Source organism: Heterodontus francisci, chromosome 8 (assembly GCF_036365525.1).
Source record: "Heterodontus francisci isolate sHetFra1 chromosome 8, sHetFra1.hap1, whole genome shotgun sequence".
Lineage (NCBI taxonomy): Eukaryota > Metazoa > Chordata > Chondrichthyes > Heterodontiformes > Heterodontidae > Heterodontus > Heterodontus francisci.
Genome location: NC_090378.1, coordinates 118,604,892 through 118,718,069, shown reverse-complemented (window position 1 = coordinate 118,718,069; position 113,178 = coordinate 118,604,892). Strand labels below are relative to the sequence as shown.

At 44.8% G+C, this 113,178-nt stretch overlaps 1 protein-coding gene across 1 annotated transcript; it reads right to left on the bottom strand.

Moving 5' to 3' along the window:
* Nucleotides 1-43,799: 43,799 nt before the first annotated feature.
* LOC137372595 (centrosome-associated protein 350-like) lies at nt 43,800-108,815 on the bottom strand. Its single transcript, XM_068036535.1, has 9 exons — nt 108,714-108,815; nt 85,222-85,450; nt 78,275-78,342; nt 75,907-76,053; nt 74,679-74,854; nt 47,253-47,403; nt 47,034-47,131; nt 45,646-45,678; nt 43,800-43,883 (listed from the first exon to the last, which is right to left on the bottom strand). Exons 4-6 carry the CDS (start codon nt 75,964-75,966, stop codon nt 47,382-47,384), a joined length of 258 nt encoding a protein of 85 aa, XP_067892636.1. The 5' UTR covers nt 75,967-76,053; nt 78,275-78,342; nt 85,222-85,450; nt 108,714-108,815; the 3' UTR covers nt 43,800-43,883; nt 45,646-45,678; nt 47,034-47,131; nt 47,253-47,381.
* Between the last annotated feature and the right edge of the window lie 4,363 nt (nt 108,816-113,178).

Genomic DNA, 113,178 nt, shown 5'->3' with positions numbered 1-113,178 from the left:
GTGCTCTCTTCATAATCTTACCACCTTTTTCATCTTTGAGTCTTCAGAAATCTCACCGCAGCCAACATGTCGCATGTTCCTTGAACCTCTGTGTCTGTCGAGACTGTACACAAAGACTGTCACTCAAGATGAGATCAGTAATGCAGTATTGTGGGTTCTTTGTTAATTACTGAGAGAGCAGCAATTACATTGAGATAGTAACTGTACACGTGTATCATCAAGACTGACCAACAGTCAATCACATGTTGTGTTACATTATAACTCTTACATAAATAACATGATCTTGTAGCCACACATCTGAATGGTGTACACACACAACAGTTACCTGACAGAATCACACATGAATGATTCATTGTCGAAAATATGTACAAAGAAATATTTAAAAAGAAAATGTTTTGATTTTGTTCATGGGATGTGGATGTCGCTGGCTGGCCAGCATTTATTGCCCATCACTAATTGCCTCGAGAAGGTGATGGTGAGCTGCCTTCTTGAACTGCTGCAGCCCATGTGGAGTAGGTGCACCCCCAGTGCTGTTAGAACAAAGAACAGTACAGCACAGGAACAGGCCATTCGGCCCTCCAAGCCTGCGCCGATCTTGATGCCTGCCTAAACTAACACCTTCTGCACTTCCGGGGTCCGTATCCCTCTATTCCCATCCGATTCATGTATTTGTCAAGATGCCTCTTAAACGTCTCTCTGGTACCTGCTTCCACCACCTCCCCCGGCAACAAGTTCCATGCACTCACCACCCTCTGTGTAAAGAACTTGCCTCGCACATCCCCTCTAAACTTTGCCCCTCTCACCTTAAACCTATGTCCCCAAGTAACTGACTCTTCCAACCTGGGAAAAAGATTCTGACTATTCCCTCTGTCCATGCCGCTTATAACTATGTCAACATCTATCATGTCGCCCCTCCACCTCCGTCGTTCCTGTGAAAACAATCCGAGTTTATCCAACCTCTCCTCATAGCTAATGCCCTCCAGACCAGGCAACATCCTGGTAAACCTCTTCTGTACCCTCTCCAAAGCCTCCACGTCCTTCTGGTAGTGTGGCGACCAGAATTGCACGCAATATTCTAAGTGTGGCGTAACTAAAGTTCTGTACAGCTGCAGCATGACTTGCCTATTTTTATATTCTGTGCCCCGACCGATGAAGGCAAGCATGCTGTATGCCTTTTTGACTACCTTATCCACCTGCGTTGCCACTTTCAGTGACCTGTGGACCTGAACGCCCAGATCTCTCTGCCTGTCATTACTCCTAAGGGTTCTACAATTTACTGTATACTTCCCACCTGCATTAGACCTTCCAAAATGCGTTACCTCACATTTGTCCAAATTAAACTCCATCTGCCATTTCTCCGCCCAAGTCTCCAACCGATCTATATCCTGCTGTATCCTCTGACAATCCTCATCACTGTCCGCAACTCCACCAACCTTTGTGCCGTCTGCAAACTTACTAATCAGACCAGCTACATTTTCCTCCAAATCATTTATATATACTGCAAACAGCAAAGGTCCCAGCACTGATCCCTGCGGAACACCAATTGTCACATCCCTCCATTCAGAAAAGCACCCTTCCACTGCTACCCTCTGTCTTCTATGACCAAGCCAGTTCTGTATCCATCTTGCCAGCTCCCCTCTGATCCCATGTGACTTCACCTTTTGTATCAGTCAGCCATGAGGGACCTTGTCAAAGGCTTTACTGAAGTCCATATCGATAACATCCACTGCCCTTCCTTCATCAATCATCTTCGTCACTTCCTCAAAAAACTCAATCAAATTAGTGAGGCACGACCTCCCCTTCACAAAACCATGCTGCCTCTCGCTCATAAGTCCATTTGTTTCCAAATGGGAGTAAATCCTGTCCCGAAGGAAGGGAGTTGCAGGACTTTGACCCAGCAACAGTCATAAACTATATAGTTCCAAGTCAGGATGGTGTGTGGCTTGGAGGGGAACTTGCAGGTGGTGGTGTTCCCTTGCATCTGCTCCCCTTGTATTTCTAGGTGGAAGACGTCGCAGGTTTGGAAGGTGCTGTCTAAGTAGCCTTCGTGCATTGCTGCAGTACATCTTGTAGATGGTACACACTGCTGTATTTTATTGATGTTTTCAGTGCATTAGTGGTGGAGGGAGGGAATGTTTGTGTATGGGGTACCAATCTAGTGGGCTGCTTTGTCCTGGATGGTGTCAAACTTCTTGAGTGCTGTTGCAGCTGCACCCATCAAAGCAAGTAGACAGACATTGGAGGGTGAATGGGCGGGAGGTGGAGGGACAGAGGCTTTGGACGATTTGGTGAGGGTGGGTGGAGGTGCGTGGGTAAGGTGCGTTTGGTAAAAAGTGTCATCGTGATGTTGCAGCCATCATGAGGTGTGGGGCATGCTTGATGCACCAGCTGATCTTTTCCTACCTCTTAATTTATATGGTTGCGTCCTATCAAATCCTTTTAAAATTTTATATCCTCAATCACATCACCCCTCAATCTCCTACACTTGAGAAGTTACAATCCATTTTTCATTTGCTCCTCGCTTGAGGAGCTCTCGGACAACAGGGAATAAACCTTGCTCGCTTTTCCTGTTAACTGGCCCTGTAGCAGGAGAGTCCAAGTTCCTTCAGACCACTTTAACTGATCTACAAACTTCTCAAAGGATATGAAGAAGACTTCAATATCATCTTCTTCAAATCTGAGTACTGACCAGGAATACTTTAAGAAGCCAAAGCTTGTCTCTGGACTAGGATCATTTGAATTATCAGCATCTTCTCCACTATGTAAAGATGATTTTCCCCTAGCCAATTCAATCTGTCTCATTTCACGATCTTTTTGTGCTTGTAGTTCCTTCTCAAATTTTTCTCTCTGGAAAGCATTCTCTCTATTTCTCCTCTCTTTCCTCATTTGTCACCTGAAATTCTAACTCAAGCCTCTGCTCTTGCAGGTGAATTTTTGCTACGGTAACCTGGTCTGTTTCAGGTTCTCGATCTTCTGCCTGTTCCAGTTCTGGGGTGAGGGAGAAATGCTCAGCCAGCATTTTTAGCACCTCGGGTCTTTTTGCCCTTTCCCTCACACGAAGTTCCACCTGGTCAGCTACTGCTCTGAACTGTTTGATGTTTAAGGTAGCTCACTTATGCCAAGTTAAATCATCCTGTTCTTCAAATTATTTCACTTGAAGCCAGCCATTCTATTTTTTACTGTTAATATACGCGAAGCCTGCTACTGTAATCCTTTTTATTGAAAGAAACAATTTCAGCGATTATACTTTTCCCTCTTTCTTCCAATTTATTCTTTTAAGTTCAGATTCAGCTAATTTAAGTCCAGTTGGTTTGGATCGTGGATGCAGTTCCCAATTCTTTTACAGACAGAATTGAGAGAATTGAGTTCTTTTCCCTTTACTGCCCAGAATCAGTGTGTTTTTGAAAAGGAAGATTTGTGTGTTTCTGAACTCCTGAGTGTATAGCCAATTTGAATAAGCAGCAGCACGCTTTTCGTCAGTTTCAATAAAGAGGATTATTTTTATTCACATGTTCACCCTGAAAGTCTGACACTAGGTCACTCACCACATACACACTCAAGAAAGAAAGGCATTAAAGAGGATAGTGCACTTTTACAAATTACAAGCAAAGGAACAGTTTGTAATTCACCTGATTTGTCTTGACTTGGGGAAAAGGCATGCATTGTGGGCCCAATGAAGAAGGTGTTTTTACTGCTGAAATGTAATGAGGTGAATTCGATAGCCGATGTTGTACATCGAAGTTGTTGCAGGATTCTCTCACAGAGATGGATTTTCAGCAAGTCATGAAGATAGTTGCTTGTACTCTCATTACTTGGAGGTTGGTTTTCTGTACCGGTGGATTTGAAAAGAAACAGTCTTGGAGACCTTACAGATGTTACAGTCTCCTGTTCTTTTAAGGCACGTTCGTACTGCCTGGTCTGCTTGCTACTTCTTTCCTGAAGATTGTATTATAAAGATCTTTCCAAGGAGACCAATCTTGTTGCCCCACCATGTGACTTCTCACAGCTCCTTTGCCAAATATGGTGGGGGGTCTTGTTTTATTAGCTCCATTCTGGTTTATTGTTGTAAGATATTCATCCTGAGAAGGGTTAAGGAAATCAATTTCTTTGTCCTCGGAGAAAACCATTCAATTCAAGAATGTCTCCTGATGGTTTCAGGATCGAGGTTGGTGACACCTCTTCATGAGTTTTTGAATACACAGATCAGGCCAGCAGGGAGGTGGGGAGAGGAGCAGAGAGGAGTGGAGAGGAACAGAGAGGTGGGGAGAGGAGCAGAGAGGAGTGGAGTGTGAAGAAGCGATCTTCTGGAATGCCTTCAGTGCTGAACTTACTCCGTAGGGCATTCTGCAGTACTGAAACACACATTCATGAGTAACAAAAGCTGTAAGTTATCGGCTTTGTTCTGCTCGAGGTATCTGAAGATAACTCCCTTGCATATCAAGCTTTGTGAGGATTGTGGAGGTATGAAATGATGCTGACAGTTCTTGAATTGTAGGAAGTGGTTACTTTTCTGGTATGATAGCTTTATTGACCGCCTTAAGGTCAATGAATAGTCTAATTTTGCCATTTTTTCTTTGTTGAATGACTAGATTTGATATCCACAGCGATGAATCGATTTAGTCAATGATGTCATCTGTTCCTAGTCGTTTCAGCTCCTGTGACACTTCAGCATGGATTGCAAACGGCAACTGCCTCAAATGTTGTGAAACTGGTTGATTGAATGTGTCAATGCAAGGAACATGACAGTACCCCTTGATCTTCCCAAATCCAGTAAATAAGGAAGGATACTGGTGTGTATAATCTGCATCATCAATCCTGTTAATGTGTGCTGCAGCGGGACCTTTAAGCTTGAATCCAAGCCTATTGAAAAGGTTTACCCCATAAGGTTTCGGCCTTTGGCTACAGAGAAAATGAACCTGTCTAGGGTGATATTTGTACAGCGTACTGAAACTGTGATCATTTCCAAAACTGAAATGATGGTGTAGTCATAAGCTTGATGTGTGTCTGTTGAAGGAGTGAGAGAGAATTGCAAAAAATACTGATTATCGAGTTTGTCACTCAAAATAAAATACTTTCGCGCCAACATCAATAAGAAATGACAAAGGGATGGCTGCGATCTCGACTGAGCTCTCCTTAAAATGACCTGGTGCTTTACTTTTTGTGATGGTATATACATGTTATACCTCACTCTCACGAAGAGACTCCCCCCACGTGTCGAATTGATGATGTCTTTTTCTTTGACGACCTTCAAATCTTTGCAAAATGGTTCCACTTTAAACATGAATTACACTTTTTCCCTCGAGTGGGACATGGTCTTGTGACTTGATGAGCATTTCCACAATATGGGCACAGTTTTGAAGGTAACTGACCTTGATGGGACACCTTTGATGAGGTTGTTAAAGTCTCTTTGTGTTAACCCCTGCACTGAAACTGGTTGGAGAAGCTGTGTCTGCAACCCTGAGTCTAAGGATGCATGTTTGTGTAACCTCTTTGAATCTAACATGGCAGATTCGATTTGGACTGCCAAGGTTGTGGTGTTTTCCAAGGTTAAATCATCATCCTCCATGAGGAGGCATTCCCTAATTCATGGAATTGAAGCCTTTTCAATTAATTGGTCACAAATTAGTTCATTGCTTAGTGTGCCAAATTTACATGTAGATGCCTATTGCTGCAATGCTGCCCGTAGTGTTTAATGGACTCACCATGTCTCTGCGATCTCTGGTGGAATGTAACTGGCTCTATCATCACACTTTTCATTGGCCCGCAGTATTTTTCAAGAGCACTTACTGCTGTATCAAACGTAGACGTATCTTCTGTGAGCTGCTTGAATATGCGCTGTCTTTCTGCTCACAATGTACAGGATCGCTTTCTTGTGAATCGCTGCTACATCTTGGCTGTCAATCCCCATAGCAAGCAAGTAGGTCTTGAATCCCGAAATCCACCACTTGCAGGACATGGGAGGATTTCCTGGCTTTGAAAGAAATGGTTCTGAAGCTGATAAAGTGAAACATTGCTCAACCAGCCTCGTAGTCACTTCTTAATGGTTGAAAATTAGAGGGAGCGAGAGAAAGAGAGATGGAGCTAGAGTATGGCAGAAAGAATACAATGTTACAAATACTAAGCAAAATCAATTCATTCAGTTACTTACTAATTATTCCTCGTTTTTAAAATATTTTCCTTCCAATCTTATTTGAGGGAAAGTCACTCATTTGGATTTGTTAGATGGGAAGATTGTATCAAACTTTAAAAAAAAACTCTTGTTATGATCAGGTGAGGAGGGGTCGAATGGCTCCCCTCTTGTCCCTCTCCTTGCTTGATGGCAACAGGGTTTTTCTTTTAAGCAGTAGGTGTGCCTCCCAATTCAATGAGTGTTTAACCCTTTTAGGTACTATGATCATAAAAGAACCAACTGGACAGGTTTTCTTGAGTTTGAACAAGAAAGAGTCAGTTTATTATACTTCAAATCAAAACCCGATCTAAGTAAAATAATAAACTATGCTCCAACTTTCACACACATACAGACACACGCATGCACACACACACACGAATAGGCTACAGACTGAAGAAAAATAGATTGGTTGGATTAGAGTCCAGACAAATAAAAGAATAAAGGGCTAAATTTTATCAGCCCCTCAATGCCACAGGTTGCGGCACACGGACTGGCAAAGTTCTGCGGGGTGAGGCCTGCCTTGACCCATGACGTCGAGAAAGGCCGCCGCATCTTAATAGCAGTGGGGGGACCTCAGTGCGACCCTCCCTCCGTAAACAGTGTACGCACTGCGTCTGTTTCTGTTTGTGAAGGAGCAATGGCACTCCAGTCACCCTGTGTGTGGGCAGGGTGCCAGAAAGGGTAGGGAGCATTAGGCTTATATGGATGGTGGGGGCAATCAATGCAACTGGAAAATCTTGATGTGGTCAAGCTGTACCACTCTGAGTGTTGGCCAAGCTGGGCAATGCCATGCCATGCCACATAGTTGATCCATGAAAGCACCTGATGTACCCGTCAACACCAATCCCTGCCCTGGAAATAGGAATGGCTCATCTTACATTGTGTGATCCTCTGCTCTTGAGTATCTGTTTGCACCAGAGGCAAAATCAACAGGCAGGTGCGATCCATGTAGAGGCCCCCGGTCGTGAGCAGCAACCCCCAAGGGGAGCTCGCCTTTACGATTGCCGTGCATCTACAGGCCCCACATGACATGCCATCAGATGTCAGAGTACCAGTGTCAGAGGAGTTTGTGCGTGTAGAGAAGGTGGTGACATGTCTCTGTGCCCTGATCAAGCATGATCTGCAGCCCATGGGCTTTGGTGGAAATCCCATGTCATTGTTCCTCATCATGGCAGCGGTTCTCAAGCTTGACGCCTTTGCAGCTTTTCAGGGGCCTACCAGAGACCTTTGTGGGGTCACACAGTCAGCAGTGCACCGCTGCATCAGGGAGGTCACCAATGCCCTGCACTGGAGGGCCAGTGAGTATGTCCACTTCAGGACAGACTCTCACAGCTAGTCCCAGAGGGTCACCAGTTTCGCCACCATTGCCAGATAACCAAAGGTTTGAGGGTTTAGAGACTGCACCCATGTGGCCATCAGGCCTCCTGCCAGGCTACCACCTGCAGATGTCATCATTAAAGGAATCGTCTCAATCTGGGTGAAGCTGGTAAGTGATCACCGGAGATGCTTCATGAAAACCTGTGCCTGCTTCACAGACAGCTGCCATGACACCTGAGACCTGCACCAGTCCCAGCTGCCGCCTCTGTTCACTGAACTGGCTCAAATGGAGGGGTGGCTTCTTGGAGATAAGGGCTATCCCTTGTAGACATGGCTCCTGACACCAGTGAGAGACCCCACCACTGCTGCAGAGGAGAGATACAATGCCAGTCACTGAGCTAAAAGAGCTGCCATTGAGCAGGAGATTGGCATGCTGAAAGAGCTTTTCCAATGCCTGTACGGATAGGGTGATGCCCTGCACAACTACGCACCCAATAGGGGCCAGGTCTGGCATGATGAGGAGAGACATCAACAGCATTCCTCCTTGGACTATGAGGACACTGAGGACCGACAACATCATTAATAAGTGAGAATGTTGACTAAAAACCTCAACCTACCCCTAGTGTGGATTAAAAAGTGTAAAGAACATCTTAAAACTCTGTACTATGGGGCCTAATGCCCCTCCAGATCCTTCTTCCCCTTCACTTCCCTCTGACCCCACCCCTTCTGATCTGACCCCTTGCCGTGCAGTCACTATACTCTCTGACCTCCCTCTCTCTGATGCTGAACATTCTGTACTCAGCAAGGACTCAGTTTTATCCCCTTACGCCCCCACTTCAATGAAATTCGCATTGGGCATGACATTGCGCTCGTCTTCTGTCGCCTCTGCCTCCGGGCTCACTTCTTTGACCAGGAATCCTTACCCCGATCAGTAGACCCATTCATCTGCCTCCAGCATTCTCCCTCTACCGGGACCCCTCCGCGGCCTCAAACCCACTCTTGATCTTTTCTTTGAAAACTGTCGGTGAGACATTGGTCACCTCAATTTCTCTGCCCCTCTCACTCACTCTAACCTGTCCCCCTCTGAACCAGAGGCACTCCGTTCTCTCAGGTCTAACCCTGACGTGGTCATCAAACCTGCAGACAAAGGTGGTGCTGCTGTTGTGTGGCATACCGACCTCGGCCTTGCAGAGGCTCAGCGCCAACTCTCAGACAGTTCTTTATACCTCCCTCTGGACCATGACCCCACCACCGAACATCAAGCTACTGTCCACAGGACTGTCACTGACCTCATCTCCTCTGGAGATCTTCCCTCTACAGCATCCAACCTCAAAGCACCACAACCCCGGACAGGCCGCTTCTACCTCCTTCCCAAAATCCACAAACAGGACTGTACCGGCAGACCCATTGTGTCAGCCTGCTCCTGCCCCACTGAACTTATTTCTTCCTATCTTGACTATCTTTTCTCCGCTGGTCCAGTCTCTTCCCACCTACATCCGTGACTCTTCTGATGCCCCACCTCATTTTGACAATTTCCAGTTTCCTGGCCCCAACCGCCTCCTCTTCACTATGGACGTCCAATCTCTCTACACCTCCATCCCCCACCAGGACGGTTTGAGGGGTCTCCGCTTCTTCCTGAACACAGGCCCAACCAGTCCCCATCCTCCTCCGCCTGGCTGAACTTGTTCTCACATTGAACAACTTCTCCTTCAACTCCACTCACTTCCTTCAAATAAAAGGTGTTGCTATGGGTACCGCATGGGTCCTAGTTATGCCTGTCTTTTTATGGGATATGTCGAACATTCCTTGTTCCAGTCCTACTCAGGTCCCCTCCCCCACCTCTTTGTCCGGTATATTGATGACTGTATTGGTGCTGTTTCCTGCCCCCGCCCCGAACTGGAAAACTTTATCAACTTTGCTTCTAATTTCCACCCTTCTCTCACCTTTACATGGTCCATCTCCGACGCTTCCCTTCCCTTCCTCGACTTCTCTATCTCTATTTCTGGGGATAGGCTGTTCACTAATATCCACAGCTACCTTGACTACACTTCTTCACTCGCCGCCTCCTGTCAGGACTCCATTCCATTCTCCCAGTTTCTCCGTCTCCGACGCATATGCTCTGATGATGCTGCCTTCCATGACAGCGCTTCTGATATGTCTTCCTTTTTCTTCAACCGAGGATTCCCCCCCTGTGGTTGACAGGGCCCTCAACCGTATCCGGCCCATTTCCCGCACCTCTATCCTCACACCTTCCCCTCCCTCCCAGAACCGCGACAGGGTTCCCCTTGTTCTCACTTTCCACCCCATCACCCTCCATATCCGAAGGATCATCCTCTGCCATTTCTGCCACCTCCAGCGTGATGCCACTACCAAAGGCATCTTCCCCTGTCAGCATTCCAACGGTATTGTTTCCTCCGTGACACCCTGGTCCACTCCTCCATTACCCCCACCACCTCATCCCCTTCCCACGGCACCTCCCCTGCAATCGCAGGAGGTGCAATACCTGCCCATCTCCTCTCTCCTCACTATTCAAGGCCCCAAACCCTCCTTTCACGTGAAGCAGCGATTTACTTGTACTTCTTTCAATGTACTATTCGCTGCTCACAGTGTGGTCTTCTCCACATCAGAGAGACCGAAAGCAGACTGGGTGACCGTTTTGCGGAACACCTCTGCTCCGTCCGCAAGCAGGACCCCGACCTTCTTATTGCTTGCCATTTCAACACTCCCCCCTGCTCTCATGCTCACATCTGTCCTGGGATGCTGCAGTGTTTCAGTGAACATCAACGCAAGCTCGAGGAACAGCATCTCATTTAATGATTAGGCACACGACAGCATGCCGGCCTGAAAATTGAGTTCAATAATTTCAGAGCGTGACGGGCCCCCCATTTTACTTTTATTTTCAGTTATTTTTTCTTTTTCTTTTTTACATTTTTTTTTTGTGTTCATTTTATTTTTTTTCATCTCAGTTCAGTTTGCTTACCCACCGTTTTTTTTCTTGTTGGTACTTGTGGCTGTTCAATTTTCAGTCCGTTAACATCCTATCTGTACTAATGCTTTGTCTTTCAACACACGATTAACATATAGTTTGCCTTTGCTCCACGACCTTCTGGTCAGCTATTCTGTGACATTGTCCTATCTACACCTTCTCCTTGGTTATCTCTTGCCCCACCCCCGCTTTACTTGCTTATAACCTTTCACATTTCTAATATTTGCCAGTTCTGAAGGGTCACTGACCTGAAACGTTAACTCTGCTTCTCTCTCCACAGATGCTGCCTGACATGCTGGGTTTCTCCAGCACTTTCTGCTTTGTTGCCAGATTGACAGCAGCCCCAGTCTTCAACAGAGAGCTAAGTACTTCTTGGACAACTGTCAGGAAGCAGGTGCAAGGACGCTTTAAATAGGGCCCCAGCACCTGCTGCACAGCTATCAACAGGTTCCTCACTGTGCCAGATTCCCGTCTCTCCCCACGTAATATGGGGGGCAGGGGACGGCTCATCGCAGTGATGCTAATGAGCCCCTGTGCGAAATATCGCGGGGCTTTTGCAGCCGCAGCTGAATGCGGGCACCCCGCAGAGTTCAAAGTCTCTGTCTGCAGCAATGATAAACTTGGGTGTTTTGCAGCCCCAGGCAGGGTTTGAATTTACAGCGCTACCTGGAGAGAGAGAGAGACAGACAGACCCACTACTTGCATCTGCACTGGTCAAAAGCAGGTGCTTGTCTCCCGTGGTGAAAAGAAACTGCCAGTTTTCACACAGATGGAAAGACTGTCATGTCATGACTGTCCAATGTTTTCTCTCTTTTGTAATTTCGTTAGATCATGTCTGGATTCCAATCTCTCAAGGCCCCACTGTTTCAGTGTTTACCCTTTGAAGTTAGTCTCCAACAGTGTTAATGTTCCAAGATGGCTTTGAATGTCTTGTTAATGGAGGTAAGGCAGAGCTCATTCAAAATTCGCAAGCCATTGTTCTGGTGGGAAATTCATCAGATATTCGTCTCTTCCTCGCTACACTGGTATGTGAGATATTTCAATGCAAATTGTGGTGGCCATTTTAGCTGCTTTCTTTTTCAAGCAGAGATAAATAGATACACATAGAAGGGTCACTGACCCGAAACGTTAACTCTCCTTCTCTTTCCACAGATGCTGCGAGACCTGCTGAGTGGTTCCAGCATTTCTTGTTTTTATTACACATAGAATTTGGGAAGGAGAGAAGACTGGGATACAAGGAAAACTGAGGAGATACCATAGGCAACAGCAAAAAAATTCCAGACATTCCAGCATGGGATGGGGCAGACAATATAAAATAGGGAATGTGGAAGTGGCCACACAAGAAGTTGTAAATCAAATTGTTCAGACCACCATTTCAGTGAATATCCTTTTGACTCTTACACTGAAATGGAGGATGGTCGGGGCGGGGAGGGCAGTGGGGGTTGGAGGTGTGGGCTGATGTTGGAAGTCATACTGACCAGAACAAATAGTCTGTGGATATGCCCAGTGTCATTTTCCAGCTGATGATCAATAATAAAATAATAAAAAAATTCGTACTGGGGAAAACTGGGACAAATCAGGAGGAAAAACAAAGACCTTGCATATGAAGAATGCAAACCAGCGACTAGGCTATTGAAGTGTATGTGGTTTTGTTACTCTGTTTTGATCAGCTGTTGTAAAAACATGGTAACACTGCTGTTACCCAGTCACTGGCCTTGGTTTCGAGGATACGGCTATCAATAAAGGTCAGATGGTCTCATTCAAGTAGGTGAGCTCTCAATTCATGAAACATGCAGATGGCAGTAATTATGGGCAGTGAAGTAACATTATTTATATATGAAGTACACACATCATACCAGAACTTTGCTTCCATTTCAAAATAAAATCACGAAACATTTATGCAATGAAATTTATTTTAGTAACTTTTTAAAACAAATTACATAATATAAAAGGAATATGGAAAATATTTACAAAAATGTACACTTAGAAAATGTCACAAATAACTCAGATGATTTCCTTTAATATCTGTGTCTATTGTTGTTGGCAAAGCCCAGATTCTGAACCTTTTTAATTGTGAGTGGCTTTCTGTAATTGTGTCTGATTAGTAAATCCTTTACAGGGCACCAAGTGACGGATAGGAGGAGGAAAGAAAATACATTGGCCTCCCGAAACCAGGGTAATGAGCTCCATAAAGACCCTCCTCATCACAGCACATCGATTCATATTGGGAAAGGACACTTGAACAGTGTGTGTGGAAGACACTAGAAATGTTAAAGTGCTTCAACACTTGCTTTCTCTGCTGGTTAATTTACACATAGTGCAAAACTGAATTTGATAGGGTCTCATATACTGTTAAGACATTCTTGGCATTTTTGCTACTTTGAAGGGATTTTGTTTTGGATAAATCTATTGAGTGAACATACAGAATCAATGCTGTCCTACACCTCTGAAGTGATTGCACTAAAATGAAGAGGTCAAGGAATTAGTGTCTTATTAGGATCTTGAACATCAAGGCCCCTGCACTTTCACTCACAAAGGGTATTGCTTATTCTTTTAACAGATCACTGTAGGCTAGCCCACACGGGATAATGGCAGTTCCAAGTAATTGAACACAAATAAGGATAAATGGGGGACAAAAATAAGTGTAAAAGTATTCATATCTCAGGGATCTGGTCCCCCCTCTGCATCCTTTGAAGATTTCTTTCCCAAACAAGGCTAACATTTACAAATATATATATACATTGTCATGCAGGCCCCCACCAGCCAAGAATGAGGCACATTAATTTCACCACATGCACGTTAAACTTCAAATTGTTGCTGGGAAAAGAGGGCCTATTACAAGAAATTTCCAGGCCCCTAGCCTGGAAAATATATTTTTGCAAACTAGCAGACAGTGTTGGCACAAAGGAACCAGTCCCTGCTCCCGACACACAGAAGACGTGGTCAGACTAGTTTAGTCACATGACTGTAATAAATAATTATAATATAGCATCTGCAGTATTGTGCTTTTATTTGAGTCACATGACTAACTGGCTGTTGCAGGTTTTGAACTCGCCACAGTGAATTTGAAGACAGAAAGCTACTGGCTCCTGGATTGAGAACATCTCTCTCCTGTCTGCTCTCATCTCATTCTCCCCAGCTTTGGAATCCATTGAAGACACAAGAACCCCAAGAGAGAGAAATGTCTCCAACAGTGAGCAAGGTTTATGAAGAATACTGGGCCCCAATGAAAAGCAAGAATTACCTACAAGAAAGAACTACCTACAAAAGGACTCTATAGTGAGCTCGAAGCACAGTAACAAGAAACTGTTCAGAGATTGCCTCAAAGTTCTCCACTTTATTTTTCTTCTGCTCTTTCTGTCTCTATGTGCATGTGCCTATCACGTATGCATGCGAGCTGAAGGATTATCATTTTTAATCCAAGACTTTATTTGCCACGATTAAAACCCCAGTTGGGGGGAAATGGCTGTGAAAAGAACAGTGTTTAAAACACAATTACCAGAGGACAGGCTGTTGGTCTCACATCAGAAAGGACAAGCTTTTCAAATGCTAAACCAAAACCCACTCCACCCAACAGAGACATTGCCTTCTGCTCTCAACCAGCCACCCACATCATCACTGGTTCCAAGGTGCCAAAGGAGACAATGAAATCCACTGGTTTTATATATAATCAAGTCAATCGGACAACAGAACCCATCGGAAGCAGTTCACACCTTGTATCGTACTCAACTAGATGACGAAGACCAACAGGTCCCATTGTCCGTCCTCCCCACTCCCCCACCGAAACCAGCTAGATGAAAATACCACAGATTCAAACAAAGCTTTCTCACCAGGGACATGACAAGATCAGTCAGAAAAAAGGGAACATTCCGATTTTGGTGGAAAAAGCAAGACCGCTGAAACAGTAGAAGTGAAGCAGCCTGAGGAAGGAGAGGATTGAACAGTTGATGTCAAATGGACAGCAGCCACACAGCTCTACAGGACAGAAGATCAGAGCACGCTGCTCCCTCCATAACCAGGACCAAAGGAAGTTGCATGCCCTAAGGAATGGTTACAGCCCCAAGGACTTTGATCGTAGAAGACACGACCCGGCATTCAAAGTCAGCAGGGTGAGCAGCCTGCAGAATACTCAACTCACAGTCATGTGGAGAGTTACCTCTGCATGTCCCGACCAAACCTTAGAAAAGGGGGTTAGTGTAGTGTTGGGAGTTAACCGACTGTGGGTTAGGGAACACAGAGGGGCTTAGTTGAAGAAGTCCAAGGGGAAGTAATCGATTTGTTGTTAGTCATATAGGAACATTAGCATGGGTTTTGCCACACTGAGATTCGCAGTACATATTGAACATACTTTCATTATTCGAAATCTGAAACCTGCATCGATTGCATTATTCATCATCCTTCAGTGTGATTCATGAAGGTAAGCCCAGACCTTCGACCGTAAATAAGTGGGTTCGGTTGTGACCAGCAAGGCTAAATGAACCTCACACGATCGGAAACACTCTGCAGAGCGTGGGGCGTGATGTGTATCCGTAGGCGTTAACCGAATTACCATTTAAATTTTAATAAATTTGACTTTTCTTCTTTAAACCTAAAAAAGCCTGTTTGTGCTCATTTCTTTGCCTTATATTTGGAAAGTGGTGAACAAGGATTCACCAAAGGGGGAGCTCAAAACACGGCATGTTGAAAAGTAAAGCCTGTTAGAGTAAGACCAGCTGAAGGCTGAAGCGGATCCCCAGACACCTTTCTCACCTGGTCATAATAGAAATTTGGGTGCCTGTGTCCGTAACTTTACCCATAGACAAACAAGAGAAATTGGAAATGGGAAACCTAATTGTTCACAATCAAAAAGAGCAAGTTTTCAATACAGGTTTTCTCCTGGTCGTGTGCAATTGAATACTAACATGTCTGCAACTGAAGCTAGCAGCTCTCCAAGCCAGGGTGAAGTAACTTGGGATAAGTTAAAAGCACTGTCTATGGAGGAGTTGAGGAACACGGCTGAGCAGTGTGGGATCACAGTACTAGGAAGTCTGAACTCCGAAGGCTAGTGGCCAACTATTGTCTCCTTGAATCTGAAGAAGCAGAAACAGGGTCAGAAGCAGAATTCGACAGGGTATTGTTAGCAAAGGTACAACTGGAACAGAGGAAACTTGGCTTTGAGGAAAGAGAGTGGGAGAAGAAGAGAGCCTTCCAAAAGAATGTGAAGAGAAAGAGAGAGCCTTCCAAAAAAGAATGGGAAGAGAAAGAGAGAGCCTTCCAGAAAGGAATGAGAAGAGAATGAAAGGCAGGAGAGAGAGAAAGACAGGAGAAGGAACAAGAGAGAGAGGAGTGAGAGAGAGAAATAATATTCCAGAAAGAATCCGAAGAGAGCTGAAGCGGCTTGAGTTAACTCAGGGGTGACAGAGTAACCTCAGTGCAAGCGTGGCCAATATGGAGGAGCATAATTCAGGCTGGGCAAAAAATTGCTAAAACTTACATAACTAATGCCAAAATTCAATGATGAAGATGTGGAGGCCTTTTTTGTGTCTTTTGAGAAACTGGCAAGGCAGCTGAAATGGCCAGCTGAGACCTGGTCTCTTTTACTTCAAAGCAAGCAAACTGGAAAAGCCCATGAGGTTCATTCCTTGTTGCTAGATAAGAGTTCAGCAAATTATGAACTGACCAAAAAGGCTATCCTTGGGGCATATGAACCCTCAAGAAGCAAGCTAATCAAACCTACCTGGAGTTTAAAAGAAGTAAGCAGCTGGCTTTTGACCAGTGGCTGAGGGCTCTTAAAATACCACAAAGCTATGTGAATCTCAGGGAAGTAGTTCTGTTGGAGGAATTAAAAATCTCTCCTACTCTCAATAAAGACCCATATAGTGGAGCAGTGCATCCAGAGAGGCTGGCAAGAGGCCATTCTGGCTGATGAGTTTGCTTTAATTTATAGGTAGGTTTCCCAGGGGAAAACCTTTCCTAATCACTCCCACAAATCCGAAAAGGACAAAGGGTGGGAAGGTGATCTCCACCCAGGCAATCCTGGGAGAGAAAGGAAAGCAGGAGACACAGGAAGCCCTCCTCCAGACAAAAAGGAAGGTGCAGTGAGCAAGAGTGAGACCCGGAGACCTGTGTGCTTCCATTGTAATAAAGCAGGGTATTTAAAAGCTGACTGCTGGAAACTAAAGGGAAAATTGATAGGATTAATCAGGGCACACCTGCTCAGTAAAGACGGGGACCTGGTGCAAAACACAGAACAAGCTGTGGCTTTAACTGCAGCAAGAATGCAACCCAGGAAGCTTACTACAGCCAGTGCTGGAAAAGCTGATAGGATTCCTGAAGGCTATCAGGGTTTTGTGTTGGAAGGGAAATTAACCCCATATCCCTCGAGTGAGGCCAGCAAGCCCAGAGTAATTCTCAGGGACACAGGACCCACTAGATCCCTTTTACTGGGAAAGGGCCTGACCTTTCCCCCAGAGAGTGCAGTGAATACCAAAATGGTTGTGAATGGTGTTGGAGGGCAGTGTATACCTGTACCTGATTACCGGGTGCACCTGGAGTGCAACGTTGTTTCGGGATCAGTGACCGTAGGGATTGTCCCTAGTTTGTCTGTGGACAAGATTGACCTGCTCCGTGGTAATGATCTGGCGAGGGTGAAGGTGGTAGCCCCAACCCCCCCACCAAGTAGTGAAAGAAAGACTGCAGGAGGTTAGAGAGACAGGGCAGTGGCAGGAGATGGTCTCCTGCAGTTTCCCTGAATGTGTAGTGGATCGGGCCATGATCAAACCAGCTCCCCCAGAAATTACTGCATTTGCACTGCAGGCAGATGACCATGAGGTCTGCCTGTCCGAGACATTCTTTGGAAAGTTAGAAGACCCAGGGAATGAATTAAATGGATTATCCCTAGCTGCGGCTCAGCAAGCTGACCCAGTATTGCGAGAGTTAGCATGGGCTGTCTGGTCTGAAAGAGAAGCAGAGGGAGTCCCTGATTGCTACTATTTAAAGAATGAGGTACTGATGAGGAAATGGAGGTCTCCTCACAGACCTGAGAGCAAGGAGAGGGCATTAGTTCACCAATTAGTGGTTCCGCAGAGGTACCGGTTGGAAATATAAAGAAGGGCCGACGAGACCACAGTGGCTGTACATGTCGGTATATGAAAGACCAAAGCCCGCATAAGACAGCAGTTTGACTGGCCAAAACTGCACAAAGATATGGCGGAGTACTGGAGGAGTTGCTACATATGGCAGATTGAGGGGAAACCCCGATGAAACATACACCCCTACGTCCTGTACTGGTGCTAGGCAGACCCTCCATCTGAAGGCTGGTGCACTGTAAGGGACCTCGACCAAGAACAAAAAGGGACAGGCAGGTGCAAGGCTGGCAAAAGTTTAGAAAGAGTAGGGGAAAAAGTGACCAAGAGGGCAGGTGAAAGGAAGCCCGAGAGAAAGTCCTGAAGAAAATCCCTACTGTCTGGTCAGCCAACCCCGAAAAGTGTGAAAGGTTGGACCCCACATCCTCCTACGTAAATGCAGACTCCAGAAGCACCCCACCAGAATTGCTAACATCATTTACAGGAACCTGCAGCGATAAAGAGAGACCTCTAGGGGAGGCACAGAAACCATGAGGGTGATGCCTCACCTAGCCAAAGTGCCACAGGAGAATACGGTCATGTCTGCACAACTACCTACAGGTCTGAGTGTCTCAGAGAACAAAGGGCAGATTAACAAAGAATCTTCCCTTACAGTCAGAGAAAAAGGGAACCACACATCCCCTGAAGTCATTGGGCATTGGGCAAACTGAAGAAAAGCTTCCCCAAAGAACCACCTGGTTGCTGGGATGCCAAAAAGGGGAAATTAAAGCAGCACCCAGAAAAGACAATTTTAATAAGCTTTAAGATTTATGAATGCATGGAAATGAATGAGCGAAATACATGGTTTTCTTTCTCTCACAACTTTTAATGAAATGTGTCTTTTTTTCAAATCGCATTTCATTCCCCAGGGTCTGAAGGTGTTGTGCAGGCCCCCACCAGCCAAGAATGAGGCACATAAATTTTGCCACATGGACATTAAACTTCAAATTGTTGCTGGGAAGAAAAGAGGGTCTATTACAAGGAATTGCCAGGCCCCTAGCCGGAAATACATTTTTGCACACTAGCAGACAATGTTGGAATAAAGGAACCAGTCCCTCCTCCCAGTACATAGAAGACATGATCAGACCACTTTAGTCATATGACGAACTGGCTGTTGCAGGTTTTGAACTTGCCACAGAGAATCTGAAGACAGAAAGCTGCTGGCTCCTGGATTGGGAACATCTCTATCTTGTCTCCTCTCATCTCATTCTCCCCAGCTTTGGAATCCATTGTAGACAATGGAACCCGAAGAGAGAGAAATGTCTCCTACAGGGAACAAGGTTTAAGAAGAATACTGGGCCCCAACGAAAAGCAAGAATTACCTCCAGCATGAACTGCCTACAAAAGGACTCGACAGTGAGTACGAAGCACAGTAACAAGAAACTGTTCAGAGATTGCCTCAGACCTCTTCACTTTATCTTTCTTCTGCTCTTTTCTGTCTCTATTTGCATGTGCATATCGCGTATGCATGCTAGCGAGGGGCGCGGCGTGTATCCGTAGGCGTTAACTGGATTAGAGTTCAAATTTAAGTTTTAATAAATTTCACTTCTCTTTAAACCTAAGAATGCCTGTTTGTGCTCATTTCTTTGTCTTATAATTGGAAAGCGGTGAACAAGGATTCACCAAGAGGGAGTTCAAAACACAGTGCGTTTCAAATTAAATCCTGCTGCAGTAGTCCAAGTGAAGGTTGAAAAGGAGCCCTCGACACCTTTCTCGCTTAGTCATAACAATGTATACAAAATAACAGTAAAATATAAAGCTGAACATGAATTCAAAACAATTGGAACATAATGGCAATCATAAACTTTTTTCTAATTTCTTGCAGTTGTCCTTTGTTGAAGATAAGTCTGATTCTGTGCATGCAGAAGAGATTGAAGAACTGGAAAAATAAGAGAAGGCAGGAAAGGTCTGCTAAAGATCTCAAGGGCTATCCCACTACTGATTGGTCGATCACACCTGCATAAAACGTTCGTCTCCTCACAGTGTAATCCTGCTTAGTGTGTGCATCAAGGTTCCCTCTTTGGGTGCTCTGGGTAGTGTTGAGCACGATTGCGTTCGGAATTCTCAGGAGAAGGTCAAGTTTCAAGCATGGAACACATTGGCCTTCTCTGATATCACCAACTCTGAAAAGCAGGAGAAATGTACATTGGTATTTACACATTCATTTTTATAGTGTTGATTGGATTAAGCATACAACTATAATCTAGATGTAGAATTATGAATGGCTGAGAGTAATAGGATTAGAATTTGTTGCAAGGATTCAGAATGTATCACAAACCCACAAGAGAAAAGTTTGTAGGTTTCCACCATTATTGCATAGGCCCAATAACTGAAAAGAAAAACATTTTTAAATCCATTCTCAGGATATGAGTACTGCTGGCACAACCAGAATTTATTCCCTGTCCTTAGTTACCCCCCGAGAAGATCAGTACTGGCTGCCTTTTTCGTCACAGTTTGATAGAATTAGGTGGCTTGCTAAGCCTCTTCAGAGGGCAGTTAAGGGTCAACCATGCATGGGCCAGGCCAGGTAAGGATATCAGGTTTCCTTTCTTAAAGAACATGAATGAACAATTGGGTTTTTACTCTGGTCCAACAGTTAAACAGCTATTGAGTTACCACTGCAAAACATTGACAAACGTCATTCTTCCTTCATTGTTGGGTCTGAATCTTGGAATTCCCTACCTAATAAAAATGGGGAAACACCATCATCAAAAAAACAGCAGCGGCTCAATGATAGGGCCTGTCCCACCACCTTCTCAGGGCAATGAGGGATGAACAATAAATGACAGCTTTACCAGTGATGCTTGTATCCAGAGAATTTTGTTAAACTCTGACTGGAATAGCATTCCACAGGCACTGGGAATCCTCACCTAATGAGGCCTTCTGCTTGGTGGAATCTGGACAGTGAGAGTTGACAGGATTTTTAATCATGAGAGAATCACAGCCATGAAGGCTGATCCTGTCTTCAACTTTTTTCTGGTCTCCACTTTTCACCAGAAAAGGTGGTGGGGAGGGTGTTACTGATTAGCACATTCGGTGCTGAGGACCCCATTGAATTTTCCTGCTTCATCGTCAAGGTGCTCTGCAGCCAACTGAAAAAAGATGGTTCTTGATTTCAGTAAAATAAAATGTTTAATGCATTGTTGAATAATCAATTTGAATTACAATGAAGAAACCAGAATAATGCTGATAAATTCTGAATTATTTTTAGTTAAATCCACAATCAACTCCAGATTTTTACCCATGACACAATATAGCTTTTCGAGGGATTAGCCGACATGAGCCACTAAACTGGAGGAGGCTTTATGCTTTCATTAGGTGCTGACAAATAGCTTGTTAGTGAGTAATGTGAAGCTAAATTACTCCAAGTTGGATCCTGCTGAGTGCAGTTGAGTTAGTTCAATTATAAGAATCTGGATTTTCCCAGCTTTTTGTGAAATCAGAAGAAAATATAAATCTGCTGGCAGAGGTTTATGTATCTTTTGGGATAGATTTATCAAATTGAGACAATTTTCACCCCTCACCTCGATCTTGTGAAATGGTCTGTGTGAACTGAGAATTCTCAGGAGGTTCTGTTTCCACGGTCTGCTTGGATGAGGCTCTCTGCAAAATAACAGGTGTCCTATCTTGGTCAGTAACATGAAGAAATAGAAAATTAATTACTTTTCATTAATATATTTTATAAAAAGTGCAAAACCTTTCCAAAAGGCAAGGTTCGCAAGTGTTCTGTCTCAGCAACCTCTTCTCAAAGTATGTGAGACAAGGCTTCAATATCATCATCTTCAAATTTGGATACTAACCAGGAATAGTGTAAGAAATCACAGCTTGTCTCTGGACTAGGATCATTTGAATTACCAGTGGCTTCTCCACTACGTAAAGACAATTTTTCCCTCACCAATTCAATCTGTCTGATTTCACTGTCTTTTTGTGCTTGTAATTCCTTCTCAAACTTTTCCCTCTGGAAAGCACTCTCTCTCTCCCTCTCCTCTCATTCCTCCTTTCACACCTGAAATTCTAACTCAAAGCTGTGGTTGTTCTCCTTGCAGCAGAGAAGGTGATGTGAAGATTTGATACAGGTTGTAAAGGCTGATTAGATCAGTAATAAGATGAAAATTCTGACCATTCGTTGCCTTTATACACCCACTCTGCTGTATTAAAAATTCCCATTTCATATCTTGCAATGGACTGATTCCATGTTTTCAAATAGACACAAGGGATTAACAAAGGAGGCCTTGAAGCTATGTGAACTTGGGGCATATGGCAGAAGACAGAGGTGTAATAAACAGCACAACATAGTGACATTATCTTTGAAACAGAAGTAGCTTCCATCTTTATTCATTGCACCACTAGATTTACTAGAATGGCACCAAGAATGAAAGACTTCAGTTATGGGGTGGTTGTTGTTAGAGCTTAGAAGGTCAGGGGGAGATTTGATGGCAGTGTTCAAAATCATGAAGAATTTGATAACTTCTCCTTATTTACTCTGATTCCAGTGGCAGAAGGGCCAGTAAACATAAAATTAAAAAAAAAATAATGTCATGGTGGAAGAATCAGTGGCAAGAGGAAGAGGGTTTTTTTAAATGCAGCAAGTTATGATTTGGAATGCACTGCCTGAATGGGCGGTGAATGCAGATTCAAAAACAACCTTCAAAAAGGAATTGGAGAATTACTTGAAGGAGGAAAATTTGCAGAGCAATGGGTAAAGGACAAGGGAGAGGGACGCACTGGACAGCACATTCAAAGAGGCTACACAGACACAATAGGCCAAATGGCCTCTTTCTATGCTGTATCATTCTATAATTTTATATCTATCCTCCACTCATTGCATGTTGTTGCAGAAATAATCCTACTTCTATCAGGAGACTTTGCTATAGTTTTGGTCATGAGTTCAGTTTGCAGTAATTGGCAAATGTTGTGTTTAAATAGATTCGGTTTGCGATAAAATGTTTGCTCTCAGACCTGCCCAGTCCCGGCCCACTCCAACTCATTGACACCACTCAGCCAATACTCACCTGGTAATTATTAAACTCTGACGTACAGAAGTTTACTGTCTGAATGCTAGCTTGCCCTGGCAAAGCTAAAAATTTAGTTGACAAATATTTTCTTTGCCAGAACTCATCCAGAGGTTGTGTTGAATTATAATGCTTAAATATCAGAAGAAAGTTTCCAGAAATCACACTAAGCTATTGAGAAACCACAATCAAAGAGGCTTGAAATAATCTTTCCCAACATAAAATATATGAGTGGGTCATTAAGTTATATGGCCAGCGTGTTACCCATGTGACCAATAATGTTTAGGTTTGATTAGTCATTTTTGAATCAGTCACATGGTGACAATTCTATTTTGGACTGTACCTTTCTCCACTCCTATTTTTCATTTGCTCTCATCCCGCCTTTGAAACTTCACGTGAGCCAAGGCCAAGGAAGAAAAACTGTTCAAGGACTCTGCTATTATTACTCAATTAACTAACAGGAGGTGCCAGAGGTGCTTGTGGTTAGCTACACACTAATTGAAGAACCCAGCGTTCAATCTGTAACTGCTTGGGACATTGTTGCAATCAGGTACAAGGATGGGGAGAAATCAGAAATTAATAGATTTCAGCTCATTCCCTGAATAAGGGTATGAGTGTGCCACACCTTGGTGTGGCCTGTACATTTAATGAGTAATGTCAGCGAAACTCAAACAGTGCTGCAACATTCCAAAAGAAAGTTGAAATGATGGCCAAAATACTCAAGAGACAGAAAAGATATCAACAATGTGGCAATTAGACATTGCGAATTTGCACTAATAGCAGCCACACTGCCATCTTCAATATGACGAGATGGCAACAAATGGTCTGAGGTAATTTTTTTCTTCAATACAAGAGGAACTTTTTTTAATGTCTATGAATATATTGACAGAAGCAACAGCCATTAAGCAGCATGAACATGACTAATAGAAACAATCCATGTACTTACCAAAGTGCTTTGGTACAGATCGTCATCCTCTTGCCTGATTCCGATGTTATCGTGGCCATTCTTCTGCCTGCACCCAGGAAATGCCACTTTTGAAAAGCAGGCAGTCACTGAGGCAGAACACTTGAGAGCCCAATTGCCTTAAGTTGATCTACCAGAACGCTTGTAAATCCAGCTGCAGACGGCTGCCAGGATGGAACGCTTGGGAACCTTGGGACTGTGGGACAATGGTGATGCTGATGACGACACACTACTAAGCGAGGATGATACTCCCGAGGAGACAGTGTCCACAGGGTGATTGGGTGATTGAGACGATAATTCAGATGACTGCAGAAATTTGTTTTTGATAAAGTGTGTCAATGATTATATCTCAGAAGGTTCCCTCTTCCCAGTTACATCTATTGTGCCATGAAACTCCCTGGCACTTACCACACCCCACCCCGCAAAAAAAATGAAGGCATTGTGGATACAACAGTTTGGTCTTGAGAAGGAGAAGTAATGCATGATTCCATGATAGTTAAACGGTGAAATCTTTCCATTGGTTTTCCTCCCTCGCTCAGCCAAAATCTGCTCCGAAGAATGATGCCGCCATCTCACATCCACTGGTTGATAAGCCAACATTGACAGTTCATCATTTAGCACGTTTGTAAATTACCCAGTTAGATTGTTAGCACATGGCATGCACAAATTCATCACGGCCATTACATTTGAACACTTATGCTAGAGTTTTAACTCCAAGTTATCAAATAATCCCTTTGCTTTTCAGTTGAACACTCAGTATTTGAACACTCCTATATCTAGGCAGATATTTACTTGCCTGCCTCACCCAGTTACTCATTGTAACTTTGCAGCATCCACCTATATAGGATGAAGTTAAAACATATCCTGTGGTGCTGCTAGGCTTGAACAAGTCAAAAAAGAGCATGAGTGCAAAAAAGTATTGGTGAGCTTGCCTGAATGAGAAAGCCAGCCAGCGCACATGCAGGCAAGAACTCGAGAGACAGAAAGAGACAGCAAGAACTAGAAACAGAGAGAGTTAGAAGGAAGGAAATTAGGAGTCAAATCACTCAGGTCATTCTAATGCAGCTCTTAACAGGTGAGTGCAGAATATTGGTAATGAAGAGGCAATAAAGGCACTGAAGAGGGGGTGTATCAGGACCAAAAGAGGAGAATCCATAAATAGGGAGGGTATTTTAAAACAGAAATAGGACCCTAAAGATGCAGAACAGATATAATAATGGTTAACTGAACTGCTAAAAGACTGAATTGCTGACATTTCCAGGGAACAGGTGAGAGACACTTTCTACTAAAACCAATGATACCAGCTTACTGATAAACTTCCAGGAAACACCACCCTTCTGTAGAGAAGATGCTGAATAGCAACTATAGGTCAACTATAGAAAAAACAAAGCCTGCAGTCAAGAGGGAATCTGGTGTGCATGCAGGGAGGTGTATTACGTTGTTGCGATTTGGACAGCAGTTTACTAGATTTGATCCCAAAATACCGTTTTTGATGGACTATGCACTTTAAGCTGCTACAGTCACAGCCCAGGTGCTAACTTTGTGGTCAACCATGAAGTCATTAATAATCTTTAAAGAATTAAAATTACAGATTTTGGTTATTAGTGTGACAATATGTTTTAACACGCAAAGCTTCCTTCGAACATATTTAAAGGATATAAAATATTACACAAAACAAGCCAAGCTTGTATTTCACATAAATCAAATCACTGACCGAGTCCATGTTCTCCCCCGAGCTCCCGATCCGAGGGGATTTCGGCTGGTCACTGCTCTTGATTGGAGTCCTTTCTGCGACATCTGTCCCGTGAAATAGCCTGCATGAGGGAAAGGGATTCATCAGCAGAAACACTGAAAGAATACTAAAGTTGCTACGCTGTACAGAAAGAGTTTACTGCTGATTCAGGTAGCACTTGGTAGTTGGTCACTCAACAATGGCCCGATATAATGAACAGTTTTTGCAATTTATTAGAATCACCTGCTCTATTCCATCCTGGGCCTGTAATGCAACTTATTGAAATAAAAACAGAAAATGCTGAAAATACTCAGGAAGTCTGGCAGCATCTCTGGAGAGAGAAACTGAGTTAGTGTTTCATGTCTGTGATCTTTCATTAGATCCCATTTATATTTTGATCACAAAGAATTACATTTGAAAAAGGTTCTGTCAGAGGTAGTAACAGTAATAATAACTTAATTTATCTCGCTTTTATCAACATCATAAAATTGTCCAAGATGCTTCACAGGAGAGTCAGGCCATAAATTTTGTCAGCCGGTCACATGAAGATAAGGTATATTTTTCTGTTAACAGCATTTTTGAATCTGGCAATGCTTTTGTATAGAACTGTCTGCATTAAGGCAGTAAAGTTTCAATGTACAGGTATTTGATTTCTGTGCCTGATTAAAACCCAATGAGAATGATTGGCTTCATAGTGCGGGAAATGTCTGGCCACTGCACTGCTCTGTCATTGGTAGATTAAAGCACAAATCCATCAACAAAAAATAGAACCGAGCAGATTTTCCCTATCTCTTTGGGCCCATACAAAACAGACAGACAGGAACCCACCACAAATCCAGCTGTGTAGAAATAGAGCCAAATTTGAATTGAATGTACAAGTTAAGGCAGATACTTTGACTTTACACAAAATGGGAACATGATGGAGAGCAGCATTAGAAGTAGTTTAGGAAGCTGCGACAACATTTCATTCACAAATTCAGGTACTGTACACGTAGCAAATTCATGCCATCTGAAAAGGACAGGAAACTGATGCCGATTCTGTCCAGGAGCACAGAACTGGGCCAAAGATTTATCAAGTGCTTGTTGTGACATATTTAAGTAAAAGACAAAGACCCAATATTTATGGTTGTATTAACAACAAAACAATATTTGCCGTCATTACTCCACGGAGACTGACAGCAACTTCGGGAGTTCACAGATGCACGGAATATCGTGGTCTTCCAGCCACCTCCAGCGTGATGCCACCACAAAATACATCTTCCCTTCCCTTGTCAGCATTCCGAAGGGATCGTTCCCTCCGCGACCCTCTGGTCCACTCCTCCATCACCCCGGACTCCTCGTCCCCTTCCTATGGCACCTTCTCATGAAATCACAGGAGGTGGAATACCTGCCCTTTTACCTCCTCTCTCCTGACCATTTAAGACCCCAAACACACCTTTCAGGTGAAGCAGCGATTTACTTGTACTTTCTTCAATTTAGTGTACTGTATTTGCTGCTCACAATGCTGTCGCCTCTATATTGGGGAGACTAAACGCAGATTGGGTGACCGCTTTGCAGAACATCTCCGTTCAGTCTGAAAGCATGATCCCAGCTTCCGGTTGCTTGCTGTTTTAACACCTCTGCCCCTGCTCTCATGCCAACATTTATGTCTTTGGCCTCCTCCAGTGTTCCAGTAACCATCAACGCAAGCTCGAGGAGCAACACCTGATCTTTCGATTAGGCACTTTACAGCCTTGTGGACTGAACATTGAGTTCAATAACTTCAGAGCATGACTGGCCTTTTTTCATATTTTTTTATTTTATTTTATTTTGAACCACGATCCTGCTTTTCGTGTAGGTAGAGCTGCTCATTATTCTGCTATTAACACTCTCTCTGGACGAATGCTTTGTCTCTCACCATTAGGATTAACACACTCTTTGCCTTTGTATTACGACAGCTTTGTTATTTAATCTGTCCTGCCCTCTGCCCTATCACACACCTTTCCTTTTGTTCTCATCCTCACCAACAGCTTTCCCTCACTTAAAACCTAATTCTTTTCTAACCTTTGCCAGTTCTATGAAGGGTCACAGACCCGAAACGTTAACTCTGCTTCTCTCTCCACAGATGCTGCCTGACCTATTTCCAGCACTTTCTATTTTTATTTTATATTATAAATTTAACAGAATGATACCTGGTGTTCTGGTGTTAAATTTCCTCTTACAAAAATTACACAAACTAGGGCTGTATTTCCTAGGATTTAGAAGATTAAGGGGTCACATGATCAAGGATTCCAAGAGATTAAGGGAAACTGATCATTTCTCTCTATCTATTTCCTCTGGCTGGGGAACCTGGGACTTGGGGACACTGCCCAAAATTTACAGCCAGAACTTTCAGGAGTGAAATCAGGAAATACTTTCATGTGGAAAGGTTGATGGAAGTCTGAAAGTCTCTCCTGAAAATGGCACTTGATGCTGGGTCAATAGTTAATTCTAAATCTGAGATTGATAGATTTCTGTTAACCAAAGGTATTAAAGGGATTAACGGCCTGGGGATGGGATGGGGGAAGGGTGGGAGAGAAAGAGAGCTCGGTCACAGATCTGCCATGAACTCATTGAATTGCAGAACAGGTTCGAGGGGCTAAATGCCCTATTCCTATGCCTGTTCCTATTATCATATGGAGTTCAAAGGCCATTTCAGGTCAAACAGGGCACTGTGGTGTTCTGCATCATCGCGTTCATCCTGAGTGAACAGTGGGACAGTAGGGTGTAGTCACGGTTAAAACATGGGAGCTAAACAGTAGGATGCAGTTTTATTAATAAGTTTGAGGAAGTTCTGCCTCATCTATGACTTGACGTGAGAAAGCACTGTGTATTCATCGTTGCACTGCAGGAATCAGGGCAGTGAATTTGTGCTCAGTTCAGTCCCAAGGACAATAAATTAAGAGGGGAAGTGAAGAAGAAAATAAGACTGGTAAAGAGAGAATATGAGAACAGAATAGCAGCCAACATAAAAGGGAACCCAAAAATCATCTATCAGCATGGAAATATTAGGCGGATAATAAGAGGTGCAATGGGGCCCATTTGGGACAAAGAGGGTAATATATGCAGGGCAAGGCTAATATACTTAATGAGAAGTTGGTATCAGTGTTCACTAAGGAAATGGAATCTACCAAAATATCAGTAGAAGCAGAGACAGTAGAGGCAATGGATAGGCTAAAAATTGAAATGGGGAGGTACTAAAAAGGCTGGTTATGCTTAGCATCCGGGTCCGATGGCTGCATCCCAGGGTTCACAAGTTGCTAAAGGAGATGGGGTTGAGATCGTGGAAAGGCTTTCCATAATCTTCCAATTTTCCCTGGATATGGGGGTAGTTGCCAGAGGATTAGAGAGTGACAAATGTGTAAAAGAAAGGTGTAAGGACAGTCTAAGCAACTACAAGCCAGTTAGTTTAACGTCAGTGGTGGGTCAGGTTTTAGAAACAATATTTAGGGAAGAAATCAATAGACACTTGGAGAGGTCCGAGTTAAGTAAGGACAGTCAGCATGGATTTGTAAAAAGCAGATGATGCTTGAAGAATCTATTGAATTTTTTGATGAAGTAAGAGAAGGTTGATGAAGGGAATATGGTGAATGTTGTTTACATGGATTTTAAGAAAGCGTTTGATAAGGTACCACATAAAAGGCTGGTTAACAAAATTGAGGCTCATGGAATAGGAGAGGCAATGTTCCAATTGGATAAAAAAATGTCTTAAGGACAGAAAACAGTGAGTTGTAGTAAATGGTTGCTTTTCTCAAGGGTCAGTGCTGGGGCTACTGCTTCTTTTGCTATTTATAAATCACTCGGATCTTGGAATAGAATAGAATCTTAAAATTTGCCGATGACACCAAACTTGGAGATGTGGCAAACAGTGAAGATGATATGAACCAGCTGCAACCGGACACAGATAGACTAGCAGAGTGGGCAGACAGGTGACAGATAGAATTTAATACTGCCAAATGTGAGGTGATGCATTTTGGCAGAAGGAATGGGGAGAGGCAACAGAGACTTAATGGCACAATAATAAAGAGTGTGCAGGAGCAGAGGGACCTGGGGGTGCATGTGCATCAGATCTTTAAAGAAGGCAGGACATATTGATAGAGTGGTTTATCAAGCATATGAGATCTTGGGCTTCATAAATAGAGGCATTAAGTACAAAAGCAGGGAAGTTATGCTGAACCTTTAGAAAGCTCTGGTTAGGCCCCAACTGAGTACTGTATCCAGTTGCAGTCACCACACTTCAGAAAGGATGCGAGGGTCCTTGAGAGGGTGCAGAGGAAATTTACCAGAATGGGTTCAGGAGTGAGGGATTTTAGTTACACGGTTAGATTGAAAAAGCTGGGTTTGTTCTCCTTAGAACAAAAGAGATGGAGGGGAGATTAAATAGAAGTGTGCAAGATTGTGACAGGCTTAGATAATTTAGACAAGGAAAAACTCTTCTCACTAGCTAATGGTACAAGGTCTAGGGGACACAGATTGAAGGTTGTGGGCAAGAGATGCAGGAGAAATATTTATTTATTTAGAGATACAGCACTGAAACAGGCCCTTCGGCCCACCAAGTCTGTGCCAACCATCAACCACCCATTTATACTAATCCTACATTAATCCAATATTCCTACCACATCCCCACCTTCCTTCAATTCCCCTACCACCTACCTATACTAGGGGCAATTTATAATGGCCAATTTACCTATCAACCTGCAAGTCTTTGGCTGTGGGAGGAAACCGGAGCACCTGGCGAAAACCCACGCGGTCACAGGGAGAACTTGCAAACTCCGCACAGGCAGTACCCAGAATTGAATCCGGGTCGCTGGAACTATGAGGCTGCGGTGCTAACCACTGCGCCACAGTGCTGCCCTTGGGTTGTCACACACTTGGATTGGGTTCCTCGTGACATGATGTTGTTTTTAATCTGATCATCTCTTCCCTTGGATGTGTGTATCTTTCCCCTCTCGCAATCCCACAATGGCTCAGTGCATGCCACAATGTGAAATCTTTGCATGGTGTGATCCTCTCAAGAGAAACGCTTGCCCATTAAGGCATCCCGGGTCTCTCTTGCTCTTAATTCCAGAGGACATCCTGCTTCCTCTCCCCTTCCATCTTGTGAGTGTTGCCCATTGTCCTCATCAGGAACTCCATCTTCATCTGATGACACCTCACGGTTACCTTGAACCTCCTCAATGGTGTTTCCCCTTTCCATCGCCAGGTTACGCCGGGTACAGCAAACGACAATAATCCTGGATACCCGTGCTGGCGTGTACTGCAATGCTCCTCCTGAGCGGTCCAGATACCTAAATCTCATCTGGAGCTAGAGGAAGAATGTTTTGATGCAGGGCGAATATGAGGAAGAACGTTTGGATGCAGGGGGAATATGAGGAAGAACGTTTTTACACAGCGGGTGGAAATGACCTGGAACTCAATACTCACAATGGTGGTGGAAACGGAGACAATTAATGACTTCAAGAGGAAGCTGGATGGCCTCTTGTTGGAAACAGACTTGCAGGGCTCTGGGGATCGAGCTGCAGAATAGGACTGACTGGATAATTCCACGGAGAGCTGGCATGGACTCAATGGGCAGAATGGCCTCCTTCTGTACTGTAAATGACTCTATTGAGTCTAAACGACTGAGATTTTATCCAGGCAACGGGAGTCTCAATGTGTGGAAAAAGTGACACCGAGAACCCTGCATTGCTTCTTCTATGGGAGGCCCACTGAAACCAGGGCCAATTAGGCACTTAAGTGGACTGTGGAGTGCATTCCACGGGATCAAGGACCCCGGCGACAGACCTCCTGCCCTGTGGGAACTGCCGGCCAATCAGAGGCCGTCAGCTCTTTCACGGAGCAGCGCCGCCGCGGAGGCAGTGGTTGTTGCCGGTGCAGCACCTACCTGAGGCCCAGAAGTGGCGTGGACCCAGTCCACAAGTAGGTCAAGCCCGGAAGAGTCTCAGTGTGTGGGGGTCACGGGGAACTGGGTGTTCAGGGAGGTTCGGTAGCAAAAATAGAGTTGTGGATCTCAGCAAGCCCCCCGCTTCTCGATGCCAAGTCCCTTGTTTAGTCAGTAAGTGCCTTTTAACAAGGGATCCCCACCTCTCGAACTGGAAAGCAACCTGCATGTGTTTTTGTGTCATGCTTCCCGCACACAACAGGGCCACGTGGCGCACGGCTAATTGCGGCAGTGGTGGAATGAGGCCCTTAATTGGCATGGATTTCCCAGTTAAGGGCCTCAATTGGAGGCGGGGCAGGTAGGCCATTCACAGGCCTCTGCACCCCAGAAATAATTTTGGCGGAGACAGGAAGGTGGAAGGCTCCTCTCTCCCCACCTCTAACCCCACCACGGGGGTGAGCATAAATCTCACCCCATGTCTGTATGACAGCATTTAAATAAATGACATGATCTTCTGTTTTAATGATGTTGGTGGAGGGATAAATATTGGCCAGAACACGTGTGAGGAGACCCCAGATCTTCTTTGAATAGTGCCATGAGATCTTTTACATCCAAGTGGGCAGATAGGGTCTCATTTCAAAGTCTTATTTGAAAGACTGCACCTCTGACAGTGCAGCACCCACTGGGCACTGCACTGAAATGTTAGTCGAGATTCTATGTTCAAGTGTCTGAGTGGAACTTGAATTCATGGCCTTCTGACTCAGGATGAGAATGCTGCCACTGAGCTCAGACTCACCTAAGTTCAGAACCCATGCAATTAACCATTTTAATATGAATCGAGGTCATCTACCCATTATACAATCAGAAATGAAATGATTGCTAAAAAAAACCATGTTCTACTTGTTGCGAGATGAGGCAGGAACAAAAATGAAAAAATGATAAAAAGCTTAAAACAAAAGACATGTAATGGAAAACTGTTGGTGTGGAAAGCACAGCAACCCCTAATAACAATCTGGCAGCAACTTTGTGACAACCATTGTTATGAGCGCTACCATTTTTTGTTAAATTTTGAAGATTTGTGTTTTAAAAACTGAAAAAAAATTCCATAGATGGAATTTGTGTTTTTTGTAAAAAGAGGTCAACAAAACAGTTACTGGAAGGCACCTGTTTTCAGACAAAGGGCCTGTTTCAGTGCTGTATCTCTCTGTGACTCTATGACTCTCAATGAGTAACTAATTACAGAACAGCAACAGCCAAATTAGCTAATGACTTCTGAATAGTCACTTGAAATAAAGTGAAGCATCAACTAATGATTTACTGTAAGGATCTGCAATTCTGAGGGAATAATTGATTAGCCCCACTGGCTGTTTTCCAGTCCTTGCAGTTTGATCCACAGAAATAAGCGTAAATAGTAAACCAGTTGTTTGGCACAGATGGGATGATGCAAACAAAATGATAATTTAGCACTTTAAATCCCTCATGCTGACATTAGTAGGCATTAAATGGTACAAAGGAACAAGAACAGTGAGTTTGCAATCTCATATTGCAAATCAAATACACTAGACTGTACATTGTGGTTCTTAGAGCGTGACAACAATGAAGCCACATTAGCCTACATAAACCACATATAAAAACCATATAGTAATAGTGAGAGAAGTTTACCAGGCAGTGAATGAAGTGTTTCCCTTCTCTTTCTTGGTTTCTATATAACATATGGTCAAGGCAGCCATGTATCACACCACAGAGTGTGTGAATGTCATATTGCACCAAGGAATCATACAAGAGTAGGGAAATTTGATAATAGACAAACTTAAAGACTTCGTATCTGAATGCATAAAGCATTTGGAATAAAATGGATGAGTTAACAGCACAAATAGAGATGAATGGGTATGATTTAGTGGCAATTACTGAGACGTGGTTGCAGGGAAATCAGGTTTGGGAATTGAATATCCAAGGGTACTCAGTATTTCGGAAGGATAGGCAGAAAGGAAAAGGAAGCGGAGTAGCTTTGTTAGTAAAGGAAGAGATCAGTGCTGTTGTGAGAAATGATATAGGAACTGGAGATCAAGACATAGAACCAGTCTGGGCAGAAATAAGAAATATCAAGGGAAAGAAGTCCCTGGTGGGAGTAATCTATAGGTCCCCAAACAGTAGTTCCGCAGTGGGGTACAGTATAAACCAGGAAATACTGGGGGCTTGTAAGAAAGGTATGGCAATAATCTTGGGTGATTTTAATATGCATACAGACTGGATTAATCAAATTGGCAAGAGTAGCCTCAAGGGAGAGTTCATTGAATGTATTAGATATTGTTTTCTGGAGCAATATGTTGTGGAACCAACCAGGGAGCAGGCTATTCTAGATTTGGTATTGTGTAATGAGGTGGGATTAATTTATGATCTCATAGTTAAGGATCCTCTAGGGAAGAGTGATCATAGCACGCTAGAATTTCAAATTCAGTTTGAGGGCGAGAAACTGGAGACCCACACTAGTGTTCTGGAGTTAAACAAAGGTAATTACATAGGCATGAGGACAGATTTGGCCCTAGGTGGACTGGGCAGGAAGACTAAAAGGTTGGACAATTGATGAGCAGTGGCAGATGTTTAAGGAGATATTCAATTCCTCCGAACTAAAATGTATTCCATAGAGGAAGAAAGATTTTAAGAGGGGGAAAAACATCCATGGCTCAGCAAGGAAGTTATGGATAACAAAGACAAAAACTAAGGCACACCATATTGAAAAGGCCAGTGGCAGGCTGCAAGATTGGGAAACTTTTAAAGATCAACAAAGGGTTACTAAAAAGATAATAAAAAGAGCGAAGATAAATTATGAAAGAAAACTAGCGCAAAATATAAAAATGGATATCAAAAGCTACTCTGAGTCTATGAAAGGGAAGACAGTAGCTAAAGTGAGTGTTGCTCCTTTGGAGGATTAGACTGCAGAGTTAATAGAGGGGAACACAGAAATGGCAGAGATACAGAATGCAGAGTGGCCACCATTTTCTGCACCCTCCGCCACTCCTGGCAACAGGACAACAATCCAGGCCAAAAAGTTTGAAGCTTTTTTACCTGCACACACACACACACACACACACGCACACACGCACACAGAGACACACAGAGACAGAGAGAGAGACACACACACACAAAAACAGAGATACACACAGACACAGACACACAAACACACACACAAACACAGAGACACACACATACACAGACACACACATACACAGACACACACATACACAGGTTTTCCTTTGTTTAAGAAGGGTAGCAAGGATAATCCAGGAAATTATAGGCCGGTCAGCCTTACATCATCAGTAGGGAAATTATTAGAGAGGATTCTTCGGGACAGGATTTACTCCCATTTGGAAACAAACGAACTTATTAGCGAGAGACAGCATGGTTTTGTGAAGGGGAGGCGTGCCTCACTAATTTGATTGAGTTTTTTGAGGAAGTGACAAAGATGATTGATGAAGGAAGGGCAGTGATGTTATCTATATGGACTTCAGTAAAACCTTTGACAAGGTCCCTCATGGCAGACTGTTTACAAAAGGTGAAGTCACACGGGATCAAAGGTGAGCTGGCAAGATGGATACAGAACTGGCTCAGTCATAGAAGACAGAGGGTACCAGTGGAAGGGTGCTTTTCTGAATGGAGGGATGTGACTAGTGGTGTTCCGCAGGGATCAGTGCTGGGACCTTTGCTGTTTGTAGTATTTATAAATGATTTGGATGAAAATGTAGCTGATCTGATTAGTAAGTTTGCAGACAACACAAAGGTTGGTGGAGTTGCAGATAGTGATGAGGATTGTCAGAGGATATAGCAGGATATAGATCGGTTGGAGACTTGGGCAGAGAAATGGCAGATGGAGTTTAATCCGGATAAATGTGAGGTAATGCATTTTGGAAGGTCTAATGCAGGTGGGAAGTATACAGTAAATGGCAGAACCCTTAGGAGTATTGACAGGCAGAGAGATCTGGGCGTACAGGTCCACAGGTCACTGAAAGTGGCAACGCAGGTGGATAAGGTAGTCAAGAAGGCATACGGCATGCTTGCCTTCATCGGTCGGGGCATAGAGTATAAAAATAGGCAAGTCATGCTGCAGCTGTACAGAACTTTAGTTACGCCACACTTAGAATATTGCGTGCAATTCTGGTCGCCACACGACCAGAAAGACGTGGAGGCTTTGGAGAGGGTACAGAAGAGGTTTACCAGGATGTTGCCTGGTCTGGAGGGCATTAGCTATGAGGAGAGGTTGGATAAACTCGGATTGTTTTCACTGCAACGACGGAGGTAGAGGGGCGACATGATAGAGGTTGACAAAGTTATGATCGGCATGAACAGAGTGGATAGTCAGAATCTTTTTCCCCAGGGTGGAAGAGTCAGTTACTAGGGGACATGGGTTTAAGGTGAGAGGGGCAAAGTTTAGAGGGGATGTGCGAGGCAAGTTCTTTACACAGAGGGTGGTGAGTGCATGGAACTTGCTGCCGGGGGAGGTGGTGGAAGCAGGTCCGATAGCGACGTTTAAGAGGCATCTTGACAAATACATGAATCGGATGGGAATAGAGGGATACGGTCCCCGGAAATGCAGAAGGTTTTAGTTGAGGCAGGCATCAAGATTGGCGCAGGCTTGGAGGGCCAAATGGCCTGTTCCTGTGCTGTACTGTTCTTTGTTCTAAACACACACACACAGACAGACACAGACGGACACACAAATAAAGACACACACACACACACACACAAAGACACACAAACAGACACAAACACAGAGACACACACATGGACACAAACACGGACACAAACACACACACAAACACGGCTCTATGTTACCTTGTACATAAAAACATATCTGATTACTGCAGTGAAGCTTCAAACATGAATTCCCAAAGATAAAGTAGCAAGGTGGAGTTCTTTTTTGCTGCTGCTGACCCACCTGACAATAGATTAAATTTCAGACAAAGTGGAACGTAGATCTGATTTTCATTCAAATCGTTCAAATATTTAATTTCCATCACGTAGGCTCACAACTAAGTGCTAAATCCTTTCATTTTAATACATGTTTTCTTTCGGAGTCTTTCCTGACAATGCAGAGCATGCGCACAGCGATCGCTGACGTCATCAGTGCATCTGAACATTTGCCAGCTTGCCAGGATGAATCTGCACATGCACACGGTGACGTCACCACCAATAACAACAGACGCATTGCCTCACCCCCTCAATGGCTGCAATCACTGCCTCCATTCATCCCAACAGTATCCCACTTCAGCCGCTCGCTCCCCGCTAGTGCCCCCCCGACCCCCACCCCGAGCGCTCGCTGCCCGCTATCACCCCCCCGACCCCCACTCCGACCGCTCGCTCCCCGCTACCACCCCCCGACCCCGCTCCCCGACCGCTCGCACCCCGCTACCACCCTCCGACCCCGCACCCTGACCTCTCGCTCCCTGCTATCACCCCTCCACCCCGCTCCCCCACCGCTCGCTCCCTGCTATCACCCCTCCACCCCGCACCCCGACCGCTCACTCCCCGCTACCACCCCCCGACCCCGCACCCTGACCGCTCGCTCCCTGCTATCACCCCTCCACCCCGCTCCCCCACCGCTCGCTCCCTGCTATCACCCCTCCACCCCGCACCCCGACCGCTCACTCCCCGCTACCACCCCCCGACCCCGCACCCTGACCGCTCGCTCCCTGCTATCACCCCTCCACCCCGCACCCCGACCGCTCGCTCCCCGCTACCACCCTCCGACCCCGCACCCTGACCGCTCGCTCCCTGCTATCACCCCTCCACCCCGCTCCCCCACCGCTCGCTCCCTGCTATCACCCCTCCACCCCGCACCCCGACCGCTCACTCCCTGCTATCACCCCTCCACCCCGCTCCCCCACCGCTCGCTCCCTGCTATCATCTCTCTGCCGTCGGCCAGTCGCTCTCTGCGGCACCACTGAAGAAGTGGTGGGCATCAGGTTGCTGACGGAGTAAGTAGCGAGGCATGGAACGGGTAGCTGAGGGGAGGCAGCGGCGAGACAGGGAAGGAGTAGCTGAGGGGAGGCAGTGGCGAGGCAGGGAGCAGGTAGCCGACGGGAGGCAGTGGCGAGGCAGGGAGCAGGTAGCTGAGGGGAAGCAGTGGCGAGGCAGGGAGCAGGTAGCTGAGGGAGGCAGTGGTGAGGCAGAGAGGGAGTAGCTGAGGGGAGGCAGCGGCGAGGCAGGGAGGGAGTAGCTGAGGGGAGGCAGTAGCGAGGCAGGGAGCGGGTAGCTGAGGGGAGGCAGTGGCGAGGCAGGGAGCAGGTTGCTGAGGGGAGGCAGTGGCGAGGCAGGGAGGGAGTAGCTGAGGGGAGGCAGTGGCGAGGCAGGGAGGGAGTAGCTGAGGGGAGGCAGTGGCGAGACAGGGAGCAGGTAGCCGACGGGAGGCAGTGGCGAGGCAGGGAGGGAGTAGCTGAGGGGAGGCAAAGGCGAGGCAGGGAGCAGGTAGCTGAGGGAAGGCAGTGGCGAGGCAGGGAGCAGGGAGCTGAGCGGAGGCAGTGGCGAGACAGGGAGGGAGTATCTGAGGGGAGGCAACGGCGAGGCAGGGAGCAGGTAGCTGAGGGGAGGCAGTGGCGAGGCAGGGAGCAGGTAGCTGAGGGGAGGCAGCGGCAAGGCAGGGAGGGAGTAGCTGTGGGGAGGCAGCGGCGAGGCAGTGAGGGAGTAGCTGAGGGGAGGCAACGGCGAGGCAGGGAGCAGGTAGCTGAGGGGATGCAATGGCGAGGCAGGGAGGGAGGAGCTGAGGGGAGGCAGCGGCGAGACAGGGAGCGGGTAGCTGAGGGGAGGCAACGGCGAGGCAGGGATCAAGTGGCTGAGGGGAGGCAACGGCGAGGCAGGGAGCAAGTGGCTGAGGGGACGCAGATGCGACGCAGGGAGGGGGTAGCTGAGTGCAGACAGCGGCGAGGCAGGGAGGGGGTAGCTGAGGTGAGGCAATGGTGAGGCGGGGAGCAAGTGGCTGAGGGTAGCCAACGGCGATGCAGGGAGGGGGTAGCTGAGGGGAGGCAGTGGCGAGGCAGGGAGCGGATAGCTCGGGGCAGCAATGGTGAGGCGGGGAGCAAGTGGCTGAGGGGAGGCAGTGGCGAGGCAGGGAGCAAGTGGCTGAGGGGCGGCAGCGGCGATGCAGGGAGCACGTGGCTGAGGGGAGGCAGGGAGCGGGTAGCTGAGAGGAGGCAGCAGCAAGGCAGGGAGGGGGTAGCTGAGGGGAGGCAGTGGCGAGGCAGGTAGTGAGCAGTGAGGAGACGGGTGCAGAATGGAGCGACGAAGAGAAGTGCAATGGTGGGAGGGAGTGGGATACTGTTGGGGATGTGATGGAGGTGGTGACTACAGACACTGATAGAGTTTGGGTTTAATTTTTTGTGACAATTGAGCAGAGGCATTTTTATTACTGGCAGCTGTCTGAGACATCACAGATAGTGACGTTTCAGTTGATGAGGCTGCATTTGTACATGTGCCAGTACTACACCACCTGGTGGTTCTGTTGTCAATAAACGCAGCCTTTTTCTTTTCCCTCTTCTACATACAATTTTGAAAAGGTGGAATCTAACCACGGTGCATAAATTGCAATCAATGGATACTGGGAGAGGAATAACACATAGAAATCACTAGACATGAAAAGACCTCGGCCCTTTTGGTTCACCTTCTACCATCCCAATAATCATATGATACAATGATAATGCAGTTGTTGACGAGACATAGTGTTCAATCTCTATCAATTAGTCTACAACAGATGTCGGTATGAGGTGAGGAAACCCCAGTGTTGGAGCGATTTGAGTCCAAAGTCACTTGTTCTTCCCAATTATGCTGCACTTATCACATGCCTCAAATTATTCAAACTGTACCAACCACCAAATCTTCCCAAGACAGTAAAACAATAATGGCTACACATCAAAAGGCTCCATTCACGGTGCAGCTGTTGCACATCATGTCTGTTCACTGATCCTATAATAAAGGATGCTGTCCTCTGAAGTAACCAGATGAAGTGTCTCCTCTGCTTATTATGTGATACTTACAGGCTGAGGCACTTGACCACACTTTCTGTCCTTTGGTGATGATGGACTGCTGTCGGGGGCTGCCTCTATTTCACGGGACACATTATAGCTGCAGGATGGCAGATAAGCACATTTCAGACGAGGTGCAACTAAAAATAAACAATGTTCTCGTTTAATGTTCTTGTCATTTTTGAGAATTCATTTTTCACACTAATGATTATTTTACTTCCAAAAGGCACTTATTTTTCAGGCAAGAGAATAATTCATATTACTTTGATTAATGATTGACAGGTGCAACAACCAGAATGGTTCTCACTATTGCAGCCACAATCTTTTCTGCTGTGTGAAAAGCAGCAAGAGAAGTATGTAACTCCACGTGTCAGACATTCTCAGAGGGCAGCCGCCATCACCCTTCACAGCTTTTTTGCAGGACACACTGAAGGGAGCAGAAATATGGTGCAACCTGTACATTGGATGGAGGAAAGTTAATAAGCACTGGGCTTATAGAAAGTGTACTGGTTAGAATTGGAAGTTGAACTTCCAGTGCTTAGAGTGATAGAAAAAGTTGCAGATTCACAACAAACAAAGCAAGCACCTGGCGTCAACTGCACTGCTATGAGAATGCACACAGCTGGGAATGGACATTTCACAAGGAATGAAAGAAAGAGGAGGATCAGTCACCTCAGGTGGAGAACACTCAACATGCTAGGTCCAGTGATACTAAAATGAGAGAGTGGGTCCTGTTAACCAGCAGTAAAGAGAAGACAAAACATAGGAGCAAGAGTTAATGTTAAATGGCTCTGGAATCTTCAGTGCAATTCACTGAAAATCAGCCAAAACATCTTAGAATTTGAAGTGCAACTTATGTTCAGTGCAAACTGAGTTTCTGTGATGCTTTGCGCTAGTTTAAATATCATACTCGAAGCTGGCCCCACCCACAAAACTGACCATGTCCCCAGATCAAATTAATCATCATTGTGGGTACCCGCTAGTCAAGTGGATTTGTGGCCCAAGGAGGTGCTTAAAATTAAGCCCTTTTTTAAACAAAAAGACGCAAGAATACTTAACAGGCACATCTCAAAAACTCTTTTCCCATTTACTAAGAAACCACCGTCTGCAAACGAACGTAGCAAGTAAATAGTTTGTATTGTTTTTGTCCTGCTAGGTCTCCACCTGCCAAGAATGAGGCACATTAATTTTGTCATGAACATTGATTTTAAACTGTTACTGGAGTGAAGAAAGGACTTGTTAAACAGATCAGTTGTGGCTGGAAAAGATATTTGCATATTAACAGATGATGATTGAAGAACAAAGCACTGACACATTCAACCCACAATGGACCTTGCTCACCAGGTATTGTCTGTAAGAGGAGCATTCCAGGCCCTGCTAAGATGATACAATCCACAGAGCCAAGGCATGGTCAGACCAGTTAGTCACATGACTAACCTCCTTGGCAACCTGGGGTTTTCTGAATTGTACATACAGTTTGAACTGAGTGCGTCTGTATGCTCTTGGACTGAGAAGATCTCTCCTGTCTGCCTGCTCCCATCTCTTTCTCACAAGCCTCAGAATCCACTGAGGACACATGAACCCCAGGAGACAAAAGTCTCCGACAGTGAATAAGGTACAAGAAGAATACTGGGCCCTAACAAAAAGCAAGATCTACCTACAATCAAGGACTCTACAGTGAGCTCGAAGAACCGTAACAAAAACTCTTCAGATATTGTCTCAAACTTTTACACTTTATTTTTCTTCTGCTCTTTTCTGTCTCTATTAGCATGTGTGTATCGCGTATGCACGCTAGTGTGGGTGCATCATGTATCTGTAGGCGTTAACCGAATTAGAGTTTAAGTTTAATAAATTTCAACTTTTCTTCTTTAAACCTAAGAAAGCCTGTTTGTGCTGGTTTCTTTGCCTTATAATTAGAAAGTGGTGAACAAGAATTCACCGGCGGTGGGGGGGGGGGGGGGGCGGCGGGTGGGAGGAGAAAAACAGTGTGTTTAAAATTGAACCCTGTTACAGTAAGACCAGGTGAAGGCTGAGAGGGACCCCGAGACACCTTTCTCACCTGGTCGTAACATTTTTTAAAGTAATTTTTAGTTCTTTAAACTCTGCTTACTCACAGGTGGTGGACTAGCCACTGATTAAAATGTTTAATTTTTGTAATACATCCATTTTCAGCTGTATTAATAAAACTGCACCATATTATCACTAGATCAAGGAATATTTTTTCAGGCAAACCTATTTTTAAAATTACTTTCAAAAAAGCTGATCAACTGTGTTGGGCTATTGCAAATTTTATGTTTGTGATATGCGAAAACATATTTGCATATCAAATCTGAAGCATTGCTTTTGAGAGGAAAAGAAATACTTCTCAAAAACTGCTGAAATTTACATCTGGATTATCAATTGTGCCCAAAGTGGAAACTCTGGGCCAGGTTTTCAAAATGGGCTCTCTGTATCATTCTCTCAGTAAGTCTTTGTATTTCTCCTGTATTTGTTGACTTATTATTATGATGTGTTAAATAGGCAGATATCCATTCACCAAAATGAGGAAGCTGATGACAGTCTCTGATCCACAACTTGTTTATTGCCAATTCATAGTTCAGTCCAAATATCAGTTCCCACTCTTCGAGTCATAGAGGAATAGGGTTATACAGCACAGAAACAGGCCCTTTGGCCCATCGTGTCTGTGCCGGCCATCAAGCACCTACTATTCTAATCCCATTTTCCAGCACTTGGCCCTAGCCAGGAATGCTATGGCGTTTCAAGTGCTCATATAAATACTTCCTAAATGTTGTGAGGGTTCCTGCCTCTACCACCTCTTCAGGCAGTGCATTCCAGATTCCAACCACCCTATGAGTGAATTTTTTTTTCTCAAATCCCTTCTAAACCTCCTGCCCCTTACCTTAAATCTATGCCCCCTGGTAATTGACCCCTCCACTAAGGGAAAAAGTTTCTTCCTAGCTAACCTATCAGTGCCCTTCATAATTTTGCGTACCTCAATCATGTCCCCCCTCAGCCTTCTCTGCTCTAAGGAAAACAACCCTAGCCTTTTCAGTCTCTCTCCATAGCTGAAATGCTCCAGCCCAGGCAACATCCTGGTAAATTTCCTCTGCATCCGCTCCAGAGCAATCACATCCTTCCTATAGTGTGGTGCCCAGAACTGGACACAGTACTCCAGTTGTGGCCGAACTCACGTTTTATAAAGCTTCCCGATTTGTACCAGTGTTCCCCACTAAGCTTTTTTATGTATTTATCGTCATCTAGAAAATGACAGAGGCATATCCAAAGAATATCTTGCACCACCCCCCTCCATATCCTCCATTTTAGTGTAAGAGTCAAAAAGGTATTCACCCAAGTGGTGATCTGAACAATCTGATTTCAAACTTCTTGCGTGACCAGATTCCACATTCCCTATTTTGTAATGTCTGCCCCCAGCCCATGCTGAAATGTCTGGCTTCATTTGCTATTGCCTTTGGCATCTCCTCAATTTTCCTTGTATCCCCATCGACTCTCCTTCCCCATATCTATGTGTATCTATCTATCTCTTATCACCACTAGCTTGATCAGATTCAAAGTTGGTGTTCCGAAGGCTGCTGTAATTTGAATCCCTAAGCTCTAACCAAACGAGAGTTTTTCAAGAAGTTTGAAACAATCTTTCCACTCAAGAAATCCAAATGAGTGACCTTTTCCACGATTGGAAGGAAAGTATTTTAAATACTACCAATTATTAGTAAATAAGTGAATACGTTGATTTTGCTTTGAATTTGTAACATTGTATTCTTTCTTTCACACTCTCTCCCTCTAATTTTCAACCATTAAAATGTATCTCTCTTATCTTGATTAAATTTTATATGTGGAATGCTTTGGTCTAGATTTCCATGTTTTATACAATTTCTCGACTAACTCTTTGTCCAGAGGCAACTCCCCAACTGGGCAAAAACCCAGCCCTCAAATTCATAACTATGATGAGTATCACCTGCTCCCTATTAACACTGAAATGAGACCCGTTTCATTAAAGGGACCAGCATTTTCAATCTTGTCATGGTGTGTGTTACAATATACTAATAAAACCCATTTTGATACAACGATAGAACTCTTGTGATGGGTTGTGAGCACTATCCTGCTCAGTCAGATTCCATTACAAAATTATTTGAAATCAGGGAACGGGAAGAGAATAATTGTACTGACAGGCTCACAAACATTGAACAGCCATTAAAATCATAGAAGATGACACAGACAACACAATATGAACATCCATTCTCGCAATACCACTCACCTTTCTTCATCAGTCAAATATTGTTGATTGTTGAACCACCTAAGAAACTTAGGGACTGGGGTGATGCAGTAGTTGTTACATGTAGACTTTAAAAGTTTAATTTGTGCTATCACCTCAAATTCCTGAAAGAGCATGGAAAGAAACAGTAAAAGTTTAAAAAATACACAAAGCATTGCTACCGCTACACCTAATTGTACTGACAGGCTCACAAACATTGAACAGCCATTAAAATTTTAGAAGATTACATATACAACACTTCATGGTTTGATCAGCACATTCTCACAATACCACTTACCTTTCTTCATCAGTTAAATATTGTTGACTGTGGAACCATTTGAGAAACCTCGGACTGGGCAGATACAGTAGTTGTTACAAGTAGACTGCAACAGTTTAATCTGTGCAAGCACTTCAAACTCCTGAAAGAGCATGGAAAGAAACAGTAAAAGTTTAAAAAATACACAAAGCATTGCTACCGCTACACCTAGTCACTGGTACTTTTAACTCCTGACCAAAAACTACTTGAAATACGTTTTGTTTGCTGGATACTCAATGCACAGTAAATCATGCCTCAAAGTCTCACTGCAGTGGGAAAAAATGGCACAGACGTGGCACCAAAGAGATGAATCTATACAGGTTATCCAAGGTTGCTTTCAGGCTACAATTCCTCTCAAAGCAGTGCCTGAAAGATGAATCGTCTGAAAAAATATTAATCAAACATTCATTTTAGAACAATATCAAACTGATAAAGGACTGGGAGAGAAGAAAATTTATTCAAGATTGCTGCCTTATTTGAAAGAAATTCTGATGAGTAGAAGCTCATCTACAGTTATTGATCCAAGATGTTGCACCAGAGTGAACTTTGTGGACTGCAAGCGGCTAGAATATTCTGAACCACAACACTGCAGTGTTTTCTTTTGATCACTTACGATGGGCCAAAGGGCCTGTTTCTGTGCTGTATAACACTGCGACTCTATGACTTGTGGGTTCTCTGCTACATCTTGTATTCAGTGACAGTTTGACAGGTAAATGGGAAAGACTTTTCCCATCAAACGTTGACAACAGCATGTTACTGTTGGGATATAAAGTGTAAGCCAGTATTCATCAGGCCCATTAAAATATGCACACTTTATAATCATCCACTGCTTAGAGCAGCCATTTGATAGATTTATAGCCCCAATTTTAACCTATTCACCTCACTGGAATCTTACAGGTTTGGGACAGATGCCCATTTTGCATCCCAGTTGATTTTATGATCTATTGAAGTCAAACTGAGCAGGGTGTAAACTGCATCTTACCTGAACCCACTCAATTCCCGGGCTAGGCTAAAATTGGAACTCACGTTACACTTTTAGAAATGAAATTTCACTGCTTTCCACATCGTCAAGTTCTTATCATGTTATCATTTTCAGGTTCTCTGCAGAATGCTGTGACATGAAATGAAATTGCTACAAATATCCTGAACAGTAACCTTGGCAATAAATGCATGTTTGAAAAGTTGGTACCAGCAACATCAGAAATATGAAGGAAAAATGCCCATCACCAGTGATTAACCTAAGAGCTGCACTTGGAATCTCTGATGTGTCATGAATGTAACTGATGTCTATCTTCTGAAGGAAAATACTGTGTGAAATATTGAGAAATTATTCATCCGCTTTCATGATTAATGAAAAACTTGCAGTCGCACCGAGACATAATTCAGTAATAATTTCAATCACGTATCAACACTGGGTACAGGCTGTACCGGCAATAACTGCTGAAAGGTAAATTACATCAAGTTAACAACACAGAAAAAGGCTATTTGGCCAGCTGGTCTGTGTCAATGTTTATATTTCTTCCACCGACTTCATCTGACCTGATCTGAATATCGTTTTATTTCTTTCTCCCACATGCACTTATCTAGCTTCCCCTGAAAGACATCTACGCTATTCATCACAACTACTGCCTGAGGTAACAAGTTCTGCACTCTAACCACTCTCTGTGTAAAGAAGTTTCTCATGAATTCTTTATTGGATTTACTAGTAACTACTTATGGCCCCTAGTTTTGGAATCGCCCCACCCCCCTCACCGATCCCCCCACCACTATCCAAGTGAAAAAGAAAGCCCAATAACATTTAGGGGCATGTTTTCCCCCCACACACAACTTTGAAAGTTTTTCAAAATGTAGTAATTCATACTAACCCTTCGTTTCTTTACAAAATTGTTCAAATCACCCTACAGGAAAGAAACAAGGACAAAAAACATGAATTCGATTTGTAGAAAGGTTGGATTGTACGACAAAATTATGGACTTGAATGGTCAGGAGCAAAATACAACCTTGTAAACTTGGTTCCAAATTAGTATGCGGCCAAAACTCAATCATGTATACAACACCAAAGGTGTAATACATGCACTGCTAAGTCATTATTTCATAAAATAGACTAGGCTTCAAAACGTTTTGGGATATCCTGAGGTCATGAAAGGTGCTATATAAATGCAAGTCTTTCTTTACAATAAAACCTCTGTGATAAGTTCCTCCCGCTAAATGAAGAATTATCACCCTTCCCTGCCACCACCACTCCTGATTAAACTAAACATCAAGCTTTCCCGTTCTCTGAACAGGCATTCTTTTGCATCATAATGCAGATGGTGCAACAAAACCCACCTGTTGAAGGAAGATCAGTTCTGGAAGAGCCATTGTGAATCAGCTCTCCAGAATCCAACTCAAAGTCAACCGCAGTTTAGTTCAGCTCCTCTTTCAGCACATCCGGGACTCTGCTGTCCTTGTCCTGGCTTGCACCGGTTCCTGCTCACCCATCATCTCCTGTGCTCACTGGCCTATATTGGCTTCTGCTCTGACACATCCCTCTATGACCTCCCCCTCCCTATCTCTGTAAACTTCTTCAGTCCTACAACCCTCAGATATCTGTGCTCCTCCAATTCTGGCATCTTGGCCGAGGTATAGAATACAAAAGCAGGGATGTAATGCTGAAACTGTATAAAATGCTGATTAGGCCACAGCAAGAGTATTGCGTACAGTTCTGTTCACCACTGGAAGGACATAGGTGCTCTGGAGAGCGGACAGAGGAGATTTACAAGAATGTTGCCAGGGCTTGAAAGTTGGAGCTCTGAATAAAGATTGCATTGGCTAGGGTTGATGCTGAATGGTGACTTAATTGAGGTGTACAAAATTATAAGGGGCCTAGATAGAGTACACAGGAAGGACCTGTTTCCCCTATTGGAGAGGTCAATTACCAAGGGGCACAGATTTAAGGTGATTGGTAGAAGGATTTGAGGGGACATGAGGAAAATCTTTTTCACCCAGAGTGCATGTCTGGAATTCACTGCCTGGAACAGTGGTTGAGGCAGAAACCCTCAACTCATTTAAAATGTGCCTGATATGCATCTGAAGTGTTGTAACCAGCAAGGCTACGGACCAGGTGCTGGAAGGTGGGATTAGTTTGGGTGGCTGTTTCTGTTTTTGGTCAGCGCACACACGATGGGCTGAATGGCCTCCATCTGTGCCATAATTTTTCTGTGGTTTCTGTGGTTCATTGTGAGCCACACTCTAAGGCCGGACGGGTACCTACCGAGGTAGAAGGTGTGTTCGTGTCCTCGGACCCTGCTGCTTCAGCGTCTGGTCCTTCTTCCGAGGTATGGGATATCAACCGTGCAGCCAGGATCGGTTCTGTTTGGGAAGAGGACATTGTTAGTCTTGATCGAGTACTTTTCATAATTGCAGCAACATTGCATTACAGAACCAACATTCCACAGTGCTCATCTTTAATATTGATTCGATGTTTGCTCACCTTGGACCCCCATGTCAATTTGGCCAAATGAGTGTGGTGGCTGTCGTGGTTCCAGCTGCAGAGTCTCCTCCCCAGCGTCCGTCAGCCTTTGTATTTGTGGTGGACCTCCACCGGTGCGGGATGCCTCCCTCAAATTGTGGGCCCTCTTCGCCTGGAGGAGCAAGGAGGCAGATATTAACAATGGCATTGCAACAGGACGACACGTCAACAGAGCCTGGCTGGTCGCAAAGCTGGGGGGTACTCGGTGTGCACTACTTAGTGAGCCACTCATGTAGATGCCATTGCCCGAAGACCAGACTAGTGTAAGTTCTGTCATACATTGCACCATTCAGGTCGCTTCTTCCCTCCCCACCAAACATCCCTTTCTTTAGCAGTGGTACACATATGCCACTCTGTGTGGGTGCACCCAGATTCAGTGCAGTCCTGATCGACATTGGCACTTACTCTCACGTTTCTTAGCAGGTCATTCATCCTTTTGCGACAGTGCACCCAGTTGCGGCAGATGGCATCATGGCTGGTGAGCTCCTGTGCCACCTCCAGCCAGGCTATCTTGGTCAGGCGGGAGGGCCTCTTCCTGCCATCGCTGCGGAAGAGGGCGTCCGCCTTTCCCGCACAGCCTGGAGGACAGCGGTCAGGGAGCATCACTGTGCGGCACAGTGGTTAGCACCGCAGCCTCACAGCTCCAGCAACCCGGGTTCAATTCTGGGTACTGCCTGTGTGGAGTTTGCAAGTTCTCACTGTATCTGCGTGGGTTTTCTCCGGGTGCTCCGGTTTCCTCCCACAAGCCAAAAGACTTGCAGGTTGGTAGGTAAATTGGCTATTATAAGTTGCCCCCAGTATAGGTAGGTGGTAGGGAAATATAGGGATAGGTGGGGATGTGGTAGGAATATGGGATTAGTGTAGGATTGGTATAAATGGGTTGTTGATGGTCGGTACAGAATCAGTGGGCCGAAGGGCCTGTTTCAGTGCTGTATCTCTAAATTAAACTAAACTAAAACTAAACCATGGTGCCACCCTGGCATGCCCCTCTCTCTCCATTCAGATCTTGAATTGCAGCAGTCTCATTTCCAGGGACTCTCTGTGGGTACAGGCATAGCTGCTGTACTGTCTGTCCTTTAAATAAAGCCCCAGCACATCACTCTCAGCTGTGCCGGCTTCCTCCAATAAAGTGCCGGCTGTCCCACCCTACCCCACATAATCTGGGGAGAGCTTCGCGTGGCCTCTATGGTAATGAGATCCCACGCGCTAATAAAATTCAGCCCAATGTGATTTTTAAAAGTCTTTAACCCTAAGCGTTTTAATGGTCAAATGAACAGACAAACAACAGGCTTTCTTATAGGATTAAAAGACAGATAAATATTTCTTAAACAATACAGAAAATTTGCAAATTCACCCAGTTGCACACACACATGCATGCACACACACAAGAAAAAAATAGAGATTAAAGGATAGTATGCACTTAAGTCCGATTGTTTAAGAGTTAACTGTGAACCATTGATGGTTTTCCTGGGAGGAAATTTTAAAAGGTGCATGCCTGGGTTTTCTTTTCCCGCTTTACTGAATTTGGAACGTGGAAAGATTCATGTGATCGGATGTTTTACTGCAGAATCCTTTGGTTAAAACTCAGTCAAAGTTCGGTGATGAAAATCCTCTTACAATTTCTTAAATGGGGAGTTTTCAAGGTCACCTTCAGTCTCTACCTCTGTGTTTGAAAGATGGTAATTTGGCAGGGTCTTCTTGGTTGGAACAGATATCTCTCAGCCTCCTGGCTGCTGGCTTTCTGTCTCCTGCTCTCTGGATTTCTGCACATAAAAGTGTCTTTTTGAAAAAAAAAATCAGGCTTGGTTTCTTTCAGGCGACTAAAACTGGTCTCCCCTGTTGTATTCGTATAATGTCTCTGAATGTGTGGTCATTGCTCGGCAATGGCGTTTGAATGTTGCCCCTTTTGATAAAGTGGTGGTATTTCACATTTATTATCTTGGCTTGGAGTTTGGAGTCTCTCTGTCCGTGAAGTCATGGTCAACCCAATCCTTGAAGATAGGGGCCATTAACATCGAATAGACAGTTTGAATTTCAATATGCTTTCTCCAGGCTGGTCCAGACATGATGATGGCTTCCGTCACCAGCAGTCAGTGTATATTCTCAGTACAGGGGAGGTCACGTGACCTCTTATTCCATTTTGTCTTATATCAAAAGTGGGCCAATTTTGGAGTTTAATTCATCATTCACTTCATAGTTCATAGTTACTCCTTGCATGAGCGTGACAACAGATAAGTATAATGGAAACCTTCCAAACAAACATACGGTAAGCGAATGTGAAATGCCTCAAAACAAATAAAAGCAACTTTCTGCTCACACACAGCTCCTTTTGCTCTGTGCTTTCCAGGAACCTAAAGTGTCACTGATATGATAGGATTTAAGTCAGGCATGGAAAGTAGGGAGAGTCCTTAAAATATTTGGATTACAGCATTTTTTGCTTCAATTAATTTTTGATTCCTTTCCCACCATTCCCTCTCCAGTGTGGCAAAGGAAAAGCCACACTAAAGATCATCACCATTTGCACAATATATGAAAAAGATATGAGAACAGAAAGTGCTGGAAATACTCAGCAGGTCTGGCAACATCTGTGCAGAGTAAAACAGAGTTAACGTTTCAGGTCTGATGTTCAGCACTTTCTGATTTTATTTACGATTTCCAACATCTGCATTATTTTGTATTATTATGCTGATGAAGGAGTTTGGGCATTGGCTGTGAGGTATGATTCAGTGAGTATCACTATGTCAGGCTGGTGCTTGATGACTTTGTGGGACAGCTCTCCCCATTTTGGCACAAGTCCCCAGATGTTAGTGAGGAGGACTTTACAGGGTTGACTAGGCAGGGTCTGCCTTTGTCGTTTCCAGTGTCTAAGTCAATGCCGGGTGGTCTGTCCAGTTTCATTCTTCACTGACTTCTTTTCAGCAGTTTGTGCAACTGAGAGGCTTGTTAGGCCATTTCAGAAGACAGTTAAGAGTCAACCACATTGCTGTGGGTCTGGACGCACATACAGACCAGACCGGGTAAGGACAAATGATTCCCTCCCCTGAACGGCCTCAGTGAACTGGATGGGTTTTTATGATAATCCATAGTTTCATGGTCACCGTTACTGAAACTAGCTTTTAATTCCAAATTTATTAATTGAATTTAAATTCCCAGAACTGCCATGGTGGGATTTGAACTACTGTCTCTGGAGCATTAGTCCAGGCCTCTGGATTACTAGACCAGCAATATTTCTATGCTGCCATTCCCTTGTGCAGCAAGGTTGGTAGAATGTCATCTATATTACACAGCAGGATTTACAATGAAGCACAAAGAACATTCTTTAGTTGGGGTGGTGTGGATGGGTGTATATATAACACCTCGCTACTGAAAGAAAAAGATCTCTGAAGTGTCCAGAGTTATTTCCGACATTGGAGTAGGTGCGAATGTTATCATCAAAACAAGCAAGTCGATTAAAAGCTACTTTGCAGATGTTCTGGAAGATTTGGTTTTCTGTCATCAACAGTGGACAGATCGCAATGACTCCTTAGTCTGCTGACCCAGACATTTCAGGTGAGTATCGAGATTTAGTAACAGTCTCCTATTACAGCAACAAAAACACAGCAAACTGCACTGGATTTCTCAGAAAACATTACAACAGCTCAATAGAATACCTCTACTGCGATTGTGGTCTGGAACACTCGATTTTAAAGCACATAGTGTTCTCATTCAATATTGTGTTCTGAAAAGGAAAAGACGACTGAAAATAAATCAGAGGTGTGCGACGGGGGAATGTATTCACTAGAAATAACTAAATATTGCTTTTCCTCTCTTTAGTGCAATACAGTTCCACAGGAACTAGTTTCCAATATCAACCATAAAGCCCAGGTGATCTTGGACAGTGAAGTCAGCAGTTCAAGCAGGAGTCTCTGGATTGCAGCATGGTTGGTTTCCTGGCCAACTTTCCTCTCCCCATTCCAGAGATGCCGAGACTAATTCAAGGACTTTTATTGCTATTTCAGTGAACAGTAGCTACCTCAGCAGTCACTGGGCCTTTGTAGTCTGTACAACTCCTTTCCCTTACCCTCCCTTACACCTCTGAAGTGTGTTAGGATGTTTCTCTACATTAAAAGGTGCGAAATAATTGCAAGTTTCTGCAGCTCACTGGATAACCCTCCTGAGATGGAGGCTTGGGGGTAAACACTCCAACATTTTTGACCTCAGAATGTCCCAAAGCACTTTTCAGCCAATCAAGTACTTTTAGAAGTGTAGTCATTAAATGTAGGAAACACAGGAGTCAATTTATGCCCAGCAAGGTCTCACTAAGAACAATGAAATAATGACCAGTTCGTCTGATTTTGAAGGTGTTGGTTGAGGAATAAATCTTGTTCAGGACACAAGATGCTTCCCTGCTCTTCCATCAAATAGTGCCATGGCATCTTTTACACTCTCCTGAGAGCATGGACAAAAAGAAACTTTCAAACAATAGAGACTGAAATCAACAGTATAAATGTGATTTGGAGAAGTAAAACTTTAAATGATTCTATTCTCTAAATCCTGCCTGAAAAGTGGCAAGAGATTAGTGTACGATTGTTGTGAAAAGAACAGGCATCAGTGCAGCTACGGATGTAACAAACAACGTGGACAAAAGGGAACTTGCAGTTTTGGTGTACTTGAATTTCCAAAAGGCATTAAATAGGCCGCCACATCAAAGGTTATGACACAAAATAAGAGTTCATGGTGTAGGGGGTAACATATTAGCATGGACAGAGGATTGGCTAGCTAACAGGGAGCAGAGAGTAGGAATAAATGGGTCATTTTCAGGTTGGCCGGATCTGACTAGTGGAGTGCCAGGGGGATCAGTGCTGGGGCCTCAACTATTTACAATCCACATCAATAACCTGGATGTAGGGACCGAATCTGAGAGAGCTAAATTCGCAGATAACACAAAGATAGCTCGGAAGGTAAGTTGTCAAGAGACCATAAAGGTGGAATTTTATGCTGGCGGTGAGGGGCTCGACATTAGGGGAAACTGACACTGAAATCCCCACATCGCCTCTTGTACGGAAGATGCGCCGAATTTAGTGCCAATCAGACAGTTAACTTGACTGCGGAAGGCCTTCCGTGTGATTTAGGACCCCGTCGTCGGAAGTCCCAACGCTGCCGAGCTGCTGGCCAATCAGAGGCCACCAGCTGCAGTGCCACCATGGAGGCGGTGACTGCTGCTATAGCTGCAGTCACCAGACATTGAGAAGCGGCGCTGGAACCAGGCTCAAAGTAGGTCAGGGCGGGAAGGACTCTCGCAGGGTGGGGGTCACAGGGGTGGAGGGTCAGCAGCAAAGGCAGGATGGTGGTCTTCAGTGGGCCCCCCTTCCTGATGACAGGTCCCTCATTCAGGCACTGAGTGATTTTGAATGAGGGACTCCCACCACTGCACCCCACCCCCGCCCCCCCACCTTGCAGCTGGGAAACAGCCAGCATGGTTTTTCACGCCGTGCTTCCCGTGTGGTGACAGGGCTGCCCGTCACATGGGTAATTGCAGCTGCAACAAGAGGAAGCCCTTAATTGAGGGTTAGTTACCTAGTTAAGGGTCACAATTGGCAGTGGGGCGGGAAGGCCGTTCACAGACCTTCCCGTCCAGACTAAATTTGAGTGGAAGCTGGATGGTGTCGGAGTCCCCTCGCCTCCAAACCACCGCAGGGGAGTGCATAAAATCCCCGCCCCCCAGAGAGTCTACGAAGAGATATGGATAGATAAAGTGAGTGGGCAAAAGTTTGGCAGATGGAGTATAATGTGGGAAAATATGAACTTGCCCACTTTGGCAGGAAGAATAGAAAAGTAGAATATTATTTAAATGGAGGGAACGTGCAGTGCTCTGCAGTACAGAGGGGTCTGCGTGTCCTGGTACTTGAATCACAAAAGGTTAGTATCCAGGCACAGCAAGTTATTAGGAAGGCAAATGGAATGTTGTCATTTATTGCAAGGGGAATAGAATATAAAAGTCGGGAAGTTTTACTACAGCTGTGCAGGGCCTGAGTAAGACCACATCTGGAGTACTGTGTCCAATTTTGGTCTCCTTACTTAAGAAAGGATGAAATTGCATTAGAAGCAGTTAAGAGAAGGTTCACTTGACTGAATGTTCACACATTGGAGTTTAGAAGAATGACAGGTGATCTTATTGAAACATATATGAACCTGAGAGGACTTGACAGGGTGGATACTGGAAGGATGTTTCTCCTTATGGGTGAGACTAGAAATAGTGGACACAGTTTCAAAATGAGGGGTCTCCTATTTAAGACAGAGTTGAGGAGAAATCTTATCTCTCAGAGGGTCGTCAGTCTGTGGAATTTGCTTCCTCAGAGAGCAGTAGAGGCTGGGTCATTGAACTTATTCAAGGCTGAGTTAGATAGATTTTTGATCGACAAGGGAGTCAAGTGCTTTGGGGGGCAGACAGGAAGTGGAGTTGAGGCCACATTCAGATAAGTCATGATCTTATCAAATGGAGGAACAGTCTCGAGGGGCTGAATGGCCTACTCCTGTTCCTGATTCACATGTTCGTATGTTTGACAGGGACACCAGGAGGGGAACCTGCCTGAAAGGCAATAACAGTGTAGGATTTTGAGTCAGTAGACACAAACTACAGGCCTAGCCAGTGACACCCACAACCCAATGAACGAATAATAAAAAAATTCATTCTTGTCTCCCAACCCCCATGAAAATTCTTATGGATGGTCAGTCAAGATGCCAAAACCTAACTTTATCACAAGGACTGAAAATTAGTAATTACTGGCTTTAAGTTTTGTTTATGCTGCATTGTTTTATGAGCTCAATCAAAAAATCATGAGCTATGTATCATTCACTTCCTTGTTTTGACAAAGCACTGGTGGATATAATGCTTTTGTTGTTTTTATGTCATCACATTTCAATCCAGTTAAGATAATGATAGCAAAATAAACTGATAATTTTCAGGCACCCTGACAAGAGAAATTATGGGAAGTTCATGCTTACAAAATTATGTGGTTGCAATAAATTTCTAAAATAAAGGCCACCTGCCGTCAATGCATTGCCTCCAACCTTTACAAAGTGTGACTATTTTGCCGTCTCCTGTTTCTTCCTCTTTTACACAATTGATCATTCTTTCCATCTCTTCTGCTTAGCTTTCCCTCTTCACACTCACCCCTTTAATTACCATCCAATCAAATTATTTCATTCAAACTCCCCAGGTACCTCAATATCATCCCACAGTTATATGTAATATATAATAATATATAACAATGGACATACATTCCCACCTCCTGCACTGACACATCCTAGTTATGTGTAATGTATAATAATGGACACACAGTCCTACCTCCCGTCGCGACACATCCCACAGATATGTATACACTTTAGCCCTACTTTTATGGCGGTCCGCCAGCTCTGGCGAACGCTGGATACTGACTCCCACGACGTGTGATCAATGTCACAGGATTTCATGTCGCGTTTGCAGACGTCTTTAAAGCAGAGACATGGATGGCCGGTGGGTCTGATACCAGTGGCGAGCTCGCTTAGCGGCTATGACAGGTTCCAGCTCTTCATTATGAGATTGAAACCAGTCTGCATTTCTCTTCGCACGTTTGCCGTAGGTGGTCAAAGCTGAATCATAGATGGCGTCTCTGATGTGGGCCCACTTGGTCTCAGCATCGCCTGTGGGAGTGTTTTGAAGGGCTGTTACAAGTGAATTTAGAAATTTTTGTAACAGCTGTGGGCGAGAAATTCTGCTCGTGTTGATGCGTGGGTGGCCCTTCTGCTTGGAATGATGCAACTTCTTTGGTCTGAGTCTAACCTTGCTGCACACCAGGGTGTGGTCGGTGTCGCAGTCCGCACTGTGGAAGCTGCGTGTGATTTGAACACTGTTTAAGGCGGCTCGCCTTGTGACAATGAGGTCCAGCTGGTGCCAACGACGCGATCTTGGGTGCCTCCATGAAACCTCCCGCTACGAAACTTCCCACAGTTCTGTATAAAAGATAATAATGGACACAGGGTCCCACATCCCGCACCGACACATCACACATTTATATATAATATTTAATAATGGACAGATGGTCCAACCTCCTGTACTGACACATCCCACAGTTATATATAATATATAATAATGGACACACAGTCCCACCTCCCGCTCCGACACTTCCCACAGTTATGTATAATAAAGGACACACATTCCCACCTCCAGCAACGACGCATCCCACAGTTATGTATAAAGTATAATAATGGACACACAGTCCCACCTCCCACACCGACACATCCCACAGTTATGTAGAATGTAAGATAATGGACAAACAGTTCCACCTCCCGTACTCACAAATCCCACCTGCTGCATTGACAGTACCCACAGTTATATATAATATATAATAATGGAGACACGGTCCCACCTCCTGCACTAACACATCCCACAGTTACCTGTAATATATAATAATGGTCAAACAGTCCCACCCCCAGTGCTGACACAACCCAGAGTTATAAATAATATATAGTAATGGACACACAGTCCCACCTCCTGTACTGACACATCCCACAGATATATATAGATAATAATGGACACACGGTCCCACCTCCTGCACTGACACATCCCACAGTGATACATAATAGATAATAATGGACACAGGGTCCCACCTCCTGTACTGACACATCCCTTCTTCTTTGACCTCCTTATCTCGAAAGACAATGGGTAAGCGCCTGGAGGTGGTCAGTGGTTTGTGGAGCAGTGCCTGGAGTGGCGAAAAGGCCAATTCTAGAATCACAGGCTCTTCCACAGGTGCTGCAGAAAAATTTGTTTGTCGGGGCTGTTACACAGTTGGCTCTCCCCTTGCGCTTTCGTCTTTTTTCCTGCCAACTGCAAAATCTCTTCGACTCGCCACACTTTAGCCCAGTCTTTATGGCTGCCCACCAGCTCTGGCAACTGACTCCCACGACTCGTGATCAATGTCACAGGACTTCATGTCGCATTTGCAGACGTCTTTATAGCGGAGACATGGACGGCCGGTGGGTCTGATACCAGTGGCGAGCTCGCTGTACAATGTGTCTTTGGGGATCCTGCCATCTTCCATGCGGCTCACATGGCCAAGCCATCTCAAGCGCTGCTTACTCAGTAGTGTGTATAAGCTGGGGATGTTGGCCGCCTCGAGGACTTCTGTGTTGAAGATACGGTCCTGCCACCTGATGCCATGAATTCTCCGGAGGCAGCGAAGATGGAATGAATTGAGACGTCGCTCTTGGCTGACATACGTTGTCCAGGCCTCGCTGCCATAGAGCAAGGTACTGAGGACACAGGCTTGATACACTCGGACTTTTGTGTTCCGTGTCAGGGCGCCATTTTCCCACACTCTCTTGGCCAGTCTGGACATAGCAGTGGAAGCCTTTCCCATGCGCTTGTTGATTTCTGCATCTAGAGACAGGTTACTGGTGATAGTTGAGCCGAGGTAGGTGAACTCTTGAACCACTTCCCAAGAGCGTGGTCGCCAATATTGATGGATGGAGCATTTCTGACGTCCTGTCCCATGATGTTCGTTTTCTTGAGGCTGATGGTTAGGCCAAATTCATTGCAGGCAGCCGCAAACCTGTCGATGAGACGCTGCAGGCACTCTTCAGTATGAGATGTTAAAGCAGCATCATCAGCAAAAAAGAGTTCCCTGATGAGGACTTTCCGTACTTTGGACTACGCTCTTAGACGGGTAAGGTTGAACAACCTGCCCCCCGATCTTGTGTGGAGGAAAATTCCTTCTTCAGAAGACATGAACGCATGTGAAAGCAGCAGGGAGAAGAAAATCCCAAAAAGTGTGGATGCGAGAACACAGCCCTGTTTCACGCCACTCAGGATAGGAAAGGGCTCTGATGAGGAGCCACCATGTTGAATTGTGCCTTTCATATTGTCATGGAATGAGGTGATGATACTGAGTAGCTTTGGTGGACATCCAATCTTTTCTAGTAGTCTGAAGAGACAACGTCTGCTGACGAGGTCAAAGGCTTTGGTGAGATCAATGAAAGCAATGTAGTGGGGAATCTGTTGTTCGCGGCATTTCTCCTGTATCTGACGAAGGGAGAACAGCATGTCAACGGTCGATCTCTCTGCTCGAAAGCCACACTGTGCCTCAGGGTAGACGCGCTCGGCCAGCTTCTGGAGCCTGTTTAGAGCGACTCGAGCAAAGACTTTCCCCACTATGCTGAGCAGGGAGATTCCACTGTAGTTGTTGCAGTCACCGCAGTCACCTTTGTTTTTATAGAGGGTGATGATATTGGCATCGCGCATGTCCTGAGGTACTGCTCCCTCGCCCCAGCACAGGCATAGCAGTTCATGTAGTGCTGAGAGTATAGCAGGCTTGGCACTCTTGATTATTTCAGGGGTAATGCAGTCCTTTCCAGGGGCTTTTACGCTGGCTAGAGAATCAATGGCATCACTGAGTTCCGATTTTGTTGGCTGTATGTCCAGCTCATCCATGACTGGTCGAGGCTGGGCTGCATTGAGGGCAGTCTCAGTGACAACATTCTCCCTGGAGAACAGTTCCAGGTAGTGCTCAACCCAGCGGTCCATTTGTTTGCGTTGGTCAGTGATTATGTCACCTGATTTAGATTTGAGGGGGGCGATCTTCTTGATGGTTGGCCCAAAAGCTCTCTTCATGCCATCATACATTCCTCTGATGTTTCCGGTGTCTGAGGCCAGCTGAATACGACTGCATAGGTGTTGCCAGTAGTCCTTTGCGCAGCGCCTGGCTGTTCTTTGTGCAGTGCCTCTGGCTGCTTTAAGTGCTACGGATGTTAACTCGCTGTGGGCTTTCTTGTAGTTCAACAGTGCAATGCGCTTAGCGGCTATGACAGGTTCCAGCTCTTCATTATGAGATTGAAACCAGTCTGCATATCTCTTCGCACGTTTGCCGTAGGTGGTCAAAGCTGAATCATAGACGGCGTCTCTGATGTGGGCCCACTTGGTCTCAGCATCCCCTGTGGGAGTGTTTTGAAGGGCTGTTACAAGTGAATTTAGAAATTTTTGTAACAGCTGTGGGTGAGAAATTCTGCTAGTGTTGATGCGCGGGTGGCCCTTCTGCTTGGAATGATGCAACTTCTTTGGTCTGAGTCTAACCTTGCTGCACACCAGGGAGTGGTCGGTGTCGCAGTCCGCACTGTGGAAGCTGCGTGTGATTTGAACACTGTTCGCCTTGTGATGATGAGGTCCAGCTGGTGCCAACGACGCGATCTTGGGTGCCTCCATGAAACCTGGTGACAGGGTTTAGTGTGAAAGAACGAGTTGGTGATGCAGAGGTTATGATAGGTAGACAACTCAAGCAGTCTCTGCCCATTCTCATTCATCCTTCCAACGCCATAGCGCCCAAGGCAGGAGGGCCATGAGTCATGGTCGGCCCCAACCCTGACACATCCCACAGTTTTGTATAATATATAATAATGGACACACAGTCCCACCTCCTGCTCTGACTCATCCCACAGTTATATATAATAGATAATAATGCACACACAGTCCCACCTCCAGCAACGACGCATCCCACAGTTATGCATAATAATGGACACACAGTCCCACCTCCCATACTCACAAATCCCACCTCCTGCACTAACACATCCCAGTTACCTGTAATATATAATAATGGACAAACAGTCCCACCCCCAGTGCGGACACAACCGACGGTTTTGTATAATATATGATAATGGACACAGTCCCACCTTCTGTACTGACACATCCCACAGTTATATATAATATATAATAATGGACACACAGTCCCACCTCCTGTACTGACACATCCCACAATTTTGTATAATATATAATAATGGACACACAGTCCCACCTCCTGTACTGACACATCCCACAGTTATATATCTCATACTGGACACTCAGTCCCCCTCCTGCACTGACACAATACACAGTTATATATAACACATAATAATGGATACACAGTCCCACCTCCTGTACTGACACAACCCACAGTTATATATATCTAGTAATGGACACTCAGTCCCACCTCCTGTACTGACACATCCCACAGTTATATATAATAAATAATAATGGACACTCAGTCCCACCTCCTGCACCGACACATCCCAGTTATGTATAATATATAATAATGGACACTCAGTCCCACCTCCTGCACTGACACATCCCAGTTATATATAATAGACAATAATGGGCACAGGGTCCCACCTCCCGCACCGATACATTCCACAGTTATGTATAATATATAATAATGGACACACAATCCCACCTGCCATTCTCACACAGCCCACAGTTACGTATATTATTATAATAATGGACACAAAATCCCACCTCCTCTACCGACCAATGCCACAGGTATATATAATATATAATAATGGACACTCAGTCCCACCTCCCGCACCGACACATCCCACAGGTATATATAATATATAATAATGGACACTCAGTCCCACCTCCCGCACCGACACATCCCACAGTAATGTACATTAATGGACACACAGTCCCACCTCTCGTACTCACACATCCCACAACTATAAATAATATATAATAATGGACACACGGTCCCACCTGCCGTTCCGACACAACCCACAATTATATATATATAATAAATATATAAAAGGGGAGGCAATGGCATACTGGTATTGTCACTGGACTAGTAACCCAGAGACCCAGTTATTGCTCTGGGGACATGGGTTCGAATACCACCACAGCAGAAGGTGGAATCTGAATTCAATTAATAAATCTGGTATTAAAAGCTAGTCGAATGATGGCCATGAAACCATTGTCGATTGTTGTACTAATGTCCTTTAGGGAAGGAAATCTGCTGTCCTTACCTGGTCTGGCCTACAGGTGACTCCAGATCCACAGCAATGTGGTTGACTCTTACATGCCCTCAGACTGACCTAGCAAGCCACTCAGTTCAAGGGCAATTAGGGATGGGCAATAAATGCTGGCCTGGCCTGCGACGCCCACATCCCGTAAATGAATAAAAAAATAATAATGGACACATAGACCCCCTCCAGTACCGACACATCCCACAGTTATATAGAATATATAATAATGGACACACAATCCCACCTCCTGTACCCACACAACCCATAGTTATATATATCATACTGAACACTCAGACCCCCCTACTGCACTGACACAATCCACAGTTATATATAATAGATAATAATGGACTCACGGTCCCACCTCCTGCACTGACACATGCCACAGTTATCGATAATATATAATAATGGACACTCAGTCCCCCCTCCTGCACCGACACATCCCACAGTTATGTATAATATATAATAACGGACACACAGTCCCAGCTCCCGTACTGACACCGATACAAACACTCCAATCTTACTTTCCTGGTAACAGACGCCTTTGAACCCAAAGGACCAGAATTGGGGAAAACCTCAAATGCCAACAAACTGGACCAGGGCTGTGATGCCTCCAAGTTGACCGACCTGCATTGTGGATCCACGTGTGGGGCAGGAATTTGGGTGGAATGCCAGAGGTCACTTGATGCCCATGCAGCACATACCCGAGCAAGAAAGGTGAGAAGAGTTATCAACCCTGTCCAGGATTGCCCTGGAGTCTCCAAGAATTCAAGCTTAATCTTGAGGACACCTGCTGTAAGCAGCCCAGGAGAGAAAAACAAAGGCATCTTTAAAAAAAATTAAACACTTTTGTTTACCAATTATCAAAACTATTGGAGGTGAAAGAATGATTCTTGACCATCTGTCAAAGAGCCTACCATTCAGGTAATGAAGAACCTGTTCATCTCTGATTGCCCAGGGAAGAGGGGCACCATGAAGACGGACATGTTGGATGACTAATGTCTGGGGTGGGGTGGGGTGGGGGTGGTAGCTGGAGGTGGAAGGTCACATGATGAAACCTCCAGTATGTGCCCAGAGTTGGCAACTGTATAGAGCAGAAAACTGGGGAGCAGAGATGTCAATTCTTGGGGCTCTTCCTCGGTACAAGAAAAGTACTGACTCAAACCAGCCTTCCCCTCCCTGCAGATACGTACACCAGGAGGCTGGGCATACTTTTAATTGATGGAGTCACTGGAAACCCCTGGTGGAAACCCCCACTTTCTGATTTCTATATTAGTAGCAATATCCTTGATCTAAAGGTCCTAGGCGAGGTGTGCTCCCCAGGCCCCCACCTCCAAATAAAACCTTGTGGGATTCTTCTACCCTATTTCCACTTCCAAAACAGCATCGGGACGGGTCTCTTTTAACAACTTACCTCCAACTGCGGTTAATAGGATCTAAAGAGGCATTGAGACCGAACTGAAAGAGAGACCTTTGTGGATGGCTCGCTTTAAAAACAAAAATGGAAGCATTCAACAGACGTTCCTGCGTTTGAAAATAAACCTAAATATTACACAATAAGGTTGTTGAATTTGAGAGCGCACTGCAGGTTCAGGAGTGTTTCGGGAAATTATATATACATCATGCAAAAGAGCTTTGTTGTGATTTTACCTGACTCACTCATTTTCGGTTGGAGGTGCTTGGACAGGTGTATAAACCCCCCACAGTGAGAGAAGTGTCTGCAGAGTGAGAGCAGGGGGCTAATTGTTACTTTCTAACGCGTCAGTATCTGAATTGTGACGCTGTTAAACTCAGCACCAGCCCAGCCGGGGGAGGATCAGACAGGAAATTGCAGGTGACCCTAGTAACAAGTTCCAACACTTTTCTAACCTAACATCTTGTTAATTATTAGTCCAGTGGAGTGGTATTGTTAACTCATTACCACATCTTGATTGACAATCCTTTAAGGGGAGGGAGGGAAGAAAGTTTTACCTTGGAGAGGGAGAAGTTTTGTAAATCTTTGCAAGTTTGAGGTTTAGGAGATTGTTTTACCCATGATCAACGTATGAACCACAGTGAAGGTTTTAGATGAGGGAAGAGTTCTGCTGCAAAGGAATGATGGTATAAAAGAGCCAGGGAGTGGGACTGACTGCATAGCTCCGTGGAGAGTCAGCAAAAGCTTGATGGGCCGAACAGACTCCTTCTGTGCTGAAAATGACTCTGTGTGATCAGGTTCAGCAAAGTCAATCTGTATTGGCCTAGCAGCAGACAACGGCAGGAAGAGGGCGAGATGGGTGACAACAGTAGCATTGTGATTATGTTATAGGACGAGTAATCCAGAGCCACGAGTTTAAATCCATAGCAGCTCGGGAATTTAAATACAGTCTCAGTAATTAATGGTGACCATGTCACTCCCCGAGTGTCGTAAAAGCCCATCTGGTTCACTAATGTCTTTTAGGAAAGGAAATCTGCCAGCATTACCTGGTCTGGCCGACATGCGACTCCAGACCCACAGCAATGTGGTTGACTCTCAACTGCCCTTTGAAATGGACTAGGAAGCCACTTACTTGTCAAAGGCCAACAGCTCACCAGCACCATCCTCTCGAGCGCAATTTGGGATGGGTAATAAATGCTGGCCGTGTCAGTGACGTACACATCCCATAAATATATTATTTTTTAAAATCAGCAATCATGCATCACTTCAGTCAATGACTTTTCCAGGATTTTAAAACATTTGATTTGATTGAAGTTTTTAGGATTTCAGAAGGAATTGGTCGGGTATAGTAATTTCCTCTGCTCATGAGGGAGCTTTAGGACGGGGGCGGTGGGGGGTGGGGAGAGGGATCCCGACCTTAAAATCACAGCCAGCCCATTCAGCAGAGAAGCTGCGTGCAAGGGGTGGCCAAACTCCTCCCACAAAAAGCAGTAGGTGCTCACTCAATTAATTTTAAATCAGAGATAGATACATTTTTGCTAGCCAGGAGTATTAAGGGATATAGAACCAAGGCGGGTGGATGGAGTTCAGATCAATTATGATCCCACTGAATGACAGAACAGGCTGGAGGGGCTGAATGGCCTCATCCTGTGCTTACTCCTTTCCCCATATAGTTTAATAATTCCATGTCACCAAAATACATAGATAAGACCTTGCATTTATATTGCACATTTCACCACCTCAGGCCATTCCAAAGCACTTTCCAGTTAATGAAGTAATTTTGGAAGTGTAGTCAATGTTGTAATGTAGGAGCAAGCTGCTACAAACAGCAATGATGTAGTTTTTAATGATGTAGGTCAAGGGATAGATATTGGCCGGTAACCAGGGAGAACCCCCCTGCTCTTCCTTGCAATAGTGCCATGGTATCTTTAACAGCCACCTCCGTAAAGCAGAGGTTAAAAGGAAATTTAATAGGTGTGTTCAAAATTATGAGGGTGATTAAAATAGAGTAAAGTAGGGCCAACAGTTTCTGCTGGTTGGAAGGTTAGTAACCAGAACACACGGATTTCAGACAACTGACAGAAGAATCAGAGGTTTTCTGTTTTACGCAGGAGGTTGTGATGAATTGGAACACACTACCTAAAAGGGCAGTGAAAGCAGATTCAATAGTAACTTTCAAAAAGGAATTGGATAAATACCTGGAGGGAAAAATTTGCACAGCTATGGGAAAAGAGCAGGACAGTGGGATTAATTGGTTAGTTCCTTCAAAGAGCTAGCACAGACACAATGGACCAAATGGCCTCCTTTTTTATTGTATCATTCTATTATACCTTGGCTGCTAAAGGTGAAATTCTTGAATGAAAATGTTGCTGCTTCCACATCTCTACCTGGCATATCATTTCCAGTGTTGAGCACTTGGTGTCTGAAATATTTCTTCATCCTAAATTGATCTTGCCTTACTTTCAGCCTCTGCTCTCTTGTTCAACTTTTTTGGTTTAACTTGTAATATTGTTTGAGGTAAACTTTAACCTCTTGGGAATGATCACAGCATAGACTTATAAACAAGATTGGTGAAACCAGGTTGAAGACAGGAAAAACAGAATAAAGTGACCAACAAAACTATGCTGATGGCAATGTCAAATACGATGTTAAAGGGTTAAAGATTTAGAAGTTGAGTTTCCACATTGGGTGCAATCTGCGATCCAGCCACAAATTGCATCCAAAGTTGCACTTGTTTTGAGAAGTGTTTTATTTTCTCAGGTTTCCGTTCAAACTCATTTGCATATCACTGAATGCAAAATCTGCCATGAACCAGCATAATCAGGCAGCATTTTAGAACACAAGCCTTTTTTAAAAATTTGCTTTAAAAAATATTCTGAGATAAATTTAAGAGTGGTCACTCGGTGCAGTTTGATTAATACAGCTGAAAAAGGGATTTTCACAAAAAATAAGTATTTTAATCAAAGCGGCAAGTCAACCACCTATCAGCAACCCGATTTTAAATAACTGACTCAAATATAGAGATACATTTGCTAATGCACAGTCGTCAATTTCTTAGTAAACTAAAAAATCAAAAGCTTTTAAAACATGCTAACAGTCATCCTTGTGCCCAAAAGAGCTAGCTTAATTTTTACAGCTTCCTTGAAGGCTCTCCAAGGAGCACAATTAGCAGAAACTTCCCGTGGTAATTAATTCACCCTGGGGGAGGGAAGGGGAGGGAGAAAGAGAGAGTGTCAGCTTCTAGCACAATGTTTTCTCAAATAGCGCAAAAGATTGCGGAAACTAGATTTGCTTTGAATGTAATTTGTGCTTAAAATTCCACAATCTTTTGCGCTGGTTTCACCAATTTCGGGCTAATTGCACTTCATAAAAAAAGCAACACAACCTAGCAGGAATTCTAGGCCATAATGCCTAAATGCTCACAACACTTGTACGAGATAAAGAGGTCATGAATTAAATAGGATGATCGTGAAATGCCCAAACACTGCTGCCACATGACAACAAGAAGTTGTTTTCTCTCCACTGATGATGGCCCATTCAGCTGGATGTAGAGGGTTAACAAAATAAAAGAACTGTACTTAAAAAGATCAAGTTTACAGCACAGAGGATGCAGGATCTGTAATCATAGGGAGGATGTCTGTATTACAAGTTGTGTCCAGCTATCAGTACCAGGTGCTTCTTTCTTGAAAACTGAACAGGGGGAAAGTGGTAAATCAATGCCCCAACGATCCTGTACAGTAGAAAAACCAATCAATTTTAAAAATACTGATTCCAAGGCAAGAAATGCGGGAGGAAATCGTATTTTAGTTCAGTGGGGGGGGGGGGGGGGGGGGGGAAAGAGATGGAGAAATGCAACAAGGTAACTGACTTCATTGTTAATGCAGTTTAATGCAAAATAAACATGGAGGATATAACAGTTCTGAAGCAGCATCAAATACCACTTGGCAATTCCTGCAATAACTGGAATTTTCCCATCTGCCTGCGAGCTTGCCCAGTGTGCTGGTTAATGCAGTACTGTGCCCTGGCAAATATTTGTACTTGCAATTCTTAGAGTAAATGACAATTTTAAATTCTAAATCAAAGATTTGAAACCTACTAGCACTTTTTAAATGAAAATCATTACATGCACACTTTGGAGACATTCTATAAGGTGTATTCTGTGACAATTATGTCCCAATAAGTTTTCCAATACCTAAAATTATTAAGAGAATGAAAGTGGAAAAATCCCAAGTGCTCACCAAAGACACATTTGTACAGTTAAAGGGGCACTGCCATCCAGAGATTCAGGCTTGCGATACAAATTTACATACATAACTTGAAAGTGCATTCAACGAGATCAGTGAGCTGCAGCTCTGCCACAATATTTCCAAATGTTAGGTGCAAGATTTTAAACAATCCAATCTTCAATAACGTTCTGTCGGCATTAGCAGTTCAGACTCTTCGTGTAACTTTGATCTCTCACTTACATGATAATGCCCCTTTAGTAAGCAAGTTTCAGTTCAAGTGTGAAGTCTGCAGCATATTGCCAACCAGCAGCTCAGTACATCTACATGAAGCCACAATTGAGATACGGAGGAACTCATTTTCTCTGCACACTTCTCTCCCCTCCTCCCCACCGCTGACCCCAACCCCATCCATGTGCACGTGATGAAACAGAGCGTGCTCGATCAGTGAGAAGCAGAGGTTTCACAGTACCTGACCAGCTGGTTGCAGATGTACAGCTGGAATTTGGGATGTAGGTTGGGGAAACAGACACCGAGAGAGGCCCAGTGGTGAGAAGTAAGGACAGAGAAGAAGTAGTGGACAGGAGAGCAGTGTCCACAAAAAGGAGGCAAAACAGGAGAAAAAAAAGCTGAGGATTATCCTGAAATTACTTCATCTTTTAGATACTAAAGAAAACCTCACATTTTAAGCAGAAATTCCACTTACAGCATAAAGCCATTTGGTTTCAAACCTCCCTACACCTCTTGCCTCCATCCTATTGCTTCTGCTGGGAGAGATTCTGTGACTTCAAATGGCAACGATACTCACCAAAGTCAACAGCAGCTCCAAGCAATCTTTTTTTGGGAGGGTCGAGGGGACAACAGTGCTGTGGGGAACCTTAAGTATCACAACTGCCATCTTAATAGTCCAACCACAGCCTTACAAGCCCATTTTAATATGGCTGAGAGTTGCAATCAGCATTGGGATCTGAATCTACAATTGCAGATGATGTGAACGGACGCTCCTCACGTTCTCCGTCTGTGCAATGACATATCCGCTCTCGGAAGTGGGCGAGGGAAATGAAAGAGGGGCAAATTAAAACAATAGTCCAGATTCACACGACTGCCCCATCCCATTTCATTTCACCTCCAACCCCAAAACTCTCTAATAAGTTGACTCCAAGGCAGAGCTCTCCATTTCCAAACAACCACTGGTGTTAGCAAAGAGCTAAATTTAGTCTTTGACTTTCACTACTGCAGTACTAATTGTAACCACTTGCAGAACTTCCCAGAAACGTCGCAGGGATTCAAACCTTAGCTCATCTGGCAACGAGACTGGACCAAACAGACACAGGACTGCAATTCACATTGGTTGTCAGAGGATTGCCATCTTCCTCCCTTTTGATTTTTGGAACTGCACCATTCTGCTGAGGTAGCGAGATCTACAAAGCCACAACCCTCACTTCACATAACTAAAAGAGCCTGAAACAAGCAGAAGCTGGTGTAATGAAATGGATGCCACAACACTACCAAGTCTACAAGGGTTAAAAATGATAAAGAATGTTATATAAACCCCTGCACAAACTAGGGACACTCTGCTCAAATTGTCATAACTGTCTTCCAGACTCTGTCCCGAAGCGTCAGTTATAATTATTTTGAAAAGATGCAGATCGGAATAAAAGCCTCAAGAGCCATTTAAAATGTACTCTTCCTGCCCCTCCTTGATACATTCCATTTGCTAATTGAAGGGACAGGCAATTAGTAATTCACCTCCAGCTGGCAGTGAGCTGAAGTAAACCAAACTGATCGAGACCTTCATTCTTTATCCCTCCATGTGGTGAAGTACATGGGTCTCCAAACACCACTCCCCCATCATGAACTACAGGTTATCAAGTGAGGAATTACAGGGCTGGTTTCAACACTCCATATGACACAGTACATTAGTGCTGTATAGCAGTGTGCCAATTGTGTGTGAAATAATGATTTCAAACTCCCACTGCAAGTAGTACATATCACGGAATCTTTAGTAAATGGATACTTGGGACTGCTATTTGAGATTTTATAGAAGCACTGCACAGAAAGCATCTGTTAACAGCAATTGTGCCAGACATGAGGTGGAACAGAAGCTCTGAGGGTTAGATGGGGCAAGCTCCATTTACATGCACATCACCTCAAACAAGGATGCAAAACTACAGAATCATCACAATGTCACCACACTTTAGGAAGGATATCCAGGCCTTAGAGAGGGTGCAGAAGAGATTGACTAGAATGGCACCAGCTCTGTGGAGAGACTGGAGAAGCTGGGGTTGTCCTCCTTAGAGCAGAGAAGGTTAAGAAAAGACTTGGTAGATGTGTTCAAAATTATGTTTTGATAAGAGTAATAATGGATAGTTCACCCAGTGTGTGCCAGATATGCTCAACTCCTCCTTTGGACATCAGGGAACGAAAATAGGGACTATACCAGGGGAACAGCCAGAATAAAGAGAGAGTAAAGGGAAGACAGTTAGGAGTTTAAAAATTCAGTTGTAAATGACTTGATGGTAAGTTTCTTCCAAAGGACAGAGGAAGAAGGAAATCTGATGGGAAAGAGATAGGAGATTAAGGGTGGCGAAGAATACAAGAGTCGGAAACAAGCAAGAGAACAGGAAGAGAGACCATCGGAGATGGCAAGGCCATCAACATGGATAGAAGAGGTTAAGTGAAGACAGGAGGGCAATAAATTGAAAGAGAAGCAAGGAGAGGCAAGAACATTTTTGAAATCAATAGGGAACAATATTCATCAGTGCAAAGACTAAGGGAGGAAAGGAAGGAGATCTTGGGGAAAAACTCAAGATGGGATAGACAATGAGAACTTTAAACTAGAGGTGAGGGAGTAGAAAGCAATGAGAAGATTAAAGGAAGCGAAGGGATTTGAGAGTAGGGGGGAAGAAACCAAGCTGTGCCTTAGTGACAAGGACCAGACCATCATCACAGTGATTTATGAAAGTACAGCCACTTTCATTAGGGGGAAAAGAGTCACCATCTTTAAGCTAAAGATTTAGTCATAGCCAGGATGTCAATGTAATTATTCAAAATAAGGTTGTGAATTGCAAGCATCTGGTTCCTGATTTAATAGGCATTCTGGAAGAAAATGTGGAGCGGGATGATGATTGATCCGCAGGCAGAGTCCAACAGAAGTGGTGTGAGTGGGCCAGGAAGGAGATGGGTAATGTTCATCACAGGGTAGAAAGTTGAAGATGGGGCAATTGGGGTTTCTGTTCATGGGTCGGCAGCGACAGGCATCTTCGTGGGTCCATCAGAGAATGTCAAGAGAAGCACAGATGGTACAGAATGGAATCACAGAAAGGTTACAGCACAGGAGGCTGCTATTCGGCCCTGTGTCGGCATTCTGCAACAGCAATTTAGCTAGTCCCATTCCCCAGCCCTTTCCCATGGCCCTGCAATTTTTTTCTCTTCAGGTACCTATCCATTTCCCTTTCGAAAGACATGATTTGAATCTGCCTTCACCACCCTTTCAGGCAGAGCATTCCAGATTGTAACCACTATGCATTTAATATATAGATCATATGGAATATTTCAAAAACTAGTTCTGGACTCCAGTGCCGAGGTTTCACCATTACAGCAAGTTGTCTTTGGTAATTAGCTAGCTTCTTTCTTCTTTGGCCTCCTTGTCTCGAGAGACAATGGGTAAGCGCCTGGAGGTGGTCAGTGGTTTGTGCAGCAGCGCCTGGAGTGGCTATAAAGGCCAATTCTTACTAAACAAATAATTAGAAAACGTACTGCACCTTTTTGGTTTTTTTGGTTTTTGAAGGTTTAAGCCTGGAATGGGAGAAGAATAGAAAGGTAAAGGAGCAATTATCGTTTGGGGTAGGGATTGGGTGGGAGTAGCAGCCAACATGCGCACGTGAACAACACCAAAGGACTTTGGCTTACATAAGTATGGCAGAGCTAATGGTAATCTACTTTCCAAACAATGCCTATGCTTCCCAAAGCTGTCAAGTATTGTTAAATGCCATGACTTCCTCCCCTTCAACAAACGTAATCCTTTTAAGCACATTTCCCATCATTAATCTCACTCCTCAGGCAATCTCTTTCCAATTACATATCATTACTTTCACTGTGTAAAATTGGGAATTAAAAGACCCTCAGGGGAAGGATGAATAAGTTTTTGGGCTGGATTGAGAAATTCAGTAACTCCTCGACCTTTTTTGATAGCTGCAATATCATTTTGTTATCAAAATCAAATTCATAAAGCAATGGCAGAAGCCCACAAATTCACACACACTTTTGGCCTGATGCTTTTATTTATTTATTTAGAGATACAGAACTGAAACAGGTCCTTCGGCCCACCGAGTCTGTGCCGACCAAGAACCACCCATTTATACTAACCCTACAGTAATCCCATATTCCCTACCACCTACCTACACTAGGGGCAATTTACAATGGCCAAATAACTTATCACCTGCAAGTCTTTGGCAGTGGGAGGAAACCGGAGCAACCGGCGAAAACCCACGCGGTCACAGGGAGAACTTGCAAACTCCACACAGGCAGTACCCAGAATTGAACCCGGGTCCCTGGAGCGGTGAGGCTGCGGTGCTAACCACTGCGCCACCCTGTGCACATTTTTAAGCTGGAGCACTGAATTAGAACCACACAGAAAACTTGCTAATGGTGTGAGGATGTACATTTTGTAAGGTGAAAATCCCTCCCGACTCAGAGGTTAACAGTAAGTTTTGTTAGTGCGTACAGGCCTGTGCATAAAACAGAACCACACACAAGCAGCCCATAAAATCGTGCAAGATTCAAATTAATGCATTCAAATTGGAGACTTGCTGCAAAGGTCAAGCTCCAATACTCACCTGATCTGTGGAATAATATCTTTCTATTACTCTTATGGCAGCAGATATCAACAGGCATCGTGAAGAACAGTTTCAGATAGTCTTTGGATATATGTAGGCTTGACTGTTTAAGTCATTTCACATGAAAAGCTACTCAAGTCTCTTGACAAATGAAAGCTTATTAAGTGTTTGATTTCCATGACCATTAACCAAACAACAAGGCTTTTTTCAACATAGTTATGTCAAAGTTTATCCTCAAGATTAAGCTTCATTAATTTCCCAGAATTCTTGTTCAAACTCCAAACTCTGTCTCTAAGATAAATATTTTTGAAATATTCTTTCACCATTTCCCCTAAAAGGCAACTGGACTTACTCACAGATTCACTGGGGAAAATTGATGGACAGAGAGATTTGGGTGTTCAGGTCCATTGTTCCCTGAAGGTGGCAACGCAGGTCAATAGAGTGGTCAAGAAGGCATACGGCATGCTTTCCTTCATCGGACGGGGTATTGAGTACAAGAGTTGGCAGGTCATGTTACAGTTGTATAAGACTTTGGTTCGGCCACATTTGGAATACTGCGTGCAGTTCTGAACAAAGAACAAAGAACAAAGAAAATTACAGCACAGGAACAGGCCCTTCGACCCTCCAAGCCTGCGCCGATCCAGATCCTCTATCTAAACATGTCGCCTATTTTCTAAGGGTCTGTATCTCTTTTCTTCCTGCCCATTCATGTATCTGTCTCGATACATCTTAAAAGGCGCCATCGTGCCCGCATCTACCACCTCCGCTGGCAACGCGTTCCAGGCACCCACCACCCTCTGCGTAAAGAACTTTCCACGCATATCCCCCCTAAACTTTTCCCCTTTCACTTTGAACTCGTGTCCTCTAGTAATTGAATCCCCCACTCTGGGGAAAAAGCCTCTTGCTATCCACCCTGTCTATACCTCTCATGATTTTGTACACCTCAATCAGGTCCCCCCTCAACCTCCGTCTTTCCAATGAAAATAATCCTAATCTACTCAACCTCTCTTCATAGCTAGCGCCCTCCATACCAGGCAACATCCTGGTGAACCTCCTCTGCACCCTCTCCAAAGCATCCACATCCTTTTGGTAATGTGGCGACCAGAACTGCACGCAGTATTCCAAATGTGGCCGAACCAAAGTCCTATACAACTGTAACAAGACCTGCCAACTCTTGTACTCAATACCCCGTCCGATGAAGGAAAGCATGCCGTATGCCTTCTTGACCACTCTATTTACCTGCGTTGCCACCTTCAGGGAACAGTGGACCTGAACACCCAAATCTCTCTGGACATCAATTTTCCCCAGGACTTTTCCATTTACTGTATAGTTCACTCTTGAATTGGATCTTCCAAAATGCATCACCTCGCATTTGCCCTGATTGAACTCCATCTGCCATTTCTCTGCCCAACTCTCCAGTCTATCTATATTCTGCTGTATTCTCTTTCAGTCCCCTTCACTATCTGCTACTCCACCAATCTTAGTGTCGTCTGCAAACTTGCTAATCAGTCCACCTATACTTTCCTCCAAATCATTAATATATATCACAAACAACAGTGGTCCCAGCACGGATCCCTGTGGAACACCACTGGTCACCCGTCTCCATTTTGAGAAACTCCCCTCTACTGCTACTCTCTGTCTCCTGTTGCCAAGCCAGTTCTTTATCCATCTAGCTAGTACACCTTGGACCCCATGCGCCTTCACTTTCTCCATCAGCCTGCCATGGGGAACCTTATCAAACGCCTTACTGAAGTCCATGTATATGACATCGACAGCCCTTCCCTCATCAATCAACTTTGTCACTTCCTCAAAGAATTCTATTAAGTTGGTAAGACATGACCTTCCCTGCACAAAACCATGTTGCCTATCACTGATAAGCCCATTTTCTTCCAAATGGGAATAGATCCTATCCCTCATGATCTTCTCCAGCAGCTTCCCTACCACTGACGTCAGGCTCACCGGTCTATAATTACCTGGATTATCCCTGCTACCCTTCTTAAACATGGGGACAACATTAGCAATTCTCCAGTCCTCCGGGACCTCACCCGTGTTTAAGGTTGCTACAAAGATATCTGTTAAGGCCCCAGCTATTTCCTCTCTCGCTTCCCTCAGTAACCTGGGATAGATCCCATCCGGACCTGGCGACTTGTCCACCTTAATGCCCTTTAGAATACCCAACAGTTCCTCCCTCCTTATGCCGACTTGACCTAGAGTAATCAAACATCTGTTCCTAACCTCAACATCCGTCATGTCCCTCTCCTCGGTGAATACCGATGCAAAGTACTCGTTTAGAATCTCACCCATTTTCTCTGAGTCCAAGCACAACATTCCTCCTTTGTCCTTTAGTGGGCCAATCCTTTCTCTAGTTACCCTCTTTCTCCTTATATATGAATAAAAGGCTTCTTTAACCCTGTTTGCTAAAGATATTTCATGACCCCTTTTAGCCCTCTTAATTCCTCGTTTCAGATTGGTCCTACATTCCCGATATTCTTTCAAAGCTTCGTCTTTCATCAGCCGCCTAGACCTTATGTATGCTTCCTTTTTCCTCTTAGCTAGTCTCACAATTTCACCCGTCATCCATGGTTCCCTAATCTTGCCATTTCTATCCCTCATTTTCACAGGAACATGTCTCTCCTGCATGCTAATCAACCTCTCTTTAAAAGCCTCCCACATATCACATGTGGATTTACCTTCAAACAGCTGCTCCCAATCTACATTCCCCAGCTCCTGCCGAATTTTGGTATAGTTGGCCTTCCCCCAATTTAGCACTCTTCCTTTCGGACCACTCTCTTCTGGTCGCCACATTACCAAAAGGATGTAGATGCTTTGGAGAGGGTGCAGAGGAGGTTCACCAGGATGTTGCCTGGTATGGAGGGCGCTAGCTATGAAGAGAGGTTAAGTAGATTAGGATTATTTTCATTAGAAAGACGGAGGTTGAGGGGGGACCTGATTGAGGTGTACAAAATCATGAGAGGTATAGACAGGGTGGATAGCAAGAAGCTTTTTCCCCAGAGTGGGGGATTCAATCACTAGGGCTCACGAGTTCAAAGTGAGAGGGGAAAAGTTTAGGGGGGATATGCGTGGAAAGTTCTTTACGCAGAGGGTGGTGGGTGCCTGGAACGCGTTGCCAGCGGAGGTGGTAGACGCAGGCACGATAGCGTCTTTTAAGATGTATCTAGACAGATACAGGAATGGGCAGGAAGCAAAGAGATACAGACCCTTAGAAAATAGGCGACAGGTTTAGATAGAGGATCTGGATCGGCGCAGGCTTGGAGGGCCGAAGGGCCTGTTACTGTGCTGTAATTTTCTTTGTTCTTTTTAATCGCCCATCACAACCTATGCAATGATATGGGGGAAGAGATATACAGTGCCGCATTGGACAAGGGCTTCTTGCTTTGAATAACTACAATAAGTTTTTGCATGATTCTGCTCAGGCTTGAGCCCAAGAATAAACCAAGATAGGTCTGTGCAAAGGTTCAACAGGAACTCAGTTGTGAAATGTATTAGGACAAAAAACAGCTGGTATTCAGAATGGCTTTCCAGAACTGAAGAGTATTGTTTTTAATTTCATGAAAATATCAAAATTCCCCAAAAAAACAGTCATTTAAAGCAGAAATAAAAAGCATCAAATTAGCAATTGTCCTTACATAAGAAAAAGTTTGCCTTAATGACGTAAATCTGACAATACCACCAGTAAAATCTGTATGTATCGCCACTTCCCCACCCATAGGCAAAGTGAGTTCTTCATTAGTGAAAGTCTTCACTTTCACAATCCAATTCCATGAGGGCTGGGCCAGGGCAGTGAAGCAAAGGGTGCTGACACAAATGACAAGGAAAGAAAAAAATGACTGCTAGACTTCTCACGGAGGCCTGCTTGGAGGGCATTTGGTGAGGTCACGTTTGGACTTGGCTGCCCATTCCTGGGATCAAATGTACCACCACCTTGGAGCACGTGCCACTGGCTTTGGGAAAGGAGGAGTTAAGTGGGATGTTACATATTGTATCTTGGCAATGTCAGCTCTCTCTCCTCTCCAACATCGGATGGGCTGCAATGTAATAGGTTAGGTTTGCCAGGTTTTCACAACAGTAGACATTATAAGAAGCACCAATAGATAAGTGTGCATTGTATTACTTTTCATCCATGTGACTGCGCATCTTCTTCAGTTTTTGCATGATGCTGTTGGTCTCACTCCCAGAGATAGAAACAGGGGAGGGGCTCCGTATCTCCACATCTGTCAGCAAGGGGCTGGAAGCGTGGCTCACTTTGGAAACATACTCTACCTCATATTGTTCTGTGCTCCGCTGCTCCTAAAATGATTAAAAAAAAATTAAGAAGAGCTTGAGCCCGAGAATAAACCAAGATAGGTCTGTGGAAAGGTTCAACAGGAACTCAGTTGTGAAATGTATTAGGACAAAAAGCAGCTGGGATTCAGAATGGCTTTCCAGAACTGAAGAGTATGCTTATCCATCGCAAGTAGAGAGAGTTTTTTGTTGTTTGAGGACAGGAAGTCTAACACATAAGGAATGAACAGTTGTGCGCATGCACACAGCATTTGCAGTAACTGTGATCAGTTCTGGGCACTGCACCTCAGGAAGGATATACTGGCCTTGGAGAGGGGGCAGTGCAGATTCACAGGAATGATGCCAGGGCTAAAAGGGTTAAATTATGACTCGGCCTGTATTCCTTTGAGTATGGAAGGTTAAGGTTTATGAATAAAGGTGTTGATATGATCAGAGGAACTATTTTCTCTGGTGTGGGAGACCAGAACAAGGGGACGTAATCTTACAATTATTGAAATTAGTGCTAGGCTGTTCAGGAATCACTTCTTTCACACAAAGGGTAGTGGAGATCCCCAAATCTTGCTCCCTACAAAGAAAAATCCTTGAGGCTGGGGATGACTTGAAAATTTCAAAACTGAGATTGTTAGTTTTTTGGCTAAGGGTACTTATTAAGGGCTACAAAACCAAGGTCAGTAAGATGAAGGCAAAGTCAAAATACTTTCTTGGACACCAACAATTATGATTAGGCATGCAGTTGTAAGTCCAAAGGTTTTGCCTTTATAGAAGATTACATGTAAACATGTTATCATTTTAGTAAAATTACTGAGGCGCTGAAGTTGGCATTCCTCACCATCAGACTAACCTGCACTTCTATTTTTCCCAGTAAAATGTTAACATTTTCATTTGTATTGTAATCCTAATGTCGAATACAAACTATGCTGAATAGAAAGCTTTCATTGTACATGATCACCCCCATTAATGCTCATGCGCAAGTAGTTCTTTATTTTCAGAGTAACCATGTATGGAACAGTTTAAGAGTGTACATCTTCCACGCATTGTGTAAAAGGTGGAATACTGACCAGCTTGCTTTCTCCAGCTGATTTGAGTTTCTCCTGTATTTTGATAGTGGTCTGGCGCATGCGTCGAATCTTCTGCTGCTGTTTCAGGATCAGCTGCCTCTCCTTGTGAGCAGCCCTGTTGGCTTCTTGTAGACGTTTGATTTCAGCCTGTAGTAAAAGTTGCGGGGGGGGGGCAAGGTTTTACGTCAGAAAACGAGAGACAAAGCAAAACAAGGCAAAGGGATGTCAACGGTCAACAAATGGCTTGTTGCATATTGACCAGGGTCAAAAGTCATGAGATCAGGCTACACAACTCCAAAGCCTGCTGCGTTACAAGCTACACAGACCAACACATCAAGGTGGAATTATGATCTTTTACAACAGGTAATGCTTGTTCATAGTGCAAACTTCATCTTTTAGATGAAATTTGTGTGTAGGACTAACCCAAACAGATCAGTAGGTGCCAGATGAAAAATTGACCTGAAACATTAACTCTTTTCCTCTTTTCACAGATGCTGTCTAACATTGAGTGTTTCCAGTGTCTAGTTTTAGTTCAGCAGGTCCCAAGTTTTCTTCTTGGTCTGTGGCAAGTTATAACTCATCTGGGCTGTTGAAATCTGAAAATTATCCTCAGTCCCCTTCTGCTTAGGGATGGGGTGGGAGGAAAGGAGCAGGATAAACAGCCAGAATTCCCATTGCTGAGAACTGCCTTGTGGCTCCTGCTGGGAAGTGTGCCAATGTTGACTGAACACAGGATGTGACCTGTCCGTGATGGGCTCCACAAGGCAAAAAACCAGGTCTGTGTGAAGCTACCTGCAGACTGGCAGCACCTGTGCCAACCACGTACCAGCAACAATCAGCACCTTCAGAGCTGAGGGGAGCAAAGTCTGTTTGATGGGAGAGGTTAGGCCTTGGTGTACAGGGCACAATTTCAAAGTTTGCAGATGATACCAAACTTGGAAGCATTGTGAAGTGTGAGGAGGATAGTGTAGAACTTCAAAAGGACGAGACATGTTGGTGGAAGAGGCAGACAGGTGGCAGATGAAGTTCAGTGCAGAGAAATGTGAAGTGATTCATTTTGGTAGGAAGAACATGGAGACACAATATAAAATAAAGGGTACAATTCTAAAGCGGGTGCAGGAGCAGAGGGGCATAGGTGTACATGTGCATGTGAAGGTGGCAGGACAGGTTGAGAGAGTATTTAAAAAAACAGACAGTATCCTGGGCTTTGTTAATAGGGGCATAGAATACAAAAGCAAGGAAATTATGTTGAACTTGTATAAGACCCTTGTTCGGCATCAGCTGGAGTATTGTGTCCAATACTGGGCGCCGCACTCGTGAAAATACCTGAGGGCATTGAAGAGAGTACATAAAAGATTCACGAGAATGGTTCCAGGGATGAGGAATTTCAGTTATGAAGATAGATTGGAGAAGTTAGGACTATTTTCCTTGGGGAAGAGAAGGCTGAGAGGTGGTTTGATTGAGTATTCAACATCATGAGGGGTCTGGACAGAGTAGATAGAGAGAAACTGTTCCCATTCCTGAAAGGATTGCGAATGAGAGGGCACAGATTTAAAGTAATGTGTAAGAGGAGCAAAAGTGACATGAGGAAAAGCTTTTCATGCATGAGTGGTTAAGACCTGGAATGCACTGTCTGAGAACGTGGTGGAGGCAGGTTCAATTGAAGCCTTCAAAAGGGAATTAGTAGTTATATAAAAAGAAAGAATGTGCAGGGTTATGGGAGAAGGCAGGGGAATGGAACTGAGGGAGTTACTCTTTCAGAGACCCTGTGCGGACATGATGGGCCAAATGGCCTCCTTCTGTGCTGCAACAATTCTGCGATTCTGTAATTCTCTGTGAAAAATACCTCATTGGCTGCAAAACGTTTTTGGGATATCCTGAGGTCATGAAAGGTGCTATATAAATGCAAGCCTTTCTTTACAATGAAACCTCTGTGATAAGTTCCTCCCGCTAAGTTCCTCTGATGTGCAGCAAGGTTGGTAGAATGTCACCTATATTACACAGCAGGATTTACAATGAAGCATATTGAACATTCTTTAGTTGGGGTGGTGTGGATGGGTGTATATATAACACCTCGCTCCTGAAAGAAAAAGATCTCTGAAATGTCCAGAGTTATTTCCGACATTGGAGTAGGTGCGAATGTTATCAAAACAAGCAAGTCGATTAAAAGCCACTTTGCAGATGTTCTGGAAGATTTGGTTTTCTGTCATCAACAGTGGACAGATCGCAATGACTCCTTAGTCTGCTGACCCAGACATTTCAGGTGAGTATAGAGATTTAGTAACAGTCTCCGATTACAACAACAAAAACACAGCAAACTGCACTGGACTGATTACTCAGAAAACATTACAACAGCTCAATAGAATACCTTGAATGACTGCAATCATCGTCTGGAACGCTTGACTTTAAAGCACATTGTCTTCTCAATATTGTATTCTGAAAAGGAAAAGACGACTGAAAATAAATAAGAGGTATGCGACAAGGGAATATATTCACCAGAAATAACTAAATATTGATTTTCCTCTCTTTAGTGCAATACAGTTCCACAGGAACTAGTTTCCAATATCAACCATAAAGCCCAGGTGATCTTGGACAGTGAAGTCAGCAATTCAAGCAGGAGTCTCTGGATTGCAGCATGGTTGGTTTCCTGGCCAACTTTCCTCTCCCTATCCCAGAAATGCCGAGACTAATTCAAGGACTTTTATTGTTATTTCAGTGAACAGTAGCTACCTCAGCAGTCACTGGGCCTTTGTAGATTGTATAACTCCTTTCACTTACCCTCCCTTACACCTCTGAAGTGCCTTAGGATGGTTCTCTACATTAAAAGGTGCTAAATAATTGCAAGTTTATGTAGCTCACTGGATAACCCTCCTGAGATGGAGGCTTGGGGGTAAACACTCCAACATTTTTGACCTCAGAATGTCCCAAAGCACTTTTCAGCCAATCAAGTACTTTTAGAAGTGTAGTCATTAAATGTAGGAAACACAGGAGTCAATTTATGCCCAGCAAGGTCTCACTAAGAACAATGAAATAATGACCAGTTCATCTGATTTTGAAGGTGTTGGTTGAGGAATAAATCTTGTTCAGGACACAAGATGCTTCCCTGCTCTTCCATCAAATAGTGCCATGGCATCTTTTACACTCTCCTGAGAGCATGGACAAAAAGAAACTTTCAAACAATAGAGACTGAAATCAACTGTATAAATGTGATTTGGAGAAGTAAAACTTTAAATGATTCTATTCTCTAAATCCTGCCTGAAAAGTGGCAAGAGATTAGTGTACGATTGTTGTGAAAAGAACAGGCATCAGTGCAGCTACGGATGTAACAAACAACGTGGACAAAAGGGAACTTGCAGTTTTGGTGTACTTGAATTTCCAAAAGGCATTAAATAGGCCACCACATCAAAGGTTACGACACAAAATAAGAGTTCATGGTGGAGGGGGTAACATATTAGCATGGACAGAGGATTGGCTAGCTAACAGGGAGCAGAGAGTAGGAATAAATGGGTCATTTTCAGTTTGGCAGGATGTGACTAGTGGAGTGCCAGGGGGATCAGTGTTGGGGCCTCAACTATTTACAATCCACATCAATAACCTGGATGTAGGGACCGAATCTGTGAGAGCTAAATTTGCAGATAACACAAAGATAGCTCGGAAGGTAAGTTGTCAAGAGACCATAAAGGTGGAATTTTATGCTGGCGGTGAGGGGCTCGACATTAGGGGAAACTGACACTGAAATCCCTACATCACCTCTTGTGCAGAAGGCACGCCGAATTTAGTGCCAATCAGACAGTTAACTTGACTGCGGACGGCCATCCGTACGATTTAGGACCCCGTCGTTGAAAGTCCCAATCTTGCCGAGCTGCTGGCCAATCAGAGGCCACCAGCTGCAGTGCCGCCATGGAGGTGGTGACTGCTGCTATAGCTGCAGTCACCAGACATTGAGAAGCGGCGCTGGAACCAGGCTCAAAGTAGGTCAGGGCGGGAGGACTCTCGCAGGGTGGGGGTCACAGGGGTGGAGGGTCAGCAGCAAGGGCAGGATGGTGGTCTTCAGTGGGCCCTCCTTCCTGATGACAGGTCCCTCATTCAGGCACTGAGTGATTTTGAATGAGGGACTCCCACCACTGCACCCCACCCCCGCCCCCCCACCTTGCAGCTGGGAAACAGCCAGCATGGTTTTTCACGCCGTGTTTCCCGTGTGGTGACAGGGCTGCCCGTCACACGGGTAATTGCGGCTGCGACAAGAGGTCGTCCTCAATTGAGGGTTAGTTACCTAGTTAAGGGTCACAATTGGCAGTGGGGCGGGAAGGCCGTTCACAGACCTTCCCGTCTGGACTAAATTTGAGTGGAAGCTGGATGGTGGCGAAGTCCCCTCGCCTCTAAACCACCGCAGGGGAGTGCATGAAATCCCCGCCCCCTCGAGAGTCTACAAAGAGATATGGGTAGGTTAAGTGAGTGGGCAAAGGTTTGGCAGACGGAGTATAATATGGGAAAATATGAACTTGCCCACTTTGGCAGGAAGAATAGAAAAGTAGAATATTATTTAAATGGAGAGAAACTGCAGTGTTATGCAGTACAGAGGGGTCTGCGTGTCCTGGTACTTGAATCACAAAAGGTTAGTATCCAGGCACAGCAAGTTATTAGGAAGGCAAATGGAATGTTGTCATTTATTGCAAGGGGAATAGAATATAAAAGTCGGGAAGTTTTGCTACAGCTGTGCAGTGTCTGAGTAAGACCACAACTGGAGTACTGTGTCCAATTTTGGTCTCCTTACTTAAGAAAGGATGAAATTGCATTAGAAGCAGTTAAGAGAAGGTTCACTTGACTGAATGTTCACACATTGGCGTTTAGAAGAATTACAGGTGATGTTATTGAAACATATATGATCCTGAGAGGACTTGACAGGGTGGATACTGGAAGGATGTTTCTCCTTATGGGTGAGACTAGAAGTAGTGGACACAGTTTAAAAATGAGGGGTCTCCCATTTAAGACAGAGATGAGAAGAAATCTTATCTCTCAGAGAGTCGTTCGTCTGTGGAATTTGCTTCCTCAGAGAGCAGTAGAGGCTGGGTCATTGAACTTATTCAAGGCTGAGTTAGATAGATTTTTGATAGACAAGGGAGTCAAGTGCTTTGGGGGGCAGACAGGAAGTGGAGTTGAGGCCACATTCAGATAAGTCATGATCTTATCAAATGGAGGAGCAGTCTCAAGGGGCTGAATGGCCTACTCCTGTTCCTGATTCACATGTTCATATGTTTGACAGGGACACCAGGGGGAGAACCTGCCTGATAGGCAATAACAGTGTAGGATTTTGAGTCAGTGGACACGAACTACAGGCCTAGCCAGTGACGCGCCCACATCCCACGAACGAATAAAAAAAAATTCATTCTAGTCTCCCAACCCCCATGAAAATTCTTATAGATGGTCAGTCAAGATGCCAAAACCAAACTTTATCACAGGGACTGAAAATCGGCAATTACTGCCTTTAAGTTTGTTTGTGCTGCATTGTTTCATGAGCCAATTCAGTCATACCTTTTAAAGGGGAATTGGCTGTACACTTGAAAAGGAAAAATCTGCAGGGCTATGGGGAAAGAACAGGGAATTAGACCAATTGGCTATTTCTCTCAAAAAGCTGGCAGTGCTCCAATGGGCCGAATGGCCTCTTCCTGCGCTGTATGACTCGAAGAAAACCGGAGGTGCATTACCTTTAGCGGAGTCATGTGGGGATAGAGAGCAGCAAGCGCTTGGTGGTGGGGTAAGGGTGGGTTGGGGGTGGGTGGGGGAGCAAGGAGGCGGACAATCCCAACATGATACCAGCTGTTTATCACGATTATTCTACCTGTACCAGTAACATGAAGGTGACTTTGAATTGTCATACAAAATTCTACTGCAGGGAAGTCATTTTCAAAAGTAGAAGAAATCCTTTCTCATCATGAAACCAGTGCAACACTTTGATAATAGATTATTTTTTCTTCCGTTCCAGCCAATTTTCCTCCCTCCACTCAAAGAAAAGGTTGACTCTTTGTGTATTCACAGTTCCATATACCTGTAGCTTTGAGGCACTTCTCCAAAGCAGCCATTTGTGTTTGAGCCAGGACAGTGAATGCTCGCAGCCTAACTGACCGCACAGAGAGCAGAGGGGGGAAGCAAGAGAGAGATCACCAACCCAACTGAACCCAAACCAGTGTCATACACACACATGGATGTCACTAGATAGCAATCAGGAGCAAGGGCCATGATCATTTTGCCCTCCCTAATTAGAGGGTAGGTGAGGCCAATTGTGGCAATCCCACCACCATGCCAGCTGAGATTAACTAACATAGCAAAGAATGCAAATTGAATCTGGAACCATCCTGCACTGCACTGAGTACTGCTGGAGGACACAGTGTGAAGAAGAGAGTTTGGTAAGGAGGGGAGCTATAAATTAATTAAGAAAAAATAAATTAAATTAACACAATAATAATGGCTGGAAAGGTGATGTATCGTGGATGTAGTATGTGGAAGCTCCTGGACGCCACGGCAATCCATGGCTGCAGTAAGTGTCTGTGGCTTGAGGAGCCTCGGTTCAGAGTAGCTGAGCTGGAGCCGGAGCTGTAGGCACTGTGATGCATCAGGGAGGGGGAAAAGTATCTGAACACTTTGTTCCAGAAGGTAGTCACACCTGTCAGGATAGGGTCATTTGTTTTGGTCACTGCTCAGGGTCAGGAGGGTGTGACTGCAAATCAGGCAGGTAAAGTTACAAAAATTGGTGGTGTCGTAAATAGTGAAGAGGAAAGCCTCAGAATACATAGAACATAGGATGATATAGATGGACGATATAGATGGGCTGGTAAGATGGGCAGAGAAGTGGCAAATGGAATTTAATCCTCAGAAGTGTGAGGCATTTTGGGGGGACTAACAAGGCAAGTGAATATACAATAGATGGTAGGACCCTTGGAAGTACAGAGGGTCAGAGGAACCTTGGTGCACTTGTCCATAGATCACTGAAGGCAGCAGCACAGGTAGATAAGGTGGTTAGGAAGGCACACAGGATACTTGTCTTTATTAGCCGAGGCATAGAATATAAGAGCAGAGAGGTTATGATGGAGCTGTAAAAACACTAGTTGGGCCACAGCTGGAGTACTGTGTACAGTTCGAGGCAACACACTGTAGGAAGGATGTGATTGCACTGGAAAGGGTGCAGAGGAGATTCACCAGGATGTTGCCTGGGCTGGAGCATTTCAGCTATGAAGAGAGACTGGATAGGCTAGGGTTGTTTTCCTTACTGCAGAGAAGACTGAGGGGGGAACCTGACTGAGGTGTACAATATTATGAGGGGCATTGATAGGATAGGTAGGATGAAACTTTTTCCCTTCATGGAGGGGTCAATAACCAGGGGGCATAGATTTAAGGTAAGTGGTTGGAGGTTTGTAGGGGATTTGAGGAAAATGTTTTTCAACCAGAGGGTGGTTGGAGTTGGGAACACAGTGCCTGAGGGGTGGTAGAGGCAGGAACCCTCACAAAATTTAAGAAGTATTTAGATGAGCACTTGAAATGCCATAGCATACAAGGCAAATGGCCAAGTGCTGGAAAGTGGGATTAGAATAGATAGGTGCTTGATGGCCGTCACAGACACGATGGGCCGAATGGCCTGTTTCTGTGCTGTATAACTCTGACTCTATGACTCTAAATTCAAAAACTCAGGTTTCCCAGCAGGTTCGTCATGTGACTAGTTGATTTGACCATGTCTGTTTGTATATTTGGTCATTTTAGCAGTCAACCTGGAATATGAGCTCCCTCACCTTCAACGTCTGGTGATCAAAAGTCAATTGTGGGTTGAATGTGTTAGGGAGTGGCTGCTTTGTCCTTCGAAACACTGTCTGTTAATATGCAAATATCTTCTCCAGCTACGGCTGATGTGTTTAACATGTCCTTTCTCACCTCCAGTAACAGCTTAAATTCAATGTTCATGACAAAATTAATGTGCCTCATTCTTGGCAGGTGGGGACCTAGCATGAAACTTCACTACTGGTATCAGCAAAAGTGACCACGTAGCTGTTGGACCAGAGTAAAAACCCAATTGGTTCACTAAAGTTCTTTAGGAAAAGAAACCTGACATCCTTACCTGGCCTGGCCCATGCAGGGTCAACCCTTAACAGCCCTCTGAAGAAGCTTAGCAAGCCACTCAATTCTATCAAACTGTGATAAAAAAGGCAGCCAGCACCGATCTTCTCAGGGAGAACTGGGGACAGGGAATAAATTCTGGCCTTGCCAGCAATACTCATATCCCGAGAATGGATGAAAAAAACATTTTTTTTCAGCTATTCAGCCTATCCAACAATGGTGCAAACCCACAAACTTTTCTCCTGTGATTTGTTCTACCATCTGAACCTTGTAGCAAATTACAGTCCTATTACTCCTAGCCATTCATAATTCTAGATCTGGATTACAGTTATATGCTTCATCCAATCAAAATGAATGTGTAAATAACAATGTACATTTCCTCTGCTTGGTGTTGGTGATCCTGGACAATGCCAATATTTATTTGTTTACTTAGAGATACAGCACTGAAACTGGCCCTTTGGCCCACTGAGTCTGTGCTGACCAACAACCACCCATTTATACTAATCCTACAGTAATCCCATATTCCCTACCACCTACCCACACTAGGGGCAATTTACAACAGCCAATTTACCTATCACCTGCAAGTCTTTGGCTGTGAGAGGAAACCAGAGCACCAAGTGAAAACCCATGCGGTCATAGGGAGAACTTGCAAACTCCGCACAAGCAGTACCCAGAATCGAACCCGGGCCCCTGGAGCTGTGAGGCTGCGGTGCTAACCACTGCACCACTGTGCCGCCCCAATGTTTTATGGTCGGCATCCTGCAAATTTTGGCTTTGTTCTGAGAAATCAAAACTCAGACAAACCGGGTTAAGCTGCAAACTCAGTCAAGCTTGACACTACCCAAAGCACCCAAAAAGGGAACAGTGAATGCACTGACTAAGCAAGATTACACGATGAGGAGAGTAACCTTTCATGCAGTTGTGACTACCATTCAGTATTGAAAACCCTGGAATATATGTGAATAAGTCACCTTGGCAGAATTCTACTTAAATTACTGGACAACATGGAGAACATTAACCGAACCCCAAACTCTAATGCAATGCTTGTCTGCTGTTGATATGTTTTGCACGTCAGCCTTTTCGAAACAAGGCTGGGCTTTGTACAGGATGGAGGATTGAACCGTCACCAGTGTTTGCAGGCTAGCCACAGACTTGATGAAGATTGTGTGCTTGTGAATCAGTTGAAAGAGAAAATAAACCTTTGTTACGTACGATCATGTCGACTAATTGCGATTGAATTGGCTCGGGTTCTTCCATGGTCCTTTGTAACAAGTGAACCGCCTGCCATCCAGTCACTGGCTAGACGATGAATACTTCAACAAACGTGTTTCGATTGGCCTTTGAATGCTTCAGCAGACTTTTCCTGCCTTCTCTCTTATTATTCCAGTGGTTTAATCTCTTCTGCATGCACTGAATCAGACTTGCCTTCAACGAAGGACAACTGCAAGAAATTAGGAAAACGTTTATCATTGCCATTGATGTTGCACTTGTTTTGAATTCATGTTCAGCTTTATATTGAACTCTTATTTTGTATATTGTTATGAGTCCATATTTATTGTTAAAACTTGGAATCTATATTTTAAAACTGAACTTTGGGTGTTTTTTTTTTGAAAGGCAGTTCAACAAAAGGTTGACCAGTAAACAAGTTCTTACTGGAAAGCATGTGAATACACAAAGAGACACTAGATGGCCAAACCAGCTAGTCATAAGTAAATAGCGTGAGTTCGCTGCTCATAACCACTCACATCTGCATGTTTCATGCATTGAGAGCTCACCTCCCTGAACCAGACTACCTGACCATTATTGATAGCCGTATCCTAGAAATCAAGGCCAGTGATTGGGTAACAGCAGCGTTGCCACATTTTTGCATCAGCTGATCAGAACAGAGTAACAAAGCCACATAAACTTCAATAGCCTAGTTGCTGTTTACAAAATATTATTGTGAACTATTTTCATTCTTCAAGGTCATTTTTTCTTCTTCGAGTCAGAGAGTTATACTGCACAGAAACAGGCCCTTCACCCCATCGTGTCTGTGCCGGCCATCAAGCACCGAACTATTCTAATTCCATTTTCTAGCACTTGGCACCAGCCTGGAATGCTATGGCGTTTCAAGTGCTCATATAAATACTTCTTAAATGTTGTGAGGGTCCCTGCCTCTACCACCTCTTCAGGCAGTGCATTCCAGATTCCAACCACCCTATGAGTGAAAATTTTTTTCCTCAAATCCCCTCTAAACCTCCTGCCCCTTACCTTAAATCTATGCCCCCTGGTTATTGACCCCTCCGCTAAGGGAATAAGTTTCTTCCTATCCAACCTATCAATGCCCCTCATAATTTTGTATACCTCAATTATGTCCCCCATCAGCCTTCTCTGCTCTAAGGAAAACAACCCTAGCCTTTTCAGTCTCTCTTCATAGCTGAAATGCTCCAGCCCAAGCAACATCCTGGTAAATCTCCTCTGCACCCTCTCCAGTGCAATCACATCCTTCCTATAGTGTGTTGCCCAGAACTGTACACAGTACTCCAGTTGTGGCCTGACTCGTGTTTTATACAGCTTCCTGATTTGTACCAGTGTTCACCACGAAGTTCTTTTTTTTAAATGTATTTATCGTCATGCAGAAAATGACAGTGGGCATATCCAAAGAATATCTGGTGCAGTCAGTATGATTTTCAAACCCCGCCCAACCCTCTTGCACCCGCCCCCCTATCCCCTCCATTTTAGTGGAAGAGTCAAAAAGGTATTCACCCAAGTGGTGATCTGAACAATCTGATTTCAAACTTCTTGCGTGGCCAGCTTCCACATTCCCTATTTTGTAATGTCTGCCCCCAGCCCATGCTGAAATGTCTGGCTTCATTTGCTGTTGCCTTTGGCATCTCCTCAATTTTCCTTGTATCCCCATCTACTCTCCTTCCCAATATCTATGTGTATCTATCTATCTCCTATCACCACTAGCTTGATCAGATTCAAAGTTGGTGTTCCGAAGGCTGCTGTAATTCGAATCCCTAAGCTCTAACCAAACGAGAGTTTTTCAAAAAGTTTGAAACAATCTTTCCACTCAAGAAATCCAAATGAGTGACCTTTTCTACGATTGACTCGAGTGTTTTAAACACTACCAATTATTAGTAAATAAGTGAATAAGTTGATTTTTCTTTGAATTTGTAACATTGTATTCTTCTTCTCACTCTCCCTCTAATTTTCAACCATTAAAATGTATCCCTCTTATCTTGATTAAATTTATCAATGTGGAATGCTTTGGTCTAGATTTCCATGTTTTATACAATGGAGGCATTTTACTGGTGCTAGAATAATGGAATTCTGTGTTGGTGTTCCTATAATGGTGGAGTAGTTCCCAGACTTTCAATGAATTAATTTGGCATGTTCTGCCAGAAACAAAATTGTATTGTTGGCTGATTTTGTTGCTTCATGACATCCTGAAACACTTTATAGCTAATGGATTGCTTTCAAATCGCAGCCATTTATGTAGGCAGATGTGGCTGTCAATTTGTGTCGGCTTGAATTATATGCTGAACTCCATACAGAGGATTCAACCCACAAAAAAATGCTACCAACAGTCCCAAACTGACATTAAGACAACATCATTGTTTGTAAAACTGAGCTCTTCATCTGTGATCTATCATCCCAATAAATTTAACAATAGTAAATGCAAGAAGTTACTGCCCTTAGAAAGGACTCACTATTGTCTCGTTAAAAATCTTCAGCACAATAAATACTAAAAGTAGAACTGAGATTACTACCCTCCAGTGTTAGAATTAGCAGATATCCAAACAATCCTAAAGTGGAATCATTAAATGCAAATTTGTTTTTGTTCAGTAATGTATGACATAATATTAGTATTTACAGACCTCTGAGCTCAGACATCCTCATCCAGAGGATTGAAGTTGATAGCTGCAGTGGCGATCCATGTGACACATCCTGCTCCATATGGAAATGAGGCAATGAATTTATTAGGTAGTGAAGGTAACCCATGACAGGTGATGTCGGTGAGTTCTCAGCATTTCCATAATGAGTACATACCCATCATCTATGTTCGATAGTGGGGCTCGCCAAGAGTTACAATTACAAATTAAGATAAAGGTTATTTTTTCAATCCTCAGGCTAGGCCTGGCTGCATTCAGGTTTTTATCTATGTATTGGATATTTCTCTGCTATAAATTCTTTTCAACATTTGATGAGTAGAATTTCATAAACAGAATTAAATATTAAGACAATTAGGCGAGATTGACCTGCAAAAGACTTGAAGAACAATTCTTTTCAATAAAAATGGCAAACACCCTCTCTGGTTATTGAAATAATGGAATGAAGTGGTTTAGAAAACATCAGACTTTCATTGGCAGGCCATTAATTATTGAAACGACCATTCTCTTGAATGACACCATCTTAATTTTTTTTTGAATACATGCAATTTGCAACAGGCAGAGCATTCAATTCATAAAGCAGTGAGTTGGTTTGGACCTTGTAGAGATTAGGTGAAACGAAGGAATGAAGAATTATGAACCAAAAATAGTCTGGAAGAGGACAGAAATGTGGCGGTGTCGATGCCTCATTTATAAAAGGTGGCTAAAACAGCTTGAGCTGGGAACACAAATATTTCTCAGTGAAGGACTGAAATGTAAATTTGCCTCACTACAGCTAAGGCAGATTCCACATGTTTGCATCTGTCCGATCTATTTACATTTGCTCGTCATGAAATATACTGCATGGTAAGGACCAATAGTCTTGTGACTGAAACTGACTCAAGTAAATTTCATATACTGGATGGACTCCTGAAGATTTCACCTGCTTGAGATTTCCAAATTGGTAACACGAGGATCGCTGTACTGCAGGCAAGATTGTGAATTGTAAAATACATCTTTCCAGTCTCTAACTGGAGTTCAGAATTGTTATGAATGATCAGCAGTATTCTGCTACAGATTTATTATGTGCTAGAAGCTCAGTGCTGAGGAAGATGAAAGTGAAATATAAAACTGAATCTTCTCGATTTTTGTCGAATTCCAGATACATGGTGTTGAATTTTCAATTGCCTCTGAGGCACATACAGGTGCAGGCGGCATTGAAAATAGCATGCTCGATGGCATCACTAGATCACAACATCTCTGGAACGCAACATGATTTTCAAAGGGAGGGTGGGAGGAGAGCAGGCAACCCTCAAATTAACTAACTGTTGAGCTCATTGTGAAGCTCATTCACAAGCTTTTGAACAGCAGTTTTAGATTTTCAATCGGGAGCATGGAGAAAACTGAGGGTCTGAGATATGTTAGGGTGCAGCTGTCATGAACACAACGGGGAGTCTCGAGTGCTAATGGATGCACTGGTCAACAAATTTAAGATGGAGATTTATGCTTGGCTGTTCAACCAGTGGAACAGAGTTGCCATCGCTGGTACCGAGAGGCCTGCATTTGTGAGCAGAGTGGTTGGACTTCTGAGAGGGACGTGAGGTTTCTGGCATCAACTGGGCATCAGAGGTTGTTAGAAGCAGCCTGGTGAATGAATAAGTTGTAGCTGACGGAGTTGTGATGGGAACAGGCTACTCTGACACTGGACAATGTAACGAGGAGGACTTTCAGCAGGATGCATCCTCCTGGTCGGGAGGAGGCCAGAGGAGCTGCAGCGGGAAGAAGGCACTACCCAAGACATCAGCTGTACCTCGCAAGAGTCAGCTACCTGCAAATGACAGAGTGCCAGTACTGTAGGAAGCTGCACCTATCCCGGTAGATGGACATTTGCACTCTGGTCCACAATGACCTGAGACTTCACGGCCCCCATGGCAGTCCCCTACCTGAATTCCTAAAGGTCACCATCGCTCAGAACTATTATTCATCTGGGTCAAACGATCAGCTGTGCACCTGCAGGCATCTCATCATGCTATCAGGCAGGTTATGGATGCCCTATTCTGGGGGCTGGTGTAGTGGTGTCGGTGGGAGAGACATTACATGCATTTTGAGATAGATGGGCCAACGCAGGCAAAGAGGACATTAGGGTTTGGTGCCATCTATGGATTCCTCAGATCCAGTGGGTCATCGATTGCACCCATAACACTATCAAGGCACCAACCAGCCAGATGCCTGAACAGAAATGTCTTCCACTCAATGAATGTCCCAGATAGTCTATGACCACAGAAAATGCATCTTTCAGGTCTGCGCCTGGTTCCCAGGCAGGTGTCATGATGCCTTCATTCTTCCAGAGTCCCAGGTGCCATACCTCTCAAACCAACATCCAGGCTCTGTGGGTGGCTGCTGGGAGATAAGGGTTTTAACTTCTGAAAAGGTTGTGCCTATTGTGTGCACACTTTTAAGAGGTGTGGCTATGTTATCATGCCAGCAGAATAAGAGTTGTGATGCAACACAGCATGTGACTTCTGGGTTGGGGCAGACTTAAGTTAGTAACTGTACAGTGAAGACCTGTGTGTACATGCAAAACCATCCTGAAATAAAGAATCCATGTTACTGCACTGCTGATCCCATCTTGAGTGGTCAGTGCTTTGTGCACAGTAGCAGTTAACACAAAGGCTAAGAGAACACGCAACAACTCCTGACGCCCATTCAGAAGCCAGCCACGGATGCAGAGAGGCAGTACAACCAAAACCATTTCCTGGCATGAACCTGCATTGAACAGACTACTGTTACCTTGAAAATGCACTTCCGTTACCTTGACCACTCTGGTGATGCCCTCCAGTATGAACCAGCCAGGTAAAGGCCTGCTCAGATTGGGAAAAAGGAACCCGACCAAAACCCAACCGAACCCGACCCAAGTCCCTCCGATTTAGCCCCGGGCCCGACCCGACCCAGCTCCGACTCGAACCTGACCTGTCCATCCCGACACCGAACCTGCAAGCAGCTGCAGCACACGTGTGATGACGTCATTGCGACATCACTCGCTCACTGCACAGACACAGTTTCATCCCGGACTCCCAGTTCAGGGAAGTTTTTTAAATTTCAATACTTAACAGCAGAGCATTTACCGTGTGTGTCCAGCCCAACCTGACCCGACTCGACCTGAACTCGGCCCCACCCAACTCGAGCCTGAAAGCCGGACCCTGACGATGGGCCCGACCCAACCCAAACCCGACACACATTGTCAGGTCCCGTTGGGTTCGGGTCCGGTAGCAGGCCTCTACAGCCAGGGGGTCTCCTATTGTGATCATTTGCTGTGCGCTGACAATATGACAATACAAAAAAACCTGAGCTGGATGAAGAGAAGCTGGAACGCCACTCTTCCTCAGTGGAGATGATGAGGACGAAGAGAACGGCAAAGGGGGAGGTCCAGAGGAACCTGGCGCCCAGGCATTGGAGGAAGACCATCCCAGGTCTCACAGCAGTTGGAGGCTTGCATGGCTGCAAGGGCCATGCTAATTCAGCAATGTTTCACTTGAGTTGCTCTCAGCCTTTTGCCAGATGACTTTGTAACTCACTTTCCATCAGAGAGAAATTATAGAACATAGATACATCTGAATAATCCCATTGCTCCCCAAACATATTGAAAATGGGGTCTCCATCAATAACACCGCAGCAAACCCAGCCCCACTGACCACTGTCCCTTAACTCCATGACCCTTTTGACATCAGGGCGGCACAGTGGTTAGCAGCGCAGCCTCACAGCTCCAGCGACCCGGGTTCAATTCTGGGTACTGCCTGTGTGGAGTTTGCAAGTTCTCCCTGTGTCTGCGTGGGTTTTCTCCGGGTGCTCCGGTTTCCTCCCACAAGCCAAAAAGACTTGCAGGTTGGTAGGTAAATTGGCCATTATAAATTGCCACTAGTACAGGTAGGTGGTAGGGAAATATAGGGACAGGTGGGGATGTTTGGTAGGAATATGGGATTAGTGTAGGATTAGTATAAATGGGTGGTTGATGGTTGGCACAGACTCAGTGGGCCGAAGGGCCTGTTTCAGTGCTGTATCTCTAAACTAAACATGCAAGTCTGATCGTAGGATAAGCAATTATTATTAAACAAAAAGTTAATGAACATATGACATGAAATAAAAAGGATGGGAGCTAAAAAATATGGAATTAGCTCAGTGACAGGAAACAATGAGTAATGGTTAACAGATGTTTTTCAGGCTGGAGAAAGGTTTTCAGTGGAGTTCCCCAGGGGTCAGTGTTGTGACCCTTGCTTTTCCTGATATATATTAATGAGCAAGGCCTTGACGTACAGGTAACAATTCCAAAGTCTGCAGATGATACAAATCTTGGAAGCATTGTGAGCTGTGAAGAGGATGGTGTAGAACTGCAAAAGGATATAGACAAGTTAGTGGAATGGGCAGATAGGTGGCAGATGAAGTTCAATACAGAGAAATGTGAAGTGATTCATTTTGGTAGGAAGAACATGGAGACACAATATAAAATAAAGGGTATAATTCGAAAGGGGGTGCAGGAGCAGAGGGGCATCGGTGTATATGTGCATAAGTCATTGAAGGTGGCAGGACAGGTTGAAAGTGCGGTTAATAAACCATACGGTATCCTGGGCTTTATTAATAGGGGCACAGAGTACAAGAGCAAGGAAGTTACATTGAACCTGTATAAGATACAAGTTCGGCCTCAGCTAGAGTACTGCATCCACTTCTGGGCGCCACACTTTAGGAAATACATGAGTGCATTGGACAGAGGACAGAAAAGTTTCACAAGAATGATTCCTGGGATGAGGAATTACAATTATGAAGACTGATTGGAGAAGTTGGGACTGTTTTCCCTGGAGAAGAGAAGGCTGAGAGGGGACTTGATAGAGGTATTCAAAATCATTTGCATACAAACAGACAGTGCTTGTGTCAACAAAGGACCATTTCCTGACACATTCAACCCACAATGGATGTTGATCACCGGACAGTGATGGGGTGTGGAAGCACATTCCAGGGCCTACTGGAATGATGCAATCCACAGGGGCCAGGACTGGTTGGACCAGCTGATCACATGACTAACTGGCTGTTCCAGGGTTTTTTGAATTAGCCACAGAGTCTGAACTCAGAATGTCCATTTGCTCCTGGACTAAGAAGATCTCTCCTGTCTGCTCCCATCTCTTTCTCACAAGTCTCTGAATCCACTGAAGACACATAAACCCCAAGAGAGAAAAGTCTTCTCCAGCGCACAAGGTTTAAGAGGAGTACTGGGCCTCAACGAAAAGCAAGACCTACCTACAATCAAGGACGCTACAGTGAGCTGAAAGAACCGTAAGAAAAACTCTTCATATATTGCCTCAAACATTTCCACTTTATTTTTCTTCTCTTTTTGGATGTGTGTATCGCGTATACATGCTAGCGTGGACACGTCGTGTATCTGTAAGCTTCAACCAAATTTAAGTTTAAATTTAATAAATTTCAACCTTTCTCCTTTAAACCTAAGAAACCTGTTTGTGCTGGTTTCTTTGCCTTATAATTGGAAAGTAGTGAACATGGATTCACCAAGGGGGAGCTAAAAACATTGGGTGTTTAAAATTAAACCCTGTTACGTTAAGATCAGGTGAAGGCTGAGAGAGGGATCCCGAGACACCTTTCTCATCTGGTCGTAACACAGGCTTTTGCTTTTCAAGAGCAGGAATGCTTGACAGGTAACAGTGGTCTGGATTTTCTTCTGATCCTGGCAGGTCCATATGCAGATGTCCAACTGTTCCTTTTAGTCCAAAAAACAGCTGGCTTTTCACAGTTCAAAGTGAAACTAATCTTTTCCAGGCAAGTCCCATGATAATTAAATTCTGTCTTGTCAAAACACAAAAATAGCTCTCAAGGCAAACACCCTATGTTGAATTGAAATCATATGTTTTCCAGTAAAAACTTGTTTACTGATCTACCTTTTTTAAAAAAACACCCAAAGTTCAACCTCTTCAGTTTTAAAACATAGATTCCAAGTTTTAACAAAACCTACAGAAACTCTCGCAATACCTCCACCCTTGGCAAAATGAAATGCCATTTTGAATGCCTTTCATTGAAATGTATAAAAAAACAGAAGTTGAAAACATTCTAAAATACATTTTCCACACTCATCCCCCATTCACGCTTTCCTTGTGGTTAATACAATTTTGCTTCGTACCATCTTTGCTCATAGAACTCAAAGTTAGATTTGTGATAAAGCACCAACAATAACATTATTTTTGCATGAAATCTGGACAATCTTTAAGTGACAAGGCTGCAACAGTAAACTCCAATGGAATATTCTGACATTCTGCATTTTAAACTTCTCCACAGAGGTTATGATCAGGAAATACTAGCGGTTCTCTCTAGTCATGGCGAATGCAGATTTCGAAATGTTTAAGAGCCAATAATAGACCCAACATTTCTTTTTCCATGGTGGAATATCTTTTTTGATGTTGATTTATTTTTTTGAAAAGTATCCCACTGGTCTTTCTATGCCCAATTGATCATCTTGTAACAGGGCTGCACCAACCCCCAGGTCACTAGCATTAAATGCTACCTTGAAAGGCTTCCTGAAATTTGGAGCAGCCAACACTGGTTCATTAAAGTGGCCTTGAGCTTTTCAAAAGATGCCTGGCACTCCCCTGACACACTAACTTGGTTTTCTTTTTCTGCAGTAAATCTATTAACGGAGCAGCTACAGTGCTGAAATTTGGTACAAACTTCTAGTAGAAACCACACATTCCCAAAAACCTCTTGGTTTCTTGCTTAGACTTAGGGGTAGTGAACTCCACCAAGGCTTGTACTTTCACCTTTCTTGGCAACACTTGTCCTTGCCTACTATATGCCCAAGGTAGGTCACTCTCTCTTTTGCAAATTCACTTCTAGCCAGATTTACCACTAAATGAGCTTCTTGGAATTTTTTTTAAACCGAGTTTCTAGCTGTTTTAAGTGTTCCTTCCAAGAATAGACTGTATACCAGCACATCATCAGAATAAACTATAGTTAGGAACACTGACTACCACTTGTCTCATTAGTCTCTCAAAGGTTGCCAAAGCATTTTTTTTAGCCCGAATGGTATCACTCGGCACTGGTAAAGATCGTCTGGTGTGACAAAAGCTGATATTTCTTTAGTTTGGGGTGTTAAAGGAACTTGCCAGTATCCCTTTAACAAATCTATTTTTGTATGTTAAGATGCCTCTGCTTGTTTAGAAAAAGGTCTTTGATCGGGGTTCTTTGTTGTCCTGGTAACCAAGACCCTTGTCTTTAAGTGGAGTTGATGTAAGGTCACCTGATTTCTCTCACTCCATTTTAAACAAAATTAAAACCAGTTTTTAAAACAGTCATGCTACAAAGTCCAGCGTTCAAAACAAGCCTCACACACTCCTCCATTCACCACCACCCTTCACTCACTTAACAAAATTCTTGATCAAAGACTCCTACCTTTCATAAACTTCACCTCACCCTCACACACAGTTTCAAGCCTCACATTCACACCTGACAGCTTGCACACACTGCCGGCTATTCATCAATGACAGGTACATTGCACCACACTCACTGAAACACTTCCCTCTCTTTTGCATGGCAAGGTGGGGTATAACTGGGGACTGCAGCACCTAACCGGCGGGCATAGGCTTGGCTGTATGTCTTCACCTTGACGGAGGAGACAGTGTTTGCAATTATTGGAGTAGCCGTAACTAAAGTCATGGCCAGAGATGGGGCTGAAATAATAGCAGATGTTCCTACTTAATCCACCTTCTGACATGCCACTTCCCCCTCATCCCACAATCTCTTCTGATTTCCAAGCCGCAGATAGTGTAAATATGTACCACTTGCTTTCCTTCTCAATCTCCTACCCTTGTGCTTTTCTCCTTTCAGCTACCCAAGAACTGTCACCTGGCCAGACAATGTTATGGGCGCGTCAAGTCCAAGTGCAGCAGGAAACTGATGACAATGAAATATTGTCACTCAATATCACATTCGCAGCCACTAACTCAGATATTGATCAGAGGTGAGATCTGCACGTGGTGAGACACCAGCCACAAGAAAAAGGATAGCACAGGTAGCAATGCACTGTCGGGCGAGGTCACATATGAGTTCTGCTGCAGAGGACTCAGATGAGAACTTTGATGGGGCAGCGTACAGAAAAAGGCTGTTGACTCAGCACAATGAAATACTTGGTGCATTTTCAGGCCTGTCAGAAAGCCTGCGGTCGCTAAAGGCCTGCTTGTGTCTGCATACGAAACCCGACTCGAGCCAAACAGAACTACATCTGACCCGAGTCCTTCAAATTTTTTCCGCGCCCAACCCGACCACTAGAATAAAGTTGTTTATATTAAAGGGGTTGTGCTCTACCTTGGATGAAATCGTTCACTGCAGACCAGTGCCGAGTCCAAATGCACATACCCCATCTTGGCGTCCTGGCTGTCACTGTGTCCGACCCAGCCCGAGCCCAAATGCCAGACTCGGAAGAGTGACCCAACCTGACCCCGACATGTCATTGAGTTGGGTGGGTTCAGGTTGGGTAGCGGTCACTGTCAAGGAACATGGAAGAGCCGGTTCCAACTTGGCAACTTCCAGCACCCAATAAGAGTGGATGTTAGAAGGACGTTTCCACTTTTTTTTTTATTCGTTCATGGGATGTGGGCATCGTTGGCTAGGCCAGCATTTATTGCCCATCCCCAAGTATCCTTGAGGTGGTGAACTTCCTTCCTGAAATGCCACAGTCCTTGGGGTGTCGGTACACCCACAGTGCTGTTAGGAAGGGAATTCCAGGATTTTGACCCAGTGACAGTGAAGAAATAGTTCCAAGTCAGGATGTTGTGGATCTTGGAGAGGAATCTGCAGGTGGTGGTGTTCCCATTCATCTGCTGCCCTGGTCTTTCTAGGTTGCAGGTTTGGAAGCTGTCAAATGAGCCTTGGTGAGTTGCTGCAGTGCATCTTGCAGATGGTATATACTGCTGACACTGTGCGTCGGTAGTGAAGGGAGTGAATGTTGAAGGTGGTGGATGAGGTGCCAGTCAAGTGGGTTGCTTTGTCCTGGATGGTGTCGAGCTGCTTGAGTGTTGTTGGAGTTGCTCCCATCCAGGCAAGTGGAAAGTATTGCATCACAATCCTGACTTCTGCCTTGTAGTTGGTGGGCAGGCATTGGGGGGACAGGTCAGTTAATCGCCGCAGAACTCCCTGCCTCTGACCTGCTCTTGTAGCTGCAGTATTTATGTGGCTGATCCAGTTTTTTGTCAATGGTAACCCCAGAATTTCAATGGCGCGAGATTCAGTGATGTCAATGTCATTGAACACCAAAGGGAGATGGTTGAATTCTATGTTGTTGGAGATGGTCATTGCTTGGCACTTAAATGGCAAGTAACACTGGCACCAAACATCAGTCCAAGCCTGGATGTTGTCCAGGTCTTGCTGCATATGGACACGGGCTGCTTCAGTACCTGAGGAGACACGAACGGTACTGAACACTGTGCAATCATCAGTGAAAAATCCCACTTCTGACATTATGATGGAAGAAAGGTCATTGATGAAGCAGCTGAAGATCGATGGGCCTGGAGCACTACCTTGAGGAACTCTAGCAGTCTTGTTATGGAGCGGAGATGAAATGATCATCCAATAAACATCTTCTTTCATGCAGGTATGACTCCAACCAGCCGAGAGCTTTCCCCTCGATTCCCATTGACTTCAGTTTTGTTAGGGCTCCTTGATGCCATACTCGGTCAAATGCTACCTTGATGTCAAGGGCAGTCACTCTCACCTCACCTCGAGTTCAGTTCTGTTGTCCATGTTTGAACCAAGGCTGTAATGAGGTCTGGAGCCGACTGGCCCTGGCGGAACCCAAACAAAGCATCACTGAGCAGGTTATTGCGAAGCAAGTGCTGCTTGATAGCACTGTCGACGACACCTTCCGTCACTTGACTGATGAGGTGGTAATTGGCCGGGTTCCTCGTCCTGTGTTTTATGTACAGGACATACCCGGGCAATTTTCCACATTGCCAAGCAGATGCCAGTGTTGTACCCCTACTGGAAAAGTTTGGCTTGGGGGCGCGGCAAGTTCTGGAGTTCAGGTCTTCAGTACTATTGCTGGAATGTTGGCAGGGCCCATAGCCTTTGCAGTATCCAGCGCCTGCAGCCATTTCTTGATATCCCGTGGAATCAAATTGGTTAAAGACTGGCATCTATGATGCTGGGGAATTCAGGAGGCCGAGATGGTTCATGGGTCATGCAATTTCCATTAACGGCCCTTTTTTAACTTCTAGTTTGTTTCAGCCCCAGGTTTTATTGAAGAAGAATCCATGTTTATATAGCACCTATCATGGCTTCAGATACTCAAACTGCCAAAAATATAAGGGGTCTCCCATTGAAGGTGGGGGTGAGGTGAATTTTTTCTCTGAAGGTTGTTAATCCGTGGAATTCACTTCTTCAGAGAGCAGTTCAGGCAGGGTCATTAAATATATTCAGGATAAGGTTAGATAGATTTTTGATAGACAAAGGAGGCAAGTGGTATGAAGGGCAGACAGGAAAGCAGAGATGTGGCCACATTCAATCAGCCATGATCTTATCAAATGACCTACTTCTGCTCCTAATTTTCATGTATGTTCCTTTGTACGTATGTATGTCTTTTCACCTCTTACACTCCACCAGTGCCCTTGCTGTTGCCTGTCCATCAGCCAGCCCAGATTGTCGCTTCCCATACTGAGATAGTGCAGTCTGAAGCTGGGCCTTCTAGATTCAGATACTCGAGAGTGTTCTCCAAGGTCATCTGCAGTCTCCCCCAGTCAAGGCTGCAGCCACATTGGGAGAAGTGCGTAGGAGCACTAGGACAGGCTAAGCACCTGCAATACAGGCACTAAGGGAATGCACAAGGGTGCTCACTTGACTTTTGTTTGGAATATTAGATGTTTTGCTTGATAAGGTCAGTTTGCAATGGTTGTTCTGTGGTGGCTTTTATTTCCTCATTGCTTCCAAGAGGACACAGATGGTCACTAAGGTGTGGGAGTGTCGGTGAATGGGGAATTGGGGTTATGCTCACTGGTACCTCAGTCCTACTGTTCAAGATGGCTCCTGGGCTGGAAGCTCCCTAGGAAGCTCCCTTGCTGTTCAACTCTATCCATGGCCATCTGCTCCCATCCCTAACGTTTTCTCCCCAAATCTGCCCTCTTAAACTGTTTAAATTCCCCTGGCTCTTTAAAGCAGTTCATTTTAGCCCTATCTAAAAGTTAACAGTTAGTTTAGTGTATGTTACCTGGGCCCACTGCCCTCCCCCAGCCACACCTGCTCTTTGTTTTCTCAATGAAATTGATCCGGATGAAACTGACGAGCACAGCTGCCGATACTTCAATCTCCGATCCTGCTGTCTTCACAGTCCAGAGTGTCTGCAGCCACGGCATGCGGTAAGTCCATTGAGGTGAAGAAGGAGCTGCGGGACCCGAGAGAAGTCCTGTGAAAAGGTGCCCCGAACACCCAAAACATCCACGAACGGCCCCCCCGGCCGCAACTTCAAAGCGCCCGCGGGAGATGGCTCGGAGAGCATCTGCAGCGCACTGTCGGCAATGCTGCATGCCTTTATTTAAACCACTGCAAAAAAAAAACCCTTAGCAAATGTAATCACCTCTAAGTCTGCCAAATGATGCTTCACCTCCCGAAGGACGTGGATGAGCTTTCCGGACGTCGATGGTGGGCACTGAGGAAATGGCTTATTACCTGCACCAGATTCCACCCCCCCTCCACCCCCCCCCTTTACCCCCCTTCCACCCACCCCCCCACCCCCGTCCCCTTCCCTGCTCCACCCTCTCAGCTCACCCCCTCACAACCCCGTCCCAGCCCGCCCCCCCCCCCTCGCACCATCTTCACCCCGCACCCCCTTCCCCTGCAACCCCCCCCCCACCCCCTCCCTCTACCCCTCCCCCTTGCATCCCCTCCTCCCACCGGCACCATCCTACACCTGTGTAGGGGCCCCAACAACCCCACTGCCTTGTGGGCGTCTCGGGAGAGACCAAGGCTAAGGGAGTAAACCCTAACAGAAAATCCGGAGCGGAACCCCGTAGGCGGTCATGTGTCACCTTTGGCATGTTTCCGGCAGTTCCTGCAGCCATACTGGTGCCAAACGTCGTGTCCTGCACTCCTTTGGACCCCACCAGAAAGGCCGAGAGGGGGGTTTTGACGACTGGGCAACTCTCAACCTCCATAAATTTGCCCAGGCATGCGACATGGAGAGGTCACTCCATAGTTGCCTCACAGCGACTGAAACAACACGGAAGGCAGCAGTTACGGGTTATAAGTCCAGATAAATTGGCGTAGAAACTGGGCGCCACGGGTTGCCTTTGTCGGTGGGAGAGGTCATTGCACCTCACTGGACAGCTACCGCCCGCCTCAAACCGGGCAGCCCCCGGTCAATAAGGTTCTGTCCCGCCACAGTCTGCCTGCTTCAATGGGTGCTTGGAGCTCAGGGTCATTGCCCGAAAGGTGGACTGATACACCGCACCAAACAACATGAAAAAAGGAAAGAAGGTACCAGCCCTTCGCTTTGCAAGCTGGAACGTCAGAACTATGTGTCCTGGCCTGTCGGAAGACCTTACACAAATCAACGATTCTCGGAAGACCGCCATCATTAACAACGAGCTCAGTAGACTCAATGTGGACATTGCAGCACTTCAGGAGACTCGCCTCCCCGCGAGTGGCTCTCTAGCAGAGCAAGACTACACCTTCTTCTGGCAGGGCAGGGATCCTGAAGAACCAAGACAGCATGGAGTGGGCTTCGCCATCAGAAACTCCTTGCTCAGCATGATAGAGCCTCCCTCAAATGGCTCGGAACGCATACTGTCCATCCGACTGCTCACCACCTCTGGTCCAGTACACCTACTCAGCATCTATGCTCCAACACTCTGTTCCGCACCTGAAGCTAAAGACCAGTTCTATGAACAACTCCATAACATCATTAGCAGCATCCCCAACACCGAACACCTATTCCTGCTGGGGGACTTTAATGCCAGGGTTGGGGCCGACCATGACTCATGGCCCTCCTGCCTTGGGCGCTATGGCGTTGGAAGGATGAATGAGAACGGGCAGAGACTGCTTGAGTTGTGTACCTATCATAACCTCTGCATCACCAACTCGTTCTTTCACACTAAACCCTGTCACCAGGTTTCATGGAGGCACCCAAGATCACGTCGTTGGCACCAGCTAGACCTCATTGTCACAAGGCGAGCCGCCTTAAACAGTGTTCAAATCACACGCAGCTTCCACAGTGCGGACTGCGACACCGACCACTCCCTGGTGTGCAGCAAGGTTAGACTCAGACCAAAGAAGTTGCATCATTCCAAGCAGAAGGGCCACCCGCGCATCAACACGAGCAGAATTTCTCATCCACAGCTGTTACAAAAATTTCTAAATTCACTTGTAACAGCCCTTCAAAACACTCCCACAGGGGATGCTGAGACCAAGTGGGCCCACATCAGAGACGCCATCTATGAGTCAGCTTTGACCACCTACGGCAAAAGTGCGAAGAGAAATGCAGACTGGTTTCAATCTCATAATGACGAGCTGGAACCTGTCATAGCCGCTAAGCGCATTGCACTGTTGAACTACAAGAAAGCCCCCAGCGATTTAACATCCGCAGCACTTAAAGCAGCCAGACGTACTGCACAAAGAACAGCTAGGCGTTGCGCAAACGACTACTGGCAACACCTATGCAGTCATATTCAGCTGGCCTCAGACACCGGAAACATCAGAGGAATGTATGATGGCATGAAGAGAGCTCTTGGGCCAACCATCAAGAAGATCACCCCCCTCAAATCTAAATCGGGGGCCATAATTACTGACCAACGCAAACAGATGGACCGCTGGGTTGAGCACTACCTAGAACTGTACTCCAGGGAGAATGCTGTCACTGAGACTGCCCTCAATGCAGCCCAGCCTCTACCAGTCATGGATGAGCTGGACATACAGCCAACCAAATCGGAACTCAGTGATGCCATTGATTCCCTAGCCAGCGGAAAAGCCCCTGGGAAGGACAGCATTACCCCTGAAATAATCAAGAGTGCCAAGCCTGCTATACTCTCAGCACTACATGAACTGCTATGCCTATGCTGGGACGAGGGAGCAGTACCCCAGGACATGCGCGATGCCAATATCATCACCCTCTATAAAAACAAAGGTGACCGCGGTGACTGCAACAACTACCGTGGAATCTCCCTGCTCAGCATAGTGGGGAAAGTCTTTGCTCGAGTCGCTCTGAACAGGCTCCAGAAGCTGGCCGAGCGCGTCTACCCTGAGGCACAGTGTGGCTTTCGTGCAGAGAGATCGACTATTGACATGCTGTTCTCCCTTCGTCAGATACAGGAGAAATGCCGTGAACAACAGATGCCCCTCTACATTGCTTTCATTGATCTCACCAAAGCCTTTGACCTCGTCAGCAGACGTGGTCTCTTCAGACTACTAGAAAAGATCGGATGTCCACCAAAGCTACTAAGTATCATCACCTCATTCCATGACAATATGAAAGGCACAATTCAACATGGTGGCTCCTCATCAGAGCCCTTTCCTATCCTGAGTGGTGTGAAACAGGGCTGTGTTCTCGCACCCACACTTTTTGGGATTTTCTTCTCCCTGCTGCTTTCACATGCGTTCAAATCCTCTGAAGAAGGAATTTTCCTCCACACAAGATCAGGGGGCAGGTTGTTCAACCTTGCCCGTCTAAGAGCGAAGTCCAAAGTACGGAAAGTCCTCATCAGAGAACTCCTCTTTGCTGACGATGCTGCTTTAACATCTCACACTGAAGAATGCCTGCAGAGTCTCATCGACAGGTTTGCGTCTGCCTGCAATGAATTTGGCCTAACCATCAGCCTCAAGAAAACGAACATCATGGGGCAGGATGTCAGAAATGCTCCATCCATCAATATTGGCGACCACGCTCTGGAAGTGGTTCAAGAGTTCACCTACCTAGGCTCAACTATCACCAGTAACCTGTCTCTAGATGCAGAAATCAACAAGCGCATGGGTAAGGCTTCCACTGCTATGTCCAGACTGGCCAAGAGAGTGTGGGAAAATGGCGCACTGACACGGAACACAAAAGTCCGAGTGTATCAGGCCTGTGTCCTCAGTACCTTGCTCTACGGCAGCGAGGCCTGGACAACGTATGCCAGCCAAGAGCGACGTCTCAATTCATTCCATCTTCGCTGCCTTCGGAGAATACTTGGCATCAGGTGGCAGGACTATATCTCCAACACAGAAGTCCTTGAAGCGGCCAACATCCCCAGCTTATACACACTACTGAGTCAGCGGCGCTTGAGATGGCTTGGCCATGTGAGCCGCATGGAAGATGGCAGGATCCCCAAAGACACATTGTACAGCGAGCTCGCCACTGGTATCAGACCCACCGGCCGTCCATGTCTCCGTTATAAAGACGTCTGCAAACGCGACATGAAATCGTGTGACATTGATCACAAGTCGTGGGAGTCAGTTGCCAGCATTCGCCAGAGCTGGCGGGCAGCCATAAAGACAGGGCTAAATTGTGGCGAGTCGAAGAGACTTAGTAGTTGGCAGGAAAAAAGACAGAGGCGCAAGGGGAGAGCCAACTGTGCAACAGCCCCAACAAACAAATTTCTCTGCAGCACCTGTGGAAGAGCCTGTCACTCCAGAATTGGCCTTTATAGCCACTCCAGGCGCTGCTTCACAAACCACTGACCACCTCCAGGCGCGTATCCATTGTCTCTCGAGATAAGGAGGCCCAAAAGAAAGAAAGAAAGAAGACCTCAGTCCATGAGGTGATAACAGACAGCCTGGCTGGAAAGGGGATGTGTTTGCCTCCTGCCTTCCTCCTCCTCAGCCACTCGCCTGATCCCTGGTGGAAAGGGCTGTGCCCTCATGATATTGAGGTTGTACAGGATACAGCAGATCATGACTAATCGTGACACATGCTACAACGAGGGCTCCTCCAAAGTGGTCCAGGCAACGAAGCCATTTCTTGAACAACCCAATCACTTTATGACGTTTCATATGGCAAACATGGCTTTTCTTTATATGCATGCTGCCCATAGTGATCGGTGATTCAATAGACAGGGGAACAGACAGGTGTTTCTGGAGCCGCAGACATGAATCCAGGATGGGTTGTTGCCTCCCTTGTGCCAGGGTCAAGGATGTCACGGAGTAGCTGCAGAGCATCCTGAAGGGGGAGGGGGAACAGCCAGCCGTCATGCTCCACATTGGAACCAACGACATAGGTAGAAAGAGGGATGTGGTCCTGCAGTCAGAATTTAGGGAGCTAGGTAAGAAATTAGAAAGCAGGACCTCAAAAGTAATAATCTCCAGATTACTCCCAGTGCCATGCATAAGCGAGTGCAGAATAGAAGGATAAGACAAATGAATGCGTGGCTGGAGAGATGCTGCATGAGGGAGGGTTTTAGATTCCTGGGACATTGGGACCGGCTCTGGGGGAAGATGGGACCTGTACAGGCTGGAGGGGCTGCACTTGAAAAGAGCCGGGACGGAGCTCCTTGCGGGACTTTTTGCTAGTCCTGTTGGGGTGGGTTTAAACTAGTTTGGCAGGGGAATGGGGACCTGAGGGGAGACTCAATTGGAACAAAATCAGAAATGAATATGGAAGGCTGAAAATTCATGGAGGAGTCTGGAAGTCAGAAGAAACAACGGTTAGAAAATAAAAAAGTGTTTTGCTGCTCAGGGGTATCTATTTTAATGCAAGCAGTATAGAAAATAAAGCTGATGGCACAGATAAACACATGGTGGCATGATATCCTAGCTATTACAGAAACATGGCTTAAGGAGGGACAGGAATTGCATTTCAACGTTCCTGGTTACTGAATTTTCAAGTGCAATGGGGAGGAGGATAAGAAAGGAGGGGAAGTATCAATTTTGGTCAAGTAAACTATTACAGCTGTGAGGAGGGATGATATGTTGGAAGGTTCATCAAATGAGGTCATCTGGAATGAGCTAAGGAACAAAAATAGGGCAATCACACTGCTGGAAGAGTACCATAGACCCCCAAAGTCAGAGGGCGATACAAGAGCAGATATGCAGGCAAGTCTCTGAGAAATGCAAGAACAATAGGGCAGTAATAGTAGGGGATTTTAACTGCCCCAATATTAACTGGGATAGTTTTACTGTGAAAGGAATTGAGGGAGCAGAATTCTTGTGCTGCAAACAGGTGAACTTTTTTGTCCAGTATGTAGCAAGTCCAACAAGAGAGGGCGGAGTTTTAGACTTAGTTTTAGGATATGAAGATCGGCAGGTGGCAGTGGGAGAGCATTTTGGTGGTAGTGATCATAATTCAGTCAGTTTTATAACTAAGGAAAAGGACAGAGAAAGAAGAGGAGTTAGAGTTCTCAATTGGGGAAAGGACAATTTTACTAAACTGAGGAGTGATTTAGCAAAAGTGGACTGGAAACAGCTACTTGATGGTAAATCAGTTTCAGAACAGTGGCAGGCATTCAAAGGGGAGATCCAAGGGGTTCAGAGTAAACATGTTACCACAAAGAAAAAAGGATGAGACGGCTAAAAGTAGAGCCCCATGGATGTCAAGGGGCTTACAGGATATAATAAGGCAGAAAAAGAAAACTTATGTCTGACGCCGAGAACTCAATACTATAGAAAGCCGAGAGGAGTACAGAAAGTGGAGGGGTGAAATCAAAAAGGAAATTAGGAAAGCAAAGCAAGGGCATGAAAGAATATTGGCAAACAAAATCAAGGTGAACCCAAAGATAATTTATCAATACATTAAGAGTAAGAGGATAACTAAGCAGAGAGTAGGACCCATAAAAGACCAAAAAGGTAACCTATGCGTAGGGGCAGAAAATGTTGGTATGGTTCTTAATGAATACTTTGCGTCTGTCTTCACAAAAGAGGGGGACGATGCAGATATCGCAATTGAGGAGGAGCGTCAAGTATTGGATGTGATAAACCTAGGGAGAGAGGAAGTATTAATGGGATTAACATCCTTGAAAGTTGATAAATCACCAGGTCCAGATAAAATGTACTCTGGGCTGTAAAAAGAAGCAAGAGAGGAAATCGCGGAAGGCTTGACCATCATTTACCAGTCCTCACTAGATACAGATGTTGTGTTGGAGAATTGGAGAACTGCTAACGTTGTACCTCCATTTAAAAACGGAGCGAAAGATAGACTGAATACTTACTAACCTCAGTAGTGAGCAAATTATTGGAATGTATTCTGAAAGACAGGATAAACTGTCACTTGGAAAGGCACAAATTAATCAAGGATAGTCAGCATGGATTAGTTAAGGAGATCTTTGTTTGACCAACTTGATCAAATTTTTTGAAGAAGTAAGAAGATAGATGAGGGTCGTGCAGCTGGTGTGGTCTACATGGATTTTCGCAAGGCTTTTGACAAGGCACATCCCACATGGCAGACTGGTTAAAAAAAATAAAATCCTATGTGATCCAGGGAAATGCAGCAAGGTGGATACCAAATTGGCACAGTGGCAGGAAACAAAGGGTAATTGTTGACGGGTGTTTTAGGTACTGAGGGCTGTTTCCAGTGACGTTCCGCAGGGCTCAGTACTGGGTGCCCTGCTTTTTGTGGTATATATTAATAATTTGAACGTCAAGACAGGGGCCATAATCAAGAAGTTTGCAGACGACACAAAGATTTGCCATGTGGCAGATAGAGAGGAGGATAGACTCAAAAGGAGTCTGGATATACACCTCAAGTGCAGTAATCTGCAGGGCTACGGATCAAATGTTGGAAGGTGGGATTAGAATAGGTGGATTGTTTTCCGGCTGGCACAAACACGATGGGCCAATTAGCCTCTTTCTGTGCCTTAAACTTCTATGATTTTACGTGTGCATCAGACGCACACCAATGGCATAAGCAAGGTGGTCAGTGGATAGCCCTGATGGCCCAGCAGCCACCCTCTGGTTTGACATGGTGGCTCAGCAGTTTGGCACAGAATAAAGACATCTTAACTGCTGCCAGGATACCAGCTATTTACCAACATGATCTACTGAGCATGGTTGCATCCCAACTGCACAGAGAGTGGAACCCTTGTGATTGTGGTTCATCTCTGCATTTAGACGCGACACTCACAAAGCAACGTGTGTGCAATCAATGGCACCTGCACCATAGGGATCCCAGCTATCCTGGTGAAGCTACGTGCACGCTTCGCTGCTTCTCTCTGGTCGGAGACAATGTAATGTACTCCCCTCTCCTGATATAAAGAGTGTCCATCACCTCACTCCTGCAGCAACCAACAGCCAAACTGGGAGATGTTAAGAAATGTTGCCTGCTTCAGTCTGAAAGGATCCCCCCACAAAGAAATTCAAGGCCAAGGTCACCATCAAAACCACTAACAGCACCATTCTTGTCCTGCTCTGAGGCTGCAGGTCTGGTTGCAAGAGGTGGCAGACTTCCGTGAGCACCTCCTTTGTAAAGCAGAGACATCACACACACTGATCCTGGCTTAGGTTGAAGTAAGAGAAATGCTTCCAGAAGACCCTAGGTTGATAAGGCCTCCTACTGAGAGCCCTTCTTCCCCCTCCTCCTCTTCCCTCTTGCAGTAGCTTGTCCTCCTCCATGTTGCCTCTGCTCATTCTCCCAGTCATGTTGCAGACCAAGGAGGATGGAAACTTACTGAACCCATGACCAGGAGCCAGTGGCCTGATCAGAACCCTTGAAGTCAGAACCAAGACCTTCACCACGTGCAACACCAGTCCCTGTCGACTTCACCAACTTTAAATGGCAGTAAAAACTCACCTCTACAAACTCAGAGAGCCGTAGAAATCAGTCAGTAATTAACCTGAGCATAGTCGACAATCACTTTAAACAGAGCTGATGGGAGATTCCTTCCTGCTGCTAAACACATATTCAGCTGTGTGTTTAAGACAGGGCATTCCGCCAAGCAGCGAGGTTGGAAATGGCAGCGCTGGTGTCAAATCAGCATCACACACTGACTGACCTCATGATCTGCCTACTCTACATACTTGTGGTGCATGCTCCTAATGTACACACTACTGCCCTCATCAAAATGGTTTCTGGAAGAGGCTGTACCAGAGGTAAGCATGGGTAGTGGTCACTTGTTTGGTCCCAAAACAGACCCTGTAGTGCGAAAACTGGAGGCACTATGGAACCAAATTTGTGGCCAGTGTGAGCTAGGAGCACATGGATGAGGAGGACAGTACAATAAGCAACAGGAATAAACAGCCTGTACAAAATACTGGAGCTGTTCTGTGAAACTTGCAGAATAAATCATTATTTTCTGTCACATCAAGCAGGAACCTATAACCTATGCACAAGTTGCCAAGTGCCATCTATTAGCAGCGATGAGCTTTCATTTTAGTTTATAAATATGGAAAGTTTTGAGATGGGTCACTCTTTGAAAATAAACTCAGATGAATGTTTAAACAGGTTTGCAACTTGTTTCCCTCCCTGACATTTTCCCATTGCTTGACAACTGTTACCACATCTTCTTGATGTTCCAATATAATCCAGGTCAGATAGGTCTTTATAGAATAGAGGATTCAGAGGAGCAGTGCTTGTCATGACATTTCACTGGAGTGGAAGTGAAGTTGTGCATTATCTATAGAATAAAGGTCTTACTGTAGAGGTGATGAGCGTCAAAAATTGAGAGTCAATATTGTAAATGACATAAGAGCTGTAAGTAAATTCTACTGAGAGCCTTGTGATAGAGACTATGTTATCATTTCCTACACATAACACATCCCTTCTAGAACTTTCAAGCCCTGAGTTTAACCGGAGGGACAGCCAGGAATCTCCTCACTCCGGGCCCGATGATTTTATCACCGGATTAGTATTTGGCAGAGGTTCTGCTCCTCCGGGCCCACAAAGATTCCACTGAAAACTTCAATCAAAATACTTGCCATGGCCTTTTCTGTCCACTCTGCTGACTCTCATTCGATCTGACTGTGGACTTTGAGCCCTCACTGACCTCCTGATATTCTGAATGAATATTGTGCCCAGTTGCTCAGCCTAAACGACTTACACTGAACACGTCTGCGGCTCCGGCTCTGGGAAGCCTCCCTCTCAGTCACGTGGTCGGGCCCTTGAAGTGACCGTTAGTGGCCGGTCACGTGGGAACATTTAAACCGGCTGAGCACTGAAGCAAAGCGCTGGGCAGCTGTAAAATCAAATAGTGTCTGACAAAATAAACCTTACAGCTACCCTGCCGTCATTAAAAAGGCTGTTTGACTTTCCTGATCGATATTTGAGGAGGAAAAGAGGCTGGAAAGACACTTTTGTCATGATGATGTTGCAGGCTTGTGGCACAGTGCTGATGTGATCTACCTCAGAGTGTTAAAATAAAGCTCAGCCAACACTTTATCGGATGAAGACATTTAATTTCTCTTGTTCCATTTTAAAGGCACATTTTCTTGCATCAATTGCCTTGGTGAATGAGATTTCTGAAAATATTTGGAAGTCATCTAAAATATGGCTGTAAAGATTTAAAGGAGGGAACAAGCATTGAGTGAGATGGCTGTGCAAAGCAGACGACTCAGTTGGGATTATCCAGTGTCCTCCACTCCACATCGTGGTCGGCCCGCTGAACATTCTTTAACCATTCCCACAGTATCTCTGTTGTGTTATCAACGTTGTGGTCCATGTCAAGCCTGTGGAAAGATGCAGATAAAATCATCATTGGATAAGTAAAGTCAACCGGAGTCTGCAGCCACACCCGACCTCACAGACAAAATGAAAAGAAGCTGAGCCAGTTGCTGCTGACTGCACTGCTTCAAAGGTCAGAAAGCTGGATGGGTTGGGGTGTTGGAGATCCAGATCATTGCTGAGTAGATTTGAGAGGAGAAAAAGCTTGCAATATGGTCTGATCTTCTAAAAGTAAAAGAAAAGTGCTCTCTTCATAATCTTAACACCGTTTTCGTCTTTGAGTCTTCAGAAATCTCACCGCAGCCAACATGTTGCATGTTCCTTGAACCTCTGTGTCTGTATAGACTGTACACAAAGACTGTCACTCAAGATGAGATCAGTAATGCAGTATTGTGGGTTCTTTGTTAATTACTGAGAGAGCAGCAAATACATTGAGATAGTAACTGTACACGTGTATCATCAAGACTGACCAACACTCAATCACATGTTGTGTTACATTATAACTCTTACATAACTAACATGATCTTGTAGCCACACATCTGAATGGTGTACACACACAACAGTTACCTGACAATCACACATGAATGATTCATTGTCGAAAATAAGTACAAAGAAATATTTAAAAAGAAAATGTTTTGATTTTGTTCATGGGATGTGGATGTTGCTGGCTGGCCAGCATTTATTGCCCATCACTAATTGCCTCGAGAAGGTGATGGTGAGCTGCCTTCTTGAACTGCTGCAGCCCATGTGGAGTAGGTGCACCCCCAGTGCTGTTAGAACAAAGAACAGTACAGCACAGGAACAGGCCATTCGGCCCTCCAAGCCTGCGCCAATCTTGATGCCTGCCAAAACTAACACCTTCTGCACTTCCGGGGTCCGTATCCCTCTATTCCCATCCGATTCATGTATTTGTCAAGATGCCTCTTAAACGTCTCTCTGGTACCTGCTTCCACCACCTCCCCCGGAAACAAGTTCCATGCACTCACCACCCTCTGTGTAAAGAACTTGCCTCGCACATCCCCTCTAAACTTTGCCCCTCTCACCTTAAACCTATGTCTCCTAGTAACTGACTCTTCCAACCTGGGAAAAAGATTCTGACTATCCACTCTGTCCATGCCGCTTATCACTTTGTCAACCTCTATCATGTCGCCCCTCCACCTCCGTCGTTCCAGTGAAAACAATCTGAGTTTATCCAACCTCTCCTCATAGCTAATGCCCTCCAGACCAGGCAACATCCTGGTAAACCTCTTCTGTACCCTCTCCAAAGCCTCCACGTCCTTCTGGTAGTGTGGCGACCAGAATTGCACGCAATATTCTAAGTGTGGCGTAACTAAAGTTCTGTACAGCTGCAGCATGACTTGCCGATTTTTATATTCTATGCCCCGACGGATGAAGGCAAGCATGCCGTATGCCTTCTTGACTACCTTATCCACCTGCGTTGCCACTTTCAGTGACCTGTGGACCTGAACGCCCAGATCTCTCTGCCTGTCATTACTCCTAAGGGTTCTACAAATTAATGTATACTTCCCACCTGCATTAGACCTTCCAAAATGCATTACCTCACATTTGTCCAAATTCAACACCATCTGCCATTTCTCCGCCCAAGTCTCCAACCGATCTATATCCTGCTGTATCCTCTGACAATCCTCATCACTGTCCGCAACTCCACCAACCTTTGTGTCGTCTGTAAACTTACTAATCAGACCAGCTACATTTTCCTCCAAATCATTTATATATACTGCAAACAGCAAAGGTCCCAGCACTGATCCCTGCGGAACACCACTAGTCACATCCCTCCATTCAGAAAAGCACCCTTCCACTGCTACCCTCTGTCTTCTATGACTGAGCCAGTTCTGTATCCATCTTGCCAGCTGCCCTCTGATCCCATGTGACTTCACCTTTTGTATCAGTCAGCCATGAGGGACCTTATCAAAGGCTTTACTGAAGACCATATAGATAACATCCACTGCCCTTCCTTCATCAATCATCTTTGTCACTTCCTCAAAAAACTCAATCAAATTAGTGAGGCACGACCTCCCCTTCACAAAACCATGCTGCCTCTCGCTCATAAGTCCATTTGTTTCCAAATGGGAGTAAAACCTGTCCCGAAGGCAGGGAGTTGCAGGACTTTGACCCAGCAACAGTCAAAAACGATATAGTTCCAAGTCAGGATGGTGTGTGGCTTGGAGGGGAACTTGCAGGTGGTGGTGTTCCCTTGCATCTGCTCCCCTTGTCTTTCTCGGTGGAAGAGGTCGACGGTTTGGAAGGTGCTGTCTAAGTAGCCTTAGTGCATTGCTGCAGTACATCTTGTAGATGGTACACACTGCTGTATTTTATTGAAGTTTTCAGTGCATTGGTGGTGGAGGGAGGGAATGTTAGTGTATGGGGTGCCAATCTAGTGGGCTGCTTTGTCCTGGATGGTGTCGAGCTTCTTGAGTGCTGTTGCAGCTGCACCCATCCAGGCAAGTAGACAGACATTGGAGGGTGAATGGGCGGGAGGTGGAGAGACAGAGGATTTGGACGATTTGGTGAGGGTGGGTGGAGGTGCGTGGGTAAGGTGCGTTTGGTAAAAAGTGTCATCGTGATGTTGCAGCCATCATGAGGTGTGGGGCATGCTTGATGCACCAGCTGATCTTTTCCTACCTCTTAATTTATATGGTTGCGTCCTATCAAATCCTTTTAAAATTTTATATCCTCAATCACATCACCCCTCAATCTCCTACACTTGAGAAGTTACAATCCATTTTTCATTTGCTCTGAGCTTGAGGAGCTCTCAGACAACAGGGAATAAACCTTGCTAGCTTTTCCTGTTAACTGGCCCTGTAGCAGGAGAGTCCAAGTTCCTTCAGACCACTTTAACTAATCTACAAACTTCTCAAAGGATATGAAGAAGACTTCAGTATCATCTTCTTCAAATCTGAGTACTTACCAGGAATACTTTAAGAAGTCAAAGCTTGTCTCTGAACTAGGATCATTTGAATTATCAGCATCTTCTCCACGATGTAAAGATGATTTTCCCCTAGCCAATTCAATCTGTCTCATTTCACGATCTTTTTGTGCTTGTAGTTCCTTCTCAAATTTTTCTCTCTGGAAAGCATTCTCTCTATTTCTCCTCTCATTCCTCATTTGTCACCTGAAATTCTAACTCAAGCCTCTGCTCTTCCAGGTGAATTTTTGCTGAGGTGACCTGGTCTGTTTCAGGTTCTCGATCTTCTGCCTGTTCCAGTTCTGGGGTGAGGGAGAAATGCTCAGCCAGCACTTTTAGCACCTCGGGTCTTTTTGCCCTTTCCCTCACACGAAGTTCCACCTGGTCAGCTACTGCTCTGAACTGTTTGATGTTTAAGGTAGCTCACTTATGCCAAGTTAAATCATCCTGTTCTTCAAATTATTTCACTTACAGCCAGCCATTCTATTTTTTACTGTTAATATACGCGAAGCCTGCTGCTGTAATCCTTTTTATTGAAAGAAACAATTTCAGCGATTATACTTTTCCCTCTTTCTTCCAATTTATTCTTTTAAGTTCAGATTCAGCTAATTTAAGTCCAGTTGGTTTGGATCGTGGATGCAGTTCCCAATTCTTTTACAGACAGAATTGAGAGAGAACTGAAACCCCTGTTCTTTTCCCTTTACTGCCCAGAATCAGTGTGTTTTTGAAAAGGAAGATTTGTGTGTTTCTGAACTCCTGAGTGTATAGCCAATTTGAATAAGCAGCAGCACGCTTTT

What these genes read in the sequence shown, in the direction of transcription:
- LOC137372595 (XM_068036535.1), bottom strand. Translation starts at nt 75,966, where the DNA reads ATGCGCCAGACCACTATCAAAATACAGGAGAAACTCAAATCAGCTGGA. An exon ending in CAGCTGGAGAAAGCAAGCTG is followed by an intron (nt 74,855 to 75,906) that starts GTCAGTATTCCA and finishes TAATCATTTTAG; the next exon opens with GAGCAGCGGAGCACAGAACA. An exon ending in CGCAGTCACATGGATGAAAA is followed by an intron (nt 47,404 to 74,678) that starts GTAATACAATGC and finishes TTGCTCCTCCAG; the next exon opens with GCGAAGAGGGCCCACAATTT.